The sequence below is a fragment of the Lampetra planeri genome, chromosome 6 (genome assembly GCF_965212315.1).
Source record: "Lampetra planeri chromosome 6, kcLamPlan1.2.h2, whole genome shotgun sequence".
Lineage (NCBI taxonomy): Eukaryota > Metazoa > Chordata > Hyperoartia > Petromyzontiformes > Petromyzontidae > Lampetra > Lampetra planeri.
Genome location: NC_136112.1, coordinates 4,128,195 through 4,267,053, shown reverse-complemented (window position 1 = coordinate 4,267,053; position 138,859 = coordinate 4,128,195). Strand labels below are relative to the sequence as shown.

The following is a 138,859-nucleotide window of genomic DNA, read 5'->3' as shown; positions in this document are numbered from 1 at the left end:
TATTATCATTTGGTGAACGCGGTGTACGAGTGTGTTCATAGTTTGCGAGCGGTAGCATCGTGTGGGGCTGGCGCTCTGCACTTCAAAACCGGTCAACTGAGTGTAATTCGCCGCCACAGCTAAATATGAGCTCGCTAACTTCACTCACACCAAAAGGATATAAGGCTACATAGCACATATTTGTCTTTGTGTCATAGTTTGGGACTATTTAATGTCTAAATTAGGTCCAAACTATGAACCTTTATAGGTGCAAATCTAAATTACATCAAGATCTCTTATGTTTGAGCAAATTTCACTTTCGTCAACAAACTGTCAATTAAATCAGAGATTGACACTATTTACATCGTCGCAATTGTCTTTTTCCTTACGTCCCTGAATTAAGATTTTGTATCTTCATTACTGCCACCAAATTAGCCTCGTTTTTTATTCAAAGCAGTTGGCTCCATACTCTTAGGTTTTTTCGGTAAAGTCACGTAGGTAAAAATAATTAAAAAATATATATAAAATGAAAATAACTAAATTAAATCACGACGTTTCGGAGGCAACACAAGTCTCCGTCTTCAGGTGGGAGCGTCACAGCCAAATTTACTGTATCAAGTGAAGGGAAATCCAAGAGACAAGATCTTATATACTCGTTCAGGGGAGGGGGGAGGAGCTTATCTAAATGTGGCAGTTGGGGACTGGGAGGGGGGCGGGGCTAGAAGGGGAAGGTCCAGGTTAAGCACCTCCGCAAGAATTACGGCCGGTGTTGGCTTCCAAAACCAAAAAAATAGCAGGACTGTTAAACGCTGCGGATGTCAACAACTCGGTAAAATAGACTAGTACCTGTCAAATAAGATGGCTCCACCCACTGTGTGCTACCCCAACGCTGATTGGCAGCTGTTAATGCTACCCCCTCCCTTTGATGCTGCTAATCCTGCATAATGCATGGGCATAATATGACTTTGAAACCCCCCGCTCACCTCCTACGCATTTCCCATAAATATGCTAAATCCCTCTTGATATGCAAATTATTTTGTCAAGGCGCTCTTCTTCCCCCTCCAACCCAGCTTAAATATACGCTCCAAGCTTGGTGGTGTTTCATTCTTCACCTGAGGACGGCTGCTTGCGTTGTAGCCGAAACGTCGTCGTTAGAATTATTTTATGATGTTTTATTTTTATTATTTTATTATTTTCCTTCTACGTGACTTTACCGAAAGAACCAAGAAGATGGCAGCTGCCACTTCACAAACCGATCTGCGAGTTAAAGCGCCACGCTCGACGACGTCGTCAGAGGCGCCCTTGTGATTCGCCAGGGTATGTTCAGCAAATCCTCTGTGAACCGATCCTTGCACAACATGGAAAGGCGTGGCGCTGTGTGTTCACGATGTCATTCCACCTACACGCGACTGTGCAAGATTGCTCATCCACGGGGGTGAAATGACCTATAAATATTCGATTTTTTTTTGTCCTCGTTGGGCCAAATTTCTACTAATGTTGCCCTTCGAATTGTTGCGATTGTATGCCCCCGCGGCATAGAATATCAACACGTCAACAAAACCTATGGCAAATCTGACGGTGTTATGGGAGTTGTTTATATCCTCGTGGTTTGTGTCCAGAGTAAAACAAATATATCGCTTTGCGGTAACATAACAGCAGAACAAACAAGGGGCTGACGGAACACGGCAGTACGAGCCAGAGGGGTACATGCAGGACGTGGATCTCTGTCATCCCTGGTCCGCGATATTTAATCCGGAGAGCAGCCGTAGAGCTAAGCAAGGGGGGAGAAGGTTATGAGGTGAGATAAATGAGCAGTGGGGGAAGAGAAGGCAAGGGTGAAGAGAAGAGTTAACGTATTTTCTTTGAGTGTACATCGCCTGCATGTTTCAATTTAAATACGGAAAAAACAAATAGGTACTTTTTTGCAATGTTGAATAATTTACGTTCCAGCAGTCTTGTGGGCTCAAGCATGACATTTTCATGAGAACAATGTTTTGTATATTTTATTTTGTGTCTCTATTCCCCGCAGCTATGTTTCTGTGCGTTGGGTGGATTTTTCTTGCGCCGGCTGTGTAGTTGTGCGAGCACTGAATTCAATAATGATTCCCATCTCGTATGCAGAACTTGTACAAGAAGTCACATTTGATATCACAGGCTGCGGTCGACTGAGCCTTGTGCCTCCCAGCTATTCGGTTTAAAGCACCAGTAGAGAGCGTTCGCATCCCACAGTCGTACTTTTAAGTCGGTATCCCAAGTATTCAGTTTTGCAGTGAAATTGGTTTGAATTAGCTGTGCTCGGTGCGCATTTGCAGCTGTTTCGTGGGAAATGTGCATAAAACCGCGATATGCTGCGTGGTTTTACGTAGCAAACGGAGTATTTAAACACCCGTTGGCCAAATCCTCGCAATATAGGACCATAGACCTTGCATAAAGGTTAGCGCCGGCTCTGCTGCCTTACCGCTTGCCTATGGTTTTCTGCGTCTCTGAATCATGCCCTCTCTCCCTCTCTCTGAGAGTCAACAAAATCTGTGTGCCTTACAAATTAAAAACATTATTACAAACTATAAATTTAAAAAAACTAAAATTTTTAGCCAATCATCTACTCCGTATTGAGTAAAGTGCATGTGTGCGACTGGCTTCGTATATAGGAACACTCCATTAACTCAGTGCATTGCATTCCCTCTCACGTGGTTGTATTGCACGTAAACTGTTTATGGTATCAGTGCACAAGCACCCTTGTGTATACAGCTCAGGGCTGAATCCAAATAGTGCAGTGTACTATGTGCTCAATGTGCACTGCCTTAATTGCTTCGGGCACTTATAGCTTGCACAGAAATGTTTGCCGTGTTGATTTAGCATGTTTAATATGGCCCCGAACTGTGAGCACATGTTAATACCACAAGCAGAATGGTAATTCGAGGAATTAATGTTTGATCCAGGCAAATGAAACGCATGTGTGTAATTCATTGGGAGGAGCGGTGGTCACAGTGGTTAGCGCGCACCGTGCTGTGAAACTGGCGACATGGCAGCGAGCTGGAAATTATCTTATTATCACCGTATGTAATTCATAATATACACTCGTGTGATATATTAAAATTGTAAAAATGATAGTCCGCTTCATTGAGCTGATCCCATTCGGATAGAGCCGTAACGGTATTCTTCATAGAAGTACGACTGTAAATTTATTATGGAAGTTTTAATTCAAATTCGACTTCACACTTTGGTCTTGCTCAACTCTCTCTGCCTGTCCTTTGGTCATCTCGGGCAGCCCGTGAATTTATATTTATCGCATGCCTATCAGATTGCTGAACGGCTTGAATATTTTAATTCTTCCTTTTTGCCATCCGCCCAATGTGCCTGACAGCCCATGATTAATTCTGCTCTATAATATTCTACCGAGCTGCTGTTGCCTTCAAAGAGAGGTATCGCAGGTGAGATATGGGTACACTCAAAGCACGGATGCAAAGTAGAATATGTTTAAATCTTCTTACTCAGAAATAGGTACAAGATTTCTTAACATAGGATGAAAGAATCATGCTGCAATGGAACTCTTATTATCTACGATCTTGTTATCCGTGACTCCTATTGCCTGTGAAAGCTGAAGGCTCCACGAACCTTCCTATTTGCGATCATCCGCAATTCTTGTTGCAGATGTGTTTGTAGACAACATCGTGCAGACAACATCGTGCAGACAACATCGTGCAGACAACATCGTGCAGACAACATCGTGCAGACAACATCGTGCAGACAACATCGTGCAGATAACATCGTACAGACAACATCGTACAGACAACATCGTGCAGACAACATCGTGCAGACAACATCGTGCAGACAACATCGTGTAGACAACATCGTGCAGACAACATCGTGTAGACAACATCGTGCAGACAACATCGTGTAGATAACATCGTGCAGATAACATCGTGTAGACAACATCGTGCAGACAACATCGTGCAGACAACATCGTGTAGATAACATCGTGCAGATAACATCGTGTAGACAACATCGTGCAGACAACATCGTGCAGACAACATCGTGCAGACAACATCGTGCAGACAACATCGTGCAGACAACATCGTGTAGACAACATCGTGCAGACAACATCGTGTAGACAACATCGTGCAGACAACATCGTGTAGACAACATCGTGCAGACAACATCGTGTAGATAACATCGTGCAGATAACATCGTGCAGACAACATCGTGCAGACAACATCGTGCAGACAACATCGTGTAGACAACATCGTGCAGATAACATCGTGCAGATAACATCGTGTAGACAACATCGTGCAGACAACATCGTGCAGACAACATCGTGCAGACAACATCGTGCAGACAACATCGTGCAGACAACATCTTACATGACAGGAATCTGTCGATGTTCATCCCCCACCTCACCGTTAATACGTGGAGTTCTAGTCTATTAATATGCCATTCCAATGCCTGAGGAGTTAGCACTTTACTGTTGAATAAATGTGTAATATATATTTCTGTTTAATTTACTCAATCGTGGGTATAAATTATGCTTGTTTAAACCGTGGGTTTTTTTTTTGCATCGTGAAAAGGCAGTGACTGGATTCCTGCACGTCAACAAAACGTCGAGCAATAAACGTAACAGGATTTACCTTCATGCGGAGTTAATGGTTGTCATGCCGGACTTACAATCCAGGGCTGGCGCCGGTTCTATCTCCCGACGCGCCACTGGTAACAACGGGTAACGCCACGGTCAAGGCAATCGGCAGGTCACGTGTAGCGGGGTCGTGTGGGTCGCGCCCCCCCCCACCTCTTCCAAAATGTTTTTTGCACATTCCAATCATTGCATACGTGACCAAAATTTCATTTGAAACGATTGCGGGTTCCTGCCTTTTGGGACCAGTAATTGATTCTGAAAACGGTTCCCGGGAATCGCTTAACAGGCCTAGAACAAGTAAAGTGTCACTCTTGTACACGTTTTGTGTTTCGACAACTCTATAGGCGAACTTAAACTGTATCATATGAATACATTTCGAGAGTGAAATGAAGCAATGCAATATGCAATACAGCCTGAAACAACTTCCAACAAAATCCTCACTGGGTCTGGATTTTTTCTTTTACACGAATGATTTTTTTTTATATTGAGCAATGGTCTTGAACATGTATGTCTGTGGGGGAGTGGGGAGCTGTGGTATAGTGGTTTGTGCGCCCCGAGTTCGATTACCGCTCACGGCCACAAACATCTATGACGATTATCTGAACCGGTCCTGGGCCTCCCCTAGGTCGACTCAGCCTCAAATGAGTATACCTCGTGTGGTGTTTAAACATCGCCTCTTGGGAGACAAAGGCGGCCGGGCATGATGCTGGCCACCCACCCCTCGTATGCCGTGCCGACCTTCATAGGTGGCCACCAACGTTACTTGCTCCAATAGCTGAAGGCCATACGAGCGATAATTATTTGTCTTTGTGCATGACGGAGGTGAGCCACGGCTCCTCGGGTAAACCCAGACACGTGGCGATGACCGTTCCAATTCCCGCACGAGTAAGCGAGCATCTTCGCTCGCAGTGTTGTCTCATTGCCATGCGAGTAGGCGTCTCTCGCAATGGCTTTCACTCCCCGTACGATGCAGTGACCCCCTCGCCAAGTTGCTGGATCACAGGCGCGCACCGCCGCAGAACCGATCTCGGTGATGCTTCACATGCCCGTCCGAGCCCTTCGTGGCAGGATGCTCGATAATCTGGTGGATTACACCCGACGCAAGACTTGTGTTGCTCTCTGTGGACGGCAGACGTTGAACGAGGTTGATATTTAATGCAGTTTTACTGGTTGCTAATTGAACTCGTAGTAAACTGCGTCCGGTCCATTTGATGATCGTGAATACATTGCAGGCGAAGTATACTGAACGTATTGTCGTGACACAAGCGGGCCCCACCCGGCTGCACGGGATGCGGTCGAATGTCTCACAAAACAAACAAACAAAATACAATTGTGGGCTGTTGCTTTTTTTAAACGCCATACGAGAGAATACGACTCGGTAAGTGGAGTTAGGAGCAACAGCGGTTGGCCCACTTAGCGATGAACCTCGTGACCCGAGGCCAAATCTCGGAGCTTTCACGGTTACGTCATCGGCGAGCGATAGCCAAACCGGTTTTCGGATTCCCACTTCACCAATATCTACACCTCCCCGGCGTGGTGAAGTATGGTCAAACAAATCGCAACATGACTGACATGGCATGGGGGCGAGACCATTGGTGTTGTTGAAAGGGCTGTAAATGAATTGCAACTTGGTGAGTGGCAATGTATATTCCGTACAATAAACGGGAGTTACAATTCTAGCTGAACGAAGATGCTTGTTTTTTTGTTTAGGATTACAAATAAGGCTCTCTTTCTCTCTCTCCGAATGATTTGCTTTGTTTTGTTCGAGACATCTAATGCGCAAGCAATGTATGCGTGCGGTATGTTGTTGAGTGTTGACTGAGCAAAACGAGTGGGGAGCTGCGGGGAAACGCTTGCAAGACCGTCTGGGAGCGTAGCCGATGTCAAAAAGCGGTCGGGTCACGGTCCATCATTTAGCCGCGAATGCAACTTGACGAGTGAGCCAAGAACGCTGCACACAGAGAGAGAGAGAGCTGTGCAGCGTTGCAGCGTGTGAGGGTGTGCTGAACTGTAGGCCCCCGCTCTTTCGATCGGAGGATTTTTTTTTATTTAGCCAATGCTATTTCACACAACTTCCCGCGGTTAAAACACCAGCTACATTTACAAAATATAGATGAATAAATGTTCATTTGAGTGGACGTCAGCCCACATAGCCACAGAGCCACTTTGCAGCCTCCTCCTCCAGTACGTGCGGGAAAACCGATCTGCCCGGCACGCCCTGACGCACTTTACAACCGAAGACGATGTGTGCCATGGTCCCCTGCTCCCCCCCCCCATCCCTCCCGCATTCACACAGTGGGCTGAATTAGACGTAAAATGTGATGGGACGTTCAAGCCTTCTAACCACTGCATTCCATGGTTTGGGGTGGCCTGTAATGAATTGGTTCCACCGGGTGTGCTCTCGAGTTGGACAGCGTGTTCCACGCGCGGTGTTCGACGTTTCACACGCAACACGATGCTGGGGAGCTTCTTCGATACAACAACAACAACAACAACAAAAACACATGTTGAGAGTTTTTTTTTTTCTCGGCCTGATCTTCCCTGCAATGTTCTACGACTGTACAACAACAACAGTGCCGCTGTAATTATACGCAAGGACAGTGTAAACTCGCTGTAAAGAAAATGGTTTGGGAAGATGTTTGCTTCGGTGTGATACAAATGATGGATTTTGGCCAAGTGGGACGAAACGATGTTTATCCCTATTCAGTTTGGTCTGGTGGTGGTGGTGTGAGCAACATTTGTAAAGGGCTCTGTATTTCGTTTTATTGGCAGCGGGGTGAGAGAGAGACTATTTCATGGTGCGATTTATGTCGAAAGTATATTCTATTCCACGTTTACGGGGCGCACGCTGATGCTGGGCTCCACGGTGAAATGTCAGGACAATTGTGGTGAAATCAAATGGACGAATGAAGATGAAAAGGGGAGAAGTCAAGAGGAAAAAGCCAGTCTTGAAATTGTGCACTTTTCGGAGGACATTTTCGTACGTGTTTTTAAACTCGTAGCACTGATTTAGTAAATGTACGCATTAGAGCTGTCAAGAGGGGTTTTTCAACATTTAGTGGAATCTTTTTGTATATATTGTCAGATGAAGTCGGCATAATAGCTGTTCTTTTCGAAATAGATTGTAAATAATCCTAGAGTGTGCCTTAATCATGCATATTCAAATAATCCGTTATGAAAGATTTATGCCAATGTGTTTTATAATGGCAATGGCATTTTTGGACGGTATGGTACGGCTCAGTTTATTGATGTGTTTAGCGAAACGCTTTAAGTTTAATTAAGTGTATAATTGTCAATATTCGTTTAACAAAAAATGTTGTGCCTAAGTGGGGGTGGCTGATTTTTAAGCGTGATTTTTATGGCTCAGCGATTCGCATCCTTTCAGTCAAGCCACGTGGTCGTGTATTTGCTCGGATGTCCTATTCCCGGAGAGGTGTGAGATGTAACGCCTCTTCAGGAAACAACTGGAATTATTTGTGTGCCCTGGTATGTGTGAGTAGACCTTACAATGGTGCTCGCGCGTGTGTGGCGCGGACGGTCAAAACACTTTGAAGACCGAGGTCTTAAAATTTTTTGCAAACAAAAGTATGCCCCGCATTTTCCTTATATGATCGCCTTCAGTGCTGTGTCATTGTACTTCTTAAGTGATAAGCAAATAAAAATGGGATTCAAATAAGCATGTCGGTGCATTGCGAATTATATTTGTTCTCCTGTGTTTTATTTTTAAAGCCAATTGCGCTTCCTCTACCTGGCTCCAACGATTGCCTACGATCGGTACTGTACTGCCAGCAATTCATCTGTGGTAGATCCTTGTTCCACTACGAACTAAACTATCAATTTATGCTCTGGCGACAAAACAGGTATTTTGGAAGTAAAGGTTTTGAGGTGTAAAGATGTCAGCCCAGCGCAATACAAATTACACGTTTATATTAAACGGCAATCTACAGTTTACTTGGCAGAGTTGTTATCCACCTGTAACTTCCCTCTGGTGGACAAATGCTTTCCCGATTTGTTGTTGTAAATTGCAACATTGCACAGTATGCGGACGGATGACTCCCTCGACGCCGCGTGTGTTCGGCACAAATGGCATGATCGAATTATTTTTGTAAATCCACATTAAAATCTTCCACTTGCCTGCCTTTGTGCCGTATACTGCGCAGTATGTGAATAGCCCGTGGCTCAGTGATTTGCGCACTGTACTGTGAAACCCGACGGGTGCCACCGTTGACATTAGCACCAAGTGATTGGCCAATCGATTTAAATCATACCTCACCGCTGCCTCTCGTCCACCAAGCAGCATGAATAAATACACCGTGGGTGGCTTGTGGTGGGCGAAAGTGTGGGCGCTCCCACCACTTACAAGAGACCAGGGTGGAAGAGTAGGCCAAATACCTTCTGGAGGGGCTCTCTAGAGCTACCTCTAGTGGAGGGCCTTGCACTCGTAGTGGCATAAGCAGACAATTGCACGGCTTCTCCTTTACCCACGATGAAGGCAAATCATCATAATAATGAAGTAGTGTGGTTTTTTAAAAATCAATATTATTTGTGTTCCACTAATGCAGATGAAATGGCTAACATCATTAAGCGAGCGATAGCACTGCGCAGATAGAGCATTCGCGGTCGTCCTCTATGGCTCTCTGATGTGTTTTTGGGGTTGTAATTGCGAGTGGTTTCGGTCCGAGGAAAGCTCAGAGCGCGTGGGGGGGGGCGAAATTAGGGGACAATCGTGCAGAACGCCGTGCAGTGCAACCCGAACGCACATTTCGATTTAAAGCTTTCGTGACTGCAGGGATTCATCTTCTTGGTTCTTTCGGTAAAGTCATCACGTAGAAGGGAAAGACGCTGTCTTTCCGACAGACCTGTTCTTCACCTGAGGACGGCTGCTTGCGTTGTGGCCGAAACGTCGTGAGAATTGTATTTTATAATGTTTTATTTTTATTATTTTATTATTTCCCTTCTACGTGACTTTACCGAAAGAACCAAGAAGACCGAACGCACATGTTGAGAGTGGCAGGCGATTTCAGAAGTGGTCCTTTATGGGGTAAAGAACTGGTCTTCGTCTAGCCACAGTAACCTGTGTGACGAGGTACGGTCAAACAACCATAATTGCTTATAGACGCACATTCATAAAAAAAAAATATGTTATAGTAGTCTGATATTTTATTTTATACCTACGTGACTTTACCGAAAGAACCAAAGAGTATAGTTTGATGACTGTTGATGATACAAGTACAACTAAGGTGTTGGTAATACTTAAATATATAGGGTTGTGTGTTGTTGTTTTTTTCATGAATGCCGTGCCGAAGTTAAAACTTTAGAAGAATGTAAAACAAAAGTCAGCGCGGTTATTCACGTCCGACTGATGTATCACGCGCCAATAACGTTCGCTGTAGACAGCAGCAGTTGAAGCCCGGTGATCGAGTTTGTTTTATCGCAGTGCCTCTTAAACCACGGTGACACAAGCTCCATCCACGTGACAATTGACAACTCGTGTAGCAACGACACGTGACCGAAGCTCAAGGTTGCCGGCGTACAGGAACGGTGGGGAGAAGGGGACGAAAAATATAACGCAAATCTCTCTCTCTCTCGCTCCACATGGGTGTCAATAAAAAAAATAAAAAGAAGGCTAAACTCGTAAAAACAACGCCGGTGGCTTTAAGACGTTGGAAAAAAAAATAGTTAATGCCTTAGCCATTGCCGATAAATCGCCATGAATAAATATAAATCAAGCAAGAGCGGGTCTGCAAGCGTGAAGCTGCAGAGAGAAGATTTTAATTTTAAAAAATGTTTTCAAGTTGACGTGCGCACGTGCCGTTTTTGAGATGCCGATGGGGTTGAGCACATTCCCGAACGCAAAGGGGTCCATCGCCGGACAAGTTCCACGGACCAACGGGTGAATCGCGCAGGACAGATGACTCGAGGCAATACTGTTCAAGATCTTAAAAGATAAATGACGATTGCTTAAATGCCATGTGCGCCGAGACGTGGCGTTAAGGCTGTTTATCCCACAGAGGAGTGACGTGATAAAAAAAAAACACGCACATGTACGCGGCCTTAATTCGCATTCGGAATTTCCTAACTTTGTTTTATCAGCCCGGACAATGTTGTACAACTTTGATGTAAGTTATTTAATTGACTTTCGTCACGTGCCTGCAAACGTGTGTCCAGCCAGCCCCTACTATAGCAGCAATCTTACACCAGTGCCGCACAACTTGGTAGCAGCAGCAGCAGCTTACCGCCTCCTCCCCACATTCTCACACCCAAGGCCTCTTCCTTGCAATAAAATATTGCCAAGCTCTCTGAACAAAGCTCTCCCAGAAGTCTCCCAAGATGCCTGTCTCTCACTGATATCAAACCATCGCAACCTTTATCCTCTTATAATCCCCTTTCAATCCATCCCAACCCACCTCCACCAGCATTTCTTCATCTTCCTCCAAACAGGTTTGACCGCCCGCATTAATTTCAATGGGTCAACACCGTCATACATTCAGAAATTGCTTCCATTACCGGTGGAACCTCACTATTCGTTCTCTCGTCCGTAACTAATAACCCGTGTTCTTTAATCGCTTCTACACGGCACACGAGGGGATGGGTGGCCAGCGCCACGGTCGGCCGCCTTTGTCTCCCCGGAGCTCCCTCTGTTGGAGGCCCTTCTGCGAGCAGTGGCGTGAGCAAGCAACTGCACGGCTCCACCTTTACGTTTGTAACTGCAATAGATGCTAATGTAGTTCCATGATAACCAAGGGACATACGCATCTTTTGCTGAATAAATCCGAACCTTTTCCACAAATGAAATCTACTTTCATACCGGTTTTACATTCACTTACATTTGAACGCATACGCGATCTCACGCAAAAAAAAACTTTACTACGAGTAATATCTGTCGCGAAAAGCGGAACTCGAATTGTGAATGTTGTGGGTTTGTTTACTCTCCAACACACCGGTGGGCTGAAGTAGTAACGAATTGGCACGTTGTATTAACGACACATTTATGTTTACGTGATCTCTAACCCAAAAAAAACCTTTGTTATGAATTCACTGACATATTTACGTAATCTTCTTCAGTGTGTGTCCCACTACGCAGGGTCTGCTTTCAATCTCTCTCCCTCTCCCCTTTCTCCAAAATTTCGACCCATCACCATGTGTACGGTGCCGTATATCGGATCTATAACACTGCATTTTATTTATAATTCTATTCGTATTGGTAATTCTTTCCAAAAAAGTCAATGTTATCCCCGTTCAGCTGTGCACATCGTGAGGCTCACGGTCCTGAGCCAGTGTTAGAGATTTCGCATTGCTTTGATGGTGGCGAGTGTTTCCGTACAACAACCGTCCCTGACTTCCCCCACATTATACCAAACTCAGAGCGGTTAAACCCCAATCCTGGTTTCAACTTGCAACCGTATAATTTCAGGCCACACACTGAAACGTCAATGCAGTGGTTCTTAACATTTACTGCAGCTTTGCACCCCTTTGATTCCCAATCGTAAAAAAAAGTATAATGTTCGTAAATACATAGGGTTTTATGAAATAAAAGTAGTTGTACTCTTTGGTTCTTTCGGTAAAGTCACGTATAAAGATAAAATAATAAATTAAATAATAGCATACTACGACGTTTCGATTGCAACACAAGCAATCATCATCAGGTATAAAAGAAATAGCAACAAAAATCTAACCAGAAAACTATAGACAGACATATAAGCAGACAGACATCATGAAGATACACAGAGAGAGAACACGTATCGGCACAAAGAGAGAGGTCGTCTCTGTGACGGGGCCTTAAATATAGAGAGGGGGCGGGGGCGGAGAGAGGGAGGGGGCAGAGAAAAAATTAGCATGTCAATGAGTGGACAACGACGTGGTACGGTACGCAAGCTTGAAATTAAGAAAGCAGTTGTACTTACGTGCCTGAGCTTAATTTGTCTTTTCGATAACACTGGTCAACACACTTTTTCTGGCATAAGGTATTCCAACGGTACTAAGGTAATTTTGGGGTGCTGATTCCAAATCTGGCATCAGTCTTTGTCTATCACATCAGGTTTTTGAAATATCAAATATTGCATTTTCAATAAAAACTGCAGAAGAAAAATATTAAATAAATGTGGATATCTACATAAAATTATATTATCAACACACTATCCTAAAAATACAGCACCATATTTTAACACTAAAGCAGTCACTGACTCGCAACAACTTGCAATCATAAGTGACAGAGTTAATTTCAGGTAAAATCAATGAAAATGGTGTATGCCGATAGCATAAAAATTATGTGATATAGCAAATCTGAGATCAGATTTGGAATCAGCACCCTGAAATTAGTCTAAAACAGCTGCAAAAGTCCAGGCCAGAAAAAAATGTTTTTTTTGTTGACCAGCAGAGGTGGGACAAAGTCATTGTTATGCAAGTCCAAGTCGAGTCGCAAGTCATCAAATTCATGACTCGAGTCTGACTCGAGTCCAAGTCACATGACTCGAGTCCACACCTCTGTTGACCAGTGTTATTGATGTCTCGCACACTCAGGGGGTACGTGCACCCCAGGTTAAGAACCACTGCGCTAATGTAATTTTAATCTTACGTGAGTTAATATTACAATTATGATCACGTGCACACGATGACAATTTTAGGGCTTATTTGGACCAGTCACTGGGAGTCACAAGTCTGCTTTCATGCGTATGTGTGTGTGCGTGTAGATTATACATGTGGGGGGCAGTAGTGTAGTAGTTAGCGCGCTGCGCTACGACCCGAGTTCGATTCCCGCTCACGGCCAACACCGGTGACGATTATCCGAACCGGTCCTGCGCCTCCCCTAGGTCGACTCAGCCTCAAATGAGTACCTGGTGCGGTGTGTAAACATCGCCACTGGGGAGGTAAAGGCGGCCGGGCGTGATGCCGTTCTGGCACTCATCGGTGCTCGCTAACAGCACTTGCCCCAACAGTCTCTTTCAGGCTATACAGGGGAGCTTTGTCTTGTTTTTGCCGCCCATATAAGCCGTGTGTAGAAACACGTGCGTATGTTGAACTTGTATCGCACCGTACGCAATCACCTGTGCTCATTGGAGGTGCGAAGGAGGAACCACAAACTAAACACAAAAGCGCAGTTGTAAAGAAATTATTTTTCAATCTCGATCCAAAAGTGTATATCTCCAGTTGCCTCCGAAAAAAATCGGCCGCAGAGGCGCATCTGAAAGCGCGCGATGCAGTGACCGTCTTTGTTTTGATGGTTCGCCAAAAGCCGCTGCGAGGATGACCATGCCGTCAAGAGCTTGCCATCGATACGGCGTATACGGTTGCAATTGATGTTACCTGGGCGATACACTTGTTGACAGACGTCTCTTCGAGTGTCTAGACGCGACCACCAAAAAAAACATCAGGTTAAGGTTCCCTACTCGTGGCGATACGCTTCGGAATCAGCAGCAACAAAAAAAAGAATGCAGCTTCTTCTTTTCACGGGAAACTGCCGTCGTGGAAAGGATACAATATGTTTTAGGAATGCGTTTGAGTGGCATGCACCTGCACTTGGAGCAGTGCATTAAAACATCCGCTTGGTCCATTTATGTTTCAGGTGAGGCAGACACAGAGAATGTAGTGCAACAGGATGTTTGAGAATTGTCTCGTCTTGTGCATTGTAAATACGTGCATATGTCGAGCAGCCAACCGGAAGAATTAACGTAGAAGAAGAAGAAGAAGAAAAAACACATCTGTTGAAGCTCTATTGTATCTAGATTTGAAGCTTTCGTGACTGCAAGGATTCATACTCTTAGTTCTTTCGGTAAAGTCACGTAGGTAAAAAATGAAACCACTATATAAGGTACAGATATTTTGCTGTGACGGTTTCACCTGAAGACGGAAGCTTGTGTTGCCTCCGAAACGTCGTGATTTTTATTGTTTTTATTTTTATTAATTTTAATTTAATTTTTTACCTACGTGACTTTACCGAACGAACTAAGAGTATCTATTGTATCCGTTGTAAGCTTAAGTTTGTAAGGTAGGAGGAGCGACAGTGCAGGGTTTGAATAGTGAGCTCGGGACATTTCTGGCCGCCATTTCAGCCTGATTCGCGGCCATGGTTACCATCATGAATGCTGAGTGATATCTGAACGAATATTAGACCCTCCTGCTCCGACAAGCCTTCAAAGACCAGCGTAGTGAAGTGTGGTCGAACAGCCTCCGAGGCTCCAAGATGTTGGTCTAAGCCAGGGGTCGGCAACCTACGGCTCCGGAGCCGCATGCGGCTCTTTGCGGGCTGCTTCTTGACAATATGTACGTATGTACAGTATGTACTCAGATGCATTGCGGCTCTTGAAATACTGAATTTTGTACCGAATTGGAAAGAAATGGCTCTTCTTGTTATTTTGGTTGCCGACCCCTGGTCTAAGCCTTCATTCATGAGTGGATGAACACATGGCTGTAGATGCTTGCGTTATTGTTATATTCGTTTTAGTGTTTCCTTACGATATTTCCATTCATTTCCAGAGTGTGTTTGCATGGGTTCGACAGGCACACGATTTCTGTGACCGCGAGAGATGGAATCGACTTGGCGGCGAGACCTTCATCCAGCAGTGGATTGACCGTGGCACCACGTTGAGGATAAATGACGGTGACAGATTGTCTGTGGACCTGTGCTTGTTCAGCTGCCTCTGTCAAAACTGACAAACACGTGATCGAAGCAGAAATGATTCATTGGCCTGCACTCTCGAAAGCAGACAATGGACGCGTGGCATCATTTTTTTTCCCGTTCCATGGCGCAGCAGGAGCAGTAGCTGCGCGTACGAAATGATGTCTCTCGTTTTACTGTGTCGCTCGTGTATACAGTGTAAAGAATGAAAGAAAGAGAGGGTGAGAGAGACGGCCAGAGCTTGCCACACTTGCGAAGCTGCTTTGATCACCAACGGAGTGCTGAATTTGAAGCCACGATTTTGTGCCAGCCACGGCTCAGTGACCCCGACATGATCATTAGCCAGAGGAGCCCACCTCACCACCCACCTTTCATTGTACCTCCAACATTGATTTGTCTGGGTGCAGCTGCCAATAGTTGTCAGCATTTCTCACGTTTCACGACTGCAGAAAACACAATGTAGCCCATAGCACTTCCTTAGATGCTGCAGGTGTTGTTGGTCATGGGCAATCGGCGTACGTATGAACACAAATAGCGGCCATATGGTGGCAGGGCTGTGTTAAAAAAAAAACCCGACATTTTACACAGCATCTGAATGCAACTCACATCCGAAGATGCTTCAAGGAAGAATATTCAACCCCCATATAAATCTCTGACACGAAATGTCACGGCTTTATGATCGCGTATCACGAGTCTGTTCTATTTAAGTTAGTATGAAATTTGAGCGCCCGCTCCATTGATAATATAATTCTTCCTTGAAGCTTATTCCGCGCACAGTATTTTCCCAATCCGGCCGAGAGCGATCGGCTTTGTAAAAAACACTCTACGCCCTTTGCATTGTCTTGTTGTCCACCAAATCGTAAAGCAATTCCACCCTCTATATGTGGTAGGGCACTGATACAAAGAGAGCGTTGCTACCCTTGGTGTATTGCTCGTCACGCGCTGGGCCCTCCAGTCCAATACAGAGGTCGCCGGATTAATGCGGTCTTCTCGCATCGCAGTTAAAGCAACGTTGCACGTGACTTACACCTCTATCCACCCTACAGTATGCGGGGTATGGGGCCGTCCATAAATGACGTCACGCGATTTTTGACGATTTTTACCCCCCCCCACCCCTTCGTCACACGGCGTCACAAAAAGTCAGACCCCCCTCCCTCCAATATGACGTCACAAAGCTCTGCCCCCCCCCCCAAAACAAATATAAAACATGCTTAAAATCGCTTTCAACTATTGCCATTGTAGTGCGTATTTATTGTGGCGCTGCACTCTGATGTTGTAGGAGAAAACATTTATGAAAAGTATTTTTCATTAAGTAGAACGTGTTGTCTACCTTTATTTAAAGTTGCGCATTTTGATGTGACGTCACATTTCCCCCCCCCCCCCCCCCATCGTCACAAATCGTCACAAATGTCTGACCCCCCCTAGGTGCGTGACGTCATTTATGGACGGCCCCTATGCGTCGCAGTTGGTGGGAGTCCTGAATTTGAACCCAGGATTTTTGGCAGCTACGGCTCGGTGGTCCCAACACGATCGTGAGCCAGAGGAGCACGCAAACCGGACCACCCACCTTTCCATATACCTCCAAATATCGATTTGTCTTGGTGCAGCTGCCCATAATTGTTCGCATTTTTCACCTTTCACGACTACGAAACGAATTATTAGGACAGCACGGCTCAGTGTAGGTCGCGTGTGGTGGGGTAAAGTGTGCCCCCACCCCCTTCTTCTCGGTGATTTGGTCATTGTGGAAGACTTGGCCCATTACCATCGAGGGCTCTTCTTCTCCACAGTTCACTCCAATGAAGCCCCCTTCCACACGCAGTGGCGAAAACAAGCATTTGCAAGGCTGCAACGTTTAATCATGCAAAATAAGAATTGAACGCTCTGTAATTATCGTTTACAAAGGAGGCTTTCTGCTTTTGTTTTTTGTTTATTTCTACAAATGCAGATGAAATGGCCAATGTTTAAACAGCGATTATAGAGGCTCGGGAATTGTTTGCACACTGCTTTTTAAAAAAAAAATCGTCCAGCAGACAGTCAAATTTTTGTGTGTGTGTGTGCACCTTGCCATAAAAGCCTCAACACACTGCTCTTGCAAAAAAAAAATTGCACCCTAGCTTGAGGGCACGCATGTCATCGTACATGCAGCCATGTAACGACTAGACTGCACATTAGTGCTGCAAGTGGGAACCTGTCTTATGTGCTGCAACTGCCAGAATTTATAAATATTTTTGAAAATTCCCAGAAATGTTGTGTAATTCTTTAGCCTGACAGGCCCCTTGCACTCACTACCAAGAAATGGTTAATGATTTATTCCGTTAATACCAGGAGACCATTATTATTATTATCCTCGTACCCTAAAGGTGGTTAACCAGGTTCATATTAATGCTTAATGTATTTTTTTTCTCTCTCTCTCTCTCGAATGAAAAGAGCACAAGTGGCACCATTGATTTAATGAATCTGATATATTTCGTCCCAAGTGCCGCTGCATTTTGGAGGAAAAAAATATATCATGCAACTAAAAATGTCTTTCGGATTCCGCGTGATACAAAATGACCGATGCAAAAGCACATTAAACATTTGTTTTTTTCATTTGTTTTTTCCATTTGTTTATAATGATTTCTATTGCTTTCTATATAAACATGAAATCGAAATAATAAAAACATGAAAATAACTAATAGTCTGACAAAGGGAATTAATCTTGTACTGTTCAATCAGGAAAATTTGCATTGTGTCCGATTAAACTGAGATGGTGGCTAAACGATTAATATCTTGAAACATGAATTTTCTAAATTACACGTGTGCTCCAATTACAATTATTGGAATACAGGCATCCCCATTTTAAGTTAATAAAAAAAACTACAATAGATTATATAGTTTTTCAAAACTTAAAACGAAGATACTACGTGCTAGACAAAATTCCAGTAAACTGAAATCGATTATTGCTTTGGTTCCATGTGTTCGCAAAGTGGTTCATGCACTGCGGCGTGAATCCGGCGATCCAAGTTCGAAAAGTTTTATTTGAACCGGTCTAGTATACCACTCCGCTTCACTGCAGCTGAACCCGCCACGAACCAGAGCAGTGAAGTATGGCTAAACGATGCCTAATAGCATCGACACGGCGTGGGGGGAGGCCTTCATCAAGCAGTGGATTGACAAAGGGCTGGAAGGTATTATTGGTCGTCGTTGAACTAGTGTTGTATTCATCTTCTTGGTTCTTTCGGTAAAGTCACGTAGAATGGAAATAATAAAATGATAAAAATATAAAACATAATAAAATAATTCTCACGACGTTTCGGCCACAACGCAAGCAGCCGTCCTCAGGTGGAGAACAGGTCTGTCGAGTAGAGAGTCAGCCACAACGCAAGCAGCCGTCCTCAGGTGGAGAGCAGGTCTGTCGAGTAGACAGTCAGTCTCTCGACAGATCTGCTCTTCACCTGAGGACGGCTGCTTGCGTTGTGGCCGAAACGTCGTGAGAATTATTTTATTATGTTTTCTTTTTATTATTTTATTATTTCCATTCTACGTGACTTTACCGAAAGAACCAAGAAGATGAATCCCTGCAAGTCACGAAAGCTTTAAATCGAAATTTTGTGTTGTATTAATTACACGTACACGCAAGCGGTGGCATGTTAGCATTTTGACATAGCTGCCAATGCAGGCGGGACCCTGATTGTGTAGTCTTGGCCGGGCCCAGCCATTCTGAGGTATGCATTCTCATTGCCTTGACGTTGACCTGAACTGATTTAACATTCGCAAGGGAGGCTGAAGACGACAGCCGGGAGAGCGGTTTGAGAAAATTGTTTGGGAAGCCATGTCTCTCACTGCCCTCAATGTCATTACCAAGGGCTTCGCTCGAGTGCAGGGAAATTTAAACAGATGACTTCATTAAGTGCAACAAAACAGATCATTAGCTATCACTTTTGAAACATTATTTATTTACGAATGCTTTCCACGGGATACGAACGTTCAACCTTGATGCATTAAAATGCTCCAGAAGCCGCGCTGTGTGATACTTATCTTTACAGGAGGACCACAGGAAGTAGCTCAAGAAATCTGACTACCCGGAGACCAAACATTGCAGATTCTATTATCCGCAAACTTATTTATGAATTCACAACACTCATCTTAAAAACAATTAAAATAGGAATAGGGCCAGAATAACGGGGCGTTGCGGGTAATAGGGTTGTGGATAGCTGTGGAGCTCTGCTGTACATTGAGAGCGTTGGTGCACCGATGCCAAGAAAATGCGAGGAAAATTCCTGCTCGGTTTTATGTTCGTGAAGCGCCACTGAGGGTCCGTGCTGTGGCTGGTTAAAGTAGCACTTTGCATCGGCAGTATTTACAAATTGGATTTGGATGTCACTCATGTGTGCAAACGTTTAGATTTTAATCTGTGCATGGAATAACATTTGTGAAGGAGATCATTTTTTTTTACGATGCAAATAAGCATTCCCGTAGGACGCCGTTACAAATGACTGCGTGTAAAACTAGCTGTGTGTAGACGAGGAGAGGTTACAATTGTGTCTGTGTCAGGAGCACATTACATGTTGTCGACAAAGTGACGCAAACAGTGCGGCGGTGGGCTTCATTGAATGGGTGCGTGGTAGTCAACAAAATAAATGTTACTCAATTGAATGTTGCTGTCCTTATAGTAGATTTCACTTTGTGTGGGCGCCGTCTTTCATGGGTGTTCACGCAACAAGATAACAACTGAAACAAGCAGAGGGACGCTGGCATTTTTGCGTGGGGGAGGGGAGGGGTGGGATATAAATGGAGGTTCGGGACAAATTTGAGGCAGTGGGCGCCTCCATCCAGAGGTGTGGACTCGAGTCATGTGACTTGGACTCGAGTCAGACTCTAGTCATGAATTTGATGACTTGCGACTCGACTTGGACTTGCATAACAATGACTTTGTCCCACCTATGAGATGTGGACTCGAGTCATGTGACTTGGACTCGAGTCAGACTCGAGTCATGAATTTGATGACTTGCGACTCGACTTGGACTTGCATAACAATGACTTTGTCCCACCTCTGCCTCCATCTATGGGGGCAAAGTCCCGGTTATTCTTTGGTTCTTTCGGTAAAGTGACGTATAAAGATAAAATAATAAATTAAATAATAGCATACTACGACGTTTCGATTGCAACACAAGCAATCATCATGAGGTATAATGAAATAGCGACACAAAATCTAACCAGAAAACCACAGACAGACATACTGTATAAGCAGACAGATATCACCAAGATACACAGAGAGAGCAACACAGGTACCTGTGTTGCTCTCTCTCACCAAGATACACAGAGAGAGCAACACAGGTACCTGTGTTGCTCTCTCTGTGTATCTTGGTGATATCTGTCTGCTTATATGTCTGTCTGTGGTTTTCTGGTTAGATTTTGTGTCGCTATTTCATTATACCTGATGATGATTGCTTGTGTTGCAATCGAAACGTCGTATGCTATTATTTCATTTATTATTTTATCTTTATACGTCACTTTACCGAAAGAACCAAAGAATAATTCCTGCAGTCACGAAAGCTCCAAAATTAAGATTAAAGTCCCGGTTGTGTAGCGCCACCTGGCGGTGACGAGCGACGTTCTAGCAAAGCGAAGCGACCGAATCGGCCCCCAGGGGTCTCTCCCTCGCTTTGCCCTGGAAGGGAGAGGGGAGATGGAGGAGGGGTCCCCCTTTTTTTCCCTTTGAGTCAGAGGTCGCAACCGGGTACCCGATACCCGTACGGGCCGGGTACGGGTACCCGTTTGCGACCTTGGTGCGGTCGGGTACGGGTAGACCGTGAGTCACTGATGAGTCACTGTTTGTCACTCATTTCCCAACGTCTTGTCTCTTCTCACAATTCAAGTTCCTAGAATCAACCCACCCGCGCCTGCAACATGGCTTCATCCTAGAGGTCGCAATCAGGTACCCGATACCCGTACCCTACCCGTACGGGTATGGTACGGGTACCCGTTTGCGACCCTGGTGCGGCCGGGTACGGGTAAGGAATCAAAACCCGTTTGCGATCTCTGCTTTGAGTTCGGAAGTTCAGCATCCTTATTGATTCATGTAATAGTGGGGGGGGGGGGGTGTAATATTTAATACTTTTTCTTTTTACTGTGCAGTGCTTTGAGCGAGGGAAAAACGTCGTATGAATAAAATGCATTATTATTATTATTCGAGCAAAGCCTGGGCTGCTGGCGAGACGTGTTTCTTTTGTCAACGATCCAGCGTTTTTGCTCGTCTTGAAACAATGCTGTTGAAGGGATGGACTCCCAGGGGGGGTGGGCGTGTGTCCGTCCGGCTGATAGGTTGTGAAAGAAACAATTAGATGTTTGTTTACGTTGGGGGTGGGGGTGGGAGTGTGAAGGATACGTGAAGGAGACATTGGCTGCTATTTTATGTCTCCTAGCCTTTTTGCCCGTCTAAGGACGGGTTGTATTGCAGTGAATCTGAAACTTGCAAGCGAAAAGCAGACCGCGACGTGATATATTCATTGCATCAATTCGTGTGCAATTTGTAAGGGCGCGGTGACACAGACTTATTTCATTTTAAGGTTATAATCCCTTGTTCATCATGACGTCCTTTTTACTTTGATGTTTCAACAGCGTTACCGAGATCACGTGACGTGAGGGTTCTGCCTTTGTAGTGAGGGTTGTGAGTTGACGCCGAGGAGGGGGGAGGAGGCGCCTCGCCCCCCACGTGGAGTGACGTCAGCCGCTAATTATTATGACGTCACCTAAAATGATTATTAATGTGGGGGGGGGGCTGTTCGATGTGGAGTGACGTCACCCGCTCATGATTATTAATGAGGGGGGAGGGTGCTCCATGTGGAGTGACGTCATCTGTTCATAATTATTAATGAGGGGGGCTGGTCGACGTGGAGTGACGTCACGAGCGTTCTACACAGACCATTTGGAGGACGTCACCTGCTAATGATTATTAATGAGGCGGGCTGTTCGATGTGGAGTGACGTCATTTGCGCATGATTATTAGTGGGGGGGGGGGGGTAGTACTCCATATTGAGTGACGTCACCCGCTCATGATTATTAATGAGGATGGGTGGGTGGGTGTCCATTTGGAGGACGTCAGATGCTCATGAATATTAATGAGGGGGGCTGCTCGACGTGGAGTGACGTCACGAGCGTTAAGGACAGACATTCCTGGGTGATTAGAGCAACACGTGATTTGGTAATGCTGATGCGTTGGCAGTGGTGCACAAGCGCAATGACCCAAAACAACTCAACACCTTCACTAATAACACCGTGACCTTAAACAAAAATACATATGATAGGCAAAGTCTTGGGCAGTGGCCTTTTTTCAGACCACATGTAAATAGGTCAGAGAGATTGGATTAGTTATATGAGCTGGAGATTAAACTTTACACCATGGGGCCTGGTGGCGAGATGTTAATTCCATATCTTGGCATACAAGCGAGATTGAGTTCAATCCCGACCCTGACTCCTGTATATTTGGAGTTTTCACGTCTCTCTTCCCCGTGATGCCGTGGACTTTTCTCCGGGTCTTCCGTTTTTCCCCTTCACATTTAGAATCAACATGCGTTTAGTGTATTTGGCTGCTATAAATTTCCACGTGATAAGCCACTTCCATGGGCTATCATTTGTGGCCAGGTCGCTTCTGAAAAGGAGCTGTATAACTCAGTGGTGGGTCTTATCTGGTAAAAAAAAAAAAATTTAGTTTTAAGTTAAACATTTTTTAAAAAAATTCTGATGAACAGTTTTCAAATTGGCATTTGATTACTGTAGTTGCCTAATTGTAGCTATTGGGGATAACAACAATAACAAACATGTACTATTGGTCCATGTTTATTTTTGTGAGCGTTCCTTATGAGTCCTCGTGTCTGCCAGGGGCTTACATAACGCAATCGTAAATGTGTTAAAAGTTGGTGTTTTTGTTTGAAGACGAGCTGTGTGCGCGCTGATTGTTGCTGAACACCCTGGTGACATTCTGTTCTTCAAGTTACAAAATCATTGACAACACTCCAGGCAGCGGACTGCAGAAAGTTGCTGCAACTGAATGACACAATTAGCAGCGTTTATGCATCAGGGACTCTTCATAAAGTCGGTCTTATTGAGCAGGAGATAAGTTTTCGGAATTACATTTTCATTCTCCACGGCGATGATAATTTTCTCGATAATATTTCACAAACGGGCACTGGAATGGTATCCATGAGTCGGTAGGCCAAGGGAAGACCAAAGAGCAGATGGTGGGAGACTGTCAGCGACAAATCTTGGAGGTCGTTTTTGCCTCTAGTGTGCTTTGTGTCTATTGTGTTTTGTGTCTATTGTGTTTTGTGTCTAGTGTGTGTTGTGTATATTGTGTTTGTGTCTATTGTGTTTTGTGTCTAGTGTGTTTTGTGTCTATTGTGTTTTGTGTCTATTGTGGTTTGTTTATTGTGCTCTGTGTCTATTGTAGGTTTTGTGTCTATTGTGCTCTGTCTATTGTGTTTTGGTGTATAGTGTGTTTTGTGCCTATTGTGTTTTGTGTCTATTGTGTTTTGTGTCTAGTGTGTGTTGTGTATATTGTGTTTGTGCCTATTGTGTTTTGTGTCTATTGTGGTTCGTCTATTGTGCTCTGTGTCTATTGTGTTTTGTGTCTATTGGGCTCTGTGTCTACTGTGTTTTGTGTCTATTGTGTTTTGTGTCTATTGTGCTTTGTGTCTATTGTGTTTTGTGTCTATTGTGCTTTGTGTCTATTGTGCAGCAGGAGCTGCGTGATCTGGCGGAGTCGAACGCGTTGGCAATGAGGTGTGGTGTCATCAACAGCTTTGGCCACGGTGAAACACGTTGACCGTGATTGCTGGTTTCGTACACAGTTGTCAGGCTCCCAACAATGCCAACCGAAGCGGTAGGCTGCTCTTCACCGCACACCATTGTTGGCACACAAAAACAATTGTTCACAAATATTGCGGAAATATTAGTCATTTTCCGGTCCGGACGTTTAATAGAAGCGTTGTTAGTTTATGTTAAAGAGCAACAATCTAATCGGCTTCAGTTATTATTGTATTTGCTGTACCGTATTGAGAATACAGCATTTTATGACCATTGGATTTGGAATCCCAGAAAACACCACCGGGAAACAATGTTCACAATGTGGGCTTTTTCAGGGGTCCTTTAGTTCACCGAGCTGCAGAGGACTACACAGCCGTGTGTAATATACCGCACGCGGCCAGGGATCGGCAAACCTGTTGCTCCGTAGCCGCAATGCAGCTCTTTACGCATTGCTCCGTGACGTAAGGTGGTGTGTGTGTTGACGTGCGTCGCGGCTCTTAAAATATCGAGTTTTGGACGGAATTCTAAAAAAAAAATGCCTCTTCTTGTACTAGACCAGGGGTGGGGAACGTCCGGCCCGTGAGCCGTATAAGGCCCGCGAAATCATTTGGTGTGGCCCTGCCAAGGCAACCGCAGGCGGGACTCGAAATTCAATACATCTAGGAGCAAACCTGGAAAAGCAGTTGCGGGTAGCAACATCATCAATACCAGCTAACATCACACGCCTCGCCAAAAAGAAGCAGTTCCAGCCATCACATTAGGGGTGAGTAAATTAAATGTTTGACCAAATATAACGGGCTAATTTTTAAGTTGATAATTTTGTATGGCCCGCGAATGATGTTATGAATATCCAAATGGCCCTTGGCAGAAAAAAGGTTGCCCACCCTTGTACCAGACGGTATGGGGAGGAGTGGAGTGGTTTGGGCATTTGGGCACGGGCGCGATGAACACCCGCAGACCTGAGTTTTCTTGCCGGCCACGGCAAAGTTATTTCAGGATGGTGAACTATAGCCAAACGACAATTCCCCATGACCAACGACAACGTGGAGAGAAAGACCTTCGTCCAGCAGTACATTTACAAAATGGCGAATTACTACATGTATATATATACACACATTAATACTCTGTAATCTCAAATCAAACATGATCGCGCTACTGTGACAATGAAATGACCTGTTTGTTTTTAAAAGGTTTGGATTTAATGATTTATTGTTACAAAAAAAATACATTAACAAAACAGTGTAAAATGAGCAATGGCAATACATGTACAAAGTGTAAATTTGTGCATTTTTTTTGTATAAGCAGTTCATGCAGCTCCTGGCTGGACTGAAAGCACCACGATACATCTCAGTGCGTTCTTTCTTATTCGTGTAAAAGCACACTCAACGTGCCACCGATTCTGGACAACGGTTTGTTGTGAGTAACAAATTTAGCCCGAGATTCCATTGCCCTGTTACAGGCCAACGGTTCTTCTCGACTAAGAGGCCCGCTAGGCCAGATGCGGCCCGGCAAAGAAGGCTCTTCTTGGGAGTGGCCCACTGAGAGATAAGATACAAATCAGCGACAAGCGACGCAACGTGGCATGTCAATACACGGCAGGTATTGTTAATGTGGCCTGCCGGTAAATATAGTTGAAGAACCACATTCTAGGTGATAAAAGTCGACATTACCACGATGAGTTAGCACCATTTGTTAAACGCCAAGACTGTTTTCGTTTAGAACTCGAGATATTCGAGCACCGACTTATGTTTTCCATTACCAGGTGCACATGTTAGACTGTTGTATTAGTCTCAATGATACGGAGGGTTCGGCTGGCAAATTAAAACACATTGTCCAGAGGTATGGCAACGCAACAACATTTCGCAATTGCCCTGTTGTATTTTGACGTGTCGATGTCAGACGGCCGTTTGAAATTGTTGTCATTTAATCTTAACATCATCAACGCACAAGGTTTAAAGCAAGGTGTGTTGGCCAGCAATGCAAATGACACTTGGTGAATTTATTTATATATAGTACAGTACAATAATGTTCTGAGAGCATTGCCAACTAATTTAATCCTTGTATTATATGACCACAGTAATTGTGAGTTAATAAAATAAAGTGGAAAAAAGTATAAAGAAAATGATGGGCAAAGCTTTAAATCATTTCATAGGGCCTTTCAGGCTTATTTGGATAAAATAACAGTATTGTTGAGTTTTAATGTTTTACCCTAAATGGCTCATTTTGATGACTATATAATCTCGGCCTCGGAGTGTAACTAATGGTCTTTTTTTTTGGTAGAATCATGAAGTTGATCTGTTACATCATAGAAAATATCATCAGTACCCATTATTGGGACTTGTGTATGAAACGTTTTAATAATATGGTGCAATACAAAGCAATTTAACAAGACGAATAAACATATTCACTGGGTAGTGGGTTGGGGGGGGGGCCCGGAAAAAAGGGTTTATATCTCACAGTTATAATTCCAACTTTAGTGTATTACTACATCGTAATCTACATCAAGTATGACTGGAAAGTCTACACTCGCACCAACGGTGACAGTCATGAGAGCAGAGGTGGAGAGGGAGGGGGAGGAGGCCCAGGTGGAACAAAGGAGCGGTCCAAAACGACAACAGTTGTTCTTCTTCTTGGTTCTTTCGGTAAAGTCACGTAGAATGGAAATAAAAACATAATAAAAATAAAACATAATAAAATAATTCTCACGACGTTTCGGCCACAACGCAAGCAGCCGTCCTCAGGTGGAGAACAGGTCTGTCGAGAAGACAGAGTCTGAAGAGTCATTCAGACTCTGTCTTCTCGACAGACCTGAGGATGGCTGCTTGCGTTGTGGCCGAAACGTCGTGAGAATTATTTTACAATGTTTTAATTTTTTATTTTATTATTTCCATTCTACGTGACTTTTCCGAAAGAACCAAGAAGATGAATCCCTGCAGTCACGAAAGCTTTAAAAAGAAAGACAACGGTTGTGTTGCCACTGCCGTGAAACTGCCCGCAGAGACTGCAATCGTCCGAGCGGAATCAATGCAAAGCGGACGTATCGATGCAAACGCCCCAGCATTAGACGCGTACACCGCACGAGTGCGTCGAACGAAATATCATCATTTAAGAGACTAAATAAACGTTTGAAATGCGAAAGCAAATAGAGTACCGACGTTTGCACAAGTGGCAATAGGAGATTCACGTTTACCCTCCACTTTTCCTCCACCCACCTAAACCCCATCTCCCCCTGCCCCCTACCCCCTTCCCCTCTTGGTAAAAGTTGCAGTATTGTAACTCCTGGAACGTACACATTCCAGTAGATATTTTTTGGGGAGCCGCGGAATAAAACGTCAGAGAAAGAAGAAGAAAGTCCCTCGTCCGAGACTCGGTGCGAGTCAAGCGCGGCCGACGCTGCGCCTGTACCCGAGATGCAACGCCGACGCCACCGCCGTTACCAATGACGCCAAGTGGGAACGCGCACCTCGGCATATTCGCACCAAACCACCTTTGTTAAATCCTTTATATGAAGTTCGCTTGCTTGCTTGCTTAGGACCGTGCAAATCTTTCGGTCGTTTTTTAACCCACTTCCCGTGATCCAATCGAGCTGACATTTTCCACACAGACTCGTTGTGCATTGGGGGGGGGGGGGGGGGGGGGGCTGTCACGGTACGGGTGGTTTTCCACCACAGGCTATTTGCCGAGTCGAGCCAGAATTAGACCACGATAGCCTGGCCTCGCAAGACGTCTGACGTTTCATATGGCACGCGAAGGGCCGTGCGTAGGAAGCACGCGTCCGTTATGCAAAAACACATCAACAGTTCCCAAAGAGCTGCATTGTAGTCCTCTTGTCTTAGGTTACCATCAAGTATAATTTGAGGAAATGTGATTGACAGGCAGCGGTGAGACAGAGAGAGACAACTTTAGGTCGGTTTCATCTTCATTAGGACTCGTCAGTGCGGTATACTCACTAAACGCTCACTGCTGAGAAGTCTGCATCCGGGAACCATTTATGCAGAGTCCCCACTTCTATACTATGGGGCCTGATGGCTTGGCCAGTATCAACTATATGGCGAATGCCAAGACATCTGAATCTAGACTCGGCTCCCAGCAGGGCCGTGGATTAACCGGGTAGTTTTCCACGGGCCACATGCCGTGCCGAGTCAGGAACAGAGCGTTACAACTCTGGCCTCGCAGGACATCTGAATTTGGCTCGGGGTCGAAACGGCGCCAAGGTCACTCGGTGCGCACTTGAACGTGCGATGCCAACACCGTCGCAACGTTCACTGTGTGCGGCGTCAGCGGCACGGCACGGCACGGCTCAGGTTGTGGAGTGAAAAAAGGAGAAACGACCTCGGTGCCTGCTGAGCTGCGCCGGGCCGGCCGTGGCTCGGTTGTGCAGTGGAAACGAGGTAAGAGACTTGCGCGAGAAGCGGACGTGCCATAGTCACATGAGAAACAAAACCCTGATGTTCACGGGGACACCTCGGCACTCTCGACGCCGTGGTCGGCCCCGCGTGGCTCATATTTTGGCACGCCATTCACAATGAACTTGCTGTGCCTCAGCTACGTATTTTTTACACATCGATGCACCTTGTGATATATATATGTTTGCACAGACAGGCGGAACGCACAATAAGGGAACGGCTCACTTTCGTATGAGCATTCAGGACCGTTTTCAAAAATACAGATCTGAGGATGAACATCTTTGTTTTAAAGTCCGATAGGCATGCTACATTTACAATAAGTAGATCTAAACACTGCATCAATAGTGGCTCCCAAACTTTGTGCTGCAACCTGCAAAAAATGGTTATGGATTGCACTTTCAATATATATGGAAACCACTGTACTAGACCACAAAAAAGTGTAATATCAATACCAAAAACATCGAAAGCAATTAGCATCACCTCCCTCCCTTTTGTTTGCTTTTTTTTCATTTGACTTCTCACTGAAATAGAAATGTACACGTGAACAATGTCCCTGTTTGTGTTGTGCCGCGTAACTTACGCACAGTTATTAAAACCTGACGAAGAATGTTACGTCTTTAAAAAAAAAAACAAGTTGTAATTACTGTTTGTGAGAAAATAAAAAAATCAACACTGAAGAAGTGAACTGACTTTGTGGTCTTTAATTGTTAACTTATTTGATGATTTATTTTCTCTTTACTCGTTCCCCCCAGCTCTGCGTTGTTGTGTCGGCGGCAGGGTTTGGAGAAGGCGCAGTCGAGCGGGCGTGATCCCACGCCGGATTTTACTCAGCGCCGCAGACGGAGGAGGTGGAGTCGGGAAATCCTCCCCGGACCCAGACTCCGAAGACGTGAGTGAGTCTTAACGGCAAGAGGATAAAACAAATTTTGTGCAGATATGAACAAAACGCGATTCATATCATAATAACTTTCATTTGTAGCAGAGCGCCGCGCAGTTAATTCGTGCCTCCCACAGAGAGAGAGAGAATGACTCGGAGACGCGAGGAACCACAGACAAGCAGGAAGGCAGCCACGTGGTGAGCCGGTGCCAACAATTGCCCTGTTGAGCACATGTATTAGTCACGCGGGAAAAAAGGAAATGCCTATTCACGTTAAAATTTGAGTGCATGTTTTTGGCGAAAAAAAAAAGTTAAAAGAAATTATGTAAACGCTTGTCAAACCGATGTTGAAATTGTTAATGCATTATATCCGCTCCGTGTGGCTAACGAGTGGGTATGATAACTCTTGTAAAGGCTGTTAAGGACATAAAGACATGAAGTTTATTTTGTTCAACCGAGCAAAAATTCAAGAGACCTGGATTAGTCTCGTTTGCAAAAATGATCTTGGTCACCAATGAAGCAAATACGAATAAGCACAAAAACAATTGTGTACATGCGTGGTTTTGAGCATGGCCATGTATGAATGATCGTGTGTGTGTATGTGTAGCCATGTGTGTAGTTGTGTGCGTGTGTGCGACCGTGTGTGTGTGACAGTGGGGAGCGGTAGTGTAGCGGTTAGCGCGCTGCTCTACGAAACCCGGCGACCCGAGTTCGATACCCGCTCACGGCCAACACCAGTGACGATTTTCTGAACTGGTCCCGGGCCTCCCCTAGGTCGACTCAGCCTCAAATGAGTACCTGGTGCTATGTGTAAACATCGTCGCTGGGGAGACAAAGGCGGCCGGGCGTGGTGTTGGCCACCCACCCCCTCGTGTGCCGTGCCGGCCTTCATAGGTGCTCACTAACAGCACTTGCCCCTACAGTCAGTTAAGGCTATATGGGGATCTTTGTCTTTGTGTGTGACATAACACACGGTTGACTCAGCCTCCAAATAATTCCAAGTGGAAGGTGCCTTATAAATTCATGTAAATTATTCTTATCACCTGACATGGTGTGCTGGCCTTCAAAAGTGCTTGCTATCAGTGCGTGAAAGGCTATCAGGGTGGATCTATGTGGTTGTGTATGTTTCGATGTACATTCACGTACGACCTCAATGTGAACATTATTTCGTGTTTATCGTGATGTTCTATAAGGGCCCCATGTACGTTATGCAATGTAACCCGTTTTTCAATGCAAAGTCTTTCAATAGAATCATTCTCATACTACCACTCTGAGGGAGAGTTCATAGTTATACCATGTGTAATGTGAGTTTAACCACCACCTACAGCTGTGAGGCATTGCTTGCATTTCACGTAGCAGTTTTTTTCAATGTATAAACGAAACGCTATTAAGTGTTAACGTGTACACATGTAGCCTGTTGTTCGCCTTTAATAAATACATCTATAATTACATGGTTCTCTAAGGGCAGTGGCTAGCAACGTGCATGCAAAAGCCAGATGGCTTTTAAGAGAGACTTCAGTTTGATATTTGTAATTGTAACATCTGGAAGAAATTGTATAATGTTAAAACAAACATACGTGCGCTTGAAATACACCAAGAATAAGGCACCTAAGCGAAATATGAACATCCCATGAAGTGCACAAAACCTGAATCAAGTTTAAATATGTGTTAACACAATAATGTATTTTTCCCCTTTATTCTGGCAACAAAACTGAAACCTTTTTACGAGGAATCATGTGTGCATTAACCACAATACTTGTGGTCAAAATGCGAACAAAAAAACGGGAAAACCCCTAGTATTATATTTTGGTACTGGCAAAGGAGGTCTAATGATGTAGATGCTTACCCCGAGCTCTCATTACTCTGATAGTGGCATTGCCTTTGAGCTGTACGTCTTTTGGCGTCCTCTGGTCTAACACCAATTGAGACGAGGCTCAAAAGAAAGCTATCTCTGGTATGGACCAATCAGTTTTAAGGACTTTGCATATATTATCAGAGTGTGTTTTTTGTTTGCATTTTGACCACAAGTATTGTGGTTAATGCAGACATGATTCCTTGTTAAAAGGTTTCAGTTTGTTGCCGGAAAAAAGGGGAAACCCCTATTATATGTTGGTACTGACAAAGGAGGTCTAATGATGTGTTAATACAACAGCGATCAACATCCACTTTGTCAATCCACTGCCGGATGAAAACCTCTGCATATCATGTCGGTGATGGTACTTCTTCACCATACTTTACCATGCTGGCCAATGCGGGTTGGCAAATTTGGGTGGGTTAAACCGGTGCAAATATCACTGACTGCTGATGTTATTTTGGCTGGGAAATTTAACTCAGGTTGTCAGCTTCATACGTATACTATAGCTATGAAATACAATGGCGTCGACATGGTGGCATGGTTGATTAGGGCACTGCACAATTAATACGGTCAATTTCCCGATCGTGGCTAACATCACTGGCAAAGAATATCTAAACCAGTCCTGGATCCGCTCCCCTTCCACCAACTAACTCTGACCAGCGTGGTAAAGTATGGTAAAACAACCCCCACCCATGACTGACACGTCAGGCATGGTATAATGATACAGGCCTGTAAATTAGATGTTTTTATCATTATTATTATTAAAACATTTGTAAGCGTATCAATGATTTAAACATGGAGAGATTGAAAACCACATCCCAGCATGTAAAGTTGTGTGCAGTATATGCAGTCTTGTGTGTTTTTTTGTTGGTATGGAAAATATTGACCATGTACTTGGCGATGCAACAATGTAGTGCTTGCTTGTAATTGTCTGCGCTGGGGATGGGATTGAACGTCAGTCAGGGCAACGTTACGCACCGTGCAGTCCCAGCATGTGCTCCAGGATTAGGACCCTCTCGGCCAGAATCTTAAGGGCCTCCCGTAGCTGTTGGATTCCATCTCCCTGCACGCACACATCACGGTAACCCTTATTGACAATCGCAAAAACCACGTTTCTTTTTTTTTTGTTCATTTGCATTTTCAATTTGCTGCTCCGCTGATTAACTGAATGCGTTCGTTGTTGGAATTTGCAATACTGCAGCAGCGTGGAAACCTTCCCCCGCGGATTTTTTGTTTGTTCCTTTTCTTGTCAAACGATCCCTTACAAAATTGAAAGAATAAAACATTCTCAAGTGAATCTCATCACCAGAGTGGATGGATTTCATCAAGCTAGCACGTGCTAAGCCTCCGGCAGGCTGCAAAGCTATTCTGGATCCAGACACAGTGCCAGTGAAACGGTAATTTGTCAATTGTTTTCATATTTGTTGTGTGAACATCTGGTTAATTCGGCGCGTGAAAGCCTACCAGATGGAGGTTCTCCATTAAACTCTTTGAGTGTGCCACGTGGCTTCATCATTGGTGCATAATAACCCGTTATGTCTGTGTGAGAATTTTCAATGATTTAATCACCCGACACTGTTTTAGGCTAGCACAGTCATTGGCACACTGCACAACGAACCCAAAGCGGTCTTGGACACACTCCCCTCTTACTTCGCCAAATTAAAGCAACTTTTCAAAGATCTCTAGAGTAGTGGGAGATACCTCGCAAGGCACACTGCGCCCAGCTGCCTTGTTCAAAGACGCATTAAGTCATGTTTAAATTATAGCACGGTTGGCTACGTGCGGTGCGAATGAATTATCAACATGAATACAAATGTGTGCGTGGTCTTACTGGAGGACCCTTCTCTCCAATATCACCCTTGTTTCCTTTTTCTCCCTGAAACGGGAAAATGACGGCAATGTTCTTTAACAACGAAACAATCCACTGCAGTATCTTCATTTATCGCGAGCATCCTCATCGCATTTGCGAAGAACATTTTCAGCATTACAGCTTTGCAGTCTCTGGGCCACTGCAAGTCCATGGCAATGTCATGAACAAATGAGTAAAAATCGGGGTGGGGGGGGGGGTGGGGGACCGAATTTGCAGGTCGATATATCGGTAATGTGCACATTGAACGGCTGAGCTTGCCTTGACCGCGGGATGTTGCTAATTGACTGGTCGCGCGGAAAGATAATTGCGTGGCAACTCACGTGCGTGCCTCTCATGCCAGACTCCCCGGGCCAACCGCGCTCGCCCTGCGGGATAAACACGCGGCAGATAACGTCATCTTTCATCTGCAAAAATCCCCTGACTAGTGTGATGAAATTAAAGGTTTTTTTTTCTTTTTTTGCAGAACATTTTTTAAATGCCGTAATCGTCTACCGACCATTTTGCACTTTTCTGAAGAAGAAAATAGAATTTCTTGATTTGAAGCTTTCGTGACTGCAAGGATTCATATTCTTAGGTTTTTTTTGGTAAAGTCACGTAGGTAAAAAAATATAATTAATAAAAGTAAAATTAAAATTAAATAAAAATCACGACGTTTCGTGATTTAAATTTTTTACCTACGTGACTTTACTGAAAAAAACCTAAGAATAAGAAAATAGAAAGCGATTATCCAAAGAACAATCTTATTACCGTCCTGCATGTTACATGTTATATCTGGCAGCCGTTATCCAGCCTGCAAACAACACCACCGCATTCGTTGGGTGACGATCAAGTTGAAGACAACAGCGGCAAACCTCATCCACACCTGAGCGATCAGTTGCCGCAACTTGGTTGCATGCAACTGGATCGCCTGTACATTTGGACGTCCCTGCAACTGGTTGCGAGCAGTTGCAAGGCAGGTTTCTTACCGCAGAAGACAAGCTGTCTTCCAGCGATCTACTCGCTCATTCGTAAGCGTTTCACCACGTCTGTGATTGGTCGTTACAATTCCGGTACCACTCTGCACTTTCTTATCGCGCAATTCGAAGCGCTCATATGTGGACAAAGCAGTCGCGAGCAATGACCGAGTAGCGCAACCTTGAGTAGCAGTTTTTCTGGTCGCTGCATCTTTCGGCTCAGGTGTGGAGCCGGTTTCATGGAGCGTAACTTTGCGTGTTACCGTACCCTGTCGCCTTTTTCTCCTTTTAATCCCTCTTGCCCTGGTGGTCCCACGGCTCCATTGGAACCCTGGAAGAGGCAAAACACAACATTTACGTTCTCTCGCTTTTCATTGTGTCACTTCATTGACGTACGGCACTTTATTTATATCCGCAACTGGTAGAGGGCCTCTGGTGGTGGTGGTGGTGGTGGGAGGTTTTGACCGCGCCTCACCACGCTCCGCAGTGCGGGGCTGGTGAAGGCGGAGAGCACAGCTGTTGGAGTGTAGTACGGTACAACGGTGGATTTTGTCGCACTAACTCCCTGCCGACAACATAACGCCACATCGGTTGCCCATCCAAGTACCATGCAGACTCAAGCCTGCTTAGCTTCTGAGATCTGACAAGATCGGACTGATCCCGGCTGATAACTAAACTTACTATTTTTTAAATGTATTTTTTTATTTTACCAGGTAAGGCCCACTGAGCTATATAGCTATTGTTCAGAAACAATCTGGCCACAAATGATAGCTCGAGGAAGTGGCTTGTCATGTGGAAATTTACAGCCGCCAAATACTCTAAATGCATGTTTGTAAATGTGGAGGAGAAAACCGGAGGACCCGGAGAAAAATCCACGCGACCGCGGAAAGAGAGACACGTAAACTCCAAATACACATTGGCGTCAGGGTCGGGATGAAACCCACGACCTCCTGCATACCAGGCGAGGGAGTTAACATCTCGCCACCGTGGCACCCTTCTGCATAGCTGCATATGATAAGGTCACAGGGTAGCTATACAGATCATCAACATTTTTCCGCGAGAGCTCCAGATCAATATAGTGTACCGGCCGACGGTACTTGTAAAAGATACTCACGTCTTTCCCTGCGGGGCCATCTGGCCCAATTGGCCCGGCAAGGCCCTCCTGGCCTGTCAGAAAGTGGGAGACATTTAAATAGTAAATAGCGGTCCGTGAATTTATAACACCAAAGGATTAAGAACTCCACGCTTAACCATGTAAATCCAGACGGCTGTACACCTTCATGCATAAAATAATTTAATGGAACGGTTGAATAAAATATGGGTTTTTAATCTTAATTTGCATAGAAAAAGAACACGTTGCTTTGATTAAAATGTTAATCTTTATAGGTTCGTGCAGCCTTCTTTATTAATGTATGCATTTTCTGTGACTCAATGTTGATTTCTCATCGCACGCTTTTGAAGGCTTCGTATGCAGAATATATAACGTATAATTGAACAAGTAGGCTTTCACGATCATTATTATTCATCATAAAGGGGGTTTAATCTTCACTTAAAGCTTTCGTGACTGCAGGAATTCATATTCTTTGGGTCTTTCGGTAAAGTCACGTCGATAGCAATCGTCATCAGGATGAAGATCGCTTGTGTTGTGATCAAAACGTCGTAGTAAAGAATATAAAGGGGGTTTCTTGGGGGCTATATCGGGTGGAGGTGGATTCACGACACATTTGCATTACCGCAATCTAACCCAAAAATATCGTTACCATGAACATATATGTTCATATTATCATGTGTTCATAATGACGTTATGAACACATAGATACATAATATATATACCAATTTAAAGCTTTCGTGACTGCAGGGATTCATCTTCTTGGTTCTTTCGGTAAAGTCACGTAGAAGGAAAATAATAAGATAATAAAAATTAGACATAATAAAATAAAATAATTCTCACGACGTTTCGGCCACAACGCAAGCAGCCGTCCTCAGGTGAAGAACAGATCTGTTGGAAAGACAGCGTCTGAATGACGCTGTCTTTCCGACAGACGCTGTCTTTCCAACAGACCTGTTCTTCACTGAATGACACTGTCTTACCGACAGACCTGTTCTTCACCTGAGGACGGCTGCTTGCGTTGTGGCCGAAACGTCTTGAGAATTATTTTATTATGTTTATTTTTATTATTTTATTATTTCTCTTCTACGTGACTTTACCGAAAGAACCAAGAAGACATATATATATACCATTTGATTTTCAGTCATCAGTCACCTGGGGACCCAGGTGGGCCAGGCGGGCCTGGCGGTCCTCGCGGACCTGCGATCACCGCGTTGATGACGTCGCTGGAAGGGGCCTTTACTCCTGAAGGCACAGATCAAGTGGCACATTTGAACAGAGTTATACAGGTGACTTAACGGCTCTCGTGACCCTCGTGAACCCATTGAGTTCTCCACCGATTCATCTTCTTGGTTCTTTCGGTAAAGTCACGTAGAATGGAAATAAGACAGACTCTGTCTTCTCGACAGACCTGTTCTCCACCTGAGGACGGCTGCTTGAGTTGTGGCCGAAACGTCGTGAGAATTATTTATTATGTTTTATTTTAATTATTGTATTATTTCCATTCTACGTGACTTCACCGAAAGAACCAAGAAGATGAATCCCTGCAGTCACGAAAGCTTTAAATCGAAATTTCTCCACCGATGTTGAGGACTCGGCCCCCCCGGGAAAACAGTTTCGTCTCATCCGTCACACCGCGTTCTACCACTTTACACTTCAAACCGCTTCCCTTTGTGGTCCTGTCCTCACACTGCGCAAACTTTGTAATTCCTCACCGTTGTCTATCTTGTTTTCCTCTCAAGCTCTTCCAGCCTTGTTCAATCTAGGTAACATGCACAACTATCGATTACAACTTCGGCGGTGCTGTTTGTTACTCACCGCTTCGTGTTTTTGCTCTTCGGGTCTGCACTCATTCATGATTTTAACAACAACAAAATATTAGAAATGGAAAACGCACGCGAATGCCGATACTTTCTCTCACATCTCGCTGAGCTAATGGCTTCATTTTTCTAACCACCAGTGCATTAAGCAAAGGGCCATGAAGGTCAGAGCAATATTTAAACTGCGCATAGTTTACAATCGTTTTTGGCAGCATGTCATGTCTTGAAAACCCGCTGCGTTGACTGTTTCTGGCACGTGGTTCACATTGCAGGCACCCGCACTGCAATTGCCGAACGCAGGCACGAGAGGGCACCTGCTTCCTAGATCACTGCTTCTCAAGCCTCTGCCATTGCAAGGCACCACACGAGCTCGGGCTGAACGATTTGGGGAAAATATCTAGTTGCGATTTTTCTGACAGATAATGCGATTGCGATTTGATTTGCGATTTTAAAAAGTCAAGCTTCAGTTCAGTATTCACCGTGTAATAGATTTAAAACATGTGATGGAGCATTACCACATGATACCATCGAAATACGAACTGCTCTATATATTCTAATACAAGGATGAGAACTTAAAATAGATTAATTGTTTCCAACATGTATTTATTAAAATGTTTTAATTGAAATAGAATAATCAAACATAGAACAATTGTTAAGTTAATAAATAAAGCTATAAATAATAATAATAAAACAATTCCAATAAGAAAGTAATAGGACTTTTAAAATCGCAAAAAAATCGCAGCCTTTACGATTTGCTAATCGCATTATTTCAAATTTCGATTTGAAATCGATTAATCGTTCAGCCCTACAGCGCACACACACACTTTGGAGTTGTCTCGATCTCCGCAGCACATCGAACCCCCCCGCTCCTAAAAAAAAATCACGATGGGTCCTTCAACCAACAGTGTATTGATCGTGGCTGATGAAGATCTGCGTGGCGCGCGCGCGTCTCTCTTGCAAGTGATTACGTCGCAATGGGCGAAGTTGGAAATGTGGAATTTCCACAATGGGCGTGTGTCGCGCTGCCCTCGTTCACATCACCCCGTGTCTTCCCCTATCCCCCCCCCCGCATCTCATCGCCGACTCAATACCGCAGACGCGTGAAGCTCGGGTTTAATCACTCACCCTGGGGGGTGGGGTGTAATGGGGTGGTTAGGGGGGAGTTGTATGTTTTGTGTGCCAGTGCGTGCCTATCTACGTGTTTCACTTGGTAATTGTTCGGTTTTATTTGGAGTTCCGTGCCTTCTGTGTTCATTTCGACTTCTGCGTTTGTCTCTTTAATTGCTTTGCGTTGACGTCTGTTTGTCTACGTGTTTGTTCATTAATTATTTCATCGTGCGCGCGTGTGTGTGTGTTAATCGATACCAAAATATCATGGCACACCTGGGACTTTTCCATACCACACACACACATCCAGAAACGCCACACGCAATATTATATAAACCACCCTAATAGTCGCCTATTTTAAGTTTTTTTCCTTTTAAAACCTGATTGTGTTGAGTTTTTTTTATATTATTATTTTTGCTTATGTACCACAGCCAACGCAGTATCACCAAATAATATATTTCCTCCATGGATTTCTTAATTCCCGATGCAATTAAGGCTCATAATCCCGGTTGCATCGAGGCTCTGAGTCTGTTCTTTTTTATGCTATATACAATATCACAATCTTATATTTTCCTTTTCATAAATAAATCAACATACGTTGACTGTAGCATCTACGTGAATGTCAGTGAATTGTCGAACCCATAAGTTGTTTTTTTATCTATCTATCTATCCAATCCAACTATCAGGAGTTTTGTTTTGTTTCAAGGGTAATTATTTACATTTTCTTTACCTATAAGTTTACTGTCTATAATTGCAATAAAAAAGTATTTGAAAAATTCACCATTATTTGAACGTATGCAATTATTGCCTAGCCGAAAAAAGATTACTTTCAGTTCAAGGGTAATTGGTGAACTTATCAATGAGTGAATTTTAAAATTAAACTCATCGATAACACGCGTGCGTGCTATTTTAAGAATCTTAAATCCTCCACGCAATATTCACGAGCTGCAACGTGAACATTTATATTCACTGAATCCAAGCTGTAAATGTGTCGTACAAATTCCTCTTCTTTACAGCCCTTTGCCAATCCACTCCTGGATGAGGGCCATCCGATACCCACGTCGGCCACGGAGATTGCCTGACCATACTTCACCACGTTTCGTCAATATGGGCAAACGCTCGCTGGTGTGTAATTTCCAATTCATATTCCTAGGCCTTTAGAATAAAAGAAAACATCTTGTAAAAGAGCGTGCATTTAAGCGCGCACACACACACACATTTGCCAAAATTAACTAAAGTAAATGGTCAGACGAATGTCTTCCGAAGTCTAAGGGTTTTTCCACCAGGGATAATTGGTGATCCGGCCACCCATGGAGAGATCTGCTAAATTTGCCGTAAATTAAAAGGCTACGTTTGTTCTTTCAATTGATTCTGCAGCCCAACCCTTTCAACCCCTTGATTACCATGCAAACAACAGGGGAATGCACAAGGTCTGCATGAATCACCAAAAAAAACCCAATAGAAACCCAGCACTGTGGTACAGCGGTTTGATAGATTCATCGGGCTTCTAGGCAAAGTCCTACAAATCACGATTAAGGCAAATGAAACAAAGAGTCCCATTATAAGCACTGCTTGTATGCACATTTTTTGGCATCCATACAATTCCTCCCCGGTGTAAATATAAAATGTTACGATGTGGGTCTCCGCCTTTGTGCTCTGTATCCTGATGTGTTTTATTTCGGGTTGCACCGCATGCTTGTTGGACGCCAAACGTCCAACAATTGGCTTCACGTGATGGGAGCCTCTTCAAGGACCGAAAACGTGATCTTGAACAAGCTGCCGGTGGATCGCTCCGCATGGCGAACGTCCTAACTGAAGAAGTTCCAAGCACGCGGAGTAAAAAAAAAATGTCGGGCGTCACGCAGAACACGTAAAAAGGCACGTGGCACAACCAGAAAACACATCGGATGAGCTATCAAAAATGTTGGTGGGGTAAACTGACTTTTGCATTCCTTGCCCACTTGAAGGCCAACGATAGGCCGCTACAAGATGTGGATTACGCACGTGCAAGAGGTCATGTGACTGGATGATTTTGCTCATTCTTTGGCGTGATCTCGCCAAAATAAGTAATGGGTGCCCAGAAAAATATGTGGTGCCCAACTTAGAATAGAGACCCGGAATAGATGAGACCAAAACCGTGGCAGTCAATTGCCCAATTTAAAAAAAATGCCTAACTCGAATGCTCTTCCTTGACAATCGAATTACTCAATGATGCTAATCATTCACATGAAAAGCGCAGTTGAAATGTCCGATTAAATCATCTTGTAGGGTGGCTCAGACGTCTGTTGCCATGGTTTCTCTTTTATACCCTGAACACTCGCGTGAAAACGAAATGGTTAGTTAAAGACGACGTATAGACTCAACCTGTAGATTGTGCATCTATTTCTAAAGATGCATTTCAAATTCTATCTTTAAAGAAAGATTCAACAAAGTAAACCAAGGAAGCAGCTATCACAGTGGAGAAGTATGGTCAAACATCCCCCATGATTAACACGCCGTGAGAAGGCATTTATTCAGTAGTGGATTGACAAAGGGTCGTATGCAGTTATTAATTTATTCAATTAACGTGTGATCACCTCCGCTCAGCTATGCACGATCTTGCTGACGAGTTACCACTCTCCACTGAGAATGGGAAAAACGAGTAATGTGTACACCTGTTACACCTGGCGTGAACCTGAGGTCGTATAACCCTCACGCAACGCAAGCTCATTTCACCCGTGAAATCGAATACAACCGACGACTCATCTTTCATTAATTGCGGCAGCCTACGTGATAAAGAAATGCTATTTTTTGCACGACGGCTCGCCGGTTTCATCAATCTGCTCTCCTGAACGACAACGTCGGTGCACGTTCAGTGCTTGTGTTTGGTGCGGTGTTGATCCGTCTGGGATGACGAAGAAGGTTCACTCAAAAAAGGGACATTTTCGCCAAGACGGGCAGGAGAAGGCAAACACTGATGCTGATAATGATGATGATGGTGGTGTTGTCTGTTCCTCGTTGATTTAATTGGGCACCCTTGGTTCTGAAGTAAATGGGAGCGGGGTGAAAGCCACCCAGACTTGTGCTGCACACAAAATGAGCAATGAAAGGCAGTTTGCTGTTTACCCAGGGGCCACTACGCTAATTGGCTCGTATGGCTCGTGCAGTCCTCGAGTTGTGCCAAAAACAAAGTGACCCCCTTTATTTTTTTCAGTGCCGCTGAAGCTTTTTTCACAAAGGACACGACCCATTTAAAAAAAAATCTATCTAACACCCAGGGAAAAGCTGTTCGCTTCCAAAAAAATACACTTTCTCCACAATGCAACCAACATTTTTTTTATGCCCCCTCTATGCGATGCACTCCTAAACAGATGTTGCCAATAAATATGCTCCACAGAATGGAATTTGCTGCACCAAGGATTATAATGCCTCATACGCTTAAAGGTACTCGTGTTCCAGAACGTGTTTTAAAAAATACCTACAAAATCAGGACTATGCCAAACATTATACCAGGGTCACGTGCACATGAAGTGGTAAGCTGTGTTATGCCGGTCTGCTATGTAGCTGGAGCAAATGTAAAAGGAGTAAAACATTTCTATATTTTTTAAAATATCCTGCTTAATTCTGCAAATAGTTTCACGTACCTCCGACTTACAGCTCTGGACCAGTCAGTGATGGAAACTCCACAATCCCATGCCAGGGATGAGTGTGTTCAATAGGACAACAACAACAATATATTTCTCCCCACAAAATGCTGCTCATGTGGTCGACCCTGGAGGGATGTAGTGCTGGCAGGATTTTACACTCACAACCTTCCAACAACTTGCAACTCAACCTACCTCTGTGCCCACCGGCTGAAAATACAGGTTCACATTAACCCACAGCACCACCGCTCCACGCCACATTGTGTATGATTTGAACGGTCCACCCTAATCCGCATCCGCACAAACCACAGCAGATCCAGATACCTGATGCATAAGTGTAAAATTAGAAACTCTCCAGTCGTGTGCGACTGTGGTCATCCAGAACAGACCATACAACGTATAACGACGCGATGCCCGATCCACAAATACGAAGGAGACATCGCAGCGATGCACTCCCACTGCATCTGACGCGGTCGTCTGACTCGAACGCATGAATGTTCAATTGCAGTTGTTACTCTGAATCTACATCAGCCGTACGAAAGAAGAAGAGGACAACCTATTTGGCATCATTATTATAAGCCGTTCTCAATCCACCAATGGATGAAGGCCTTCCCACACCACGTAGATTATGGGGGGGGGTTGACCATACTTCAACACCCTGCTCCTTGCGGGTTGGTGAAGGACCACTTTAGATATCACGTGCCGCTGATGTACTTTAGTCATGGCTGGGATTCGAGCTAACAACCTATGCACGACTACTCCACTCCCATTTATTTTTTCATAGCTGGACTACACTTGAATGCGCTGCAATTGGGTTTACGTCAACATGTATAGACGAGCATTGCACACCGTCGCGTCCTGTTGTATATCGAAGCGAGACTTGCAAACTTTGGCTGCACAATTTGCACTGCAGTTTTTCATCGTTACAATGGCTTTTTTTTGGCTTTAGCAAGCGGACACGCGGCCAAAACCCAACCGCGCAACTGACGCAGAGAGAGTGAGAGAGACGGAGAGAGGAGCCGAACAGCTGTTTTCTCATGTAAAAAGCATGCGGCCAGATACACGTGCCATTACACGCATTCCAGACGAAAAACCTCAAGACATGCCACAAGTTCAAAAAAAACACCGTCTTCGGAAACTATGTCATTTTATTGCGCCCGCTCAAACTTTCTCTCCACCCCCCGATTTTGAGTCGGCGGTAGTGGAGGACTCTTCGACGGACGACGACGGCGCGCACGCACATGCCCCCACGATCACTGCCGTGTTTACACATACTCAGCGTAAACATCGCATGCTCTGGTGGTCGTTGTGGGAGGGATTTCTGAATTCCTGGCTGTTTATGCTCCAACTTAGAAACAATTTGACAACTAATGAAACCCTGACAAAAGGCACTGGCATATGAAGTTTTCTAGCCGATGCAAAATAGCAGGGTGCTGGCGCTCTGTCTTTTTTCTTTCCAACAATGCGCGTCACAATTCTTTGTGCTCGTGTTTGCCTTCCTGACAGCCGCGACAGTGAGCCGTTAAACTTGCAGCCATCGCCTGCAAAGCCACGCTATTGTACCGTCGGCAATGTATACAACCTTCCCGCGCATGCCGTACGAGCCGTCAACCATCCAGAGCCAATCCCGTGTATTTTGCTGCAGCCATGGCCAACGCTCGTGCCTTTTTATCCCGACATTTCGTGTCGGTTAAAGCGCAGGCTGCGGGATGAGTGAGTGCCCTGCAAATGACGAACAACCAGAAGCTCGGTCTCCATTATCAAAGTGGAATTTCCGGTGGCATCGCACATCTTACCCTTGTGAATTTCCCTGGACAATTCCAGCATCCTGCCTGCAAAATTACAGGACGGGCAGGGGCTGCCTCGGCCAGCTGCACCACAAAGGAAGCCTTGCGTAAAAGGTTTTACGGTAACGAAATGTTGGCACGCGTGTATTTAAATTTGCAGTGAGTACTCGCAGTGCAATCCGTTGCTGGTGTGGTGCAGAGCACCCCAATTTTAGAACGGTTACGAATGTGGTGGGTGTGCTGCTAACAGGACCTGACATTCTAAATTCCTGATTGGAGGCTCGTGAATGCCCAGGGTGCACTTCTTCCCAAAGCCACAACGAAACCGAGGATGTGGTGTTATTTATGGAAGTAAGCGGGGGCTTAATTTCAGCCAGAGCTGTCTAGGGGCTGAGCTCCAGAAAAAAATATATTTCCCTATCCCACACTGCAGGAATTAAGTGAACCCATTACACACAAAATGTTACGTAACAATAGATACTGATTAAATCGATGTTGTCCATTGTTATGCCTCGATCATCAGTACCTCGCCAATTATACATACATGAGTCTATCTCCATCAGATGTGTTTTAGGAAACAAACTTTGATGATTTGGGATATTTTTTGCTGATGAGGTTTAGACAGCAAGCTGTTTGATCTACATTGGCTAGCGTCGGGTGACACTGTACTTCTGTAAATGGGCAAAACATTTGTAAACATTGAATGCGGCCATAACATGTGCGAAAGATGTTATTCGTGCGTTCCCATTATTTTTGTGTCCGCATGTGTGTGTGTGTTGTGGGGAGAGGTAGTGTAGCGGTTAGCGCTACACTGCGCTACGAAGCCGGCGACCCGAGTTCAATTCCCGCTCACGGCCAACACCAGTGGCGATTATCTGAACCGGTCATGGGCCTCCCCGAGGTCGACTCAGCCTCAAATGAGTACCTGGTATGATGGGTGAACATCGCCATGTGCCGTTCAGGCTAAACGGTGGATATTTGTCTTTGTGTGTGTTGAAGCCTTGCATCTGTACACACAGGCATCTTCGACATATCAGAATCTAAACTTGATGTGTGTTGTGCCGTGGTGGCACTGGTTGCCACGTACATCCCAGCACCACACACGATGTACACTTCGTGCCTACACTTCAGATGAAGCCTCCTCACTGTTGCACGGGCAGTGAGCCTCAGGGGCACATCTGCAATGTGGACTTTGTGGGGAGTGCTCCCACTCACGAATGGCTGCCGGTGGGTATCGGTCAGATTACAGATAGAACCCATCACACACACACACTTTGTGAATATATCGGCCCAATATTTATATTAAATCTACGTTGCTGCCTGGCTACTGACAAAGCACAAAGCCCACTGTTTGTGCGGGCTACTGTGTTGCTGAAGAGAGGGAGGGAGGGAGGGGGATAACACAGACTCAGATGTCATGATTTTTGTCTAAAATGTTGTGTGGTGGGGGGGGGTATCTTAAACCACATCTAAAAAATGCTGGTGGATGGGTGTCCTGACACCCATGAGACCCACATCGTGGACTTTGTGGCTTTAGGTCACCGACAAATTCGTGCGGTGTTTCGGTTTTGTCACAACAACGCCTCGTGTTTGGTAAACTGTTTCGGCTGACCTGACAAACGGTTGTGAAAAGGAGCAATTGATGGCTGTTTGCATTGAATTAAAGGAGGGATACATCATACGCAGAGATCTCAAATGTCACACACTATTATTGCCGAACATTTGTCACGACGATTTACCGACTCCTGTTTATAAGTCCCGCGGCGGATTAATGTGGCTGGATAATGCTACGTGCCGAAAGCCTCGAGGTTATATTTTATCATGTTTGCAAACTTTGTTGCACAGTTTATTAATCAATGTCAATTTTGTAAATAGTGTCACGAAGAGCTGCTATTGCACACACACACACACGTGTTCAATTATATTTTTAAAACATGAGTAGATAAGCAAACTCAGCATTGAAATCGGGGAGGGGAGAGGTGGTTGAACCGAATCGAAAACCGAAACGAAGAACCGGTTTTGGCAGGTACATTTTTTTTCAGATCGAAAACCGAAAACTGAAAAAAATGTTTTTTGTGTTCCGGAAACCGCTCCTACCCCTCCTAAAATGATATAAGGATGCGAGATTCCCCCCCCCAACCCCCCACCGCCCTCTTCACCAACCCGCACTGAGCAGTGCGTGGTGAAGTATGGTCAAATAACCCCTACGCCATGGGTCTGCCTTCGTCCAGCAGAGGTTTAAGCAAGGGCTGTAAACATACTCTCTGGTTCTTTCGGTAAAGTCACGTAGATAGAAAATAATAATAATAATAATAAAAGAAAACACGACGTTTCTGTCGCAACACAAGCATCCGTCTTTAGGTGAGAAAAAATGATCTCCCCTCCCGTGCCTAACTCCTACAGCCAAACTCCTTCCCCCCCCTCCTTCCCTCCCCCCTCCCCCCTCCCGTGCCTATATAAAGCCACAACAGCAGATACATTTTTTTCACCTGAAGACAAACGCTTGTGTTGCGACTGAAACGTCGTGTTTTCTTTTATAATTAGTTTTTATACCCACGTAACTTTACCGAAAGAACCACAGAGTATGGATTCCTGCAGTAACGAAAGCTTCAAATCAAGGCTGTAAACATGTTAAAAAAAATAATATATTTTAAAAACACATTTGTCAACTGCTCATTATAAAGGACCATTGTCAGTCCACGAGGAATTGTTTGACCATACTTCACCGTGCTGGGTTAGTGCAATTTGGTGAAGGGGGGACGCCCGATACAAAAATCACTCACTGCTAATGTGATCCACAGCTGGGAATCTAACTCGGGTCGCCAGCTTCATAAGCACAGTGCGTTAACCACTGTGCCACTGCTCACACCACACTGCATACATAACATGGACAGCACGACGGAGCTGTGCCTCTGGATGAGTTTCAGTTTCCACGTGACATCACTGCCACGAGAAAAATAGATTCCAACCATGTGCAAGGGCTTCTGAGTTGAAACTCCAGAATATACGAGGTGTGGGTTTATATTTGTGGAATTTGAAATAAAGCTAGGGCTCTCATAACCATTAAAAGTGTCAAGTTATAGGTGGAATGGCTTCCACATTTTGCCTGTAAAGAGACACGTTTTATTGGGCCAAAAGTATACTAAATTTATACAGTAAGGTGTTTGAACCAGAAAACATGTCACGGACATGGCAGTCGTTGCAACTGGGGTTATTTGTTTAACTTTTAAGGGATTTTAAATTGTTAAATTGTAATTGGGTATGTAACATAACAGTGGGAGCAGAAATAGCTCAAGGGAACAGTGTCACATTTCTGGGAACCTGTGATATAACTCTCAGGAATTCAGCAAAAATACCAACATAGTTGAACCAAGACACCCTGCCAGAACATCGGGGCTAAATCAATGTAGGAAACAATGTTATTGTTCGTAAAAAAAAAAATCTGCTGTGGCTTGGTTATTTTTAGTAATATACGACCCTATTTTTGTTTAAAAAAACAATAGCTGAATGAACTATTCAAGCACAAAGATATCCTCAAAACATATTTTCTTTGGCACGTTAAATACATGCCGCATGAGACATTGTTCTTGTTGTTGTTGAGAATCATAAAAACAAAACACCCAAAAGCGGATTTTTTTTGTAAAGTGTCTGACAAGGGATGCGAGTCCAGAGTTGATTTTCCAGTCTCATGCGTTAATGTGTTGCTGGTGCACTACTAATTGATAATTCATAATAAAGGTTTTTGGGTTAGATCGCGTTATTTATAAATGTGACAACATTGAAAAAAAATTGAGTACAATTGCCCGATGATGCTGGATGTAATTACCAGCGAAACGTCGTACTACAAAAAAACTGTAAATGTTGTGGATTCACTCTTCAACACACCGGTGGGCTAAAGTAGTGAACTATTTTGTCTTTTGTCAACGTGACACATTTTTTTACTAATTGGCCATGTCGGGTGGTGGAGAGTTACGACACATTTATAAATAACTCGATCTCACCCAAAAACCTTTATTGTGAATAATATTGGCCACGAAAGCCTACGTGTTAATTGATCATTATTGGAACACACAGACAGCGGTGTGGCGATAAACATGACACTGCTGCGCTTGTGTTGGGCTCTACCAGGCCAGTTCTCATGGGAAGCTGCGTGGTGACTTTGATGATAAAACTGTCGCAAGCCAGTGTCTCACTGGTTCTCTGTGTGAGATTCAATGAGGATCCACGCAAATCTACGGACCTCTGCGTGAGTGTCTATGGGCTTCTCAACGAGTCTGTGCATACATGTGTCATTACGTGGGCCTCTTTGTGAGTTAATTGATCTCTGGGATAAGTGCTGACGATGAAGCTACTGCCAGAGTATTCCAGTTTGGCAATGAATCCACGTGGGACTCGTCACCCGAGACTGGAAAACACGAGATGGACTTTCATTAACGGGAAATAACAAGACTCTTAAGCTACGTGAAGTATTTGATATCTTGAAGGCTATGGATAATGCATTTGCCCGAACAGCAGGCATTTTCTCTGAAGTTCAATAACATACAATTATTAGAAGAAGAAAACATGTCTTCCAAAAGATTGGGTTAAGTTTAGCTTTTTGTTATTTTATTGGAAAAAATAAAATTTGCACTTGTTTTGTTAATAAGGGATTTTATTGGAATAACATGTACAGTTAACTATTTCGTTTTATTGCAATGAATCAGCACATTATTGATTACCTCTGCGAATGGTTGAGCCATCTCGAACACCGTGCTGGCGACCTGTGCCGTGATGCTGAATGATTTGGTCCGTGTCACCTGCTGATGGAATGATCCTATGCTTACATGTGGCCTTGCGCCATTTGGCTGTGTGGGCATTCCCTGCAGAAGGTAGTTGAGAAAACTGGCTGGCGTTTGGTGTGTAAATGTTTGAGCTGCCACTTCACTTGCAGTCTGTGCCCTGCAGTTTTTGACGCAGGTGGGCTGGCAGGTGGGCTGGTTATCCTTACGAAAGAGCTGTTTGGCTCAATGAGCCTCTACAGCTGAAATAAGGTCCGAGTCTGAACCTGGCGCCATGACTTCCCACTTACTTTATTGCCAAGCGTGGCACGCGCTTCCTGGAACAAACGCCAAAATCCAGTGCCACTGCGGGTGGCACCATCGTTTTTGACAATTGTCACGAGTGGGGAAAGAGGCGTGAGGATTGTGGCGGGGCAATTCAGTGGTCAGAGCTGAAGCAACGCTGCAAGACGTTGGGCAGGTGAAACAAATCGGTGTGTTGCACGTGGGGGGTGGTGGGGGGGGGGGCCCATGCGATAAAGCACGAGGCGGCTTCGTTCAATGAGCAATGCACACAGATCATCAGCTCTGCTTCGTGCTCTTCGTGACATCCATTACCTTTTACTTCCCAGTCTACAATGATTTCTTTCGTGGGGGGTGGGGGGGAGACTGAAATAGAATGGTAGCCTCATTGAAAAATGATAATACTCTGATTTATGCTCCTGCTGTTGTGGAGTGACTCATGCAGCCAGCTATGGCTGCAGGGATTTGGTAGTACATGTTGTTTATGCCATTTATTGTGAAAATTCCGTCACAGTTCCTATGATTGCTTTGTCATTGCTTTCATGGCTTTATTTTGGTGATTTCGAAAAGTCTATTGGTTTAGCCATGTTTGTTTGTTGTAGTACAGAGTTAGACTGATGGCCTTAATCTAAGTTGTCTTATGGTTGTTGTTGTTGTTTGACTTGCATCCCACTGGGATTTTTGCACACAGCGTTGGTGTACGGTGTTTTTTTCTGCAATATTTTGCCGTCTTTTCTTGGATTTTCTGTTTGCACTTAGTCACGTATTCACTTTAAGATGTTTTTTGTTCATGTTTTTTGTGTTTTTGTTTGTTGCAGTTGCACCCAATTCAAGAGCCGAATGGCTTACAGGGCTATACCTAATAAATTAACTTGAACTTGAATCAAAGTTAAAAAATCAAACCTTTAAACGCAGAACCGGCGGAGGAGGCGTCGATGTAAGGGACGGACTCTTCAGAGAGACGGGGTGATCCGATGGGACCTGGGGGCCCGGGTGGCCCAGGGAGACCCGTCACCCCCCTCTCCCCTGGCAAGCCCACTGCCCCAATGCCCCCCATTGCACCAGGCTGCCCAGGGGGGCCAGGAGGACCTGAAAATAAGAGGGGCATCAGTTCATATTTGGGGCAGTACTTTGTGTTGCAAGTGGAGTTTGAGAACTCTGTGAATGGGTAAGTCAATATTACAAAAGAAAACAGGTAGAAACATATTCGGCAGTCAAGCCTCCTTGTCACGGAAGACGTAGGTGAAACATAATGGAGTGTGCCGAATCCAGTGCTTAAACAAAATAGCGTGAATAAAAACAACTTTGCCAGCAAGGTACATTAAAGGCCAACACCACACAAACATCCGTACAAACTTGAACGTAATCACCATTTACAATGTCCACATAGTGATCTTTAAACGTGGATAGGTGATAAATACAGGACATTTGAAAGAACTTTAATGACTTTTTTTATGTCAACATTAATGACTATTTTCGTTTTGCATGAGGAATTATCGGCTTTATTGATAGCCCGGCCTACTGAGTTAAGATCAAGCCGAGCAAAGGAGAATACAGTTACTGCTCAGGTGTGGACATTGTATATGGCGTGCAACAAATATACCATTACACATTTGCATAACAACATCAATTGTCAAATTTCATTATGCCCAATGTGTCAGAGAATGGCCAGTGGAAGACATTTCACCCCCCCCCCCCTCCAAATAAAAACCCCTTTAAGTGGCCTTTGTACACTTTACAATGCACTCTGCAATTAAATTGTCAAATGACAAGTCAAACCGATACTTTCAAAGTCTCAGAAGTGGAATTCGGCCAACTCAAAGTGAAAAACCAAATTTAATATTGCATTTTTTTTCTTCACATGCAGGCATTGTGACAGGGGCTGAGACACGTGAGACACGTGGATTGATCACAGGCGGCCGAAGCCCAGATTCGAACCCAGAGACCTTCGGCGGCGCTGGCTTTCTCAGCGCCTCGAACTCTCAGACACACGACCACCTTCGTGAAAATAAATAAGTGACAAAAAAAAACACCCTAAGATATATTCATGCTCCTTACATAGGGGGGGAGGGAGGGAGGGGGGTGCGTGAAGTGAAATCTTAGATACAAAAATATAAACATCGTCTGCTGTTTGATCGCGTCTGCTCGGAATTAACTTCGGATTTGGAAATATTCACGACCACGGGACGAGTCCCTCTGAGAAGCCTCCCTTGTGCTGCCTCAGCAACACAAGAGGGCCAAAATAATAATCTGCACAAGCCATTCTTGTCAGCGAGCTTTGATGCGTGTAGTTAAGTGTCATTTGAAAGTAACACACAGACACACTGCATGGCAGTACTTCTGGACTACAGTATGAATGTGTAATGTTTACATTTCTGAGATGACACTTAATTCGTGCATTGTTTTATGCTGACCAACGTACACGAGCTTTCATTCACTATAACATTTCTTGAGTGCTGCCGTACTAAAATATGTCACTTTGAAATAAGGTGGATGGTACATTGGAACTTTTTCTCATTTTTTTTTAGCTAAAACATGAGGCTAACACGAAAGTCATCAATCAAGCTGCCAAGTTTTGTTATAAAGGCTTACATTTTCTTGGTTCTTTCGGTAAAGTCACGTAGAAGGGAAGTAATAAAATAATAAAAATAAACATAATAAATAATGAAACCAGGTCTGTCGAGACCTGGTTTCACCTGAGGACGGCTGCTTGCGTTGTGGCCGAAACGTCGTGAGAATTATTTTATTATGTTTTATTTTTATTATTGTATTACTTCCCTTCTACGTGACTTTACCGAAAGAACCAAGAAGATGAATCCCTGCAGTCACGAAAGCTTTAAATCGAAATTTAAGGCTTAAATTGTTTGGTGTCATCTGGTCCAACACCATGTGAGACTCGGCTCTAAGAAAAGCTGTCTCGGGTGTGGACCAATCAATTTCAAGGACAGTGCATACATTATCAGAGTTGTGTTTTTCGTTTGCATTCCGACCGCAGGTATTGTGGTCAATGCAAACATGACTCCTTGTAAAAAAAGGTGTCAGTTTTGTTGCCAGAAAAAGGGTAAAAAAGCAAATTGTCATATTTTTCTACTGGCAAAGGAGGTTCCAATGGTGTTTGGTCGCTTTTGTTGTTGTTATTAACAACCTCCAGTTGACAAAACGCACAGGCGGAAGAGCTTTCAGATTATATACTGTAATTGGGTTCATGTGCAGACACATCTTATATAAATATATAACGCGTGCGACGTTTCCTACTGTTAAAGGTTTAAGCTCTGCGGAAAGAGTGGATGCACTTTCAGACTGCCTTCTCAACAAGCCAGTCGGTGTGTGGTTTTGTGGCGAGCGGAAGTGTAGCGGTTAGCAGGCTGCGTTACGACGATTATCTGGGCCTCCCCTAGATTGACTCAGCCTCTGAGTACCTGGTGCGGTGTGTAAACATCGCTACTAAGGAGACAAAGGCACCCGGACGTGGTGTTGGCGTTGCTGCCCTCTTACGTGCTCGCTAACAGCACTTGCTCCAACAATCTTTAAAGGCTATATGGGGATCTTAGTCTTTTTTTGTGGTTTTGTGGATGTGTCACGATTTTTGTTGTTGTGAACATTCTACATGCTACAGTGTCGCTGATGTTTTTGTTAAACAATACACATTTTAAGATAATGCTATGGTGCGTATCTTACATCATTTTACAAAAATATATAGTATTGATGTAATTTTCTCCAAAGTATTCGCATGCAGTTTCAATTGCATTTTCTACGAATAATTATGGATTCTGGAGGTCAAATACCACGGATTGTGTTATAAAAACATTTCAAACATTTTCTCAGCTTGCACCACGTTTGAAACTCTTGAGAGTTCATGATAATTCTGCTCTTTAAACCTTAGCATTAAATAAACATCGTGCTGCTCTTTGCACAAATCTAAGCTGCATTTTTTGTATCTTAGTTTAAAGTATGAGACCAAAATGTAACAAATGTACTACCGTCTGTGTCCAGGGAGGGCTAGTGTTTCACCATAGACTTTTCCCAACATCTGTCTCTCAGCATTTAAAATCTAAACCACATGGCGCACCAGTGACCTTCAGCACAAATGAGATTTTGTATTCTATTTGATGGCCCAGCCTGATTTTGTGCAACTATACTTTGAATCAAAGTCTGCTGAAGCCTAATTGTTTTAGGGTAAACGTTGTCTTCATTTGAATAACAAGCTATCCTCAACTTCGATTTTAGGAGAAAAAATTACTTTAATTCAATGGCAACTTACATGAAACCCGTTTGTTTTGGCTTAAATGGGTTGACTGCTCATCCATCCCAGTGCCATGTGGGTATTACAATATGGAAGGTTTATATGACAACACGAGGTCAATTCTAGGCCCAGGCTTGAGCCTTTGGCAGGACCAACAACATACAGTACATTAAACCGAACTGCCGGAAACAAAATGCCTATCTTTGGTTATTCCACAATTTGGAAAAGGGTTTGTGAACGATATTATACTTGGCTTTATATGTGGGTGGTCCCTCGGCCTAGCACAGGGGTGCCCTCTGCCTCCGCGGGGTTTTTATTGTTACCACGTTGTTCAAGTGCTCACAGTGCCAATGTGGGGACTTAGGAAATATGGCATTGAAGCACACTGTACTCTTTTCATACGGCCCTTTTTCATAATGTGCCAGTCATTGGGGTTATTATGACCATACTTTACCACGCTGGTCAGTGGAAGTTATTGAAGGAGGGGAAACTAAATGTGGGAGAACCGAAAGTAAGACGATGGGATTTTCTGTGCCGCCCTCTATTGGCTCCGACATCTTGCTTTCTATGTGCACCTGGCCACATCCCTCCCCCAGCCCTACATCGCACCCCTCCATCGGCTCAACTGTCCGGCCACCAGACCTCTGCCCCTACCACCCTCCATCTATCCTGATCTATGCCCATTTCACAACTTCATACATGTCCCCCATACCCCGCTGCTTCTCATCCACGTTGCACCCATCAGACACCCTCACTCACCATCACATTCCACCTTATTCTGCATTACCTACCCCAGCAACGTCAGCTCCATTCACAGCCCCTGTCCCTCCATCCTTTCCATAACCTTCCTCACTGAACACCATCGGATTGCAACTTAAAGCACCCTGGAACGGACGCTATATAAATGCGAAATAAAATAGAATGCTCCCCAACTCGTCCGAATGTCAGGGCCTTAGCTGAACATGGTGCTCAAATGTGTCAGATCCCCCAATGGAGATTTGACACAAAACTCTCGACCTATGCCCACACGTGAATTCCTCGTGATGCTCTACACTGCTTTCTATAGCTTTGAAGAAAATGGCCATCACACTGATACGTATATTGGAAATTAGGTTACATGTTTAATTGTGAAAGCAAGTAGGCACTGGTCGATGCTGCACCACTTATCAACTGTTTTATCCCTCGGGAGGGATTTAGCAAAACCTCTCTAATCTTTTAAAATCTAAAAATATTTCATACTCTTCCACCCCTCTCCTTCATACCATTCGTCCCTTACTCCTAAAATTCGAATGCGTTCTACCGTCAGAAGCAGACAATGGAATGTACAGCTTTACGTTTTCCGCGTAATTTGAAAATACTTAACTCAGTCTGATTTACTTTTCCTATGGTGGCTGTAAAGGCCCATCCTGAAAAGACAGAGTCTGCCACGGTTGCCCTGAAAATGCGTGTGCAATAATGCCAATTACTTATTGCACTGGCAATAAAAATGCCAATTATTTACCCAGTAAAGCAGCACTGAGTGTGAGACTAATTGTTAATGAGCCTCATGCAATTGGGTTGATTGGCCAATTCCATTCGTGATTGTTGTGAATGTGTTATCCCTGTAACATATAATGGGAATATAACACTCAACACGGCCATCTAATAGTCACCTCTTAGCCCAATGCCTGCAAAATCAGGTAGATCCTGGTGGTCGCCAATCTGCCACAGTTGCCCTGAGCTTACCAAGCTCAACCCTGTTTAGCTGTTTAGCTCCTGAGAACTAAGAATAATAATAGTTCAATTTGTAACGCGCGCAAATTTGCAGACGTAGTGTCCGCAACTCAGAGGCGCAGAGCCAAGCTCAGAGTCGCTCGAAAGCGTGATTGTAGAGGTGAGTTTTTAAGTCTCTCTTGAAGGAGGCGATTGAGGTGATGCTGCGAATGTGCAGAGGGATATCGTTCCAGACTGTTGGGGCTGCCACCGAGAAGCGGCGCATAGCCGTGACCATCCTGGATCTTGGTATCAAGAGGAGGTCGTGAGTCGCGCTGCGCAGGCATCTGCCGTGTGCCGAGCTGCAAGTTGTCAATAATGAAGAAAGGTACAGCGGGCAGGCGGATATGAAGGCATTCAGGGCTCATTAAGGATTATTTGGTCATACGTGTCAGTGTTGTGCCATTTTGTCAATGCCCGAAATCAGTATGACACGACTCATAGTGTTGTACTGGTTCAGGAAAGTGTAAAGTACCCCTCAGTTTCAACGAAGAACCTTAAGGAATTTACAGATTCCCACGGGTTCAAAGATAACTGGTTTAATGCTGAAGGAGCATGTCTTATTTAATAAACGAATGCACACTATTTGCGTAATCGCAACCACAGTTATGGAAAGTATTTCGTAATTAAATAGCGTAAAAAATATTTTGCCTAACCTGTTTGGTTATAATGAATTTTCTGTTCTGACATTAATCTCATCTCTGTAATGAGTGAATGAATGTACAGCATTGTAAATGTGTACTGTCGCCTGTATATGATACAGCAATTCATATCATCGCACATTCTAAACGTACTTTCTACGAAAACATCTCCTCTTGTTGATGCCACCATCTCCAGCACAGAAATCGCATTTTACAAAATGCCGTATCTTTCGTAAGAACTAATAACTGACTAAATCTCATAGGTATCTACACATTTCTAATTCATATTTTTTTAGTTACCAGGTCAATTGTGCTTGAAAAGTAAGGGAAACACATCCACGAGACCTATCCCAATGGCATAGGTGCACGAAATATAAGGTACATAAACCGCCAGCGCGGGGGTGGTGAAGCGGTGCTGTACTGGCTAGCGCATTACGAATTTGGCGTGCTGATTTCGGTTCATGGTCAAGGCTAACATCAGCGTCGAGTGAAATCTGAACCACCGGTCCTGGGCCTCCACCGTCAGGCGACCCATGCTGCCCACCATGGTGACGTACGGTCACACATCCTCCGTGCCTTGGGAAGTCGATCTACACCTAGCAGTGGATTGACAAAGGGCTTCGATTACACCGGTCAACAAAAAAAAGCATTTTTTTCTGGCCTGGACTTTTGCAGCTGTTTTAGACTAATTTCAGGGTGCTGATTCCAAATGTGATCTCAGATTTGCTCTATCACATCTCATTTTATGCTATCGGCATACCCCATTTTCATTGATTTTACCCGAAATTAACTCTGTCACTTATGATTGCAAGTTTTTGCGAGTCAGTGACTGCTTTAGTGTTCAAATATGGTGCTGTATTTTTAGGATAGTGCGTTTATAATATCATTTTATGTAGATATCCACATTTATTTAATATTTTTCTTCTGCAGTTTTTATTGAAAATTCAATATTTGATATCTCAAAAACCTGATGTGATAGACAAAAACTGATGCCAGATTTGGAATCAGCACCCCAAAATTACATTAAAACCGTTGGAATACCTTATGCCAGAAAAAGTGTGTTGACCAGTGTTATTTATTCTTACAGTGTGCGGGGTAGTGGCATTCGGTGCTCAACAACCATCTGTGAAAGCGCGTAAACACAGCAAATGGTACATCCTTGAAATGCTGCTGGGAGCACCAACCTGGCAGCCCAACGGGACCCGGGGGGCCATCAATCCCTCCGATTCCTGGGAGGCCGGGGCGACCAGGCGGTCCAGGAAAGCCGGGTATGCCTGGGTTTCCTTCAGAAGCACGCACGCAACAAAGCCACGGCACGCACGCAGCCATCCGCAACCACAAACACACCGGCGTGAGACATTGAACCACGGGCAAACACAACGATTCACCGTTCGGCCTTGAAGACGACATTATCCACTTCATCTTAGAATTCACCACACATGCCGGGATGCTGCCCTGGAGTAATTGGTCGGCACACTGGAATTGCAACGCAGAGGGCGCCGGTTCCATCTCACGGCGCGGCAGTTGTATCAATGGGGTATTTTAACCTCGGCTTCTCTTCTAGATAGACTGAGGAAACGGACCATTAAGTTCAAAAAAACAAATGTATTCTGCTCACAGCTCTCTTTTGCAAACCCCTCAACAAGAATGAATGCCCAAATTTCCATCTGACCACTCTTAATTATTTCCAAAGCGGTGCATGGCCATTTCCCAAAATGTAAATGGGGCACGTGGTGGTGAGATGTTAACTATCTCGCCTGGTATACAGGAGGTCGTGGGTTCGAACCCGACCCTGACGCCTGCTGTATATTTGGAGTTTACGGTGTCTCCCTCCCCGTGGTGTTGTGGATTTTTCCCCGGGTCCTCCGGTTTCTCCGTCCATATTTAGAATCAACATGCGTTGTGAGAGTATTTGGCTGCTATACATTTCCACATGATAAGCCACTTCGTTGAGCTATCATTTGTGGCCAGATCGCTTCTGCAAAATAGCTAGGCCTTGCCTGGTAAAATAAAAAAAGTTTAGTTTTAGTCACGTCTGTTTGCATTTAATTTACTGACATGTGCGTCCACTAGGGGTGCAAGATGCACACGAAAGGCACAGCATGGCCCAGTGCTACAATGCCACCAGCCCAGACAATACAGTCGGGCAGCTAAAGCGTCGTTCATTCAGTGCTTGCGGTTCAATTCCGTGATTCATTTTACTTTTGTTTACATCCTGATGATCGCAGTTCCGACAAACATGAATGGAAAATCATACACCTCATCATCATCATCAGTTCGTGCGTGTGATCGTGAGCCAGGGAATCAATTTCAATATGAATAAATGCGTCATCACTTCCCCCACAATGCAAAGTATACGACGCGAGCCCAGTTGTGAGCTGCGCTATGACTACTGCGTCTATCCATTACCTGCCGTGCCAGATGGAGTTAATTCCTGTTCATACTCTTAGTTCTTTCGGTAAAGTCACGTAGGTAAAAAATGAAATAAAATTTTAAAATAATAATATAATAATGATTAAAAAATATTTTATTAATTTTTATTAAATTTTTTACCTACGTGACTTTACCGAAAGAACTACGAGTATGAATCCTTGCAGTCACGAAAGCTTCAAATCTAGAATTAATTCCTGTTGATCGTTTATTCAGACCTAGCCGTCATCATCATGATGCCATCATCAGATAGTCCATCCACTTCCAGATGACGGCTCGCACGCAACATGACAGTCACAGGGGTTGTTTTGACCATCATTGAACACGCTGGCCACTGCGGTTTGATCAAGGTGGTGGGCACACGCTGTCTCGCCACTCGCGTAACGAGCTACTTACTCGAAGCCCCTCACAGTTTATCGTTCGCCACGTCAAGGCAATGACACATCCAGCAAGTGTAATACTGTAAATAGAACCATGAAGTGTGCAGTGCTGTCTTCGTAATCTAGACACATACCGTATCTCTGCTTTCAGTTACACGTCAATAATCCTGGCATGTAACTGCATGGTTAGAATTGCCCACACTTGCACTTTTCTTTCGAGAGCACAAGCATCAAAATGTAAAGTAAAACATTATTCATACTTGATACAGCTATCGTGCTGTGACGGTTCCACCTGAAGACGGAAGCTTGTGTTGCCTCCGAAACGTCGTGATTTTTATTTTATTTTTTATTTTACTTTTATTAATTTTAATTATTATTTTTTAGCTACGTGACTTTACCGAAAACCTTAGAATATGAATCCTTGCAGTCACGAAAGCTTCAAATCTAGAATGATATTGTGTTGTTTGTATGCAAGTCTGATCATCAACATGCATTCGTTAATTTGCACAACAAAGGAGCCGAACCTAAGCTTTGAAATTGATTCCTTTCTTTATGACAATTACTCTTTATCTTACTTTAATGCTATTGCTGTTTTGTGTGAATGTTGATGCTGCCACAACCGTGCATGGCCATTTCCCAAAATGTGCTACCTGTGATATGCGCTGTTTTTTCAGGTAAATAATAAATTGTGTTTATAACAAGTATGTCTGGAGAAATAACTACTTGGACTGATCTAAAGCGATAATGAAGCAGTTCATGGGAATGTCACTGCTCATTGTTTCCTAAACTAAATGAATGAAGAACAGGGGGGGGGGGTATATTCATTACTCAAACTACCATGCAATGCAAGTGAATTGTAATTTCTACAGTTTGTGTGTACTTTACATGAAAAGCTTGCCTATTTCCTGAACCATCGTGAATTTTTTTTTTATTTAAATACGTTTTTATTTTAAATTATATTACAGATAAAGGTGCAGTCCTGCAATGTCCCCTCTCACACCGCTGCCAGAGGAAGAACTTCCTCCAAGAGGTGGAGGCTTTCACAGGGAGCTGCTCTCAAACAGGGGGGCGATTTTGGCCTCCTCTTTCATGCTGTCCAGACGTCTTGGAGGAGCTGTGACTACTCCCATCTTAAAACATATCGTCTAAAGTCATACTCTTTGGTTATTTCGGTAAAGTCACGCCTGATGACGACCGCTTGTGTTGCGATCGAAACGTCGTGATTTGTTTAATTTAATTTTATTTCTAACCACGTGTCTTTACCGCAATAACCAACGAGTATGGATTCCTGCAGTCACGAAAGCTTAAAATCGTCTTAAATCCGTTTATTCTATTTAGCTTCTCCTATCATGGCCTTATTCTTACAAGGCGCCTTGAGACATTGGTGAATGTAAATTATTATTATTATAACCCACACGTCACCCCACCACGCACGCCTTGCCGATGAGAACGGTGGCGTAAGAAACGTCGCCCATTGTTTCCGCTGGCGCGAGAGGGACAAAGAACTGGCGACCTCGATTGCAAGCACACTGAGTTTGTGCTGGACGAAGTTCCAGCTCATATCGAGCCCACGATAGGGTTACAAGTGACTTAAGAATTGACCACCCAAGCGCTGGAAATTCTATTCCGTATGAACTCTTTGTTTTACTGGTTCACGTTACCCATCCAATTTGTAAACTGTTTACGTTTAAATCTGTTGTGCAGATAACAGTGAAGATTGATTTCTAAATCGAGTAAATACAATGACGACGCCGCGAGAGAGATTGGCCGTGACATCGCAGGGCATTGGCACGGTGGAGGGAAGCGTCATCCAGCAGTGGATAGATTACGGCTGATTAATCATTTTCGTCAGTTAAGAAACATGAGAAGTTGAAAATACACTGCAATTAGCCAGGGAAAAAATTCACCCGTAAAAACAAAGTTTTTCACTATAAGTCCTTTATATGCGTGGCGTCTAGAGTCCTCTCGTCCTCTGGCTTGAGATGGCTGCCACCTATGGGTCAAATGATTGCCTGCCACCATTAAGCAATTGGTAATTAAATATAATTTATTTTTTCCTAAAAAGTGTAAAATTTTGGGAAAAAAATTTCACGAAAATAAATTGTCACGCACAACGAGTCTGTGTGCAAAATGTCAGCTCGATTGGATCACGGGAAGTGGGTTAAAAAACGACCGAAAGATTTGCACGGTCGTAAGCGCGCAAGCAAGCAAGCAAGTGAACTTAATATAAAGGATTTTAAAAAAAAGTGCGCGTGGATTTCATACTACGGGACATGATGTCTACGATGTTAGCAGTCATTGTAAATTTGCATCTCATTGTATGAAATAGACGTGCGCTTAAATTAAAAATTTTATGTTATTTTTTATTTTATTATGTTTTATTTTTATTATTTTATTATTTCCTTTCTACGTAACTAGACGTGCGCTTCTTCAATTGCATAATCGCTGCCGCGTCCCTCCGTTTCCACGGGGAAAGGGATGCACTCGCGTTTCGATCGGATTCAGACAACTGCTTGCGGCTCCGTTCACTCCTCGAGGCGAACTGTACGATCAGGAATGACAAGGGGAGGTGGCTATTTGAGCAGCTATTATGTACAGGGGGAACACTCGCGTTAATGATGCACAGGGCTTTAAAATGAAACTATATTAGTTGGCGATGCTGCTGCTGCTGCTGAATTGGCAGTGGTGCACAATTAACCCCGTGGCTTTAAAAATAAAATAAAAACATCGGCGACGGGAAAATAAAAATGTGACGTTGATATCGACAAAGGTGTGATTGTTCGGTACCGTACACCGCATTTAATGCCCAGGTTTTGATGGTCGGCAAAATGTTATGATTTTAATGTTTCTCCCACGGTACGACTGATCAACAAGCAGCATGTTTTAAAGTTGCCTTCCTAATAAATTGGATCAGGTGGAGACCTTTTAATGGTTGGTGTAAATAAAAAATCTGCGGCCTGGAATATGAAAGTGTTCCATCACACACGGCGAGTGATTTGTAAAACATGTGTACATTTAATTTGTCTTTTTAACGTTGTGCTAGAAAGGTGGATTGCGCGCTGTGCGTAATGTGCAGCCATGAACATTTTAATCACGTGTTGGTGATAATTAAATATGTAGATATAAAACAATTCTAACATCTGCATAGAAATCTTCACCATGACAGTCGCATTTTAGTCCATATGCAGTCGAACGTAATAAAGCGGAACCACGTTTACATTCGAGGGCAACCTGAAATTTAAAAAAATAACAATTTGTATATTTTCACCTGTAAGGACTTTGTTAATGAGCTGCTCAAACACACAGAAAATGGAATGTAAAAAATATATTCGATTTTGTAATGCTTGCACTATAGTAACTGATGATTAATAAATTAAATTACATTTTCAACTACTCAATGATTTCCTGCTCAAATGAACATTGAGGTAGTGCTCGATCAACTATTTACATCCCCTCATGCCTACGGCAGTGAGGATTTTAGCCATAGACCAACTACCGTTGACTTCCCTACAAAGTGGTACTAATTTTATGGACCCCTGCAGGAATAATGGGCTGAATCAACGCCCAACCACGAGTCCAACTCAAAACCTTAAGATTGCGAGCCACTCCATCGCTGAGCCACCGTAACATGATATGTTCATAATATGTGCGCCAGACATACGAGGGCGTTTCAATAAATGAATGTGCTCGTTGAAAAATAACTCGTCACTCCGTGACACAATTAGAACAACCAAAGTGCTAAGCCAAGCTGATGCTTCAACTCCAGCCAATGTGGCTCGTGTTGAGAGGCTGACTTTCGATGACAGGCGAGTGGGAATTAAGCGCATATCAGTGGTCACAGGGATAAGTGTGGGAACGGCTCATTCAATAATCCACGTCAAGTTGAATTTTCTAAAATATGTGGCCCGCTGGCTGCCAAATGTGTTAACAGAAGACTGCAACGCTCGACTCTTTCCTTCTGATGGGTATTTTGTTATGTTCTCGCAATCTCAGTGGAGCTGTTCCACTGGTTGTGAACGGTTCCCATCGTTTATAAATATTTAGTCCTCGGTTTGTGAGAGTTCGGATGACTGCATCGAGCTCCACTTAAGTCAAGTGCCTTTTCATAGTTTTCTTTTTTAATAATCTTAATGGTAGCATGCACGTGATCGCTGGTACTGAAACCTTTCCTAAACTCAGCTTGCTCACGTGGTTGGTTGCAATCTAAATATTTCATTATTTTTCCAATGATCACTGTGAACAATTTATGTAAGTGCAATAAGAGGCCAAATGGGTCTGTCATTCTTCAAGCCCGTTTCGTCTGCCCTCTTCAACAGCAGACTGATTGAGTCAGCGTTCAATTGACGGGAGGTGTTTTGTTTCTGAGTATATTTTTAATAAATGGTTCCACTCATTATGATCCCACAATTGGTTCTCCTTCTTTGACGATGTGCACAGTTATGCCACAGGTCCAGAACGTGTTCCCCTTTTACGTACTGTGAGATCAAAATGTTGACAATAGCTAAGCTAATAAGACGTGGATGAGAGCCTTGCGACTCATCTTTGAAAATGTTTGCGGTTAGTGGGAAGCCGTTGCGCAGACGATAGAAGTGTTCTGCAAACTCTACAGCTTGGGCAGATACTAATTAATAAAAATAAAATAAAATAAAAATCACGACATTTCGGAGGCAACACAAGCTTCCGTCTTCATGTGGAACCGTCACAGCACGATAGCTAGTTGATACAGCTATAGCTGTATCAAATTGATATAGCTATCGTGCTGTGACGGTTCCACCTGAAGACAGAAGCTTATGTTGCCTCTGAAACGTCGTGATTTTTCTTTTATTTTTATTTTACTTTTATTAATTTTCATTTTTTACCTACGTGACTTTACCGAAAAAAACCTAAGAATATAGATACTAATTATAGGTGTCACGGGGGAATAGGGCCATGGATAGGAAGAGTTCTCCCATACTACTTAGGACTACAGCCCTTTCAGAGCATTACCACACCCCTGCCTTGAATCATTCTTGTCAATAATTGTAAATGCCAAAAAAATTGCAATCTTACCCTGATTCCCAGGTGTTCCATCTTTGCCTCTGTCTCCTGGTGGGCCTGTCAAAAGAGAACGGCGAGAAGCATTACTTTGGAATCCCTACCAGGTGCACAATGGTGCAGAAAGCGCGCAACTGAACACATCGTCCATCGCATGGTCGGTGAGCGTCACAGATATATGGGTAGGAAGCATGCCAATACTTTAGTTTTAGGCAGGACATGACATAAAATACGGGTGGCGATTGAAACCACGCATTTAGCTTCGAGACACTTGAACGTTCTCAAGGCAAATACGCGGCACGCGAACGGGCGTGAATGAAACTGTCAAGCGAGCAGAATGTAAAAGTGGGCACGCCACGGAAGAAAGCCTTCCCCGTTTGCCAAGAAACAAGCTTAAAGCGCCCCCGCCCCCCCCTCAACCATTCTCGACGACGCTTTCGTTCCTTTGATGTGGCCGCTCGTTGGATTTTGGTTGCCCTAACTGGCGAGGGACGTCCCTCTCCTCAAGTGTACCCTGTCCTTTTGTCAGCGTTGTTCTGTGGGCGACGGTCCCCCGGCCACGAAACACCTCCACCCCTCGACCTAAATTGTCGTTTGGCAGCACCAAAAATCTCGCGGGAACCCTCAACAGACCCAAACGGCTGCAGCTGAGAAACCAGCTGTTGCAACGCGCTGCACATATATAAAAAACACACACAGGTGACATGTTGTTTCGTCGTTTAATATATTAATGGGATTAAAGAAACGTTGTGGTTGTTGCTACGCTCCATTCAATTATCACGGTATGCTGCGTAGCTGTCTCGGGGGCAGCTGTACGCTGATTAATGGGCCCACCTGGTGATCATCACTCAACAATGCGCGTTTCTTCTTTTAACCGTTAATTCAACTTCCGTTTCATATACCGCCCATTGTTGCCGTAGAGCCCGATGCGTCTTCTTCGTCGTGCTCGGCCAGCTCCGGGTATACCCGAGATGCTGGCTTCCTTCCAGTCAATATTACACGAAATTAGTTTTCACCCACCGAAACCTAGACGACAACGGTGGGTCGGGGTGCTTGGCACGCACCCGCGCGTTCGAATTCGTTCCGGTCTTGTACGAGGCAGGCAATTTAACTCTGCCCAAAGAAGGTGGGCCAGCCATTATAATGCATTTGTCCCACGCAAATTCCACTCCTGTTGAACGCTGTGCAAGAAGACAAGGGGGGAATTTGGCACGGCTTGTTTCTTTTTTGGCACCTGCTTTTGATTGTGGTCTCGCGAATGAAAACTCCGGCCGCAAATATTCAAGGTTGGGTGGGGGCAAGGCCAAGAAAGGCAGCAGCTAATTAATTTACAGCCATATGTTTGTACAATATCAGTAGTCATATTCTTTGGTTCTTTCGGTAAAGTCACCTAGAAAGAAAATAAGAAAATCATCAGGTGCCTGATCACGATCGAAACGTCGTGAGTTTTTGTTTTTTTATGATTTTTATGATTTTTTTTTAATTATTTTCTTTCTACGGGACTTTACCGAAAGAACCAAAGAATATGAATTCCTGCAGTCACGAAAGTTTTAAGTAAAAAAATATCAGTAATTGTTTTAAGAGTATTGGGGGTGGGGGTGGCAGGGGTTACGTACATAATGTATGCGTTCAGCTTGTAAATGACAGGCGCAATGTTCGAGCTTGGTTGTGCGTAATGCTATACTTACCAAATAAATGTAAAATGTACATGGTTTTGTTTAATCAGTGGCCTAATCACGAAAAATGCAGCTGTTCTAGTTTTCTGGACAACATTTCAAACAAACAGCGCTAATGTATTTCTGAAACTGCTACATGTCACGTGCATTGCACGTTTTCCCAAATTACGGCTGAAGTATTTAGGGGTAATGTGACACCGGGTGACTTTTTTTTTAAACTATGCTCCCGTTGTAAATCACAGTGCCCTGCGTGGTGCATTACCTACGAAGCATGTTACCAGCACTGTACCTCCTGCCCTTCGTACTGCTGTGTAGGCATTTTTCATGAGACTGTACATGACAACACGGAACATTTGAAAACGCTTTTCTTCCTCTCTTTATATTTTTTCTATACATGTGGTATTTATGCCTTTCTGCAAAAAAAAACTACCCCGCCCCCCCCCCGATTACGTTTTGTTATAATATTAGAGTTCATATAGCGGGGGGGAGGGGGTGGAGCGGTGGCACAGTGGTTAGCGCACTGCACAGTGAAGAGCTTTACAAACCTGTGTTTCTGATCAGTGGTGAGCGATACGTGAATCAGGTCCTGGCGACCCCAGCGGCGCACTACCCCCACCCGTCACGAATCCCAACAGCGACGTTGGGTCAGCCAACCCCACGGTGGATTGACAAAGTGCTGTAAATTATTATTCATATCGTGTAACAACAGCCCGCAAAGAGAGGTATGACCTCGTCACAGAACACCAACAAATGCGACCTTTGTGAACACAAGAAATTCATTATAGAAATATCTACTATCTGCTATGAAGAAGGGCCACATTTGCCTAAAACTGTAACTGTTATAATATGTATTTTTCCTTATAGGACAATATTATTGATTGTGTTGGCTTTTTTATGCACCACAGGCCAACACAGTATTACACCAAAGCTTTATATTCTAGATTTGAATCTTTCGTAACTGCAAGTAAAATTACTGTCGCAGTTACACCTGATGACGGAGGCTTGTGTTGCTTCCGAAACGTCGTGATTTAATTCATTATTATTTTATTTTATGATTATTTTTTTAAAAATTACCTAAGTGACTTTACCGAAAAAAACCTAAGCGTAAGCTTTTAATTCATTAAAAAAAATAGATGAATGGATACGTGTTAAGGATAGTGTGCAGGACCATTTTGTGATTGACGGAGTGTTAGCTTGCTCTCTTCTCAGACGGGGCCTTAACCTTGAGGCTTTCTCGGGTCAGTATGCATTAGAGAATGAACCGCTCACGATGAACAGATTTTGGGTGAACAATTCCACAATGTAACATCTAAAAAAAAAAATGAAGAAAATATGGGCTAGCGTACATTGTGTTTCTGGGGTTTCCTGTTGCCTGCAACTACCATTTAAATAAAGCATTGCCACACGCTCGCAGTTTGGTACAATTATTTAAATTACGTATCTGATTCATATCAGCTGCACATTCATTGACTTTGTAGTTGTGTAACTAGCTTCGGTTTCTGCTAACAACTGTCCATCTGTTCGGTGCTTTTTACCGAGTTAACAAACCACATTTTCACCTGTAGAAATATTTTCCTAGTGCCGGATGTAATTAAGGAAACATAATTCAGAGCTGGTATTTTAATTAAAATTTCCATTAGCGATCACTGGACATGCTTTAATGAAGTTGCAATTCGAGACTGTCTTGTAGTGTAATCATTTAATTACATCTCTTTCTTTTTAAAGGGAACTTTGGACACGGACCTCCAGAATGTATTTTGCTGTATTTAATTTTAAATTACAGTTTTTATGTTTTTCTTAAATCCCCGTGTTTGAGAAATTAAAATGTTTTATATATAAATTATGTATGTATATACCGTACTTAGAAATGTTATTGAAGGATGTAAATAAATAATATTTAAAGCATAGTATACCCGTTCACAATGTCAACCGTAATGCTTTGCATTATACACCGTGTAACTCTTATAGTGAGTAACAATTTATTTAACGATTTTGTAGGAACAAACTTTTAAAAAAATTGCTACGTAACTTAATCTATTGTGCCCTAAAATGTTTTGATAGGGTGTATATGTAACGAATGAATACTTACGTAATTTAGAAATGCTCAATCTGATCATTTTATTCTAACGTTTATTTTCACTTATTTCAAAAGTTCACAATTCTACGTCAAAAACCGAGGCTGCATGCATACGTGTTTCTTTCTATTAAATAACAGCTTTCGTCATTACATTGAACACATTCTTATTTAATTTGGGTCTCAACTTTGCCGGGCTTTGTTGTTCGTAACTATCAAAAGTCACGTGAGATGAAGCTCACAGCAGTCACGACAGCACCCCACGATGACCAGCGCAACGCTGATAGACAAGAGCAGATGCGATCTTGTGCGCTTGCACGCTTAATGCTCAGAATCGCATTTCATCGATAGTGCCCCTTGTGCTCACCATCGCAATGTTGAAACGTTCCAGCATGTGGTTTAAATCGTCCTAATAACCAATTAATTGTTCACCACTAAATCTGAAAACAAACTCCAAAATAAAAAATACAAGGCGCGCACACAAAATGCAACATGCGCATTTCGCTCTTTAATCCAACATGATTGGACACTAATTCTAGATTTGAAGCTTTCGTGACTGCAAGGATTCATATTCTTAGGTTTTTTCGGTAAAGTCACGTAGGTAAAAAATTAAAATTAATAAAAGTAAAATATTTTTATTTTACTTTTATTAATTTTAATTTTTTACCTACGTGACTTTACCGAAAAAACCTAAGAATATGATTGGACACACCCAGCCCAAAACAAACATGCCCCGTTCGCCTCCATCTCCCCACCCCCGCCTCCCTCCCAGTGGCTGACTCCCAGTATTTCCCAAAACCATCGCCGCGACAGCCGGGATCGAAAAATGTAAAAACTTCCAGGAAGGAATCCAAGCTGGAGAGGATGTTGGCTGCGCCGTGTGTGTGTGTGTTGGCTTCGTCCAAGACTCCCCTTCGGCTCGGCACTCGCATCGACAACATTGCAGCACAAGTCGGCAACATGAGCCCCAGCCGCCAACTTATTCCTGAAGAAATGTGCTGACTAAATCTCCGTGGCTGCCAAGCAAAGGCTACTTTCCTCCCCCCCACCCCCCCCCCCTCTTTTTAGCAAATCGAGAAAACATTCGAAATCGCACATGGCCACGTCTCTCGGTGTTGAGATGCCGGCCAAAGATTTTCACTTTGTGATGACTGCTAAATGGCTGCAGTTATGGCCCATGAAATGTCACCCATGTAGCAAATTGCTTTCGATTTCAAAATTAAAGTGATTACTCATTTTTATTATTTGCAGATGAAATGTTTTAGAAAGCCATTTTATACGTTTTACCCATAGTGTTGGTTTAGGCCAAAGCCATTCGTTTATTCTTTACCTTATAATGTAACGAGCAAAATCATTTAATTTAGCGTTATCAGTCTGTCCCAACAAGTCATACTAAACTAAATTAAAACAATGTTTTATTTTACCAGGCAAGGCCCACGAATCTATATAGCTCTTTTTAAATCGTTTATATTAAGTTCACTTGCTTGCTTGCTTAGGACCGTGCAAATCTTTCGGTCGTTTTTAACCCACTTCCCGTGATCCAATCGAGCTGACATTTTGCACACAGACTCGTTGTGCGTGACAATGCATTTTCGTGAAAAAAAATCCAAAATTTTACACTGTTTAGGGAATTTTTTTAAAATATTTAATTACCAATTGTTTAATGCTGCCAGACAATTATCTGACCCATAGGTGGCAGCCATCTCAAGCCAGAGGACGAGAGGACTCTAGCCGCCCCGATGCCACGCATATAAAGGATTTATAGTGAAAAACTTTGTTTTTACGGGTGTACTTGTTCAGAAGTGACCTGGCCACAAATGATAGCTCAACGAAGTGGCTTATCACGTGGAAATGTATAGCAGCCAAATACTCTAAACGCATATTGATTTGAAATGTGGTGTGAAAAACCGTAGGAACTGGAAAAAAATCCACGCGACCACGGGGAGAGAGAGACAATGCAAACTCAAAAAATACAGATGGAACCCACGACCTGCTGTACACCAGGCGAGGTAGTTAACATCTCGCCACATTCAGAACAATTCCCACCTTTGTCTAATTTTAACAATGACTGCTGAACAGATGGGGGGCTCTTGTCCTAATGCTACCGTGAAGATGTATTCATCTTTGATTTAAAGCTTTCGTGACTACAGGGATTCATCTTCTTGGTTCTTTCGGTAAAGTCACCTAGAAAGGAAGTCATAAAATAATAAAAATAAAACATAATAAAATATTTTAAAACATAATAAAATATTTTATGTTTTATTTTATTATGTTTTATTTTTATTATTTTATTACTTCCCTTCTACGTGACTTTACCGAAAGAACCAAGATGTATTCATCGTCGCGTATGTCCGAGGTCCTGTTTAAGTTAACTTTGCTCGAAATCAGTGGTTCTTAACCTGGGGGTGGCCAGATTTTCTTAGATGATAAATCACCGAAACACAAATTAAGCATGGGCACGTACGCACAATTACTTTGTTTTATCAAACCTATGTATTTATTAACATTATACAATGTTTAACCATTGAGAACCAAAAGGGGGGGGAGGGCAATGCTTTAGTCGAGGTTATGAACCACTGCTCTGAATGGTCTTTGGCCAAATTGCACTCCAACGACAGGAAGGTAACAACGGAGCCATCTTTCACCGCTTCCTATAGAAATAACTCACATTCTTCGGGGGGAATTACAGGTTTGAAATGTCAAGGGATGCATGGAACAGGCGAGGTCTCTACAGTTCGTGGCGTCTGAAATGATGGAGGTTGGCCTCCACTGGCGGCCTGTTAAAGTGACCGGGGTGAATGGATCTTGGCAACGGGATGTTTTAAGTGTCCCGTATTCTCCGGAACAGCACAAAGCGTGGACACGGCTGGGCCATCTGAAGGCAATATTTTAGTCTCCCTTACTCTTTCACCCACCTATTTGTACAGCGTCTCGAGACGTGGCCTCGTTCGGACACTTTATAAATCCAAGCTGTTGCATTTAACGCGATGCGCCCCGTTGGCCAGAAGGGCTAAGGCATGCTTCGTTTTCTTCTTCTTCTGCTTGCACGCGTTTGTCCCACTCATGTGGGGTCTGCTGTCCTTGCCAAAGCGTGCATTTTGAGCTATTATGGGAATTTTAGTTCTGTCAGCTCTCATGATATGCATGAATTTGCTCCAAATATTTCCAGATACACATCTGCTTGGGTAAAGTGCAGAATTTACTCAATGTTATCAGCAGCTCATGGCCAATCACAATCTGCTTTTAGATTAAATGTCTCTTTGATAAAGCCTCATTATTGATTTAACATACTTTCATTTGCGATATAGTTTACTCTGCCGGCATTCGTGTTTTGTACCAGATTGTGGAATGGTTACATCTCTAATGAGGTGAAGCGTTGGCACAGTGGTTCACACCACCACTGCACTATGAACCCGAGTTCGATTCTCAGCCACGGTGAACATTGATGCCCAGCGGATATCTGAATCATTCGCTACCCTCGCCACACACCAGCAAGTTGAAGCGTGGTCAAGGAACCCTCATGCCCGACATGGCCTGGGGAGAATGATAGAACATGATTTATTTTTGACTGTGCTGTATTTATTAGTTTACGTAAACTTTTCATTCCCCAAAGTGTGTCAAAAAAAGTATGATTCTTGAATTGCGTGGTGCTCCTGAATTTGGGAATCTCTCATTTCGTGCAGTTCTATTGATGGGCTGTGTGTTGTTGTCTTGCTGTGGTCTGGGACTTTTGTTGTTGTTTTACTGCCTTGCAAACGCTCGCAAATATAAAAAAAAAATAGGCGGGAATTGATTTTCCTTATTTTTGTAGTGACTTGCTCACCTATCCTATACTTGGCACTCCTATCGCTTTTTGTAATGTTGTAACATTCTGACCTGCCCCTACTGGACATCTGGGTACAAAAAAAACCTTCATAGCTCGTCGCATTCCTCCAGTCTAAAAAAAAAGATTCTAATAATCACGAATGTCCGTTGAAGAAATGATTTCCCCATTTTAATTGAGGCCCTAACATTGAACCGATGACTCGCCAGCTCAATAGGGCCATTAGAGTGCAGCGAGTTTAAATAGGGGAGGTCTGGTCATATTTAGATTTGAAAAACATGTTATAGCTTGTTATGCTTTGGTTTACAACATGCTCCTAAGGAATACTGTACCTACAAAAAAAACTGGACAATTTTACAAGACGTTGAAACAATAATAAAAAGAGGCTACAGAAAATCGTTTTGTAGGGATTTTGCAACACTCCAGATGATTATAATAACTGGCTTTTTAAAGGTGCCCCAATTATACCACGTTGACAGGAGGGTCAGTTTTTACCAAATTACAAACTGTGTTCCCTTTTCAAACAGAAGGTCTCTTATTCACCCAAGGCTCAACAGTTATTTTGTATTTACAAAAAACACGAGTATTTTTAGATGTACTTTCATGATGAAGAGATCGTCGCAGCTAATGCCGCTGGTACTACCGCAACACGCCATCGCTTCCTTCCTTCTGTTAGATCCCAAAGCTGTTTCAAAGTGGACAACAGTCTCCGAAGATGCGACGTAACAGCATCCTCCAATGTGGATTGATGTCTTCCGTTGGTCGCGTGCTTCTGAGAGCCCACCCTCGTTTAAAGTAATAGTGAGCACTGTCAGTTATTTCGCTAACATTAAGCATAAACGGTGAGGGTAAAGGGACAACGCTGCTGTTACTTGCTATTGCCACCGCTGGCGGAAGGGCCTCCACTTGATGGAACCGAACAGCCTCTTTACGGGGAGTATTTTCCTTACTCTGCCACTGGCTAGAAATGGTGGGAGGACCCACACTTTACCGCACCACACGTGACCTTCCAATTGACTAAATGTGGTGTACCGATACATACACTAAAAATAAACTCTTAATTTTAGCAGCTAAGGCCCACTGAGCGATATAGCTCTTTTACAGAAGTGACCTGGCCACGAATGATAGCTCAACGAAGTGGCTTATCATGTGGACATCTATAGCAGCCAAATACTCTTGAACGCACGTTTCTAAATGTGGAGGGAGAAACCGGAGGACCCGGAGAAAAATCCACAAGACCACAGGGAGAGCATGTAAACTCCAAATATACAGGCGTCAGGGTCGAACCCACGACTTCCTGTATACCAGGCGAGGTAGTTAACATCTCGGCCACCATGGCGAGATGTTAATTGGGTGGACAGAGGCGGGGAGATTGAATACACTTTAAACATTGTTTCAACTTGCTGTGCCAAGAGATCGAACCGGCGACGTCAAGATCGCAAGTCGAATGTGCTAACCGTTACACCGTGGCAGCATCTGATATTAAGCATACAATGCGAATATTATAAAGCGAATACCATGTGTGCGCACACACACACACGAAGTATGTACAATCAGGCAAAAGGCACATACCGCACCCATCCGCCAAGTCCACTGTTACAATACCGCCTCGGGTTCCGCAACAACAACAACGACAACAAAATGTAAGTGACCCAAAAAAAAACGTTTCGAGAACAGCGCAGAGAAAACAAACAGTCTTTGGGCTGCGAGTGGTGCGGTCATATGGAGGCAATTTGGGGAGTTGAAAATGCTTTGACTGCAGCGCGTTGCCCCTGTGCGTGAGTCAACACGCGGCTCCAGCCGTCACCGAGGCCTCTCGACTCGTGCCTTTCGGTCGCAGACACCTACACGAGGACATCCGGCTCTCGTTCCCCGCTCTGTTTCCTTTCTGCCGTCTGTGCGGTGGTGGACACGTCGACGGCGGTTTGGGAAGCGAGGATTCGATGGAGGGGGAAGGGTGGTGAGGGGCGTGAGTGCCGTGTCCGTACCCTGCCCGTTTGCGAGGTTATCCGAAAACAAATGGAAGCAATCGGGCCGACCGCGTTGCGTGGCTTGCACGACGACAGCAAGGAGCAGAACGTTTCAACTTGTCGCGTGTGTCTCTAAGTGCAAGTGGTCATCTTCTTGGTTCTTTCGGTAAATTCACGTAGAAGGGAAATAATAAAATAATAAAACATTATTAAATAATTCTCATTCGCGTGAGAATTATTTATTATGTTTTATTTTTATTATTTTATTATGATTTATTTTTATTATTTCCCTTCTACGTGACTTTACCGAAAGAACCAAGAAGATGAATCCCTGCAGTCACGAAAGCTTTAAATAAAAATTTAAGTGCAAGTGGTTGTCAAGATCTTGATTTGAAGCTTTCATGACTGCAGGAATCCGCACTCTTTGGTTCTTTCGGTTGAGTCACGTGGGTAGAAAATTAATGGATCACGACGTTTCGATCGCAACACAAACAATCGTCATCAGGTGAAACACAACACAGCAGGAGAACTGCTGACGTCAGCAAGAGAACAGCAGGAGAACTGCTGACGTCATCAGTTCTCTTGTTTGTTTCACCTGATGACGGTTGCTTGTGTTGCGATCGAAACGTCGTGATCTATTAATTTTCTATCTACGTGACTTTACCGAAAGAACCAAAGAGTATGGTTGTCAAGATGTTCGATATAAATGAGGGACATCACTGGGAGTGAGCGGCGGGGGGGGGTGTGAAACAGCGCTGCCAGTTTCGTGGCAATTGCGAATTGCGGTAACATTTACCAATTTGCCGCCAAAAGGAGGCTGCAGTAAGTAAATGTTACCTGCAAATTGCAGAATCTATAGGGGTAAGGGGGTGGATGGGTGCTCTAGTGTTGTGAGCGTGATTGCATGAGTGGGGAGCAGTCGCGTAGCAGTTAGAGCGCTGCGCCGCGAACCCGGCGACCCGAGTTCGATTCCCGCTCACGGGCCAACACCCGGTGACGATTTTCTGAACCGGTCCTGGGCATCCCCTAGGTCGACTCAGCCTCGAATGAGTACCCGGCGCGGCGTGTAAAAGGCGGCCGGGCCTGTTGCTGCCCGCCCACCCCCTCGCGTGCCGTGCCGGCCTTCATAGGAGCTATTCGCGAACAGCGCTTGCCCCGACAGTCTGTTCAAGCGAGGGGGGTGTCATTCTCCTTGCATCTACGGGGGGCAATAGTGTCATGGTCAGCAACACCGCGCCACGAAACTGCCAATCCGTTGTTCAATTCCTGCTCACTGCTAACGACATCCGTGGCGAATATCTGAACAACCGATTTTTTGTTTTAGGCCTTCCCTCTGGTCCTAGGTCGACTCGGCCTTCAGCGAGTGGCCTGGTCGCGGGGCCATAAACAATCAGCGCCGGGGGACAACCATAGAGGCCGGGCGTGGTGCCGGCCACACAGCGGGCCCCTCGTGTGCCGTGCCGGCGGCCCCCCCATAGGTGCTCGGCTGTAACGGCGCTTGCCCCAACAGCTTATTGTCGGCTACACGTGGCTCTTTGTGATTGCATCTGCTTTCACTTGTATGTGTGTGTGTCTGTGTGTCTGCACAACGGGGTGGGGTGAGGGGTGGGCGGGCGGGCGGGCGGATGGCCATGGACGGTTAAGGTCATAAGCGTGCTTCGCGAGACGTCCGCACATCGGACGTGTGAGAATGAGACGGTGGGGGAGGGCGGTCGCCTTTTGCTCGGTGTCGATCGCGTACATCTGACAGCCCCCGGGTGGTTACCGGCACCGTTGACTTGCCGTTTGCCGGGAGGAATGTTTGGTTCGGTTCCACGATTCGCGAGCGCTGGTGAGAAGGACGACTGACGAAATCGTTCACTGCTCCACTCGTCGGACATTTGTGTTTATTTCCCAGTTGCTGAGATAACATGCGGGGGAGGTGAGGGGGGTTAGTAAGGGGGAAGTTAAATGGGAAGAAAAAAATGGGCCCTTTTCTTTTTTGCTGTGGCAGTTCGCGAAGACGCGTTTGTCCCCCGACCCCTTTTTGCGGTTGTTATGCCGGGTGCAATCAGGCACAGTCTTGTATCAACAAACGGCAGGAAGAGAATTTCCTTTCATTAGAAGTCACCAAGCTGCTATTGGTGGGGAATAAATGGAATCTTATTTGAAATGACCCAAGTCGGCCACAAAAGCTGATTTATTTATTTCTCCTAGCCTTTCACATAACCTCTCAAGAACCAGGGTTCCATATTTACTGATGCCCCCCCCCCCCAACTAAACCCCAAATGCTCGTATCTCCGAGACCTATCAATGCTGCCCCTGGACAACCATGCGGTCATGCGCACATCGTGACCCTTTCTTTCGCCACAGTTATTTATTCTTTGAAATAAAGTCGGCGGTATGCAGAAAATGCATCATAGTGTTTACGATTGTTATTTAGTTTCGGACGGTATTTATGGTTTGTGAACTATTACTGTCAGTTTCTTTTTTTATCCAGGCATGGTATAGTGTGCACAAGTGAAATTGAGGGTTGGTGAATCGTGCACACATTTACAAAACACCCAAACCTGATGGACTGAAAGGTCGCCAGGAGGTGGCAGTACAGCAAGTAGATTGACTCGACGTCTGGGCAGATTTGAAATGTTAATCCCCTCATACGGATGGTTTTCTCTGGGTACTCGGATTTCCTCCTATATGTCAAACGTGCACTACGTCACATTGTTCTCACGTTCCAACGCAGGGCCATTCTGGAAATTGTCGTAAGCCTAAGTGAGGCTTTCCTGGATAAGAAAATAGTGAAGCTGTATTGTTATAAAGAGATGAACTTCTACCTGGTAAGGCCCACTGAGCTATATAGCTCAACGTAGAGGCTTATCGTGTGGAAATGTATCGCTAGCTAAATACTCTCAACGCATTTTGATACTAATTGTGGAGGGAAAACCCGAAGGAACTGAAAGAAAATCCACGCGACCACAGGGAGAACATGCAAACTCCAAATATACAGGCGTCAGGGTCGGGATTGAACTCACGACCTGCTGTACACCAGGCGAGGTAGTTAACATTTCGCCACAATGGCGAGATGTTAATCGGGTGGCCAGAGGCGGGGAGATTTAATAAACGTTAAAACATTGTTGCAACTTGCTGTGCCACCACCAAGGTGCCCGCCCTACAGTGCCAATAATTGCTTCAGGAATAAGAGGTTAATTACATATCGGTTTTTTCCAAATATTATTTTATTTCACATCCACAAGCTCTTGCATATACCCAGCGAGGCCACAGCTCAGGACTCAGGCTCCAAGTCCACAATTAAGGGCCTGAAAGGCAGGAAAGTCATGGGGCATCTCAAACCATATGTTCATTTTTGTTTAAACTTGCCTAAATGCTTTTTTGCCAAGTTGATTTTTTGCAACTTCCAATTGTTTATATGTTTCTCGACTTTAATAAAGTTGTTCAAACAAACAGTAAATTGTAGCCCTATTAAACCCCCATTAATGAGATAATTGCATAAAACTTTAAACGGACACAATGAAGGTAATTCATACTTGCTTGGTACACTTGTGGGACACAATAACTTTTCCCAGCTTCCTCGGAATCGTTTTAAGTTGTCACTTCTGATGTCCAGATAACTTCTCATTTTCAACATGAAATGGCCGTCAACTGTTGGAAAATATTTTTGTTTCATAATACTATTCTCGTTACATGTGTGGGGAGCGGGGGGGGTTGCGAGCAGTGGTGCAGTGGTTAGCACACTGGTGACCTAAGTTCAAAACTAACATCAGTGGCAAGTGAAATCTGAACTGGTGTTTGGGCGACCCTTCACCAACCACCGCTGACCTGCGTGGTGAAGTATGGTAAAACAAAACCCCCCATGACCGACATGGTATGAGGAAGCCCTCTCTAGCAGTGGATTGATACAGGGCGGAAAATATTTTGTGTTATTATTTTCAACACTTAGGGTAGCCAAGTGGTTTTGATAATCTAGTAATGTTAGTTTGCTTGGAAACATTTTTGCCTCCCTTGAACATAGCAAGAGCATTCCCAAGCATCCAATTCGCCGATGTTAAATCCCCCGTGCAATAACTTAGAATAATTGCTCCATTCCATTGTATGACTGTCATAGACCACAATGACAAATTTGAAAAATAACCATATTAAATAATTTATCTATCCAATAATGGTCTTTGACTTGTATGATTACTCTGCAAATGGGCACGTAAATGGGGAATTGCGTACCACGACAGCGCATGTGCACGTACAGCCCTTTTGCCATTCCACTGCTGAATGAGAGACTCCCCATGCTGCGAGGAGCGTGGTGGTGGTGGTTGTTGAAACGCACTTTACTCCCTGGTCGGTGTGGGGTTGGTGAACGCGGGGAGAAGCATAGATGTGGGAATGTCGAAGTACGGTCCAACACATTTCTGCGTGCGCTAACTTCAGCATGCCCGCCACGTAGCCACTCAGCCACGCAGCAGCCTATAACAACCTGTTATGCACGGTGGTCACCCAATCCGTCTGAGCCCTATCCAGGCCCCACGCTGCTTAGCTTCCGAGATCTAAAACGATGCCGGGCGCATTCCGGGTGATTCGGTCGGAGGATAAGACTCAAAGCGAAAGCAATGAAATTTGACTTTCAAATAATAAACAGCCAACTTGAACACTTTCCGTGAAAAAAATAAAAGTGCACGCCTGTATTTTTTAACTATCATGTGTGACTAAAAATGAACAGCTCTCCTTGAGCGCACGCTGCCAAGTGAGTGTTAAATTACACACGCTGATATCCATCTAAAATTGGCTTTAATGGCAATATTTTAAAATGAGACTGCAACAAAGGCAATGTTGAACGTGGCAGGCAGCCATCGCTTTGAAAACTGGTAGCAGCCGTCGGGACAGCTGCTTTCAGTGCGCGGTGTCAACTCCCTCTGCCAGCATGCACAGGCCGGACACTGCCTTAACCTACGTAAATACACAGCTACACGCACGCCCACACAAGACACACACACACCCAACACGGACAAAGATGCCCCCTGTAGCCACATTAGACCGTTGGGGGGCTAAGTTGCTGTTAGCGAGCACGGGCGTGGGCACGGGCCAAGCCTTTGTCTAGCCGGTGCTGATGTTTTACACGACCGCGCCAGGTATTCGTTTAATGCTGACTCGAACCGAGGAGGAGGGGGGGGGGAAGCCCATGACCGGTTAGGGGCCATCCATTTAGTACGTAGGGGCCATCCATTTAGTACGTACGCAAGAAGGGGGCAGGGGGGGGTTAACCCAAATGCGTACGCTTGCGTATGGGGGGTCTACTGACAATGTACGTGCGTATAGGAAACGTGGGGGGGGGGGGGAGCCTCGATAATAATTTGTCTACATTGGCCTTCAAGTGAGTTAGATAGTCCGGCGGTGGACTATCTGTTTGCTTAAACACGTTAATATTATTAATCCTTGATCGGCCGTTCTATATGATTCGGGGGTGGGGGGGGGTGTAAAAAGTATGCGTGCGTACAGGGATGGGGGGAGGGGTCAAGTTTCGACTGATTTTTTTGCGTTCGTACTAAATGGATGGCCCCTTAAGATATTCGCCACTGATGTTGGCCGTGGCCTGGGATTGAACTCGGGTGGCCGGGTTTGTAGCGCAGTGCGCTAACCACTTGCCCCTGCTCTCTACCCCTAACGCGCACGTGATCTTCGTGCCCGTTGTTATTCCAGCATTAGCCATGCCGAAACTCCGCTTCGAAATGTTCGGCCCAACATTTAGTCAACCTCGCTCAGCACAAGTGCAAAGTCGCTAGAATTGTCCCAGTGACTCAATTGAGAACATACATTTCGGAAAGCTCAGAGGCCCGCGAGAAGGTTACGACGCTGAAGAATGTCTCGGGCATGTGGCACCAGTCAGAACGTCGCACCAAGTTTGTTTCTTAAAAAAAAAATCTAAAACGCTTGTGACCACCCTCCTTATTCAATGCACAAATATGCAATTCGAGTACGACGTTTTTGCCGGTAATTACAACCAGCCTCATCAGCTGACGGCCAGGGTTGTGGAGGAATCCTCCCTGTTTCGGTCTTGAATGCGATGTCGTCACTTGTGAACCAATTAGGTCCGATGACCAGGGGCAGGGCTGGGGGTTAATGCATTCACGAAAAAAAAAAACTCGATATCTACGATTGGTTGGGTTATTCACACTTTTAAATGGCGAAACGTCGTACTCGAATTGTTAACGTTGTGTATTTTTACTCTCCAACACACCGGTGTGCTGAACTAGTAACGATTTTGCATTTTTGTTTACGTGGCAAACCTTACTAATTGGCTGTGTGGTTGCGGGTTTAACAACACGTTTATATTTCGATTTAAAGCTTTCGTGACTGCAGGGATTCATCTTCTTGGTTCTTTCGGTAAAGTCACGTAGAAGGGAAGTAATAAAATAATAAAAATAAAACATAATTACAAATAAAATAATAAAAATAAAACATAATTATTTTTATTATGTTTTATTTTTATTCTTTTATTACTTCCCTTCTACGTGACTTTACCGAGAGAACCAAGAAGATGAACACGTTTATATTTACGAGATCTAACCCCAAAAAAATTAATCTCTATTATGGAAAATAAAACTTTTCAGAAACTTCTTCTCCCAACAAAACCCTCTACAGAAGTAAAAAAAAAATATCTGTGCAACTGCAATCGGCTTTCGTCAACCAACTCGCGACGCAATGAAAAAGTTTGGTCTCCGGCGCGTGTCCTCCAACTAGTACCATCGCTGTAGAAGATAAGGCCTCGTCCTTTGAAAGCAGGATAATGAAACGTATTTTTATAGGAAAAAGTGTGGCTTGAAACGTATTTTCAGAGTAAACTGCAAGCTATTGACCACATGAACCCGTGCTGAATCTCATTGCCTGCCCATCTGTTTTCACTGAAGTACTGAATCAAATCTCCACCTACATTTCCAACTGTTTCAAAAATGCTGCCTGAAATGTCTGTACTGGATGAATTTGGATTTTTTTGGAAGGGCCATTTATCACACTTCCAACACGAGATTGTGGCGCAGCATGTGAAGTGTGCATCCATAAGTTACAATACAGTGTTTGGATACACCGAGCAAGCATGCATGCGCTCAGTTGGTATAAGAACAAAGCTAGGAAGTGCTTCTATGAGCTACCGAGCTCCAGGAATGCACTCAACATCATGCACCACTTTGCTTGCATGACTATAAAACATCTTGTTGTGTGTAAGTCACAGTAGGGAGAATAACGATGTTTCTTTAGTCTTCATAATAAGCACTGTTATCCGGACACCCAGCCATATGCTAAAGTACAATCGTGCACACAATGGTATAATAATTATTATAATAATGCAGGCATTGTACATCAACCCAGACTGCCCCACCAGCAATAAAGTTTAGATTATACCTCTTGCATGGTTCTTTTTTTCTTCTGCATACCACTCTTCGAAGACATGATCATTAAACAAATGCAGCGCTGCTCTTTCAATGTACTGAACAGTCATGTATGATGAGCCAAAGGAAAGTCATTACTGCGCACATTTTTTTTTACTGTTTGACACCTTATCGGCTACGAATTGGATGACCTGTTTTATGGAAAAAATCAAATGTGAAAGCTCTTGTTCAAGAGCTGGGAGGGGTCAAACACCTGTTCATGTAGGTTTGTGTTATAACCTATTCATGGAAAACTGTATGTCAATCAAACCTGATCCATTCATAAGCTGTCTTTAAAACATAAATAAGTCCTACTTTTCTCAGTGGCCCACGGGGGAAAGTACAATCCTCCAACTATAACATAGGCAGTCAATAATCTCTGCCCACTCTCTCTCTGCTGAAGGAAGGGCATCATTGCTCTGCGCGTCAGATTGCTGGATATGTTTCTGTTACAAGGCAGCGCTAACTGACGAATATGCCCAGTGATTCAATTTGTTTTCCGTGTGCTTGTCCACTGTATTGCCTAACCATTGCCACAAAAGTTGTGCGATGCGTTTTCTGGTCGTGCGACCGCGTCGTTGGGCATGATGTCCGACGTTTCGCTCCACATGTTCAGTTACTTCATTATATAAAGCTGCTGCTGCTGTTTCATGTAGGCCAGCAAATAATGTTAATTAGCTTTGTCACTTGTGCACACGAGCGCAATATTTCTCATTACCTCCGCCCTCCCGTCACTTATTCGTGCAAGCTCAGCACTTGTGCATATGTGGTGACCAACCAGTTAAATCGCACCCGCCCTCCCCCCCGCGCGTGTGTGTGTTTGTGTTAACACGAGCTGACACCACGTGCACAATCACATGACGCGTATACAAAGAGTGCACGTGCACACGAGCACAGGTGAGAACATGCGTGTGCTATGGGCCCCACTCGACTGCACTTTGAACAGAGAGGAGAAGCCACGCAACATGTGGTGTGGGAATGGCCCAGCGTCGTGTCGGTGACAATGCACATCAAAAAACAAGGGGGCGTCTGACCTGCAAATTGCGGGTCAACCGGAGTCGGTTTAACTCCATCCTCACTCACGCTTCCTTTCAGTTTTCATTAAGACACGAAAGCAGACAATAATAATAATAGTAATGTGTGTCGCACACAACGTGCACAGATTCCGTCGTTATCCGACGGCAAGCTCCACTCACCTTCGGCCTTGTAGCTGTACAATTTACGAGTCATGGGTAATGAGCTTTACTTTGCTTTTATATCGGCATTAGCGTCACACTGCACAGAAAGTGAATTCGCTGATGGCGGGGATTGTATGTGTTCTTAGCACGAGACTTAAAGCAATGTGGTACTTTAGGCTGAGCCAGCCTCTATGGGAAAAACCAATCAACCTCCGCGGTGCAATATTTGGGGGTCTAATTTTAAATGGTATTTTTGTTCGAGCTATAAGCATCAACTTGTATGTATGTTGCACTTCTTCTGCACCGTACGTAGCCAACCGTGCTAATCGGAGGTGCGGAGGAAGCACAACAAACTGTAACTGGCAAATTTCACCTTTCCAGCACTGATCAAAACTTGATTAACATTTACATCAGTCACTCGCTCGATCGCGTACTTTTTTTTTACGAGCAGTTCCACAAATCAGTTCACGGTCAAAATTCCCAAATCATCTTAATAATACCCACGGCATGTTATCTTGAAGGTGCTCGCATATAGTCTCGGGAAGAGTGGCTTATTTCTTGAACAGGTTAACGGTGTTTGACACTCGCACAAAAAAAAAATCCAGTTCACATCAGCATGTCCGATACGTTGGCATCTTACGAGCGTTTCTCCCGCTTATCAAGAAGAGTGGACAAGAATCGGAGCTAATACAGTCTTCACCTTATTCTTAGGTTTTTTCGGTAAAGTCACGTAGGTAAAAAAATAAAATAAAAACACGACGTTTCGGAGGCAACACAAGCTTCCGTCTTCAGGTGGAACCATCACAGCACGATAGCTGTATCACGATCGCTGTATCACTTGATACAGCTATCGTGCTGTGACGGTTCCACCTGAAGACGGAAGCTTGTGTTGCCTTCAAAACGTCGTGATTTTAATTTCATTTTACTTTTATTAATTTTAATTTTTTACCCACGTGACTTTACCGAAAAAACCTAAGAATATGAATCCTTGCAGTCACGAAAACTTCAAATCTAGAGCAGTCTTCGCCCTCACCTCTCGGACCAACGGGGCCTGGTGGGCCGGCTGGACCTTGTGCCCCACCCGGTGGGATCTTGTTGGCCTCCCGTCCGGCCAGCGGGATATCGTTCCGTGTGACCGCGTCCCGGGGCCCTACTGCCTCCAGGAGAACCACCTGCAAGAACAACAAATTCCAACCACAATAAGGTTGATGCCACACGCTTGTGCTTTGCTTATCACTGCAACGTGGTTTTAATGGAACGAGTCAGAAAGAATGACGTGGATTTGGTGTTGGGAGACAATGCTGTTGTGCGTCATCGATTCATCACCACCAACGGTGATCTACACAATGCTTGATAGAGGCCTCGATGAGACGCCGCCATCTTTGCTTGCCACAAATCAACCACAACGCCTTGCGGATCTCGTCAAGGACCATAAAAAACCATCGCGCGACCTCCGGTCATCCTTGCCAGCAGCTGTTGGCTAGCCATGGAACAAAGATGACCACTGCATCACGCGCTTTCAGATGCGCTTCCTTCCGATATTGGGAAACCGCTGGAGCTATGCACTTTTAGATTTAGACTGAAAACTATTTTTTTTAGAATTTTTTTTATGTTTAGTTTGTTGTCCTTCCCCTGCACCTCCAATGAGCACGGTTGGCTACATACGGTGTGAAAGAAGTTCAACATACGGGCATACATACATACATACATTTCCCTCAGTCATGTTATGTAACAATCCACCCAGAACCTAAACACGAGCTGAATTTAGCACTCCATCTCCACAGAGAATGCATGATACTCCCTCAATTGGCTACCACTATGTCATTTGTGTCGGCTATCATCCCTCATAATGACATCTTCTGCCCAAAGCCACTTAGGGTGAGATTTTATCTGGGCTTAGGTAAAAACCTATTGAACATTACATTTTCAATTTCGATACGGGCCTCGTTGCACGAATGTAGAAACCTGGTTATAAAAGTTAAAAAAAAACTTAAAACTGGCTTTTCTTAAAAGTTTATATGATTCCTTAAACTTGTAAAGTATAAGTTCAAAAAATCCGTGTTCCATTTTCTGTCTCTCAGTGTAATTCCAAACATGCACCTCCCCATTCCGGGTCTTATCACGGACATTAATTACCGTGCCTATCACAGAAATGAGTAATGTAAGAGGCACGAGTAATTCATGTCTATTGCAGGAATTAATTACTTCTGTGTGTATGTGGTATGGCTAACGGAAGTCGCTACGATCTGAATAAAAAAAAAACGATTTCACATGCATTTGTCAAGCCGCAACTGCCTTTTGTGAAATGTTACCACATTGCAAACGGCGGAGGGAACTGATACCTCCCTAAATTGCAGCGGCTTGAACGAAAGGGAACGGCGATAAATAATGAGCCTTCAGGGCTGTGTTGAGATGCGTGGGATACAAGACGTGAAATGCACTTACCTCCCACCCCCTACTGAGATGCTGCCAAAACCAAATCGTGTGCAAGGATGATAGGTTTTCAATGTGCGTCTTGGAAGATATTCAAAGGTGTTTTTGACGCAGGATTTAATTCTCAATTTCAGGGAAGATATCTTTCGTACACCCGGGGTCACGTGATGATCCACCAAATTCACATTTCGGTGGAGCTGTGGTGCAGTGGTACGCACGCTGCGCTACGAAGCCAGGAAGCTCCGTTAGATTCCCGGCCGCGGCTACCATCAGTGGTGAGTGATTTCTGAACTGGTCATGGACACCCCCCCTCCCCCCGCCCCACTTAAACTTGCACGACCAGCAGGGTGAAGTATGGTCCCACAAACCCCCATGACTGACACTGCATGGGAAGACTTGTCATCTTGCAGTGGATTGACAAAGGGCTTTTATTTTCTGTAACAAATATTATCAACACCATTGGAACCTCATTTGTCAGTAAAAAATATGATAATTGGTTTTTTACCCTTCTATCTGGCAACAAAACTGACACCTTTTTTTTTTACAAGGAGTCATGTTTGCATAGACCACAATACCTGCAGTCATAATGCAAACAAAAAACATAACTCTGATAAGGACAGTGCATACATTATCAGAGTTGTGTTTTTGTTTGCATTATGACTGCAGGTATTGTGCTCTATGCAAACATGACTCCTTGTAAAAAATACATTATCAGAGTTATGTTTTTTGTTTGCATTATGACTGCAGGTATTGTGCTCTATGCAAACATGACTCCTTGTAAAAAAGGTGTCAGTTTTGTTGCCAAATAGAAGGGTAAAAAAACAATTATCAAATATTATCAATATAAACGCTTGGCATAAAAATTCCTGGTGTACCGATTAGCATTCTGGCCTTGCAATCTAGAGGTTGCCAGTTCGATTTGATCTCCTGGCACGGGCGGTTAAAACAACGGAGCGAGTTATTTAAATCCACCCGTCCGCCGCGCCCCCGCCTCTTGTGCTCCCAGGGGCACGAATCGGTTTGCCGCAGTCAGTTGATCGGCGAGTGCACCCACGGTGGGGTAAAAAAGTCCGGGTTCCTGCCAGCTCTACCAAAGATCAGCATTAACATTAAAAGAGGTAGGACAAACACACCCTACCGGAGTCTCGAGAGGGCCCTCCAGTGGCCCCCTTTAGCGGAGACCCCTCGCCCCTGCCACGAGTTTGTCTGAGCCAGACGTTGCAGGGCTGCACCCTTTGCCGGAAGGCCCTGAGAAACTGGCCTGTCTCCCCTCACAGAATAAAGGCACTCTGCTCTGTTCGAGCAGCCAGTGTGCAAAAGGGTACCTCTCGGCCTCACGCTTTGTTGCCCATTGACTAATCAAGATGTGACCGGTGGCATGTAAGGATGGAAGGGTGGTGGGATTTTTTTCTTCTGCACCCCTCCGAGGGATAAATTCGTGAATGAATAATAAGGCCGCTTTGTAGCTCTCCTGTGAGGAATAGAAGGTTAATTGGATGGATGTGCCCTGCTGAGAGGATTAATGAACCGATTACCATTAGCATATGAGAGCGGCCAAGTAGACAACTCTCTTTCACACAGAAGGCATTCGGACCTGCTCTGGACGTGAATGGCACAGGCTCTCAGTTCACGGCAATGATATACATTTATTGAATATAAAGAAACGAATGGACACCCGGTTATAGGGGTCCAGTGTTTTCTGAGAAAATCCATTCATTGTAAATGTCAATACATCCAGTCGTTTTCAACAAACAAGTGTGTTAATGCTGGGGCATCTACTTTACAATAAATCTTACGGGGTCTGCATCGGTGTAATCCATGCGGCGATCGCGTGTCATAAGATGGGAGCAACACGAAGTTGTGAACACCCTGGACTATTATATGAAGGCCTCGCCCTTCCCAACTCTGCAGTCTTTCATCACCAGCCACGATGATGGGCCTCCACTCAGGGTCTTCATCGTTTACAGTTCTGTGATGCAACAATTGTAACCTGCTATCACCCTTAACATCTCATTGGATCCCTTCAGTCTGAACACAGATTTCGATTCTAGATTTACCTAGCACCTGCAAAAGCAAGCCGACGTCATCGCTCCATCTCAATGGAGGACGTCGTCTGGGACGCGTTCCATTCCTTGGCTACCACTCCGATTCTTGGGTTTTTTCGGTAAAGTCACGTAGGTAAAAAAATTAAAATTAATAAAAGTAAAATAAAATAAAAATCACGACGTTTCGGAGGCAACACAAGCTTCCGTCTTCAGGTGGAACAGTCACTGTGACGGTTCCACCTGAAGACCGTCACAGTGACGGTTCCACCTGAAGACGGAAGATTGTGTTGCCTCCGAAACGTCGTGATTTTTTTTTACTTTTATTAATTTTAATTTTTTTACCTACGTAACTTTACCGAAAAAACCTAAGAATATGAATCCTTACAGTCACGAAAGCTTCAAATCTAGAATTGCCACTCCAATTCTTGAGAACACGTCCATAATCCCTTCGAGCGATGTGTCCTGCCGAAGCCCACTTACTTTAACCCTATCCGTTTTGAATCGTGTCTTTAACCTGCATGTGCTCTCCAATCCACGAGTTCCTCTTTCTATGCAAACGAAACGTTTCCTTGCCACTGCACGCTCGTCAGCCCCTTTTAAAACTTGCGAACATTTTCTCTCGGGCTGCTCACACCATCACAAGCATCGTTGATCGGATGTCATCAATCACTACCAGTGATGGGCTGGTCATCCTCGTAAAATAGCTGTCTGTTTCAATGGGCCTCACCTTTCTGAGTCGAATATTTCCTGCCCGATTCTGTTCCTTTTACTAATTACCGTAGCGTGCTGCATCAAGCCTTACTTTGTTGTACGTCACATGGCTCTGTCGAAATTAGTGTGGGGGTGTGATTTTTGTTTTTAAAGGTGTTTTTTTTAAATATTTATTCCAATGGAGTGTGAGTAGCATGGCCAATTAAACATAGGTCACCCGCACAAATGGACAACTATCACATAGTAACCAGAATTTATTCACACACACACACAGTGACACGGGAGTTGCTTAGCTGCACACTAGCTCATAAATGTATCTGTAACGAGGCACTGTAGCCAAGTCACTAAACACCACACTCAGGCCACCACATTGAGCAGTAAATGAAAACGTACTTTGGCTTCCAGTGATTCCAGTCTCGATGCCATGTCGGTTATTCTTGTGCAGTTTAAGCACCCTGCAAAAGAGGACAACTGGATTACTGCAAAGTAGCAATGCACCGAGACGAGCGATAACAAAACCCAGTGCACGTTCATGTTTTCCCATCGTAAGTGGCAAATATCCCTTGAGTGGGAATTCTAAATAGTTTGTTAAACGCGAGTTATGTGCTAAACGAGCAGATTTACGGTCCCGTGGCATTGGAACATTTTTAACAAAAATATATACGCCAGAATCCAAACCCCCTCTTTCTGCAGATTCTAAAGCTGTCAGATGTGTTTAATGATAACAATCTACACCGTCTCATAATTTAAAAGCTGAGCTTTGACTTGGCGCAACTCCAGCTGGATAGGAGTTTGATTAACTCTTGCCCGAACACAAATGTACGTGACCGCGGCAGTGACAAGAAAAGCAAGTTAATTCGTACAACACGGCATTCTGGGATAACCGTTGGCATAACGTGGTATTTTATACAAAACTAAATAAAAAAACCGCGATGTAAGTTATTGTCGTATTTTATTCCCCCTAAAAATAAAATAATCTCCTGAAATTTTTTTTTACATTCCTCCCTGCCATAAATATTGTAAAGGGTGTATTTTGGATAAGGTCACACAGCAAGAAGATTGTTCGCCGTACGGCTGCCACATCCACGAACAGGAACGGACGTGCTTTAATCGCCCAACGACGAGTTTGCACGTTCCTCGTGACAGATTCATTCGGACACAAGATAATTAGGGCGCGAGATTAATAGCCTCGCGGAGCGTTTGAATAGTAATCGTTTTCTCGATGTAGAAATCCTCCCACCGAAACTCACCAAAGAATTGAAGGAAAAAAACGTGGTTTATTGTTGCAGTGGTCTGACATATTATGTTTCGCTGATTACCAAATGAGTGGTCACACAGAGGACACTGATTTTCTCCATGGTGATGACGTCTACATTTTCCTAAAAAGTTACATTTAAATATAAAAAAAATGTTTTACCCAGTTTGAACATTTATTTGTGACGGTGACGGAGCCAATCATTGATTTTTTTGTTTAGTGCCCAAATAATCGTTTAAGTGCTCCTATTCAAGGCACCGATGTTGCGAATTGTAATTATCGTTCGATGTGGTACTCCTTTAATCGGTGAAACAAGTTTAATATCAGACAATACTTCTTACTTTACATGTAACATTTTACAAATATGGTCATCCTAATGGGACTTATCATCGTTATGAGTCATTGTCTATTCACCCCTGGATGAATGCCTCCACCAAGCCCGTCACTGATCTTCGCAGTCATTCAATTCCGCGAGCCATCTCACTCCTACGCCAGGTTCTATCAAACAACTTTAGTTAAAAAAATCCCTTCGTTTTTTTTATCTAAATTAATGTACATTAAAGGAAATGTTCACGAAGTTGATTTATACAACCTGGTCCTGCACTTTATTGGACGTTTACTTTGGTAAAAATCTATTTCGCATTTTTATTTTATTTTAAATGTCATCCTTAATGTTGCAAGTGTTTGTTCGCATAAATTTCGTCTTACCGTTTTATTTTCAGGTCTAAATTGTGCGAGTGTGCACTTTTGCGTTTCATTCACGTGTTGCAGTGACATGATCCCCATCGGTTCATTTACATGCGTGCAGTTTTCCAGATGAAAAAAAAACTAGTCCACATGAGCTACACATTCCAACGAAAAACTAGATGACGAGATTTGGTCAAATCTTTGCCGTTTCAGCAATCTTAAGTACACCGAGAACGTTGGTTTAAGGTTGCCATTAAGTCATGGGAAAAGACAACACTGATGAGTGAGGCTATTGTGTAAGGTATTTAGGGCTAAAACCAATTCAGGTCCCTGGTGCTCTATTTGCAAAGGTGTTGAGCTGGCTGGTGAAGGAGGCTGTGCCCAGGAGGCTGAGTTAACTGTGAACAATGGTTCGTTAAAGTAATTTAAAACATCAAGGTTTATGGAGGAGTCTGGAGGAAAGAGGGTTGTTTGATAGGAACAGAGCGTAGGATGTGCTCGTTTAAATATTAACCGAATGATTTGGCATGCGTGGAGATTGTTGCCTTTTTCACTTCATGTGGGTAAAACTCGCATCGTTTGTTGGAAGGGCTTGTACAGAAGCGATTTTTCGGTGTAAAAACAGGAGTGCTGTCAAGTGTTTTGGGGTTGTACCCCCTGTTGCTCGACTATTATATCTCATTGTACGTAATATGTGTCATGTAAACAAAATAAGGAATATTTCAAAAAACTTTTTTTAAACACACTTTTATGAAATGTAGTAGTAATGGCAGAACGCCACGACTCCAGGAAGTGGCCCCCGAAGCTTGCCACAACACAAGGGACCGTGGTTATTTACAGCCAACGTCAGTTGAGCATGGACAATGAGAGCCAAGCCGAAACATAACATATAAAAAAGATTGTTTAAAAATATGTATGTTTTATGATAGAATGTGGTATTGTCATCAGTATGACATAAGTATGCCAAGTTTGCAGTCGATACCACATTGGGAAGTGGGTTAAAATTGAGTTACAAGATTTGAGGATACAACAACGACAACGACGACAACAACAACAGACAGAGTGAGTTAAAAGAAAGCGTGCAATAGAAACTATAAATTATTTTTACATTTCCAGGTAAGACCCACTGAGCTATGTAGATCTTTTTCAGAAGCGACATGGCCACAAATGATAGCTGAACGGAAGTGGCTTTCCACATGGAAATTCATAGCAGCCAAATACCGTAAATGCGTGTTTCTAAACGTGGAGGTAAAAATCAGAGGACCTGGAGAAATATCCACATGACCAGGGGGAGGACATGCAAACTCCAAATATACAATAGGCGTCAGGATCTGGATCGAGCCCACGACCTCCTGCATACCAGGCGAGGGAGTTAACTTCTCGCCACCCGTGGCACTCCGTACATGATTACGTATATTCGTGGCAGAGCGTGAGCTGCTGATGAACAGGTGGTACAACCCAACATGAATTCGGAGAGCCATACGACACAACCGCAACAAAAAAAACGACGCAGTAGTGGCAATGACAGGATGGATTTGAAGCTTTCGTGACTGCAAGGATTCATACTATTAGATTTTTTCGGTAAAGTCACATAGGTAAAAAAAACATAATAATAAATGAAAATAACTCAATTAAATCACGACGTTTCGGAGGCAACACAAGTCTCCGTCTTCAGGTGGGACCGTCACAGCCAATACAGTAAATTTGGCTGTGACGGTCCCACTTGAAGACTTGCGTTGCCTCCAAAACGTCGTGATTTAATTTTGTTATTTTCATTTATTATTGTATTATTTTTATTATTTTCCTACGTGACTTTACCGAAAAAAACTAATAGAATGACAGGATGGTTTGGCATCTGAGGGATACCTCCCGAGGTTCAACAAGACCTGAAAGTGCTGGGCCATTTCGATTTAAAGCTTTCGTGACTGCAGGGATTCATCTTCTTGGTTCTTTCGGTAAAGTCATCACGTAGAAGGGAAGTAATAAAATAATAAAAATAACACATAATCAAATAATATAATATAATATAAAAAAATATATTTTATTATGTTTTATTTGTATTATTTTTTATGTTTCATGTTTTATTTTATTATTTTATTACTTCCCTTCTACGTGACTTTACCGAAAGAACCAAGAAGGTGCTGGGCCATCTCTGTGCGAGGGAGAAAAAGGAGTCGTGAGTGAGAATACGGGGAGAGTCGGCGGCTCTGGGGACGTGCGGCAGAGTGGAGTGGGGAGCACGGTGAAGATGGAGTTGAACACAACTCGGCGGAGGCTGTCTGCGATGGGAATCATGGCAATAATTTTGTAATTTCAGAAAGCCATAAAACATTGTCATTCCTAATGAAATACAGACATTTTTTCCCCCCCATTGTGTCCATTACACCAACTGAGATGAATGAGGACCATTTTTGCGCACAGGCCCGAGCGCACGGTTAGTAACGGTGCTTAAATCACCGGCTGTGCACGGCTCCTCCGAACAGACGACGCTGCAGCCGATGAGCGAGACATCGTCTGCTTTTCACCGCAGACGCAGTGGGATCATCTGAGGCTCGACGCGTACATTTTTTGACATGTGAATCTCCCGGCAGAGGATACCGTCTGTCAGCGGAAACCTTAAATATCATTTCGACGCACAACCAACACGAGTTTAACTCGAGTGATCTTGAGTTAGTCGCATTGCTCGCCATCACTCGAGTTGATGAACAACTTGAGTTTGTAAAAAAAAAATGTTTTCATGATTTTCATGCAAGTCTTGCCCAGAAATTGTGTATTTGTCCGTTCGGCATAAACATATCTCGAGTAGAATTCAGGCCAGGCCCGATAATGAAACAATTATTTCATTCTTTGATTATAATCAAATGGAGTTCACGACTCAGATCTGATTGTTTTTTCCACTTCAATTGTTTACCCAACAAAGCCTCACTGAGTCTCAAGACTTTTATGGAGGAGGGTCCTGCCAAGCGCTTGCATGCCTTATGAGTAATTTACAGGTAATGTTTCACCATTGGGATGTTTGGTCAATACCAGTTGCATTCTATGAGGGCAAGGATACATACTCTTAGTTCTTTCGGTAAAGTCACGTATGTAAAAAATGAAATTTAAATAAATACAATTTTTATAAAAGTACAATTTTATTTTATTTTTATTAACTTTTTATTAATTTAAATTACATTTTTTACCTACGTGACTTTACCGAAAGAACTAAGAGTATGAATTCTATGTGGGGTTTTTTTTATTTAGCTATTGGAGGAAACCGAAGAACCTGGAGCAAACCCATGCAGAACAAGGAGGAGAGAACGTACAAACTCCACGCAGATTAGGCACAAGAGTCGGGAATCGAACCCAGGTCAAAAAAAAAAAAAATTTGCATTGAGGTGCGGATGTTGACACCGCGCCTCCTTGCCGCGCGAATTGGCAGTCGATTCGAGTTGTCTGAAAATATGGAAACGGGGGGTGGGGGGGGTAGATACAATCTCTGCAAACCATGAGCCAGGGAGATAGATCCCTTTGTGGCGATCACACACTGCTTTTGTGTGGCAGTAGTTGTCCGCAAGACACACACAAGATGATACAAACCTCAAATAAATAACCCCCTTTGTAAAGTTTGCCCCGATGTTTTCTTTTTTAAACGTACTATTTTCACTCGCTCAATTACAGGATTTTAATGGTAGAAAAAACGAAGGCAAACATTGTCTGTGTAGACAACCGATTACAAAAAAAGAAAAGAAAAAAATGCTTTGAAAGCGTTTGTTTGCCTGATTACTTACAGGGTCCCCATGACATTAGCCACAGCAGTTTGTGACTTTCCTTGAGCTCACTTTTTTTTGTCCACAGACAGCCTTCAAAGAGGCCCCAAAGAGGCATTTCATTTTCTGTCTCCCTCTCTTTTTTTCATTTTCTCATTTGAGAATCTCTGGGGAGGAAATCGGGCCAAAAACAGCCCTAGGTCTTCTTGACATAACATTGGCAAGGTCACTTTCAAGCACCCATACCAATCACTGATCTCTTTTCTTCTTCTCTGGGACAGTGATGGGAGGATTAATAGTTTCAGCGTGTTGCTCTGAACGTTTGTCATGTGAGGGGCAGCTGGGTGGCGAGCAATGGAGGGTCAACACTTTTTTAACCAAAAGCATTCAGGAAAAACCTTGGCCTCTATCTAAACCTCTTACACCAATGCCCCCACACACCGTTTCCACACCCACTATTATCCCTCCCTCCCCCTCTCCGCTAGCCACTTCCCAAGACAACCAGCGTATCCCCAAAGTGGTGATTTTATTTCAAGGATTACTTAAAACAAACATAACCGCACATGTCACAGATCTGACAACGCTGTTGGAATAAAGGGGCATTGCTCGATCTCGGTTCACAGTGGCTCCACTGTTTCACTGCGGCTTCCACATTTCTAAGAATGAGCCTGAGGAATAGGAATTGCATTCATCATTTTTACTCGCTGGGCATGCTCCGGTGGATTAAGCTCATAATAATAATGTTCATTATTTGTCCAGGAAAGCCTCGCAGAGTGTCCTGGTGTGACCATATGGCAAAACGGTCCCACGTTTGGATGTTTGGCAATTTCCTTTTTCGAGGAGTGATTTTTTTTTCATGGGGAGGGGGGGTGAAAAACTGGAGTAGGAGGACAACATCAACATGTTAACAATAGAAGGTCTGCACAGATGTGTCTGCAAACCCATTGACCCCCGACTATCCTCTGCAGCGGGTTTTGGAGTTTCACAATTCTGCGTGGTCCACCGACTATTCCGTGGGTCAGAAATGGGTGCCACGTAAGGTAGCAAAACATGAATTGCATTGATTCATACTGGTAGGAACCTCCTGGTTACACCAGCCCACAGGGTATAATTGTGTCCGTCTGTCCGTCCGTCGTGCATCCAAAAATGGGAGGGGTGGGGCTGGGTGGAGAGGGGAGGGTGGGGAGGGGCTGGGTGGGAAGGGTGGGGCTGGGTGGGGGTTTGTAGGGGTGGGGCTGGGTGGGGAGGGGCTGGTCACCCCGTGGTGCCCTTATAAAACTCAACGTTTAACCTACTCACGCCGGCTTGTGCCCGCCCTCACAGTCGGCCATATTTGCGGAATAGACCACGCCGCCGTTGACCCTGGCCATTGACCGAGCAACCCAACGTTCCTACCAGCTCCCTCCGCAGGAATGTGTTTTATATGGTGAATAAGAGGGAAGGCAATGCTCACCCAACCACTTCAAATATTTAGAACATTATTCACTGTTAATTGGCCACAACGTGAATTTGCAACCACTCAAGTTATGCCAACCTCATGTGGTACCACCAAGTGAATTATCTGGTCTGGGCTCCTGGACTAAACTCATGCCCCCGAAACACTCTGTGTGCACCAACTACACCATACATGAAAAGTTTATTTTAACACTTGATTTTGTTTTTGATTGAAGTCCACAATGACAGTGTTAACAATCGTGCGGTAATAATACCCAGTTTCCTTTTTAACCATATGAAGGGGTATTCAATAAGTGGCTTGAAAATTAAACCCTGGGTATGCAAATACAATCAAGATTGTACAGCTGTTTTATTAATTTGTTCAACTAGACTATTAAAATATTTAAATTTGACCAGGTAAGGCCAACTGAGCCATCTCTTTTTCAGAAGCGACCTTGCCACAACTGATAGCTCAATGAAGTGATTTATCATGTGGAAGTTATAAGCAGCCAAATACTCTAAACGTGTGTGTTTGTGGAGGACAATTCAAACTCCAAATGTAGTTGCCGTGAAGATCCGCGGCGTGACCTTTCGGGTTGTACCGCGTGTTTGTCTGGCTCGTGGTCCGACCGTCTCGCTCCATGATTTGAAGAAGCTCCCAGCACGTGGAGCGAAACGTCGGACATCGCGCCGAACAACAACACGCGGTGCGATCGGAAAACGGCTCGCAGAGCTGAACAATGGCAGCGGCACTTGCTGTAAAATAATTTATTTTAGTTAGTTGCGCTATGGCAATGACTCAAATGCACTAACCCCGAGGTTTTTCCATTATTAGTTTAATAACAATGGACTATGAGATGCCAGAAAATGGCAGTACAGCAGTGAATCCTTGAATTCATCTTTGCACAGCTTTGAGTCTGTTGCCCCTTACGATGCATGGGTGTCCTTCGGCTACTCTGGCTTCCCTCGGCATCAGCCAAATGCTCGTTAACAGTTCACTTTAAACGTACATATGGTCAGCCTGTTAAGATAATGAGTCGACATTTCATTTGAAAGAACGAGTGTTTTTAAGTCCATTAAAAAAAACGGTCGTAGATTATTCAAATGCCAGATAGTATAAGTAGTGTAGCGTGTAAGATGGCTGCGATATTCTCCCATTAGGGACTTTCAATGCAATTACATTCCTTGTTAATTAATGTTAACTCACAAATGTTCCCTTAGCACAAACAGTGGGCAGGGAAATTCTCCTTTCATTTTACAAGGACAGGGCACATACTCCTGGCTGCATATATCGCAGACTTCGTTAACATAACCCGGTGATTTTGATTGCCATCTTTTCAAGAAAATAATCAACCCCCAAACAGTTTAAAATTCAGCTCCACGTGCCCTTTCCTCGCGTGGTGAAAAAACAAGTATCCTTAAACAATTCCATGCTCTTGGCGTAAGGTATTCCCAGAGCTTTTCTCTTCCGTTCATTTTTCATGCATTAAGTTCCTGGCACGTGTGGTACCCATTAGCATGATGGATGGGCTCCATAAATGCTGTGACATCATCGCAGTTGGTCAACTGCTATGAAAAAAAATTTGCTAACTGGAACAAAACCTCGGCTGGGTGGGTGTGGGGAGGGGGTGTGGGGAGGGGCATTGGTGAGTGTGGCCAATGTGGGTGAATGTGCCAAATGCAACACCTTTCTAAAGCCCATTCACATTTTTTTTGCTTTGATCGTTTCGCTCACGTAGTACGGGAGTGCGGTTTCAACGTTTCACGCGGACGGTCAACGGTTTACAATTAAAAGTGAATTGGGCAGTGCGTTGTACGTGGGGTGGCGGTGCAGTGCACCGAGCTATGGACTCTAAAACCTGTCTGTGCCGAGTTCGATTCCCCATCTGCAGCTAACATCGGTGGGTTTGGCGAGTGACATCCGAACCAGTCCTGGAAGCGCCGCTTCACCAACCTACACAGAAGAACGGTGAAGTACGGTCAAACATCCCTCACGACCAACACGGCATGGGGAGGCCTTCATCCAGGGTTTTAAATGCTCATTTTTTTTCTTGATTATTAGCGGAATACTGTGCCCATACCAACCAATGACTGAACGACTTTTGGTCTTGTGAACAGTGGGTTAATTATGCTAACCTGATAGAGTCAAGTAACTGAAATAAATACAAATGTCCACGAGGCTTATTTATATAAGATTTGGGGCTGAATTCCAAACATGAATCCATTTCCAAGTGAACTTCATCATCTGAACTTTTGCATTAACACCTGGGCACAAGTCTGTCTGCCTTAATGTGCAGCAAGGGGAAATTTTCTGCAAATTACTGTAAGACCTGTTTATTTTGGGCGATAGCCCGCGAAAAGCAGCTGTAAATAGCGCGGAGCCAAACGGAGCGGCCGTTACACGTTCTGTGCAGGAAACCACTTGCCTATGACGTGAACTGTTTTGCAATGAGCAAGTCAAGCTTGGCCTCGTTTATCGGGTCCACGCATTGTGCATGAGGCTCAGCAATTTATTAATCCATCGGATGGATAATTACCAAAACTCGACGTGCGGTTCCAATGTTGTTGGTTGCTTTTCCAATGCCATATGAAAGAAAGATGAAAATCACACGATGCCCAAGTCGCAAATTGTGTGACTGTCGACTAAAATAAACTGAGGCTAATTGGGATTAGTTCCCCAGTACGCGCGATGCCGCGTTGTTTTGGCACGACGTGCGATGTCTCGCTTTGGCGTGCTGGGAGCTTCGTCAGGAACGAAACGTCTGATGCCATGCTGGAACAACGCGCAGTACAACCCGATAGGGAAAACCTACGCAGTTGTATCAGAATTACGATGGCGGGCGGCTATTTTCAAAACGGCCGCATATTTTGTTGTTGTTTCGATGGCTGATGAAACCAAAAAAACCCAAACTTTCATTCTACATTTGTCGACGCACTGCCTCAAAGTCTTTGGTCGGCAATCGAAACGTATATATTTTAATCGTCGACACGCCAAACGAAGAATTGCACGTTGGCGCACAACACTTATTACGTCTCCTGTGAACAGAACGGCGACATTGGCACGCGTAGCGGACACGTTTTGAAAGGGGAACGGCGAGAGGCCATTACATCGCTACATAACAACAAAAGTTTTGCTGAAATTCAATGTTACAATTTCACGACGATATTCGTAGGCGAATATATCTTGCCTTGCTGTTAAACACTTTCACTCGCGCCATATGGAGGAGGACTCCCGCCCCCCCCCTACATTGTCCATTTGAGGTGCACACAAACAAGCGTTGGAAAAATATTATTACTTCTTAATTTTACCCGAAGAAAATCTAGAACTAACAGCAAACAGCTGCACGGTCCCCAAACGCGCACATTTTTGTACAATTATACGTTAAAAGCCGAACGTGGACATTTCACTGACCCGCTCAAATTAAGCACAGTAAACATTGGCTTTAAGAACTAATGCTGCGTATAAAACACACGTTGAAATTAATTGTGGGCAGTTTTTTTTTTGGGGGGGGGGGGTGCAAAAAATCCTGTACGTTTTGCGTAGGCGTGTTTTTTTAAAGCACACACGGGGAGCGAGCGGGTGGGCGGGCGGGTGACCGGAGTTTCCCGCAAGAGCTGCCAAGGAGGGCACGAAGCCACGGTTGTTGTTAATGAGCTGTTTGGAGCTGAGGCATAGAGCAAGCATGAGCAGAAGCCCTTGTGAGTAAAGAAAAACGATGGGAGCCCAGAGTACAGAAAGCTATAGCTACGAAATTAACCGTGTTTTATCTTACCGGGTAAAGCCCACTGAGCCGTATAGCTCTTTCTAGATTTGAAGCTTTCGTGACTGCAAGGATTAATATTCTTAGGTTTTTTTGGTAAAGTCACGTAGGTAAAAAATAAAAATTAATAAAAGTAAAATAAAAATAAAGTAAAAATCACGACGTTTCGGAGGCAACACAAGCTTCCGTCTTCAGGTGGAACAGTCACAGCACGATAGCTGTATCAAGTGAGAGAAAAATACGGGTTTCTTGGAATTTCTCTCACTTGATACAGCTATCGTGCTGTGACTGTTCCACCTGAAGACGGAAGCTTGTGTTGCCTCCGAAACGTCGTGAATTTTATTTTATTTTTATTTTACTTTTATTAATTTAAAATTTGTACCTATATAGCTCTTTTTCAGAAGCGACCTGACCACACACGATGGCTCACACGAAGTGGCCTACCAGCAGCCAAATGCTGTACTCCAAATGCATGTTTCTAAAATGTGGAGGGAAAAACCGGAGGACCTGGAGAAAAATCCTGGTGGAGGCCTTTCTTCTCGGCAGTGGCTAGAGCAAGAGATTTGCAGAGCTGAAGCTTTGTTGTTATATATATAAATACCTCATGTGTCTCTGTGCTTGAGTAGCTACTGAGTGGGTTGCTTATTTCACACTCTACGAAGAAGAAGAAGACTAGATTTTTGTCCTCAATGAGACAACTCACTGTTGACCCCCCAATAAACGCCGCTCAACAGATGGTACTCATCCATAATACAGGTTGATTTAGGGTTAGATCGCGATATAACAAACAAACAAAAACTGTATGATGGATGATATTTGTCCCAGAAAGCCTGCTACCTGTGAAAGGTGGTTGCTCAGCCTGTTAACAATGATAGGTGGAGCAGGGGGACAGCTCTCCCGTACGCCGTCAGGCTGCGGTTACGACGCGTTGTTTGGCACGACCTTCACGACGCGTCGCTTCGAGTGCTGGGAGCCGAACTGATTTGAGACTTTCCGAGAGAGCTCTCCCACAGCGTTGCGGTGCGAAACGTCTGAGAAGCGGGGAAGGACGCGGTGGAAACGCCGAGAAACCCACCGCGCGAGCTTCCTGTACAGCACAACCGCAAAATCCATCCGTGCAGTAACGACGGGCACTGACCCTGACCGCAATTTGAACTTGTGACCTTTTAAAATGGGGGCCTGCCACTCGAACAACCAAACTGTTGTGAGATACATAAATAAATAAACAAATAACCGAATTTGCATTCATCTAACAGAGTTGTTAATACAGACAAGAAGGGAGTTTATTTTTAAAAGGCAAAGGATTAATTTTGGAAACAACCGAAATCTGCGTTTTGCCCATCGCTCGTGCAAACGCCAATGCACGCACGAGAGCGATTCTTAATCTGGTGACACGTGCATTAATTGGGATCTGCAATATTTAACGTGCATCAATTCGTACACGTTGCATGTAACGGGTTTACGTGACACCTGCGACAACTCGAGGTCACTAAATTCGCCACAATATAAAAAATATTGTCTGCAATCGAATCACGATCCTTAATAGTGACAATCAAATCTTGGGGAAAAGCAGTGTGGTGAAATGCCTTTTTTCACTTTGGTTTTGAAAGCATTTTGCTAAATTCTGTAAGATAATGACAGAGAAGTGTACATAATTCTATTTTCGTCGTGATATATGAAGCTATTATTATTATTATAGCGCTGGCAAGCAGTTCAACTAGATATTTTAAAGGCCTGGTGTGAGTTAAAAGCAGACCTGGTGGTCTGTGGCCTGCATGCACACCTGCGCTCAGAAATGCAATTAATCAGGCACGTCATCTCAAGAATTAATCAGTCAAACCTCGGCTACGCGGCATCCGTCCAGGTTTACTCAACGCCGTGCGTGCCTCGTGTGCAACGCCGGCCAGGTGCCAGTTGCGTGCCCTCTGAGCACTCTGGAAATTAAGATGAAAGTGGGAACTTTTTGGACCCCCTCCCCTCCCGCCCCCCCCGCCTGAATCACGTGTTCCCAAAGGCAGCCGTTCATTCAAGCCTTGCCAAGCTGAGCCGACCATAGTCATGACTACGCCAGTTGTTTTCTTAATTATTTTTATTTCCCCCCCCAAATCCCTGCTTCATATTCCCACCCCAGCAGCTGCTAGAATTTCTGCGAGAAAAAAATATATGGAGGTCGGTTGTTTGCATTACTTATAATTATATGGGGCTCAGATTTAATGAGCATTAGCGTTTTGTTTGTCTACCCCCCCTTGTGCGGGGAGAACATTAGGAGACATTTGACGACGATGCCAAGAGTGCTAATTCCCAATTTGAGTCAATTAAAGGACTACACCGCAAGTCAAACAGCAGTGGGAGAAAAATTTGCAAAGTTGTTTGCATTTGTTTTCTTGATACGCCACGTAACGCGACCCGACTTTGAAACCGGCGACGGAGGGTCCGAAGCGACGCGCTAGAACGGTGGCCGCCAATTGCACCGCGCCTTGCCAAGAGAGAGGGCTTTGAATGCCTACACCGCAGCTCGTTCTGGATCGTCACCAACAACTCCACTACAAGGTTATTATGACTGGAAAGCCGTAATTAAAAACCGGTTTCCAGCTCGCTAGCCTGCAGGTGTCGTTTATGAATATTTAATCAAATGTGGGGGTTTTTTTAACCCTCTTTGTTCACACTGATGGCCTCCTTAAGCGTGTTTGACGTTTAAATTGACGCCGCTTGTAATCCAGAGAGGGCTACAATACCTGGATATTGCTGAACTGTACGACGGTTTTTGTGAACTGTAACAGTCGATCCCCTCTTTTTAGTTAGACATGGTTGGCTTAAGGGTGCCACGATGGCGAGATGTTAACTACCTCGCCTGGTATGGAAGGAGGTCGTGAGTTCGATCTCGACCCTGACGCCTGTATATTTGGAGTTTACTTGTTCTCCCCGTGGTGGTGTGGATTTTTCTCCGGGTCCTCCGGTTTTTCCCTCCACATTTAGAAACGTGCGTTTTGGGTATATGGCTGCTATACATTTCTACATGATAAGCCACTTTGTTTGAGCTATCATTTGTGGCCAGGTCGCTTTTGGAAAAAAAAGCTTATATCGCTCAGTGAGCCTTACCTGGTAAAATAAAAAAAAGTTTTTAGCAGTTTTAGTTTGTTAAAACGCGTTTTCTGTGCAACAACCTGAAGTTAAAACTCAATAGACATGGACGTGGTGTGTTGGGTGTTTGTCTCATACTTTGCTCGTGTGAAATTGTATAACTTGTTAGAAAAAAAAAGAACTCAAGGACCCAGTGCAATTTTAAATCGCCTCGTATAACCCCTGAGCTTTCTAAGGACCGTGAGATGGCAGCCTCCGCTGTGGAAAGTGGACAGCAAATGTATCCGTGTGTGAGGGCTGACACGAGCAGCACTCCCGCAACTTTATTGCTCAGATAAAGACATGAGCTTTGCCGAGTGCTCTTGCTTTCAGTGCCTTGCAACGATGATTAGTTAATTACGGGCGTCAGCAGCTCGGTCATCTTTGCACCAGATGGTGGTGTGGGTGGCGCCATAACCACTTTCCAGTCGACCATGAGCGACACGATACACAGCGCGATAAAAGTCCTTTAAACAGCCCTAATGGTGATTTATTATTTTTTTTAATTTCGGTGTTGTTCCAAGTGCGCAAATCTGACTTTTCCATCTCGTGGACTCGAACGGCGAATTTCTCATGTTCCACGACTAACTGAGCATGCAATTGGAAAGCTGAGTTCTTGGAGATGTGGCCTTCTTACGACCGTGTTTCGGGCGCAAAAAAAGCATTTGCCGCAGCCATAAAAACCAACGTACTAAAACTCGCATTGACATTTTCTTGGTTCTTTCGGTAAAGTCACGTAGAAGGAAAATAATAAAATAATAAAAATAAAAGATAATAAAATAATTCTCACGAGTCAGAGTCTGACTCTGCCTTCTCGACAGACCTGTTCTCCACCTGAAGACGGCTGCTTGCGTTGTGGCCGAAACGTCGTGAGAATTATTTTATTATCTTTTATATTTATTATTTTATTATTTTCCTTCTACGTGACTTTACCGAAAGAACCAATAAGATGAATCCCTGCAGTCACGAAAGCTTTAAATCGAAATTTTTCGCATTGACATTGTTTGTTTTTTATGTGCACACGTATGCATCCACTTGCTGGCGTACTGAATTTTTGTCGGACAAAGAGTTCAAATGTAATTATGGTCCCCTGTGATAACATGAGGGTGCATGCCCCCCTCCACAGCATCATACCACAGTTCAAATGTTCACCACCTTTGGTTGGTTGTTCCACGACGAGGATTGACCTGACGAGTGTGACCTTTGGCAGCCTGAACAAGATCTGGAGAGATACCAAGATCTTTTTGTTGATGGATTCGAACCAAGGTCAAGGTGTGCGAGTGGATGGCCGTTCCCACTGCTAAGTGCTGGACCACAAACTCGATGAAAGAAATATGTTGGTAAGGGCAAGATGGGTCGGCTGAGAAGGATTCTGAGAATGTCAAGACTGCTCAGGCTGATAAATGCCACAGTCCCAGACAAGGAGACTGCAGTGGTTTTGGGCACGTTGCGAGAATGAACCCGGACGGGATAACCGTACCCGGTGTCGCAAGCGTACGTGGAAAGGAAACGGGAGCAGGGGAAGAGAGAAGAACAAGGTTGATAGGAATCAATGCTTGCACGGGACTTCCAATGCAAGCATAATCAGATTATTTTTAAAATAAGAACAATTTAACAGAAGATGCCGGAGTAAAAATGTTGTGGAAAAGCAATTCCTTTGTTAGAAAATAGAATGTTTCATGACGCGTATGAATAAAATCAAACACTTGTTTATCCAGGAGAGCCACACTGAGTGCATCTATTTGTTTTCAATAAGTTTTCAGCCAATTGATGGGTGTTTATACACACGGGAGGAAACCGGGGCACCCGGAAAAAAAACCCATGCCTTGCACGAGGGAGCAACACTCGATCCCCCCCACAGATGGAAACAGATGGCGATGAGTCCACTTGTGAAACTGCCTTCTCCTGGCGAGCCAGGGTATGTGTGGCACCTCAACGCCCACGTGAAGGGAGTTTCACGACACGTTGTGTGCAAACCACCAACCCTCACTGCCTCCACAGTGCTGGATTATGGGCCACATACATCGGCACCGCCGCTGTATGACAGGCGTGCGACTTCCATCACCGTTTTTCACAGTCTAGCGTGTGTACTCTACCCCTCCACCCCCACCCCCACCACCACCAAGTTGCATTTAATTTGTTCGAAACGGCGGGGACATTATTTGTGTTCCTTTGAGAACTTTCTCAGATTTGTTTATCCAAAAAATTGTGACGCAAATTCATTGTTCAACAATGATCTTCTCGTGGCTGCCAAGCAGTGAAATTAGAGAAGGAGAGAGGGTGTAATTGTTGCAAAGCACATATTTAAACATTCAGAAACTGCTCTGGTTTTAGCTTGCAGCACAACATTTTTAAATAAAATAAACGTAACACGTGATGTGATATGACCTTTGCACACTGCACATATAACATTTCAATTTAAGCAAATATTTTTTTTTTCTGACGGTGTATTAATATCGAGTTTGTGCATTACAAATTGACTCGTAACTTATTACACGAGTTGATGCCAGGATAAATTACGCTTTCTGTAATTCTCAAAAAAAATTCAGTTGGCCAAAAATGTCAACCGCAAAATGTAAGACGGGGAAACGACTTAACCCGTAGGCTTTCGCGAACAGTATCATTCATAATAAAGGCTTTTGAGTTAATTGCGTAGGTATAAATGTGTTGCAACCCTCCACCACCCGACACGGCCAATCAGTAACAAAATGTGTCACGTTAACAAAACGCCAATTAGTTGCTTCTTCAGCCCACCGGTGTGTTTGAAGAGTGAATCCACAACATTTAGAATTTGAGTAGTACGCCGTTTCGCTGGTAATTCCATCCAGCATCTTCGGGCGATTTGCCAGAATAGTGAAGCCATCCACCTGCTTCCGGTCTTAAATAGTGCAGGATGACGTCATCATTGTTGAACCCCATTAGGATTCGAGATCAGAGGCGGAGGTGGGGTGGGGTATTGTAATGATATAACAGATTTGTAATCAGTAAGTATGTGATTCCTCTATAAGGAAATGCAATATGTATTGTGTATTACTTAATAATACGCTTCCAGGCTGCGCTAAGTCTGTAGATATCAGAGCGGTTAAAATTATTGGTATTTCTCTCAGTTTCGATGGATTCTCTAATTAGTCTTGGCCAGTAATAATGAGTTTTGCATAACCCTTCAACGTTATCAAAATCAATTCAATGTCCTTGTTGGCAAGCATGCTCTGCCACTGCCGACAGCTGTGTTTGGGAGAATTTAATGTTCCTTTGGTGTTCTTTTCGTCTTACGCTAATTTTACATCCCGTCTGGCCAATATAGCATCTGCCACATAAGCAATTGATCCGATATACACCTTCTGTTGACTTAGCACAGCCTGGAAGCGTATTATTAACTAATACACAATACATATTGCATTTCCTTATAGAGGAATCACATACTAACTGATTACTAATCTATTATATCATTACAATACCCCCCCCACCTCCGCCTCTGATCTCAAATCATGATGGGGTTCAACAATGATGACGTCATCTTGCACTATTTAAGACCGGAAGCAGGTGGATGGCTTCACTATTCTGGCAAATCGCCCGAAGATTATGGATGTAATTACCAGCGAAACGTCGTACTCAAGTTCGAAATGTTGTGGATCCACTCTTCAAACACACCGGTGGACTGAGGAAGTAACAAATTGGCGTTTTGTCAACGTGACACATTTTTTTTACTGATTGGCCGTGTCGGGTGGTGGAGGGTTGCGTGTTTCTAACCCAAAAGCCGTTATTATGGGGAAACGACTTTGTGTATAAAGAGAGCACACACACACACCGCGGCCATTCCTTTAATTTCATACAAACATTTACAAGGCCGCCCACACATTTCCTCAAACACCCCCCCACCCAGAAGGAGGGGGGGTGGGAGGCCTCTAAGGGGGTGGACAATTAAAAAAAAGAGGGATTTTCGATAATTCGCCTGTCAGGAGCCGGGCCCGGAGTGCCGACATTGAACACCGTGCCATTATCCACGTAGTGGACGGGGGCGCAGGTGCGCGTTTGGAGAAAGGTGCCGAGAGGTTTTGAATTTCAAACGCGAGAACGAGGCAAGATATACCCATGGCTGCTGCCCAATTTGTGATCTGCGTTGTTTAACCCGTGTGATTACGCTCGGCCGCTCGGGTGTGGGGGGGGGAACGGTGACTTAATGTTGAAAACCCATTTCGCTGCCGGATCTCCGTCGAGTGCAAACGCCACGGAAATATCGGCCGGGACCGGTGCTGGACAATGTGGAATGATGGGTAATTGGTGCAGAGGGCCTTTGAACGGTCAGCGAGCTGAACGCTGCAACGGAGAAGGAAGGGGGCGTCTGATTCTTTTTTTTTTCCTGGTGCCAGCTGTGAATGCTCACTGTTTATATGGCGGCCTTTATCGAGGAAATTCCTGTACTATGCAGGTATCGAATTACAAGAAGAGATCAAAGAGGGGGGGGGGAGGAAATCATCAAATCAACACTCCCACCCCAGGAAGTCTGTCCCAGAGCTAAAATTAAAAAAAAGTATAGCTGGAAACTGAACTCTTATTAAGTCGAACGCACTGCGCTTTGTCAACACACATGTAAGACTGACACAGACTCGCCTGTCTACAATGATAATCCAGTGCAGTCACTTTCTCCATCTACCTACAGCTTTCATAGAGGAAAGACATACTTTCTAAAAATCTTTGCTGCGCTTTTCTCTCTCTCTCTCTCCTTGTAACATGTTCAAGATTTCCTCTGCGTATAAATCTGACGGCTCTCTCTCTCTGTGTGTGCCTGGCTGTGATCAGTGATCCATCTCCATGCACGCAACGCTGACTTGGCTCTTGGCCAGCTTTCCTGCACATCCGCAAGTCTCTCTGGCCTCCTTTCATGTGTCCGAGTAGCCAAGCGTTGCCGACATCACGTTGGAGAGTGGGAGATGGTCGTGGGGAGGGGAAGGGGTAAGTGAGCGTGGATTTGTTATCACCTCTAGCCACGGTGTGTACCCCTCGTCACCTTATTTACGGGGCACTGCGGTTTTTGACCTCCACATTTAGAAACATGCGTTTAGAGTTTCTGGCTGTCCACGTGATAAGCCACTTAATTTGGGCTATAATTTGTGGTCATAATCAACGTTTTTGGGTTTAGATCGCGTTATTTATAAATGTGTCGTAACCCTCCACCACCCGACACGGCCAATCAATAAAAAAGTGTCACGTTGACAAAAGACAAATAGTTCACTGCTTTAGCCCACCGGTGTGTTGAAGCGTGAAACCACAACATTTACAATTTGTGGCCAGGTCGGTTCTGAAAAAAAAATAGTTATATAGCTCAGTGGGCCTTACCTGGTAAAATAATAAAAAAGTGATAAACTGCTGTCAGAATGGCCTCGAATAGACAGAGCTTCTATATAGAGCAGCCCCTCTAGAGAGATATTCGGTCTACTCTTCCACACCTGGCCAGAAGTCTCGGCAGAGTTTGGTGTTTACCCACACTTTAGCTCACCCCTGAGACCCGCCCAAAAACATTCTGGCCTGTTGTGTTATCCGTTTATGCTGCTGGTGGACAGAGGCGGGTAAGGATTTAAGAACATTTCCATTGTTACGGCTGCCGCGATGGTAGATCGAAATGGGCTGCGAGCTCTCGATTGCAAGTCCAGTGTGCTAATAATTACAACCGTGGCAACATCCTTTTATAAATGTGTGTGTGTGCACGTTCCACTTCCTTTTCTCGTTGGCTTATGCTGCTGCTGCTGCCGTAGTTGTAATGCTTAGCACATTGGACTTGCGTTCAAAAGTTCACCGGTTCGATCTCCTGGTACGACAGTTGCAACAAAAGATGGGGGTTTAGCTTAATAACCCCCACCTCTATCCACCCAGCTGTTATAGATGAATGGCACCGCACAATTTGGTCGACGAGCAGCAAGTCTTGCGTGGTGGGGTAAAAGTAAGAGTACTCCGACCACTTTCAAGACGACTGGCCGGCATGGGAAGGGGGCACTCGAGTTCACTCCCATGGAGGCCTTTTCGCGAGCAGTGGTGTGAGCAAAGCCACACTGCAGGGCTGCGCCTTTACCTTTGCATTGGCTCTGGCTTTAATTGGCCAACTGGAGCATGTCAAATTCGAAGAAATTATGGCTGGATATGTCAGCGTTAACATCTCAAATTCTGGCGCTTATTTTTGTTATCTCGCGTCTTTTTTTTTACGTATATATAGTAACTGTTGAGGATGATGAATACGAATGTCAACATTCGCAGATAATCCCTCTAAAGTCAATGCCAAAATGCCAATATCGCTGCATAGATCAGACAAGGAATGCACAGAATCAGTGTCAATTTTCAGCAGTGAAGCCAATGTAATTCATGCCAGCTCCTTCGCATGCCATGAGGTTCAGTTTTTTTGTTATTTTTTTGGGGTTATTTTCCTTCGGCTACTTATCAACACGTGTGAGAAGTCTATACAAGTAGCTTTTGGATAGGACATCCTCGGTCTGGAAATGCACGTCCGACAAATGAAAACCTTACCAACACCAGCCTTGCACGTTTAACCGAGTCCTCTTAAGAGTCTCCCGTCTCCCACCCGTCGGCCTTCCTCCTCAACATCATTCCACAACTATCTCACCAAAGATCTCTGTACGTGGAATATTTTCCCAGCTTGTGTTATTTTAGCTTTCACTTTGATAATGAATGGATCTGAAAGGAATCTCCTTATCTCGGAATTCTGGAGATGTATCCCAAAGACACCCCACCTCCCCCAAATTAAAAAGAGCATTGGCTTTCTTTCCAGATGAGCACACTAAGCGGTCACCGCCAGTGCAGGGTGCGCGTGGTTCTGCTGGGATTGGCCCTGCACCAAATTCCCCCATGGCCCATCCAAGTTCCCTCTGCTTTAGTGGAGTGTCGTGATGACGCTGCCCCCCTCCCCACAGAGCAGTTCAACTGCCCCCCTCCCCGCCATGCCCCCCACCCCCACTACCACATCCAAGAGGAGCTGGAGCCAGAGGCCTGGTCACCTATTAAGATTATTTTTATATATATTGAAAAAAATCTATTATACATGGTAAATAAAATGTAGCAACAATGTGCTGTTATTTAATCACTAAATTACAATATTTCTACTTGACATATGTGAAAAAAAAGCTTTATAGGTCATCGGATTCCTCCAGTATAAATACATCTTCTGATTCTGATCTTATTCTGATAAATGTATCATACCTGCAACCAAATCACCCCCAGATCCAAACTAAAAACGTAAAAAATATTTTTTTACTAGGTAGGGCCCACTGAGCTGTATAGCTCTTTTTCAGAAGTGACCTGGCCATAAATGATAGCTCAACAAAGTGGCTTATCGCGTGGAAATGTATGGCAGCCAAACACTCAACAACAACTAAAAGCAAGCAAAAATGCACTCGATCCCATCAGATCTCGCAGGATCAAGCCAGGCAAGTACTTGGATGGAGCTTGCCTGATGTCATAGCTGCGAGGTGCGACTGCGAGATGGCAATGCAGAGTGCAACCCCCTCCCAATGACTGGTGGGTTTTCTCCAGCCTCTCCAGTTTCCTCCAAACACACAAAACCCAATCACTCATTCGTGAAAATGGCCCAACATTCAAATGTAGCAGGATCCTCCTGAAAAATAAAAGAGCCTTGAGACTCGGTGAGGGATTTTTCTCAGCATTATTACTGTGATACATGAAACACCACGCTGATATTTGTTTTTAATGTGAATCATTTTGGCTGTGTTTTTGTTCACATCCTCTCGCGGCTGTGCCTCCACCTGTCCACATTCTCTGTTACACAACGCTCAGCCTTTGCCCTCTTTTCGACCTCTACTCAACAGGGCCCTGACATGTCAAGGATATCGCGTGACATCACCTGCAAAATTCAACTGGAGAAGCCTTCCAACTACAAACAAGCCGCTATTCCTACCGAACTTATGTACAGAAAACAACTCGGAGTCTTAACACCAGAACTGATTTAAAGTCTCATCTGGGTAAATGTTAGCCTGTTAAAAAAACAAAACTACCACGCGCGAGCGTGTTGGTGGCGGTTGGTTGTACACGTGCAATTATTTTTCACTTCGTGGATAGTAACGTCCTATGCCTATGCGTGTATATTTTGAGCCATATTAACTGTATACACGTTTAGAGGTTGGTCGGATGGCCGAAAGGTCTGGGCGTTTGACCTTGCACCGCTGAGTCCAAGCCAGCTGCCTTTGATTAAGCCTGGTTCTGAGCTGTAGTCAGGTGACGATCTCAAACGCGTTCCACTTTTAATGACTGCACACAAAAACGTAAGAAAACAAAACCCCATCCCATTAAACTTGATTGTGCACGTAATTTGGCAAAAAAAAATCCAAACTCTGCGAATTAAAACGTCGACTGCCATGCTCATCGCTCATCGCATGGCAGTCGACGCTCACGGTGTGGGAGAGCAGCTGACAAAAGTGTTGCTCCCCGAAGTTTGTGGACCAGAGGTCACGGGCCATTCTCTTGCTCTGTCGATAGCGCATGAGTTTAGTTCAGTTATATATATTTTTTACATTGCGGAAAATGGTCGTGCCTTCAGTGACTGCACGGGTCGTTTCGAAACCTTTGCATGCAACTTCTGCACCTCCAAAAACCGTGGACATTCATTGTGAGACACGCGATGATACATTGTTATATCCCTGCCTATCCAGTAGTATATCATATCGAGTGCAGCGTATCAGAGTGTATTATGATACTCCCGTTTAAGCATTCCGTTGCTATTTGATAGTCCTCTGGCTATCAAACCTGGACATGGAGTTATGAGTGGCTATGCAAAACCATATGCAAGCAGACGAATGTAGTACAATCAGGTATTCCAGCATCCTGTTTTGAAAACAATGCAATGTGCAGAAGGCAACATTGCATACAGCACTTGGAACTGCGCTTTTACTCACAAATACAATTAATCCATTAAAACGCGAATGCCGATCCTTCAACAAATCGCAGCTCGCCCTTTTGTTGGTAAATTCAACAACAACAACAACAACAACAAAAAACCCTAAAACCAGATGTGGGCAAGGAAAGGAGGAGGCTGTGTGTGTTTTTTTGGTTAAATCCACGGGGACCGCTACTAGCACCACCCCCCCCCCCCCCTTGACCGTCTCGGCAGGGCCTACACAAACCACGCTCGAGGGAAAAAAATAAAAAGCCCACTGACAAAAGCCCCCCCCCCCCTCCAGACAAGTCGTTCAACAAACCGCTATTGTGACAACCGATGAGACGTTTGGGTTGTTTCTCCACCCCCCCACCGACCCACCACCACTTAAGGATCGCAACCCCTTGCATGTACTTCAGCGCTTCCGTCATCGTGGCGCGCGCTTTAACAAACGCGCGCTCGCGCTCCGTGCATTTACGACGGACCTCGCCTTGCTGTTACGAGTGTTGCTGGCCTACTCTTCCACGCGTGGCCCGCAAGAGGTGCGAGTACCCACACTTTAGCACACCGCACCGTGACCTTCCCATCCGTTCGTCCTGCGCCGTTGTTTTTCAAACCGCCGGCGACGGGCGAACGAACCAAACCGGCGACAATTTGCACTGCGGGTCCATTGTGCTCACCGCACCTCCGATCAATAGCGTTGGCAACGCATTATACGCACGTCCTCATTCATGCCAAGAGCATCCCACGACGCTTCTCGAAATCGCCGCTCGGGAGTGAAACGACGGTGAAGTTGAGCGCTCGCCGGGAGAGAGCCGGCCCCCACCTTCACAGAGTGCCCTATTTTGTAATGCCGACTGTTAGCGACAAGAAGCCATCGTTTGGCTACGCGGTGCCAACGGGAGGGCCCTTTTCGGGCTCACTTATTCACGTGGACACTCGAAGCCTAGAGCGCCAATTAAAGCGTTGCTTTTGCTTCGGGAACTTGTGCGAAACCGTCGAATGATGTTTTCCGCGAAGGGGCCAATTTGAAAGGAAAACAATAAAAGACGTGTGTTGCGTTATTTTTTTTTTTGTTTTCTCCAATAGCATGCGTTTTTTTTGTTTGGTCAGCGAAAGAAATAAGTGGCTTTGGAGCTATTTAAAAAGAGTGCGACAATTTCCGTGATCGACTTTATTCACGATTAAAGCCCTGTGTTTCGCTCTTCCACGATCGTTCTTCCTTCCCCGGTTTCAATGGCGTCCATTCAATAAGTAGTTTTCTGCTGTGCAAAAAAAAAAACACTTTCACAATCAATGGACAAGCCAATGTCCATTATGAACACAACTTTCGTACAAACTCTTCATTTCTGTTAACCTGACAAACCCCATTGTGCTCTACAGTTTTTCAGACCGCTGAATAGATTTTTTTTTTTTGAGAAGATGACATCATTCGTTTTCGCTCGCAAACTTCACACCGTGTCACATTGACCAGGACAGCAGTAATTGGGTGGAAGCATTCACATTTTTTTTTAATATAAATTTACATTATTAACATCAGCAATGTACAACTCCTCGAAAAGATTCAAATTTAACAAAAACGCGTATGGTCTCGGCAGTGGTGCATTGGCACAAATAATGACATCCTCGACGCATTTGTCAACAACACTGCCCTCACTCAGAAGGGGAAACACACATAATAGGCAACGTTTTTGGAGCAAAGCCGCGCCCCTTCTTCATAGCAAAGAGGAGGTAATAAACGGTGGATTTGTTCGCTGTGACTGTGGCTCTCTACCCAATTCTCCCCACAATGCACCTGGCCTTTGACGGTGAGGTGGCAATGCAACTGTTGAGCAAGACTTCGGCAGCAATGGCAGCGCCAATTATTTACCGCGGGGAAATACTCACCCGAGTCTCAAGACACTTCACGTGAGGGCATTGTCCTCCATTGCTATGTTTGACCAATTCCACGAAGTGAGTGTTTGGCTTGTGGGAGGAAACTGGAGAACCCGGTGAAAACCAAACAAACGGGCACAAGGGGAGGTGACACTCAGCAATGCCATCTCCTAACCTCCGTAGCAGTCCCTGTGCCTACAGCACCTGGGAAGCCCTGGTTGTCACCCATCAGAGGACCGAACAGGCTCAAGTCTTTCGGTAAAGGCACGTAGAAGGGAAATAATAAAATAACAAAAATGTAAAACAATAAAAAAAATTCTCACGACGTTTCGACTGCAACACAAGCAATCATCATCATCAGGTGTGAAATTTATTGCTGTGGATTTCACACCTGATGATGATTGCTTGTGTTGCAGTCGAAACGTCGTGAGAATTTTTTATTGTTTTATATTTTTGTTATTTTATTATTTCCCTTCTACGTGACTTTACCGAAAAAACCAAGAATATGAATCCCTGCAGCCACGAAAGCTTTAAATAAAAATTTAGGCTCAAGTCTGCTGAGGCTTCCGACATTCAAAATCAGAATCAATATCCGTATTTATACTGGAGGAATCCGATGAGCTACAAAGCGCTTTTTGACAGAGATCGGGCGCGTTCAGAGTGGGTTGAGTCGCCGGTTACGCTTCCCCAGTCTGTAGTTTACATGTTAGCACAACGGCAGACGGCTACTATACATACGTTTACATGTGCTGCGTACAGCCATGGAGGCAGACAGACGGAGAGACAGACAGCCTTGTCTGTGTGAGGTCTGTGGAAGGTTGTTTGGGGTTAAGGGTGTGTGTTTCTAAGAGATCAGATAACCGTGGAAGGGGTAGAAAGAGAGGGAGAGAGGAGGGGGGTTTTGTGGGGTTTGTAGTCTGTGATCGGACTCTCACCAAGGGGGCTTTTTTGACTCGGCAACTCCGCACCCAAGCACATCTGCAATGCATTTGTGGCTCCTGCTAACCAATGGAGCTTCTCATTAGACGTTTTTTCCTCCCTAAATCAACCCTTGCTAAATTACGTTCCAGGGATTTTTTTTTTTTAAACAACATTTCCATCAATCTCAGCGCTGGCTAAAATTCACGTTGTCTCAAAAGCCTCCACTTGCGTTAAGTTTCATGATCTAAATCCATACCGAGGCGTGATTCGTGCACTTAGCTGTTAATGTGTCAATCAATACAAGGGCTACAGATGCATTTCATGAGATACACATATCTATAACTTGTATTTAAACAATGCTTTGGTTTCGTGGAGAGAGCGAGTGGGGGGGGGGTAGTATAATTGGTGCTGGACTGTAGCCCAATGCGAGCCGTGAGCTAAACTTCACATTGCTTTTAAATTACCCCCATACGCAGTCAGGTTATGTACCCGTTTGACTTGAGCGAGTACTCGGAGCAGCAGCGTAATAATGATGGGCACTCATTAGCTCGTGCCGCAGGCCCTTCTAGGCCCTTGAGCCAAGGTCATTTTAAAAGTCGGCTTATGCAGGAGGTTGAGCAGCGGTTAGCGACATTATGCTATGAAACCTAAGCAATTCGAGTTTGATTGATAGCCATGGCTACCATCAGAGGCGAGTGATACCGCATCCGGACAGGCCCTGCGACCCGCCACCGCCTTCCAATCGTTTCACAAACACCGACTGATTAAAGTGGTCAAATGTGACCGAAAATCCTGCACGACCAAACTAGGCTCGGAGAGGGCCTTCTTCCAGCGATCCATCGGGATTTTTTTTTGGGTGGGGGGCTAAAAAAATATCTTATTTGCTTCCTCCCCCCAACCATCACCCCCCCCCCCCCCAATGTTTTAAGTTGGGGAGTAACAGACCCCTCTGATCCCCACTGTGGCACCATGCGTATTGACCGCCTTGTTTAAATGCCTCCCTGCCAGTGAGTTACTCCCTCTGTTTCCGTCGTGGCTCGAGCCCTCAAACTTGTATCATTGTTAGTCGTATCTCTCCGCTGTTTTGGTTTTCTTTTCACAGCGCGTGCTGCTGGGAGCTTCTTCTGCTTTAAGGACTGGATCGTTCGAGATGGCGAACATCGCACGGTGCAAGCCGAGAGCATGCCGGAGAGTTGTGAAGCACAACGGCAAAAAAACCTACGCTGTAGTATTACAACCAAAAAGTTATTGCTTCCTCCCCCATATTACACAGCGTACACATCTAAGGAGTTTGTGTGGAGCGGAGGGGGAATGAGAAATTGGTGGAAACATGTTATGCCAGTGTCAGCACATCATTTACTGAGATCATCAATTCTGGATTTCAGGGTGACTCGGGTCCTAGGCATACTCAATGTAAGGATACAAATGGTTCCAATTTTAACATCATTCCAAACAAAACCCCTCAAATACCGTGTGTCTCCCTGGTTTACCCTTCCTCCCCCTCCCCTCAAGAACATTCAGTTCTAAAATAGGACTTTAAAAAAACAGACTTCAGAAGAAATGTTACCTTGTGGATGAAGTCAAAACGCTCTCGCACGTGGGTGGAATTAAGAAAATATTTATAGAGCGATGCAAAGCCTGAATGTGAAATAGAAATATCTTGTAAGAAACAGGGAAAAGTAAACGTAATTAATGAAGGGCTTTGAAAAATGTACTTTCTAAATAAATTAATAAAACGCCTACACTTTTGGCAGTGCCGTGACGATGTAGAATGTTTGGAAAACCCTTGCGTAGAGAGCGGCTACAGATCCATATCAATTCCGAGACCATCACGTGTTGCTAAATATTTTTCTCATTGTTGTCGTACTTCATGCCCCCCTTATTTTAACTCATTTTACCTCTGGTCGTCTCAAACACTCAAATATTTATTTTTATCTTGCCGTCATATTATTTGTTTAATCAAACTCTTTATTCCACGGCTTGCCCTCTCTCTCTCACTTTTTAAACCTACGATGTTATTTTGCTTGTGTGTGTCTACACTCCTGCGATTGTGTGTGGAGTATTCCTTCTTTTCACTCAAGTACAAATGATATCCCCCTCCCTTTGTTGTTGTTGCCTTTTCCAACAAACTCTCTCTGTCGGAAGCGAGAATATGCATAAGTCAGAGGAGGGAATTAAGAGGCATGTTCCGCTCGCAGAAAATACGCACGTACGCATTGCACCGCAAGGAGTCACATATGCCTGACAAAGCATATTTCAAATCTGGAGCTGATGAATACAATATATGACAAAACTGCGAATTCATTACACGGTGCATATTCCCTTTAAAACACAATCATCAATGTGGTTTCTTTCTTGTGCAGTGGAAATAAGCTTGGCTGTCCCTCGGGAGTCAGCTAGGACTGTGGGTTACTGCGACGAGCCAAAGCTCAAAGTCGGCATTCTGCATACCAGACATTCAGCCGTCGTGCCATCATGTGCAGGATTTCGCGGTGGCGCTGTATCGCTCTCCGATGAGTTGCTGGGGTTGTTATCGAGAGTTGTTCGGCAAGATGCTTGGCATTTCACTCCAAATGCTGTCAGCTTATGTAGGGAGTGGATTTAGAATCTCCCAGCACGAAGTGATTCGAGTTTCAATTCCGCACCTGAAGAAGCTCCGCAGGACGTGGCGTGAAACGTCGTACATCATGCCAAGCAACACGTGGCACAACCTTAAAACTCTTCTACGGGACTTTCGGTAAAGTCAGAACAGGTCTGTCGAGAAGACAGAGTCAGACAGAGTCTGTCTTCTTGACAGACCTGTTCTCCACCTGAGGACGGCTGCTTGCGTTGTGGCCGAAACGTCATTATTTCCATTCTACGTGACTTTACCGAAAGAACCAAGAAGATGAATCCCTGCAGTCACGAAAGCTTTAAATCGAAATTTAACCTGAAAAAACTGCTCAGCCACATCCTTTGGACGATCCTTTAATTTCTGTCCTTTTCATATTTTGTTGGGATATCAGAATGGCGTTACGGATTAAAATAATTCACTGAAATGTTGGTTCGATACCAACATTCAGTTTTGAGTGCCTCCGACATCATTGGCAATATGTATGTAATGATTCATCAATAAAAATGAAGGCTCACGACACACACATTGCTAACCTTGCAATTGTAATAAAATTTGGTACGATGGTTTAAAGGGATTGCAATATCAGTGAGTGCGTATCCCTAATCGTGTTTCTCAGCCACAGAGGTTTTAAACGTTTTAAATATGGTACGTGCGCACACAAAGGTTCCTGTATAACATTAAAATTTCGGTGCCACTCTCTCGAGCCGTCGCAACGTCAGAGCCAACGTCACCCCATGCCGGGGAACGTCAAAGGGCAGCCAAGGGGATCTCACCGGGGTGGCTTTCCCGACGGCAGGGTTAATGAAAGCCGGTTTACACGCACAACAACAACACACACACACAACGCGCGCCATTGTTGGCGAGTCGATAGCCGTTGAGAGGAAATTTCCATACCAAATTAAGATGAAGAGAGAAAAAAGAAATTTATATCACGGGAGCAATGAGACGTGCACATTTTTCAAACGCACAATCAATTTTAAGCCGTCGTCAAAATGCCATACCCTGTATCTGGATGCGCGTGTGTTTTAATGGGAGTTGTTCACAATCGTCAATTGAGTTTTACATAATTGTGTCTCCAGTTGGCAGATACCGGGTAGGTTACGGATTACAGACAGGATCCGGAATTTGCCATCCCCCCCCCACCAACACTTCAGAGTTCCACTGTACGCTACTGTACTAGTTATACTAAATCTACACAACTACCGGACTACCAACTCAGCTCTAAGCCCACTGGTTGCGCGCTCGACTCTGCATTTAACCATTCCATCGTCGGCGTAACCAACATATATGTCAAAGAGTTAACGCAAAGAGAGAAAAAACGCGGCCTCAAAAAGTACCATGATGTTTGTGAGTGTCTCTTAGTGCAGCGTCGATCCGAGTTCGATTCCCGCTCACGGCCAACACCCGTGACAGTGGCCTGAACCGGTCCTGGGCCTCCCCAAGCTCGACTCGGCCTCAAATGAGTACCTGGTGCAGTGTGTTAACATCGCCACTAGGGAGACAAAGGCGGCCGGGCGTGATGGTGGCCACCCCCCCCCCCCCCTCGTTGTGTGCCGTTCCAGCCTTCGTAGGTGCTACTCACTCACAGTAATTGCCCCAACGGTCTGTTAAGGGGGTCATCTTTGCCTTGGCGTATCAGTGCCCGTGGCCCTGCTCTGTACGCTACACTGAGCTCCCTGGACTGTCTAGACTCACGGATCACAGCCTTGGCGACGTAGCTTTGCCCCAGAGAGGTCACCCCCGTCGCTCCGTGGCTACTTGTTCGCTGCCGGCCAAAAACAGGAAAGCAGACGACAAATCGTTGCTTCCGGAAAGTTGAGGCCCACTCCAAATAGCTTTTGAAAGTTATTCTTTGCCCGGCGAAATCCCCTACCTGGGCTGGCTGTGCGCAGAGAGTGTCGGGTGATAAATATATTCCTTTGAAGAAGAAAAAAAAGACAGATATGAGAAATGCAAGCTTGTTGGATGATGATGCTGCAGGCTCTGTGCAGTGTTTGTGATTTACTCTGCAGATAAATATAAATGTTGGATCTCCGCCACTTTGTTACTGCGATATTGCAAACATGATTTGCTTTCGTTTTATATGGGGCTGACCTTTCCAATCCCGTTAATAACTTTGATACTTGCGATTAACAATTTAGATAAATGTTAGGTTTCCACCATGTGTATACCGCCATATCATAAACATCAATTCCTGCGTGTTTATTTAGGGCTGTGCTTTCCAGTAACATTCATAATACTGTTCCATGGATACCATGTCCGCGCTGGGATTATTGTGTATCAGTTGCCTTGTATTCGTTTAACATTTTCGCCCATGTCACGAAGATAGACTGCAATCTGAACGCGGCCTTCTGCACAGAGTGTAATGACATCGGAAAGCAAATTAGTGTTGTATATCATCACATCTCGCCACATTGTTGATGCACGCTTCGGAACACATTCGTGCCTGGTGTCGTTTTGCACATACGTAATGCGCCTTCACTAAAACGCACACGGGGCTTAGAGACATGTGAGATTGGTGCCCGTTGAAAGACGTAGCTTAAGTAACCATTGCTCATATTCAACTCGATTTTTCCCACCAAAAAAATAGAGTTTTTGAAGGCACGGACGGAGCCTTGGCAGAAATTTAAGCCGCTTTATTTGAGACGCATCCGTAATAAAAAAAAAGGAATCACGCTTAATATATATGGTTTAATCTGTCAGCCTTCGAGGGTAGCACGAAGCATTATCCAAGACCACCACACTTTCACGCGGAATGTCAGAGTAGCGTCGGTTTTCCTCGACTAAACTTGCTGTTTGATACAGCAGCCATCTCAACAAACCCATATATTTTGTCAGTACTTGCTGGGCGCGACGGCTTTCCACGATTTCTTTGGGGAGGTTTTTTTTTCTCCGACGTGACCCTGGGGGAATTTGAAAAATGTTCAAAAAAACCGCAACCTCCGCCCCGCCGTCTGTCTCCCATCGTCACCCTATCTTGGGCCCTCAAACCAGACCGCGGACGTTGTCACCCACAGAAGCGTGGTCTTAAAGAGCCGAGCCGCACGGAGGAAGGCTACTTCGCGCACCCTGTACGCCCGTGGCATTCCTTCGGCGGCAGCCTTGCGCCAGCGGTACTGTCACGGCACGCTCCCCGCGAACTCTCCACGGGCACTGCTGCGAGAATTGCTATCTCAACTTCGCTCACACCGTGGCTTTCCAACGGGGTTCACGACAACGGCGCAGAACCAAAGCCGGGCATCGTACAAAGACGACGATATCCCGCTAAGAGAGGAAGGGCAAACGTCCGTTGGCAAATGCATAAAGGTGGTAAAGGTGCACGAGAATATATATTCCCAATGCTAACGGTGACACCAACACGCCAGATGTAAAGCAACTGGATACCTAAATCGCTTACAACTGAGTCTCTTTCGATTTAAAGCTTTCGTGACTGCAGGGATTCATCTTCTTGGTTCTTTCGGTAAAGTCACGTAGAATGGAAATAATAAAATAATAAAAATAAAACATAACAAAATAATTCTCACGACGTTTCGGACACAACGCAAGCAGCCGTCCTCAGGTGTAGAACAGGTCTGTCGAGAAGACAGAGTCTGAATGACTAATCTCTATTGCCTCATTGGCTGTACGGAAGAAGAACCACACTAGATATTCATTTTAGGCTAAGTCAACCTAATGGAGGCCCAGGTGTGTGGTTCAGGGGGTTACCGCTCGTCGCTGGTATTGTGCCCGGTAAAGAACTGAACCCGGGATGCCGCGGATTTTATCTCGATGCATTAGCAACTCTACGCCATTGCTTCCGACCACGCAGCGTGGCTACATGACATTTGTATCACACGTGCAGTAAACCCCCCCCCAAAAAAGTGTGCAAATATATACCTTCCTGGGCTTTGGCGGCAGAAAAAAGCAAAGAAAAAAATTTGAAGACTTGACTTGCCCAGCCACTGTTTCGCTTCGTTATCTGCTAAAAAGAAACGCAACTATCTCATTCTCTCTCTTTCTCTCTCTCCCCCAACAAACACGGCAGAGAGAGAAAGCGTCAATCACCCAGACGTCGCACAGACGTCGTCCGTCCGCACCGCGCCGGGCGCGGAATGCGTGAGCGAAGAGGGCCCCCCCCCCCGCCAACGGTGCGGATCGTGACGCTGCGCCATCGCGTGCGTGCGCGCCCGCGTGATGCACACGGCAGTTTTGCACGGCCCCGTGTTTGCGGCCTCTTTCAACCTGCCTAATTCCCCGGCCGCGAAGTGAAATGGGTTCCATGAGAAACGCAATTTCTTTGAGAGGCGGACGGAGTCCACCGACTTGTTTTGCATCTCGCTCGAGTGTGTGTGTTTGTAGAAGTGGTCGACTCAGCCTCAATTGAGTACCTAGTGCGATGTGTAAAAGCATTGCCCTTCGGGAGACAAAGGCGACCGAGCGTGCCGTTCCAGCCTTCATAGGTGCTCTCCAACAGCACTTGCCCCAACAAGTCTGTTGAGGCTATACGGGGGATCTCTGCCTTGTTGAGCAAGTCCCTGTTTGAGCTTTTAACGGTCCAACTTGTTTGAGGTCTCCCTGCCCACAGCTCCTGGTTTTAAACTTCCCTTGTAAGTTTACCATTCAGTGTCACTACTTCAGTTTAAGTTTATGAGCGCGCGTTAATTTCCACTGCAGGCAGGAGAAGGGGAAGGGGGAAAAAAAATCCAAACGAAAACAAATCGACGGAGGATTTTGGTTTCGGCAAAGACTCCCGTGCCCTCTCCCTTACGTGCCACGCTCACGCGCCCTGCGAATGTTGCACGTGGGCGCATGCATTCTCACAAGTGCATTTAGCGCTGTCAAAAGCGTGCAGGCGAGACACAATGCAGACGTGCCGCAGATACTGGGCAGGCGTCTAAACTTCGTCGATGGGCTGTGTATGTCACGGTGTGTGTGCGTGCGTGCGTGTGTCCGTGGGTGCGTGCGCTTTTCTTTCAGCTCTGCCGTCGCTTGCACGCGAAGGTGAACGCTCGCTCGTGTACGCCGCTCGCTCACGCGCGCGCACGCACAAACGGCCCGCAGGGCGCCGCGTAGCATAATGTGTGGCCCAGTGCTGCAGTGTATGCTCAGGATTTCCTCTTCTTGGCTGCTACGAAATGAAAATCACCTTCAACTAGAGGGATTGGATTACATTACAGCGTATAAATAATCTGGAATGGAGCGGTGGCACAGCGGTGAGTTCACTGCGCCGTGTACCCGGTGAAGTGAATTTTGATTCCGGGCCACGGCTAAGATCAGAGGAGAGTGATACCTGATCTGGTTCTGAGCTCCCCCCCCCCTCCATCGTCACCACCCCCCTCCCCCCCATATGGGTTCAGAAACCCACATAACTGACACGGTGTGGGAAGGCCTTCATCCAGCAGTGGATTGACAAATGGCTGTAAATTATTTATGGAACAAGAGACATTTCGACAAAACTTTTGTAATTCTCGCACCGCGTTAAGTCGGTGATGTTAATAACAAGTGATTGATTGAGGGGATTCCTCGCTCGAGTCTCGGGATTATTTTTCAAAAAGAGATTTTCCGTTGGGATGTTTGGTCCAATTTCTTTTTCAAGTTATTATTTACGCGCGGGAGGAGACTGGTGTGCCCAGAGAAAACCCACACACACACACGCGCACTTGTGGGAGTAACACTCGAAGATTCGTACAGATACAAATTGCAAAGATATATAAGCAGATGGCGTCTATCTCGATGCGAAGCTGTGCGTGCAGTTGTACTTTGATGTCAATATTTCGCATCTTTCTCAGATTTTCTCTCACTGTGGTCACGTAGATATCCAAGGGCATTCATTGTAACACATTTGCTATGATATGCAATCTAGATTTGAAGTTTTCGTGACTGCAGGGATCCATACTTGTTGGTTCTTTCGGTAAAGTCACGTAGGTAGAAAATAAAATAAATAAAAACACGACGTTTCGATTGTAACACAAGCAATCATCATCAGGTGGGAAAACCACAGCAAGAAAAGAAAAATTCAGCAAAAAATGTTCTTGCTGTGGTTTTACCACCTGATGATGATTGCTTGTGTTGCAATCTAAACGTCGTGATTTATTTATTTTATACCTACGTGACTTTACCGAAAGAACCAAAGAGTATGATATGCAATGTATACTGCCCATCTACGAAACACCACCAGATTAATTTATATTACTTATCGTGTAAACACTAAATACGAGAAATATGTCACGAAGGTGTTTTCTTCTCAGTCAGGTATATATAACCCTACCCCCGAAGATTAGAGGCATGATTAAGACCTCTTGATTGATGGCTCCTAATAATAACTGACCAATTGAAAACAGGCCAAGATTAAATTACAGTCCTCCCAAATGCTTTCTCTGAAAAAAAATGCCCCCTCCTCCTCCTCCATCAAAAAGAAAACACCCCAAACTACCGCAAGGCGCGCTCGCTGCTACCTCTTTCAGTGCACACGTGATGACTGGCAGGTGCAATAGATAACAACGGCGGAGTTTATATCAATGTAAATAATGCCTCCTTCCCCGTATTTATATTTCCACGTAATAGAATAAATGTTATTTTTTACACAACCCATCGGTAGCACGGCCTTGCAGGAGTGCATTTTATTGGCAAATTGGTATTCATTGCAAGGAAACTGGACCAGTTTTGGCATTCATCATCTCAGGTTTGCTTCAACCATTCCTAGTGAACTTCCCAATGTGTATAGGCAAGCACAGTTCAAATGTGTTAGTTCAGATGATGCTGAACCAAGGCAAAGAACGAACACTGTTGAAGTACAGAGGTGAAATAGCATCACAGGTTTGAGGGGATAAACTATAGACCACACTCTTCTGTTCTGCCTCCCCTATGCCATGTTGGTTATGGGCGTAGTTTGAACATACTTCGCCACACAGCTCAGAGCAAGGTTAATGAAGGGGAACTCCAGGACCGCATCAGACGTCACTTGCCATCGACGTCAGCTGGGGCCAGGAATAAAACTCAGTTTTCTGGGTTCGTCGTTAGTAAGTTAGTTCATGCTCTTCATCCCACGATGGGACATAAGGCCCAAATGAGTTGCCTCCACTTCTCCGTGCCCTTCTGGGTTCATCGTGCAGGATGCTAACCACTGCGGCAATTCATATTCTTTGGGTCTTTCGGTAAAGTCACGTAGATAGGTTCAAATTAATAAAAAAAATACAATTATTTTCATGAATTCCTGCAGTCACGAAAGCTTTAAGACAAGATTTCACTGTGGCAATGCTTACCTAAGTAGTTGTATAAATATGGTCGATTCTTTGGGGGTGGGACAAGGGAACAATCTATTTACATACGAACATATCAGCATCTTGTTTGAAATCATCCATGTATTTAACTATATGTATTCTTCGGCGTTGGATAATATTAGTCTGGAGAATCAATGGGCCGATGGGCTGAAAGAATAGTGTATTTGCACGTTGAGACACGGAGCAGAGGTCTGTTTATATACACATATATTTAAAGTGATCGGATCTCATGTGGTAACGAATAGTCCTTATGAATAATGCACGGGAGAACATTTCTATAGTAAATATTTTTACTGTGCTTTCAGGGTTAAAATCACTAGCAGATGTCATGGGGCGGATATGGTAACTCTTCATTGAAAGTGGAGGAGGAAGAAAAAAAAATGCACTAACGGTCATAATTGTGTAGCATTACATGTAATCACGCATTATTCTATGTTAACTTAAAGACAATTGCTGCCCCATTACAAGCAATTACGCAGCGGGGTACATTGCATCTGCGTCGTTAGTGCACGATCTGTTGTGCGTCGTCCGTCAAGGCAAAGGCTCACGAGCAATGTAAATGCGACTGACACTTGCTCACAGCTGAGAAATAAAAAAGAGGGGAGCGCATTAATTTTTCCCGCGATGTTTGCAATTATTATCCGGGTGAAAGCGGCCGATGTGGCACGGTGGTTCGTGCGCCGCGCCATTGACCCGGCGAACCTGCGTTCGATTCCCGAGCCACGACTACTACCAGGTAAACCTCAACGGCGAGCAGATTAGCCGAACAGGTACTGGGCCATCCCACCTTTGTCACCTGACCCCACCCGCACCGGTTAGTGCGGTGAAGTGCGGTCGAACAACCTCCGCGCGAGCCAAAAGGGCACGGCGGAGAGGCCTACATTTGTCAGTGGAGTGTCCATGGGGGCTGCTGTTAAATCATTCATCTTTTTTTTTATTGTGGAAATTATACTTGTATTTAAGAGCTTGTCTCTTGGAATTTTGCCTCAATTGATACAGTAAATCTGGCTGTGATGGTCCCACCTGATGACGGAGACTTGTGTTGCCTCCGAAACGTCATGATTTATTAGTTTATTTAAATTATTATTTCTACAATTTTTTATTATTTATTTGTATTACTTAGTTATTTTTTACCTACGTGACTTTACCGAAAAAAACCTAAGAGTATGAATCTTAATTTTAGAACTTTCGTGACTGCAGGAATTATTATTTGGTTCTTTCGGTTAAGTCACGTCTAAAGATAAAATAATAAATTAAATTAAATAATAGAATACGACGTTTCGATTGCAACACAAGCAATCATCATCAGGTATAATGAAATAGCGACATAATATCTAACCAGAAAACTATAGACAGACATATTAGCAGACAGATATCACAAGATACATACATAGCGAGAGCAACACTCTCTGTCACCTGTGTTGCTCTCGCTATGTATGTATCTTGTGATATCTGTCTGCTAATATGTCTGTCTATAGTTTTCTGGTTAGATATTATGTCGCTATTTCATTATACCTGATGATGATTGCTTGTGTTGCAATCGAAACGTCGTATTCTATTATTTAATTTAATTTATTATTTTATCTTTAGACGTGACTTAACCGAAAGAACCAAATAATAAGAGTATGAAATTATACGCGTTCGGCGAGGCCAACAGAGGGGATCGCTTCGTTGCGTGGATGTTGTGTTCAGGCAGGCGATATCACTTGTGATTAATGCGAAAAAATCCACGGTGCATTGCTGGAGGTGTGGGTTGCCACCACTGATTTCCATGACTTTTCTCAAGGAAATAAAATTATATGTATTCATTGCTTGGAGTTATATAAGAGCCGTATCCTTCAAGTGAACTAAAGCATTCCTCAAAAGTCAAAATGCTTCCATTGGTGCTAATCCACATGGAACAAACGGTGCTAATCCGACATTCTCAAACTTAAACCCTTGATCTCAGCACTCATCAAAACTCCCACCTTTGATGTAATGAATAATACCAAGTGAAGACTGCACATCGCATGGCGGTGCATGATTGAATCAAGTGCCCCAATGGCTGTTCCTCGTAACGGGTTCCTAAAAAACGTGTGCGTTTTCACGGAGCATTAATCTGCCATGAGCAATCCACTGCTGGATGAATGCCTCCCCAGGTTGTTGCCATCACTCAGTTCTGCGATGTAACAATCCGCCTAACACCTGCACACACGAGCCGATTTCATGATTTCATATCTCACATTGGACAGATGCTTGGATGCGTGCCATTCCTCGGCTTCCTCCACTCCATCACTATTGTTGGCCATCAGCCATCATCACATCTTGTGACGTGTCCTTCCCCAGCCCCACTTCCTTTGTCTCAACAGTTTGCATTCTATCATTAACTTGCGAATGATCTCCAATCCACGTGTTCTTTCTGCCTCTCAGTGTGATTCCAAGCATGCTCCTCTCCACGCTTCTTTGTGCACTTTTCGCAGAGCATTATGGATAGATAGATAGATACGTAATGAACGAACTATAGACATTAGTTCGTCTTTCCGCACACACACGTTAAGTAAAACAATGATATCCATCAGCCCATGGGGCACTTCAGACCAAAACAAATTCGACCTTGCGAGTCTCATCAGCAGAGTAAAGTGCAACGGTCGGTCGACGGAAGTTTCACCCCCGCTTGTTTCGCTGCAAGAATCTCGTGCTCTGCCTGCCTTGCGTGCTATTTTAAAGTCGACGAGTGTTTGTTGGCAGCAGCTGCCGCATTTGGTTGGAATCCAGAACTTCACTCTGCAAGCCGGAAGGTGCGTGCAACGTTCTCCGGTAACCTGTGATATCTTTACCTAAAAGCGGACGCTCAGAAGAGTCGGAAGACTTACAGTAAAGAAGCTGTAAAAATGAAACATAATAAAAATTATCGCGACGTTTCGGCCACAACGCAAGCAGCCATCCTCAGGTGAAGAACAGGACGCAGCGTCCTAATGGGGATGTGTTTATAATATAATTTTATGTAGATATCCACATTTTTTAAATATTTTTCTTCTGCAGTTTTTATTGAAAATGCAATATTTGATATCTCAAAAACCTGATGTGATAGACAAACACTGATGCCAGATTTGGAATCAGCACCCCGAAATTACCTTAAACCCGTTGGAATACCTTATACCAGAAAAAGTGTGTTGACCAGTATAATGAAGACTGATAGTAGAATGTTTCAAAAACCCACCTCGCGGGGGTTCAAAAGTGCGGTCCGTTAACTATTGCGCCTCCGCCCTTCATGAAGACAGTCCTAATATGTTTAGCGTTTACAAATATTACGAAAGGTCTACTTTAGACACGGTTGACGTTTTTGTTGAGTTTGAAGGACCTTTATGCACGCGTTCATTTCACTTACTCGGCATCGTTCCTCGCAATTTTTCGAGGACACCTTAAATCCACAGATCTTTTTCTTTTTAAAATTGTCCCATTTCCTCAGTTACTTAACCAGAATACATCAACTCTCCATTCCGGTAACATTTTCACGAGTCTACATTTTCACTGGTCTCTCGCATTTCGTCATAGGCCCACAGAGAGATGAAGACACACTCGTTAATTACGTGTGAACACACGTAAGAGAGATGCCGATTGATTGATTCATGCTTGTTCCATTACTCATAATACTCCACAATCGGCGCATACCGTGTTGCTCAGAAACACTGCCAACCGCTCGCACTGAACACCATCATTACAATAAACAATAAGGATGCGCTGGGGATGGACCGGTGGGGGTGGGGAGATAACATTATCAACCTGCGAAGCCAGTAACACCTTGTTTGTCCGCGCAGCTCTTAGCCCCAGCCGATCAATAAAACTCCGAGGCCACTCGCTGCTTCTGATGCGTAGTAACAACAACACAAAAAACACACGCAACCCGCCCGACCGCTGTTATTTCTTGCGTGGTATCCCTGACGACGCGACAGCGCTGAGCCACGCAGCGCCACACACATCCCCTTAAGCGCGCCCCTTGCCCGTCCTGACAGGTTGACGTTTTGTTTAGACACACCGTGAGACGCGCCCCGCCTCGTGTGGATTCGGAGAAGACTCCTCCTGGGAGAGCTGAGAGAAAGAGAGAGGCGCTCACGGAGCGAGGCCACCCACTACACTAGCCCCGAAACGAACGCTGAGAGATAGGATAACATTTACTTTGCTCGAGTGATCTTGGAAGCGGGCGGGTAAGGTGCAAACTGAGATAGGCGGTGTTTTTATTATTACACGCGTTTATTTAACTCACTCTGTCTGTTGTATTCTCAAATCTTGGAACTCAATTTTTACCCACTTCCCAATGTGGTATCGACTGCAAACTTGGTATACGTATGTCATACTGATGACAATACCATATTCTATCATTAAAAATAAAAATACATATTTTTTTAAGCAATCTTTTTTTAATCTTATGTTTCGGCTTGGGTCTAATTGTCCACGCTCAACTCACGTTGGCTGTAAATCACCACGGCCAATTACGTTATGGCAAGCTTCGGGGCCACTTCCTGGAGTCGTGGAGTTCTGCCATTACTCGTTCAGTACATTTCATTAAAGCGTGTTTTTTAAAAAGTTTTTTTTAAATATTACTTATTAAATAAGCGGACGGCCGGTGTGTCCCGACAGTGGAACCACCGGTTCCGCCGAGCTGAGCTGGGCTGAGCTTCGATTGATCGGCGAGGCTCTTGAGAATTTCAGAGGTGGCCCTCGGACGCTCGTGCTCGCCCGCATTAATTTAACACCTCCTCGTCGAGAAATGTGTGATACGTACGTTTAACACGAAGGCTTTTGCAACCAATATTGTCCATGGTTTGGGTTAGATCGCGTCAATATCGACGTGTCGTTAACCTGCCACCACTCGATGTTGTGGGTTTGCTCTCCAACACACAAGCGGCGTGTGCCGAAGGAGTAATGTATCGGCACGTCTTGTTTTACGTGACAAACCTTACTCATTGGCTGTGTCGGGTGGTGGCGGGCTAACGACACATTGATATTTACGCGATCTAACCCAAACAAAAAGCTTTATTGTAGAAAAGGGGGCTGCTGCTGCTGCTGCATAATGGTCAGCGTACTGGACTTACATTCCACTGCTCACCGGTTCTGTATCGCGGCGTGGCGGTTGAAACAACGGGCAAGTTTTATTAAATGCCCTCGCCTCTGCCGACGCAGCATTCTGAATATTAGTCGACTGCTAGGTGGCGTGCGGTGGGGGTCAAGCGTGGGTCCTCGCAGTTATTCCACAATTATTATTTGGTTCTTTTTTATTCCAAAATGTTTGGGCGTCGTAGAAGAGTAGGCCAAAATACCCCTTACCAGAAGTGTTTTTTTTAAGAACTCCCACGAGTGAAGAAGGGGTTTCTCACCAGCAGTGGTCTAATCGATACATCGTTAGGGCTGCACTATCGCCACTTACACATGAATAAATAGGCGCAACTGTTACGCCTAATTTGTACTGCCTAATATCGTGGTTGTGTGGTTGTAGATGAATACGTACATCCCTAAGCAATAGTTATCAATTCACCGGTTTGGTCAACCGCACGCAGACACGTTGCGGTCAGGTGTATGCGTCTCTCGTGATGTCCACATCTCGTACCGGCGTCTGTATTCCGGCGGAAATTAAGTTGCAACCCTTCAGATGTGACAAAGCCAAAAAGGCCGCTATGTATGCATGGTCGTCGATCACCGCTGGCACTTGCACGTGTCTGGCAGTGCTCGCATAGAGCGGTAATTTAACCCTGGTTTTCTTCATAATAGAGGGGGGTGTAGAGGGGTTTGATCGCGTAAATATCAATGTGTCGTTAAACCCGCCACCACCCGACACAGCCAATTAGTAAAGTTTGTCACGTGAACAAAAACGTGCCCATTCGTTACTGGTTCAGCACACACCGCTTGTGTGTTGGAGAGTAAACCCACAACAACATTTACAATTATAGTGTAGTGTATAGTGTAGTGTATAGTGTAGTGTATGTTGGAGAGGAAACTCACTACAACATTTACAATTATAGTGTAGTGTATAGTGTATGTTGGAGAGTAAACCCACTACAACATTTACAATTATAGTGTAGTGTATAGTGTAGTGTGTGTTGGAGAGTAAACCCATTACAACATTTACAATTATAGTGTAGTGTATAGTGTAGTGTATAGTGTAGTGTATAGTGTAGTGTATAGTGTAATGTGTGTTGGAGAGTAAACCCACTACAACATTTACAATTATAATGTAGTGTTTAGTGTAGTGTATGTTGGAGAGTAAACCCACTACAACATTTACAATTCGAGTACGACGTTTCGCCAGTCATCGCAACCAGCATCATCGGGCGGAACAGCCCAGAGTTGTTGTGGAGAAATCCTTCCGTTTGCTTATTTTTATTTTCCTAGTGCCTCTCAATCATAGACCACCACCCAACACTCGTGCCTCAAAACCACACAGCCTCTACCTCTGCCCGCACCAGTAGCTCACCTCTATTCTCCATCTCACCATCTCCCCCCCCCCCCGCCTCATTACTGTGGTTTGATCTCCTGCCAGCAAGGCAAGCTTCATAGCTGGAGAAACGCAGCGGCGCCCGGAGCCGCCTCGTTCTTGTCTCGCCAGATATAGAAAGGATCCGACTACTTTGCGGCAAACAGAAGGAAAAAAAACCCGCGCGTAAATAAGCGCTATTGTGGTACTTGCCACCGGTGCGGAATCTGTTACGAGCGCAACCAAACGAGGCGCCAGCGCAGTCCATATCTCGGCATAAAAATTCCCTCAATTTCTTCCCACAAATAAGCTCAACCGTAGAAAATCACGAACGAGGCTTGCGCCATCGCAAGCTGTTTACTGATGCGTATCGAACGGTCGGCGTGACTATACCAGCCTGTGCATTATGAGACATCTCCTTTACCAGTGGCAAAATATAGTAGTAGGTTTTTACCCTTTAAACTGGTACAAAACTAACACCTTTATACAAGGCATCATGTTTGCAATAACCACAACACAAGTAGTCAAAATGCAAACAAAAAGAAACAACTCTGATAATGATAATAATATGCACTGTCCTGTGCATCTTCACATCCCCCCCGCACCTCCGCCCTTTGATAAAGTTACCGCTGCCCACATCGCCTCCCACACCCTTTAATCATCATCCTCGATTTCTTAAGACCACCACGGGCCCCCCCCCTCCCCCCCGTGGCTTTCCTCTTCCCCCATTGCCCAACCCAACCTGACTCCATCACCACCGCCCCCCCCCTGCCCAACACCGCTGCTCCGCTAACCGACGCCACTGCCATCTCTGCGCTCGTCTGACCGGCCCCCGTTCCGACTCACCCTCCTCGCAGCTGGGACCCATGAAGCCGGGGCAGCACCGCCACTCGAAGGCCGACACGGTTCGATAGGTCACGCGATACATCGGCCGGATCAGTGTCCTGTCACACGCGCACACACACACGCGCACACACACACACGCACACAAGGACAGGGATCCCTCGTGTGGCCTTTGACAGCTGGCACGGCGAGGAGAACTCGATTGGTGGTGTGGCTGACACCACCCGTGTGTGACACACACAGACAAAGATAAAAAAAAAGATCCCCCGTATAGCCTTGACAGACTGTAGGGGCAAGTGCAGTTTGCGAGCACCTATGAAGGCCGGAATGGTACACGAGGGGGTGGGTGTCCAGCACCACGCCCGACCGCCTTTGTCTCCCCAGTGGCGATGTTTACACACCGCACCGGGTACTCATTTGAGGCTGAGTCGACCTAGTGGAGGCCCAGGACCGGTTCAGATAATCGTCACTGGTGTTGGCCGTGAACGGGAATTGAACCCGTGTCGCCAGGTTCATAGCGCAGCGCGCTAACCGCTACACTACCGCTCCCCTGACACACACAGACACACAAAGACACACACAAAGATACATACAAAGATCCCCTGTATAGCCTGTACAGGCTGTTGGGCAAGTGCTGTTCGAGAGCACATACGAATGCCAGGACAGTGCATAAAGGGATGGTGTTGCCAGGAGCACTCTGGCCACGGAGTTTGCCTTCGTGCTGTGAGGCTCCTTCGTATCGACTCGGATGGAGGTTTTTTTTTGTATTCTCTCTCATTTGTATTGGCTTCTGACTACTCTGACTGCTCTCTAATATATTCTGCCCATTTGTTTGTTGGGGTTGCACCCGATTCAAGAGCCGAATGGCTCACAGGGCTATATCAAATAAATGAAACTGAAAACCGAAACTGAAAAAAGAAAAACTGAATATCCATTGCCACATATGATCTGATCGTCTCGGTTTGGCCAATGACCTAAATGTACATTTTATTTTGCTTAAATTCTGGATATATTCTTTTTCTACGCACACCATGCGATGCGTGTATCGTGAGCGTACAAATGAATTTTAACCAACGCATAACTGCATGCTCAGCTTTAACATTTTACTGGGGAAACACTGAATGTGCACTGCTATTCTTAGTTTTTTTCGGTAAAGTCACGTAGGTAAAAATATTAAAAAGTAAAATAAAATAAAAAATCACGACGTTTCGGAGGCAACACAAGCTTCCGTCTTCAGGTGGTACCGTCACAGCCACGACAGCTGTATCAAGTAAATGTGCACTGATACTTTGCATAGAGAGGCAATGCGTACAACCAGAAAATCGTGCTGATTAAATACTGTGCAATCCAAGCCAGTGGGTGTTGCTCCCTCTCTCTCTCTCTCGTTAAGATTCCAGGGACTTAAAGCTTCAGGTATCACTTGTTTTTGTCTTTACCGGCCAATGTAAATAAGGGCCCTCTCCCAGTGATTATGAAGGACTTTGCCCTCAAGTGTAAGAGACCAGAGTCTTTATCCCTCCGAGGAGTTTTTAGGTTCTACCACGTGTCGTTCGCAATGATGTCCGACGTTTTGGACCACGTACTGGGAGATTCTTCAGGAACTGAATCAGCTCCAAAACGCGGTAACAGCCCGAAAACGCATCGAAGAGCGACGAAAGAGAGAGCTGGTGAGAGCTGAAGGCAGCGCGCGACGGGAGGCCTGTGTAATTAAAGTCTCTGTCTCCCACTAAAATCTCCAAGTGATGACAACAGGCACAACCTTCTGAACACGAACAGCGCACAAAGAGATCAACTGTTCTTCTTGGTTCTTTCGGTGAAGTCAAGTCGAAGGGAAATAATAAAATAATAAATAATAAAACATAATAAAATTATTCTCACGACGTTTCGGCCACAACGCAAGCAGCCGTCCTCGCGTTGCGGCCGAAACGTCGTGAGAATCATTTTATTATGTTAAATTTTTTTTATTTTATTATTTCCCTTCTACGTGACTTTACCGAAAGAAGAAAGAAGATGAATCCCTGCAGTCACGAAAGCTTTAAATCGAAATTTAGATCAACTGTTTGCAAGGATAATTCACCAGAATTTGGTGGCAGGAGTTGACGTGAATTTGCTTCTAATCACATCTCTACCTCGTCCCCCCCCCCTAATTTTTTAAGCCCAGATTTTGAAACCCTCATGTCTGTAGAATGCGATATCTGTGCCTTGTGCTTATCGCGACGTGGTTTGGCGAGGCTTCTTTCTTTGCACTCGCTTTGAAGATGAGATTCCATCCATTACCCGATGTGCAACTGAGCTTCTCCTGTCAAGCCCTAAGCTCTGTGTGTTCAGGTCTAAACTTTGCTGCGTGGTTGTTGCTTTGTTTATATAGGTGACCCTTGCAAAAGAGACGTGCTAGCCTCGGTGGGTTTCTCACCTGTGTGGCATATCGTCAACAATAATAAAAATAAGCTCACGATGTGTGACTGGCCCTCTCTCTCCCTGTCATCAATAGTTCTGGAAAGTGACCACATTAAAATGACAATGATATTGGCTATAACGAGAATGGCAATTCGTACAGTGGGTATATCATTTGCGTTCACACTTTTGAATACATTCCCTTCACTCTTGTCATACATAAGCAAATGACGAATCAACTTCCTGCTTCTTCCAAGACGTCCAGCCTGGCGTTGAAGAGTATGCCAAATATCCTTGCTTGCGCCACCGCTTTAGATTTCCCGTCAGAAGGAGATCTCCCGCTAGCGGAAAATATCAGGCCTGCACCTTTACCGGTTTTTTTTCCCAAGTGCGCTTATACCTCGTGCTTTTCGATTTAAAGCTTTCGTGACTGCAGGGATTCATCTTCTTGGTTCTTTCGGTAAAGTCACGTAGAATTGAAATAATAAAATAATTTACTATTAAACATAACAAAATAATTCTCACAACGTTTCGGCCACAACGCAAGCAGCCGTCCTCAGGTGGAGAACAGGTCTGTCGAGAAGACGGAGTCTGAATGTTCATTCAGACTATGTTCATTCAGACTCTGTCTTCTCGACAGACCTGTTCTCCACCTGAGGATGGCTGCTTGCGTTGTGGCCGAAACGTCGTGAGAATTATTTTGAATGTTCATTCAGACTCTGTCTTCTCGACAGACCTGTTCTCCACCTGAGGACGGCTGCTTGCGTTGTGGCCGAAACGTCGTGAGAATTATTTTATTATGGTTTATTATTTTATTATTTCCATTCTACGTGACTTTACCGAAAGAACCAAGAAGATGAACCTCGTGCTTTGTTACAAGGGCAAGCGAGTGACCCGACGGGAGCGACGAAGAGTTGGGAGGGCACCTGACGATGTTGGAGCAGCGCAGGGGCCAGCGGCAGCTCTGGTAGAGGCGCTGAGTGTAGGTCTCCGAGCCGTTCTGCACCTGACACGTCACCATCTTCGTTACCGTGTACTGGCACCAATTCCTGCAGCCAGAACAGGTGCGGATTTCATTAAAACCTTTCCGCTTAATCCATCGGAGAAGAAGAAGAAGAATGAGAAGAAGAAACAACAAAACAACTCACAGCCTGAGAAGAAGGGGGGGGGGAACAGTCACTTATTTAAGAGCATTGGAAAAAAAAACATTTTCTTTCAGACACTTGCCTTCATTTTTGGGTGATCATTATTTACCGGTGTATTTATTCAAGGGGAGATTCACTGGGATCAAAGCACGCTAATTGTGCCCGATCTCGTCAGCTCTCCGAAGCTGAGCAGGTGTAGAGCCTGGTTATTACTCGGATGGTAGCCTGCCTTGGAAGGCCCGGGTGTTGTCTGGCTTCAGACTGCGAGGTTGCCAAGAGGAGGGCAATATGACAGTGGATTGAATCCATCGGTGCGGAGATTTAAAATGTCATCACATGCGTGGGTGGGCTTTCTCTGGGTGCCTGGGTTTTTCTCCCGCGTGCAAAATAGTGTTGAATGCGAATGGCCAAACGAACATATCAATGAAGGGGCTCTCCTGCCAACGTATTCGATGAAAAAAGGCATTATTATTGTTAAGCTTCATATGACCACTTTTTCGAGGATGCTTTGTCTCCGGCCTCTAGTGGGGCGTTTGGCCATTGCATTTCAACGTTTTCTTTCCAAATTTGGCCAGGCCACCAAACACCATGATAGACACCACATTGGCCTATTTGCGGAAATGTTTACATTTTGCAAGCGAGCAGATGGGGCTGCTGGGCTTTTACATATACTCTGAGCACAACATGTGGATTTGCTATATAGCCATGGGAATGCAATTCACGGAACTCCGTGGGACCACCCAGTTCCCCCTTCTTTCCACTTGCAAATGCAAAACATTGAAGTTTGAATGCCCAAAAGTGAGTTTGGCTGTACAAATAAGTGCAGACAATGCAAAGATCTTCAAGTGACCGGAGGAAACGTTCGTACGAACTCGCCACGTGCGGCCACGGATGGTGGAACAAGGGGGTGCCTGGGTAAATTCGAGGCGAGACGTTATCACACGTGAAATGCTGTGAATACTCACACCGATTAGCAACTAATTACAGCGATGTAAAACACGAATTCCTTCCAAAACAACATCCTTTTACCAGTGGGATTGTGACGGGGCATTTTTCCGCGATAAACCATCTCGGTCTCGCCCGTCAAGAGTGAACTAACATGTCAAGTTTCCAACTGTATCGCAGAAAGTTGCGGCGGATCGGTGACTTGGTGCCAATTATTTTAAGGGGTCTGGGCGAAGGCCAACTGTTGGATTCCGATGACCGGCTGTAGCCTTTCTGGAAGGCAGGTCAGTCACACGATTCACAGGATCAAGAGTCACTTTGCCGTCGCCAACAGAGCCAAGTGCAAACGGCCCCGAGCGAAGTGAAACTCTGGCAAGTTTTCGTTTACAGCGATCGCACGCGCACAAACATTTTACCTTGTTACAAGAATGTGACACGAGTCGCATGGTAGATGTGCCCTACTGTATCGGTAGCCCTTCGAACGCCTTCCCAATTATCCAGGAAAATTACCCTTTAAAATGTTTTTTTTTAACACAGCTCCTACAACCAGGGGGGGGTGATATGTAATGGAAAACGTATGTCTGGGTAAAAAAAAAGTTTATGACTTCAGCTTCATGCTGCCCCAGCTGCTAATAAGAAACATTTTCCGCAAAGTTGAGCTGAGCTTGGAGACATGTCAACGTGATATTCGCATACCCACTGCATTTCGTGTGCATCACTTGTAATCAGAAGTGTCGTGAATGATTCCGTGGATAGATCACGAGGAATGTTTAGAATCGATTAAGCACAACAAGAGCAAAATTATCAATTGCAATCGTCCGCTTCCGTGTGGCGTGGAATTGATTGGCAACATGCATGAGGTGAGTGAGCCAGTGGATAGCTTCTTATCGCAACTGCCGACAGATGGATGATGTGGGCAGCGGTGTTTCTACGTGGCCCACGGGTCCAGGTTGATGACCGACAGACGCGGCTGTTCTCAATTGAATTCTAATCAATGAAGCCAATCAATATTGCATGCCTACTCCTTGGCAATGGATATATACAGTATGTGGCAATTGTGCAATGAGGCCGTAGCTCAGGATTTTTTTGTTGTTCACGCACAAGGCTCCGAAAAAGCAATCCCACGCGCCCTCGCATTCTAACACAAACAGTCCCGTTGGGCATCGCTGAACGGCGGAGAAAACATCACGGTCTTACAACAACATAAGTGTTACCAGGCGGTCCATAGCTACATTGTTGTGTTCTTCAATCGAGTTTGATGTGACGGTGCTCTCTGTGCAGGTGATGTGACAATGCTCTCTGTGCAGGTGACGTTCAATGCCCCAGTTTGAAGGGACACCGGATTTTAGTGATTCATCGCAATTACGTGAAGATATTTTTTATTTATTACAACTATGATATGCTTGGGAGAGGTACAATTAAAGTAAGTACTCTACCATTACGCAACAGCCTATTCTTTCATACGATGTCATTTAACGTCCCTTTTTACGGCAGCTCTTTTTCTAACTGCACAAAATGACGAGGGCAAATTGCAGGAACAGAACCATAAACCGTGTGACCTGGGCAACGTTCCCACGAGCCCAAAGGAGGGGAGGGGGGCTTATGGAGCACGGGGACGTGAATCCGAGCTGCGCCGCATTGATCATCCGTGTAACAAATACACTTCCACTTAAGACAACAGCAACAAATGCTTGGGTCGGCAACTGGGCCATTCCCGTGTCGTGTTATGCAGCGGCAGAGCCGGATCCCGGCCGTCATGGAAATGCTTCATACGTGTGCTGACCCCAACGTCGAATGGGCTGCTGCTAAGCATTACGCAACCTTCTTCTTGGTTCTTTCGGTAAAGTCACGTAGAAGGGAAATAATAAAATAATAAAAAGAAAACATAATAAAATACAATTCTCACGACGTTTCGGCCACAACGCAAGCAGCCGTCCTCAGGTGAAGACCAGGTCTGTCGGGGAGACAGCGTCTGAATGAAACACCACCACGCTTGGAGCGTATATTTAAGCTGGGTTGGAAGGGGAAGAGCGCCTTGACAAAATAATTTGCATATCAAGAGGAATTTAGCATATTTATGGGAAATGCAGATATGTACTAATCACATTAGTACATATCTGCATGCTAAATTCCGAAAGAACCAAGAAGATGAATCCCTGCAGTCACGAAAGCTTTAAATCGAAATTACGCAACCTATTAAACAGTGGAGCACCTCGGTCCATGATGTACAAGCGACATCCCGCCCAGCTCTCCGCCGTACACGATGGCCTTCGTGAATCCCTCATCACCTGCCAAACTCCCCCGTGTGATACAAAATTTGCCGCTGTCAAGTTCGCTCACCCATCCCCTTGCGCTGACTCCCAATCTAATGCCGGTCAACTTGAAGGTCACCCCCCCCTCCCTCACTTGTCTTCCAGATCCACGCGGCCCACCCGCACGTCGACTTCTTCTCCTCTCTCGCCTCCCTCTAAACCCCTCCTTCTCCTGCCTCTCCCATCGCACCTTGAGGTCGCATTCGCTAATTCGAAATTGTGGTCGCACTAAAGATGTGGATGATGCAATTGTCATTGTCGATCATCTGCTTGCCACGATCAATCCACTGCTGGATGAAGCCCTCTCCAGCCCCCCCCCGCCCGGACACCCCCATTTCTCCCGATAGCAGGTGGGGGGAATGGGGGGGGGGAGGGGGTGAATATTTTCTGGAGCTAAGCCTCGGACAGCTCCAGCCAATCGCATCAATCCTCACCGGGATCGCTGCTGCTGGTGGTGGTGCTGCTGCTGCTGGTGGTGGTGCTGGTGGTGCTGGTGGTGCTGGTGGTGGCCTCCTGCCTGCAGGTGCTCAGTCGTTGCCAGATGGTGCTGCTGTCCCTTGCTGGCCCCGACTGACCCGGACGCGTAAGGGTAGCGGAACGATGCCCCGCCACCACCGCCACCGCTGCTACCGCTGATGCCACCGCCGCCGCCGCTGCCGCCGCTGCTCAGGGTACCGGGGTGCGAGGATGATGCGTGGCGAGTCCCGACGCCCGGCCGCACCACCGCGCACAGCAGCAGAAGCACCAGCAGGCGGTCGTGCTGCTGCGGCCTTGGAGTCGTTGCGCCCGGCGCCCTAAGGGAGGAGTGGCCCTCCTCCATCCCGGGATGCCACCGCCGATCTGCTGCTGCTGCTGCTGTTGTCTCCTCCCTGCTCCCTTTCCTCCTCCTCTTCCTCCTTCGCTTCCTCTTGCAGGTTGTTGCCTGCAAGTAGCCGCGGGCACATTGAGATGATTGTGGCTGGGGACCCGTCATCTGGAGGGAGTGCCCTGGCCAATAACGCGTGCGGCATCAGCGAGTGTGCTACACACGTGCGTTTGTTATAATCTAAATATCCCCGCACCTCAAGTTGAGCACGGCTGGCTACGCACGGTGCGAAAGAAGTTCAGCATACGTCCACACACACACATACACACACCGGGCGTGTCTGCTGATAACCGGTTCAGAGTTTGCGTGCTTAAATATGTGGTGAAACGCAATGTGCATTATATGCCTGGACGGCTAAGCAGTCGAGAAAAACATGTTATCTTTATTCGGATAGATATAACAGGTAATGTATTTATTTGTTTTGTTCTGGATGAAGTCCATCCAGGAGAGTTTACATAATGTACGGCCCTTTGTCAATCCACTGCTCCATGCTGTGTCCGGTCACCGACATACTTCACCGCAGCGGTGAAGAGTTTTGGGTCGTGAAGGAGTTCGCCCAAAAACCGGTTCAAAGCATCGCTGGCCACTCATGTTAGCCGTGGTCGGGAATCGAACTCGAACTCAGGACGCTGGGTTCATAGCGCTGTGTGAACGAACCACTGCGCCTCGCCCCCCCCACCCCCCAGGAATTATTTTTTCTTGAAAAAGGCCAGTCGGCCGAAACGTCGATCTCTTCATTTAGTCTTAAGGGCGTCGAGGCAACATTCACCGTTAAAACAACCAACGCGCGGCGCTTTCACTTGCACGTGATGATGACAAGCAACCATCCAACCATCCAGCATATGCATGTAACACTCCCGTATGCGCAAACACACCGGCAATTGCTCGACAGGTGAGGAGGTGCGAATGGCCCCCGACCGGCTGCAAAGTGCCGAAAGCCAGCGAGAGGAGTTATTGAAGCGTGCGGACTCACTCAGTGTTTGATGTCAGCTCGCGACGACGGCACGGTCATGTTAAACTCTGCAGCTCAACTTCGCGATGTTGCATTCCACACGGCAGGCAAAGAACAGAAGCAGCAGCAGCAGCAATCTATCCTAGACTGCTACATGCATTGACACATACACAGTATGGCTTTTTTGCTCAAGTCCCGAATTCCACAATACACTACAGATAATAGTATACACTACACAGACAGTATATATATGATCTCTACTTTGCGCTGAGACCTTGCTCGGCTTGCCTTTGCTGCTGTTGCTGTACAAGAGTCGCGCGCAAAGAGGTGGGTGAGGGGGGCAGAGCAACTTTTGTTTGCACAACGAACGCCGCAAGAGATGACTGTCTCTACCGCAGCAGCAGCAGCAGCCACTGTTACCCAGACCGGCTTCCAAAGTGCGTGTGGGTGATGATGTCTGGGCTGTGGAAGGGACCAAAGGGGTTGGTTTGGGGAGGGGTGGGTGGGTGGGTGATGGTGGGAGGGTGTAAGGAGTGGAGTGGGTGGGTGTGCGTGTGTGTCAAAGATTTAAAGTCTGGGCTGGATAAAGATGCCGCGCGGTTTGTTCTACAGAAAGTCAGCTTGTTTATATACATCGTGCGTGTCTTTTTTTTCCTCCCTCTCTCTCCAAGTCCTAACATGCATCGGCTTTGTACGCGGTAAGAGTGCAACAGCTGCGATTCTTTGCACGTGTGATGTCCTTCAGATATCAGTTTGCGAAGTCTTATTTTGTTGTTGTTGTTGTTGCAGTGAATTGGTAATGTTACACGCAGTTAGATATTCATCTGCTTGGGAAATGGGAATAAACGGAGCGGGTTTTTTTGTTGTGTGTTAGTGATTTATTATTGCATTGTAGACTATCATTGGGTCCTCTTCTCGTTTTAGAGGGAGTGCTCTTACCAATAACGTCTGATATTTGTTTTTTAAGATGCTTAACTATGCTGAAAAGATGCAGACGGTTGAAATTATCCCAGAATTTCCTCCCTTGGACAAATCCTGGTGGTTAACATAACTACATCATGCCAGTAGACCGATGGACTAAAATATTATCCATGTTTACGTTGAATTTTGC

At 44.7% G+C, this 138,859-nt stretch overlaps 1 protein-coding gene across 1 annotated transcript; it reads right to left on the bottom strand.

The window, feature by feature from the left end:
- Nucleotides 1-25,199: 25,199 nt before the first annotated feature.
- LOC144719426 (uncharacterized) lies at nt 25,200-138,214 on the bottom strand. Its single transcript, XM_078595326.1, has 16 exons — nt 137,770-138,214; nt 136,366-136,853; nt 132,456-132,578; nt 129,139-129,236; nt 86,667-86,728; nt 82,118-82,256; nt 62,970-63,014; nt 56,295-56,393; nt 49,378-49,563; nt 36,233-36,322; nt 35,084-35,136; nt 34,238-34,300; nt 33,337-33,381; nt 32,978-33,022; nt 32,125-32,209; nt 25,200-29,313 (listed from the first exon to the last, which is right to left on the bottom strand). Exons 2-16 carry the CDS (start codon nt 136,749-136,751, stop codon nt 29,150-29,152), a joined length of 1,683 nt encoding a protein of 560 aa, XP_078451452.1. The 5' UTR covers nt 136,752-136,853; nt 137,770-138,214; the 3' UTR covers nt 25,200-29,149.
- Nucleotides 138,215-138,859: the final 645 nt, after the last annotated feature.

What these genes read in the sequence shown, in the direction of transcription:
- LOC144719426 (XM_078595326.1), bottom strand. Translation starts at nt 136,751, where the DNA reads ATGGAGGAGGGCCACTCCTCCCTTAGGGCGCCGGGCGCAACGACTCCA. An exon ending in GGGTCCCAGCTGCGAGGAGG is followed by an intron (nt 86,729 to 129,138) that starts GTGAGTCGGAAC and finishes CCTCTTTTGCAG; the next exon opens with GGTGCTTAAACTGCACAAGA. An exon ending in TGGAATCACTGGAAGCCAAA is followed by an intron (nt 82,257 to 86,666) that starts GTACGTTTTCAT and finishes TTGTTCTTGCAG; the next exon opens with GTGGTTCTCCTGGAGGCAGT.